Here is a 141,082-nt window from a genome sequence, read left to right on the forward strand (position 1 = left end):
TTTTGGTGACTGGATGAATAGGAAGATGGTAATAAGTAACAACAGTAATAAGAAAGTTACAAAGAGGGAAGAGTTTTGGGGGAAAGATGAATTCAGTTTTGGGCATGTTGAGTTTAAGTTGTCTGCAGGACATCTGGTTCAATATGTCTAAGAGGCGGTTGGATATGAGACTAGAGGCCAGAAGAGAGTTTAGGGCAGGATAAATAAATCTGAGGATCAACATAGAGATGATCATTGAAACTATGGGATTCTGAAGAGATCAACAAATGAGATAGAATAGAGGTAGAAGAGAAGAGGACCCAAAACTGAGTTCTGTGGGCACCCACAGTTATTCAGTTATTTACCTAGATAAAGATCCAACAAAAGAGACTAGGTAGGAGGAGAATTAGAAGAAAGTGAGAGTATCAAAGAGAAGGTGATCAACAAAGCCAAAGGCCACAGAGAGGTCAAGAAGGATGAGGACTGAGAAAAGGCTATTTCAATTAGTGAAAACAATTAGAGAGAATAGTGGTATGTCCCCAGTTGGGAGTGGGGGAATGTTTGTTTTTTGTTTCTTTGTTTTTTGCGGGGCAATGAGGGCTAAGTGACTTGCCCAGGGTCACACAGTTAGTAAGTGTCAAGTGTCTGAGGCTGGATTTGAACTCAGGTACTCCTGAATTCAGGGCCGGTGCTCTATCCACTGTGCCACCTAGCTGCCCCCTGGGGGAATGTTTTAAAACTATATCTGGGGGTAGATAGGTGGTGCAGTGGATAAAGCACCGGCCCTGGATTCAGGAGGGCCTGAGTTCAAATCCGGCCTCAGACACTTGACACTTACTAGCTGTGTGACCCTGGGCAAGTCACTTAACCCCCATTGCCCCGCCAAAACCCCCAAACAACCCCCCCTACTATATCTGCTTATCCTTCCTAAGAGCTAATCAGATTTGGCTGATAATCATTGGGAAATACACTGGTGGGGGCCTGTGAGCAACCATGGTACTAGAAACCTCAACCCCCTCAGAGTTACTCTCAGAACCATGAATATCAGTAGAGGTTGCTGCACTTTGTTTTGGGGCAACTCCACTGGCAGGAAGGCTAGAAGTGGAATGCATATAGAAGGAGGCCATGTTTCGATTAGTGTGAGCAGAATTTCTGTGTCCTATGCAAAAGCAGAGAGAGGGATTCAAAAGCCCTTCCATCAGCAGTCATTCATTAAGATGTGTGGTTAGAGGGGTAGCTAGGTGACTCAGTGGATAGAACACGGGCCCTGGAGTCAGGAGGACCTGAGTTCAAATCCAGCCTCAGACACTTAACACTTACTAGCTGTGTGACCCTGGGCAAGTCACTTAACCCCAATTGCCTCAAAAAATAAAAAAAAAGATGCGTGGTTAGGGAGAAGGGTCAGAAGCAGCAGCTTCTTCTCCTTGCTTCTCTCAGTTCTCAGAGCATCCAGAAGGTGGCACCAAAGGCTGGTTTTTGCCTGGGATAGAATACCAATAGAAACCTGTGTGTGTGTGTGTGTGTGTGTGTGTTTCCATCCCCAATTTCGGGGTTCTAATTTGAGCCCATGAAATTTTGGAAGGGAGGTTTGTCTTGTTCAATCAAGGAAGCGTGTTGCAGTGGAAAGACCAGTGAATTTATACTGGGATCCTTGAATCCTATCTCTATAACTAACAGCTGTTTGACCTTGGGCCAATCACGACCTCATCTGTAAAATAAGAGTATTGGACTAGGTGACCTCTAAGATCCCTTCACTCCCTAAATCTAGGATACTATCGACCCCCTACCCCTTACCCCAAGGTAGAATTACTTGATTTTGAGTCCTAAGAGGTCAGGGATCATATCTTATTTATTGTTGTATCAAGATAATATATTTTTAAAAAACCACTTTACAAATCTTAAAATACTACGTATGTGGAGGCAGCTAGGTGGCGCAGTGGATAGAGCACCGGCCCTGGAGTCAGGAGTACCTGGGTTCAAATCCGGCCTCAGACACTTAACACATACTTACTGACTGTGTGACCCTGGGCAAGTCACTTAACCCCAATTGCCTCACTAAAAAAAAAAAATACTATGTATGTGCTATTATTATTGTTAATATTCATCCCCAGCTCCTAGGAGTTGTATATGGTAAGACAATTAATATGTATTCATTGAAGGTGCAATTGAAGGACTGGGGAGTTGTGGGATGGGATGGGATAGGAATGGATGGAATGGAATGGAATGGAATAGGAAGAGATAAGATGGAATAGGAAGGGATGGGATGGGATGAGATGGGAACCACATCTTCCTTGCCCTGGGGATCACAGCGGAAAAGACACTGGTTCTGGTATCAGGGGACCTATGTTAAAACTCCACTGCTGCTACTTACTGCTTCTATAACCTTGGGCTGATCAGTCATAGAAGTTCTCTGGGCCTGAGTTTCTGCATCTGTAACATGAGGTGAGCTGGGAGTTGGACATGATGACCTCTGAACTCACCTCCAGCTCTTGAGCATCCAAAGCATGATGATTTCCAAGTCAATAGATATTTATCTTTAGCTTTAAACTCCTTGAATGCTTGCTTGGGGGACTTTGTTGTCCACTATGATTTTGACAATAAAAACCACTCTTGGTCAAAGTAAGATTGTATCTACACTTAAACTCTGTGTTCAAGCTGGAGGGAAAAATATTGTTTTGTATTTTAGATGAATTGGAATTCACTCATGATTCAAACAGTGCGGCCTTGTGGAATTAATGTGGATATGTGGATAGGGGGTCCAAGGAGTTGGGTTCAAGTCCCAGCTCAGCTACTGGGTGTGACCTTGGCCAAGTGACTTAACCCCTCTGGGCCTCAGATTCTTCCTCTGTAAAAATGAGGAGATGGGGGGGGGCGGGCGCAGCTAGGTGGCACAGTGGATAGAGCACTGGCCCTGGAGTCAGGAGGACCTGAGTTCAAATCTGTCCTCAGACATTTGACACTTACTAGCTGTGTGACCCTGGGCAAGTCACTTAACCCCAATTGCCTCACCAAAGACAAACAAACAAACAAAAAAATGAGGGGATGAATTGAATGAGCTCTACGATTGGCTCTGTGATAGTAGATTTAGAGTCAGAAGTCATCTACTCCAACTCCCTCATTTTTATAAAGGAAGAAGGTGAAATGGAAAGGGAAAAATACTCACCCAAGGTCACACAGCTAGCTGGCCAGGCTTAGAACTAGGGCTCAAAGTCTGGTCTCTTGACTCCTAGGCTCTTCCCTTCATATCACACTGTGTCCACTCCATGTGAAGGTTTGGGTTCTCTTGGTCTGGTGTCATGGGGCCAATGGTACTTTCCTTGAAGGCAGAGACAAATGTGCCCTCAGTAAAAACCCTCTTGACTGGGAAGAAGTGAGCTGAAGGGATCTGAGCCTCTGGATGCTGCCCCATGGCTTAGCAGTCTATGTAGGGAATTCTGTAATGGAGCAAAATGGGTTCAAATCCTGATTCCGCTAAACATTACAGTCGCTTAACCGCTTTAGGCCTCAGTTTCCTCATTTGTAAAATAAGGGGGTTGGACCTGATGACCTCTGGCTTTCCAGCTCCAGATCTATGATGCATGGCTTGGGTTTGAATCATGATTGTTACTTGTGAGACCTTGGATAAGTCTTTCTTCCCTGTTCTGGGTCTCAGTTTCCACTTCTGTAAAATAAGAGGGTAGATGACCTTGGACAAGTCACTTAACCCTCATTGCCCCGCCAAAACCAAAAAGCTTCATGGAGGCTTTGGACATGGTGCCATGTCATGCTGGGCCACAGTTGAGCGATTTCATGTTGTTCTGTGTTGTGTCAGAAAAAGTATGCTGGACCTGGATTTGAGAGTCCTGGGTTCAAATCCTGACTTTGGTATAAGCTGTGTTTACATGGTGAGACTTAGTTTCCCCTGCTATAAAATCAATTGATCAATCAATAAGCATTTATTAGGTACCTACTATGTGCCAGTCACTGTGCTAAGTGCTAGGAATATAAAAAGAAGCAAAAGATAGTCCCTACCCTCAAGGAGTTTACAATCTACAATGGGGATATTAATGTAAATACCTCATAGGGTGACTCTAAGGAAAAGGATTTCATAAACTTTAAAGCACTAGACAATGATGCTTATTGTTCTTTTGGAGTTCAATGTTCAAATGAAAGGCAGTGCGCTACATCGGACAGAACACTGGCCTTGGAGACAAGAAGACCTGCATTCAAAGGCTTCTAGAGAGGGTGGTCCAAGTGTGTTTGGACATGCCGGCACACTCTGGGGCAAGAATGATCGTTGGCCGGGCCCATGCCAGACCCACACTCTGCAAGCCAATGCCCAGGTTCAAGTGCCCCTTCTGACACCTTACTGGCTGGGTGAACCTGGGGCAAGTCACAACCTCTCAGGGCCCCAGGCAACAATCTGAGACTGTAAGTTGTAGATCTAAATTGCAATGAAATGATAGGAAAACTCCAAAAAAAAGTTAACATGCAGCTGCCTCATTCTGGGTATGTGAGAAGGGCATATACATTCCTTGAGTCTTATCAGTCATTTACACTCTGGTGTGAATGAGTCTAAGAACCTTCCTCCCCCTCCATATGTTTTTATGGAGCATAATATGTGGGGCCTACCAGGGTGTAGTGGGTACTGGGTATTGCCAAGTGGGGGAACGTTGTGAAGGAAAGGGAAGTTGTTCTGAGTAAAACTAGAATTCAGAAGCATTGCCCCTACGTAGCATAGGACCCTATTGTGTTGAGAACAGTCTTCCCCCTCCAACTTGTACAGAGCCAAATCTGCTCCATGACGCTGGGGTCAGTACACTGAGCTTGTTTACTGCTCCGGAGGACCGGGTCCCCCAGCCGCCAAAGCTACCCAGGCTCCGGTCACAGGACTGACAGGAAGGGACAGAACTTCTGGGGTGTTTTCACACAAACAACACCTCGGCTTATCAGGCTGAATGAGGCCTGGCCTGGGGCTGGGGCCAAGGAGTGATGTCAGTGCCCACTTAGGCCTCATGACTCCAGGGAGACCAGCATCTCTTCTCTCCCAACAAAGGGAAACTTTGAATGGCACCAGGACCCTTGTAACTGCTCTCTGTGTAGATCCTGTCATGGGTAGTCACCTATCTTTCCTGGAGACTAGGGACAGAGACCGGAAGGAGCCTCATGGGCTAAGCCCCCAGCTCTGGAGAGAGAGACAGAGAGACAGAGAACAAGAGAGACAGAGAGAACAAGAGAGACAGAGACAGAGACGGAGAGAGACAGAGAGACAGAGACAGAGACAGAGAGAGACAGAGAGACAGAGAGAGACAGACAGAGAGAGAGACAGAGACAGAGAGAGAGACAGAGAGACAGACAGAGACAGAGACAGAGACAGAGACAGAGAGAGAGAGAACAGTACGGAGGTATTCTGAGAGGGAGATCAGGTCACCCACCTCCCCTGAGCAACTGGCACATAGTGGTCGGTCAGTAAACTAGCATTTATTAAGCACCCACTGGGGCCCCGGGCCTGTACTACTTCTTCCCCCTGGTCTAGGACCAACAGGTCAGGGCCCTTTCTCAGAAGGAGTCCAAAGTTGCTAGAGAGACTTTAGAATTCAATGCTCAAGGCTGAGGCAGTTGAGCTTAGAGTATCACCCAGGTGTCCCAAGGGGCTGAGGAAAACATTTCTGGGTGTCAGGCAGCTTTGGAGTTGGCTAGATGTCCTCTAACATTTCTTCCAGTGTTACACCATTCTATGTTCCTACTACCCCAGGTTCAGAGCCCTCTGTGAGTCTAATACTCCCCAAACTACAATAGTTCATGAATTCTCTCCTGGTGTGTTTATTTTATTTTTATTTATTCATCTCTCTCTCTCTCTTCATTCATTGATTCATTTATCCATCCATTTATTTATTCATTTATCTATTTGTTTAGTCATTCATTTATTTTTTATTATGTAAAACATTACCATATTTGTCATTTTGTACAAGAAAACTTGATTAAAAGAAAATAAATGAAAGAAAGTGAAAAATAGCATGCTTCACTATCAATATCAGTTCTTTCTTTGGAGGTGGATAGTATGCTTCATCATTAGTTCTTTGGGATTGTCTTGGATCATTGTATTGTTAAGAAAAGCCAAGTCCTTGATTCTTCTCTGCAACACAATGTTCCAAGATAGTTCCGAAGGACTCATGGTGGAAAATGCTCTCTAAATCCAGGAAAAAAAAAAAAGAACTGTGGAATATGGATATAGATTGAACCATACTAGTTCTTTTGATTTTGGTGTTTTTTTCTTTTTTTTTTAGATTTTTTCCTTTTTGCTCTGATTCTTCTCTTCTTTTTTTTCTTTCTTTTTCTTTTTTTTTTTTTTTGGTGAGGCAATTGGGTGACTTGCCTAGGGTCACACAGCCAGTTAAGTGTTAAGTGTCTGAGGCCAGATTTGAACTCAGGTCCTCCTGACTCCAGGGCCAGTGCTCTATCCACTGTGCCACCTAGCTGCCCCTGATTCTTCTCTTATAACATGACTAATGCAGAAATATGTTTAATGTTATTGTACATATATAACCTATATCAGATTACTTGCTGTCTTGGGGAGGGGGGAGGAAGGGGAGGGAGGGAGAAAAATTTGAAACTAAAAATCTTATAAAAACAAATGTTGAAAACTATCTCTACATGTAACTGGAAAATAATAAAATACTTTTATAATTTAAAAAAAGAAAAGTCAAGTTATTCACAGTTCTTCATCAAACAATATTGCTGTCTCTGTGCACAGCATTCTCCTGGTTCTGCTCACTTCACTATATATCAATTCATACAAGTCTTTCCAGGCCTTTCTGAAATCATCCTGCTTGTCATTTCTTATAGCACAATAATATTCCATCACCATCATATACCACAGCTTGTTTATCCATTTCCCAATTGCTGGACATTCCTTTGATTTCCAGTTCTTAGCCCTAGTGTGTTTATTTTTTAATAGTCGACCAATAGACACAACTGGTTAAAAGCAAACACTTTTATTATGTAAGAAAGAACCATAGCTACAAAAGGTTAATCCCATAAACCTGGGGTACCCTCTCCCATAAATACACACATTATTAGTGGGAAGAATGGGTTCATGCATATAGTATACTGGTATTGAGACACATAGTTGACACACAGCCAAGGCAATACACCCCTATAGAATTGTGGGACTCCAATGTATTTTCTATTCTTGTGGTTACAATATTGCCCTTGGGTACAGCATCTCTCATGGGCAGATAATTCAGGTAGGTCCTCTGAGCCTCCTCTTCTTTGCAGCTCACCTCTCACTGGGCTTATTCTCTCTTGAAACCATAGGTGAATCTTTGTTCTACTGCCAGGGGTCATATTCCTCAGAGCTGTTTCCACTGATTTTCTTTTCTTCCTGCTGATTTCATTGTTTTCTTTTGGGAGAATGGCTCCAATACTAATGTATAATATTATGTAATCATATAATAGCCCCAATGCTATGAAGATATTCCTTCCCCACCCCCACCCCCAGTTCTTCACTATCTAGTTGTTGTTTGAAGAAGACCATGGTATCAGGAGGTGATTTGTCATAACTTGCGGTGAATTGGATTTAAATGAGGGAGGGCTGTGCAAGGTCACCAACCTCACTCCACCAGAGCCATCTTGGACAACTCCAGATGACTGCAGATGGCCCTGTATGTTTGAGAGAATCGGGGTTAAGTGATTTACCCAGTGTCACACGGCTAGTGTGTCTGAGGTGAAATTTGAACTCGGGTCCTCCCAGCTTCAGAGCCACCTAGCTGCTCCAACGATCAGATAAAGGAGAAAGGCAAAGATCAACCTTTTCAAGAGCTGGATTTTCCCTTCATAGCTGGCTCTCCTCTAGGCTGCTAGAGGTAATTTTGAAGCTACTTCCCATCTCAACTGAGTCTAGGCCTGGAAAGCCAGTTTTTTAAAGGGCATCTGTGGTGTGATCTTTGACTAGCTGTGGCAAGCTGCCCTTTGAATTCAACCAGGAAAGAACTTCGCATCTCATAAAGGGGCAAGAGTGTAGACATCTGTTTGTGCTTATTTTAAACACATCAGCATCTTGTGTCTGTTACCTGCCCCTTCTGAGATTTCATCAGCTGCCTGGGGGGGGGTGTGGAATTATTTAATCTGGGGTGTCCTGTCCAATTCTCCCCTCCCCCCATACCCAACATCTTTTCCAAGGTTCCTTCCAGCTCTAACATTCCAATGTTCTAATCTAACCCAATAATTCTGAGCGTCCTCTCTCCCAACCCCCAGGTATAAGCTGCTTTGGAAAACAAAGCAGAAGACTGAGAAGTCGAGCAAATTCAATTTCTTCCCCTCCGTGGATGCCTGATTTCTTCTGGGCCTTAATCCCATAGAGCAGGTCTTTGTTGTGGGCTGGCCTAGAGTCCTCTCCCAGCCCTGTGGAATGTGTGGCTGTTTTAATCTTCTTTTCTGATCCAGTGAGTTGAAAAGAGTTGAGACTTTGCTGACTCTCTCACCCACAGTGGGCCCAGTCCTGTGGAAGTTCAACAGGACGGTGCCTAAAGCCACCCTGGCTGGGCCTCATGACCTTTGGCCCAGGGTGGGAAGGGCTTTTGGCCACAGCTTAACCAGTCTCACTAATGGGTTAGATGGGGCAGGAATAGAGGTAACCTGAGAGGTGGGGTGTTGGCACCACCCCAACAGCAGGATGTTTGTGAATGGCCCTGCCCCTTTGGAAGCCCTGGACACCAGGCCCACCTACAAATCAAGACTGGGATGGGCAGGGGGAGGTCTATTAGCAGGCCAAGGGGGCTGCTTACTGAGCTGCACAGTGGGGCTGGGGGAAGAAGGAGTAAGACCCCATCCCTGGTGGAGGCCCCCAAATGCCAATTCTGCTTGATTAGAGCCAGCACTCACTATTCCCCTTGGCCTGGCCTCTCCCCTCTGACCAGCTGCTGTTAATTAAAGTCTCTCTCTAGCATCCCAGTCTTCTTGGCTTGGGGCCCTGGATGCCAGGTGTTCTCTGGAACGGCTTAGTCTGGAGGGAGCTGAGATGTGTGTCAGGCTTGGATCCCCAACACCAGGAGCTCCCTACTTCCTTCAGCACCCAGACCCTTCCTGCCCCATCTCCTCAACCTCTCTGGAGAGATTTTCCCCTTCCCTCCCCTGCCCTTACCAAGACCACCTGCCATCCAGAGGCACCATGGCACAGAGGCTCTGCCCATGTCTCCTTGGGATTCTGTCTTCTCCCTATCATATCTGTCCATCTATGCCTTCAATATGAAGTACTCCCATATGAGGGGGGTAGGCCAAGTGCCGTACCTATAAAATGAAGGGCTTAGAAAAGATGACCTCTAAGGTCCTTTTCAGTTCTAAATGTATCATCCCGTAACTCCAGAATTCATCTAGTCTTCCCCTTTCATTTTATAGAGGAAGACACTGAGATCTGTAATAGTAGAAAGAACAGTGGCTTTGGAGTCAGAGGAGATCATCTGATCCCAGCCCCTCCACCCCCCATTTTACAGATGAAGAAACTGAGTCCTGGAAAAGGCACTCTCTCTCTCTCTCTTTTTTTTTTTTTGCAGGGCAATGAGGGTTAAGTGACTTGCCCAGGGTCACACAGCTAGTAAGTGTCAAGTGTCTGAGGTTGGATTTGAACTCAGGTCTTCCTGAATCCAAGGCCGGTGCTTTATCCACTGCACCACCTAGCTGCCTGGCACTCTCTTTACTATGCAACCTGACTACATTAAGGAGGACTTCTGGGCTTCCTCCCAAAGCTCCGTAATAGAAATCTGGATGTGCTTTAGTGGGTTAAAATCCTATCCTACCGTAGCCCTTCTCACTCATTTCCTCTGCATGTGTCTGTCTGGATATGATTCTGTCTGATGAGCCATCTTGAGAGGCATAGCTGGTCAGCCCACCTCATCCCCAGTGTGAGAAGGAGAAATCTGAATGCTCTTCAGTCCTGAGGTGGGCAGAACTTGAAATCAGGAGTCCCTTATCCCTGCTGTCACTCTAGAGGCCTATGACCTTGCTTAAAAAAAAAATTTAGTAACTCTATTTCAGTATAATTGATTTTCCTTGTGATCTGACATATTTCATTTTATGCACTGAAAGCATTATTCTGAAAAGACTTCTCTAGCCTGCCAAAGGGGTGCATGACATATAAAAGAGGTTAAGAACCCCTGATCTAGGGAGAGTGCTTTTGGTTTGATTGCCAATCAAGGGTATCGCTGAGCCACTCAGCTCTCTTTCTTGGTCCTTCTTGGTCTCTTTCTCGATAGTCACTTAGATTTTAATGAGTTACCTTCGCCTGGCACCTAGCACTACAAAATGGGTCACTTGTTCCCAATTACTGAGGCCCCTGCCGGCAGGGGTAGCCAATCACTTCAGTCCACTAAGGGTTCAATCAGAGAGGATCCTTGTCCTGCTGAGTAACGATGGCCTTGGGCCCGACAGGGGAAGGTGCTTCTAGTAGCCACACAGAATATATCAAATGTCCACTTCATAGAGGAAAGGGTGAAAGTTACAAAGAAGACCATTAAGACTGGAGGTTAGGAAAACTTCCAGACAATTCAAACTGTCCCAAAGAGGAATGGACTTTCTTGTCCCTCATTCTAGCAAGAGTGTAGATGGCTACTTGTCAGGTAAGTTGAGGAGCTTATATTTCAATGGGGAAAGAAAATGCACACACAAAGAATATGCAAAATATGTAGAAGGGAATTAGGGGAGGGAAGTACTAGGGACTGGGGGTTCAGAAAGAGGCTGAGTTTTCAGAGGGTGAGGAGGGAGTGAATTCTGGGTAGGGCAAGACAGCCAGCACAAAGTCTCTGTGGGAGATGGAACAAGGCCCTGGACAGTCTGGATCACAGGCAGTACAAAAGGGAGTCCTGTCCAACAAGGCTGAAAGATAGATTGGGAGAGGATTATAAAGAGCTTTAAATTGGTGTGGGAAAAAGCCAGATCGGGCACAGGCAGCAAGGCTATGTCTATGCTAACGTGTAATTAATAAGGGCTCCAAGCAGCACCGCTTTGAGCATAGGCTTGTGCCACTTTGTGAGGTAACAACCACTGGACGCTGACACAAAACTCTCTGAGCCTCAGTTTCCTGCTCTGTAAATCGTGGTGTTTGGGTGAGATGGTGTCTGGGGTCTCTAACCTGTCTTAATATTCTCTGAGACAGACTTTAGGCCTGCTCTGTAGCCCCTCTCCTGACCCAAGCATAGGAGGAATGTGGGTGATTGTCCTCCTTCCACAGCCCTGCAAAATCTCACACCTCCCCTCAGCAGCTTTTGAGTTCTGGGATTTACCTTCTGCAGAGGAAGGGACAGTGCCAAGAGGGGAAATAATAGGCTACTTTGGAGGTGTTGATGAGGGTCAGGGCACTAAAATTAGACCCTTCATTCCTAAAAAGAACTGGGAGTCAATCAAGGCATGGGAGAGAGGCTCTTCAGGGAGGAATGTGAGCCCAGGAAGTGCAGGCCTGAGCGATGAGGTCACCTGGGGAGGCAGATGGGATAGCTTGATGTAAGAGGTCATACACCACTTTATTTCCCTGCAAGTCCCCTCTCCAAAAAAAGTCTGGAATTCGTTTAAACTTCCTTGATAGCTGAGCCCAGTCCCAGCGTAAGGAGGTGAAGGGGGAGAGCCCTGTGAGAAAAATGCCCGTCATATGCTTGAGTGATAACTGACCTCTCTGGCCACTTCTTTCCTTTTCAGGACTGGCCTTTCTATTTCCTCTCTTTCTGCCCCCTTCTCACTGGGCTCGGGACTCCTAGCTATTACTGTGTGGGTGGGAAGCAGGAAGAGCTCAGGGAGAGCCAGCTGAGCTCTGGAATTGGAGGATTGGGGTGTTAAAGGATCCCATCCCTGAAACTGTGGAGTCCCCATCAGTGGGAGCCAGAAGGGATTTCAATTCCTTGTTCCTTGGTGGAAAACTCAGAGGTGCCAGATAATAAGGCATCTCTTGCTGGCTCTGAGCTGTTGAAACAGGGTTTCACAGAACAGAGAAATCTTCATGTCAGAGAATGTCAGAACTAAAAGGGGCTTCAGAACACAGGTTGTCAGAGCTGGGAGGGCCCTTAGAACACAGGATGTCAGAGCAGGGAGGGCCCTTAGAACACAGGATGTCAGAGCAGGGAGGGCCCTTAGAACACAGGATGTCAGAGCAGGGAGGGCCCTTAGAACACAGGATGTCAGAGCTGGGAGGGCCCTTAGAACACAGGATGTCAGAGCTGGGAGGGCCCTTAGAACACAGGATGTCAGAGTTGGGAGGGCCCTTAGAACACAGGATGTCAGAGCTGGGAGAGGCCTTAGAACAGAGGATGTCAGAGCTGGGAGGGCCCTTAGAACAGAGGATGTCAGAGCTGGGAGGGCCCTTAGAACACAGGATGTCAGAATTGGGAGGGCCCTTAGAACACAGGATGTCAGAGCTGGGAGGGCCCTTAGAACACAGGATATCAGAGCTGGGAGGGCCCTTTAGAGATCATCTCATCCAATACCCTCACTTAATAGATAGGAAAACAGGTGAGGTGACTTGTCCCAGGTCAGGCAGCCAGAGCCTGGGAATGGATGAGATACCTTGTCTGTGCTGGGTGCTTAGGACACCAAGACAGAAATGAAATAATGCCTAACCTCCGGGCATTTACATTGTTCCAGGAAGGAAGCAATTTATACACAGGAAAGTAACTTCGAGACATACTCAGGGAATACCAAGTCTTTTCAGGAAGGGGGAAGAGCAGTCCAGCTTGATGGGATGTGTGTGTGTCTTTGTGTCAAGCACAAGGACCAAGAACACTAAAAGGTAGTGGGGGGAAGCAGGGAACGAAGGGTTTTAAAAACCAAATAGAGGACTTTATATTTGATCCTGGAGGCCATAGGGAGCCAGTCGATTCAATAGGGTGACAACAAGGTCAAATCTACACTTTAGGAAGATCAATTTGGCAGCTGAGTGGAAGTTGAATGGAGTGGGAAAAGACTTGAGGCAGGAAGAACAATAGTCTAGGCATGAGGTACCATGTACCAGGATGATGGAAATATCAGAGGGGAGAAAGGGGCATTTACTCGAAATAGAAGTAGAAATGACAGGACTTGGCAACTGGGTGGATATGAGGGGGGTGGCAAGAGAGAGGATGAACCTGGAAAAATGGTGGTGCCCTTGACAGGAATAGAGGAGTGTGGAAGGGGGGAGGGTTTGGGAGAAAGAAAATGAATTCATTTTGGACATGTTGAATTTAAGATGTCCAGTTTGAAATTTCTAGCAGGCAATTGGAGGTACAAGACTGAAGATCAGGAAAGAGGTTAAAGCTAGACAAATACATTGGGAATCATCCAATTATCAAAACCACTGGAGGTGATGAGATTCCCCCAGGTGAAATAATATAGAGGGAGAAGAGAAGCACCCAAGACAGAGGCTTTAGGAATGAACAGCCATGGTTAAAAGTGTGACCTACTGGGGCAGCTAGGCGGCACAGTGGATAGAACACCGGCCCTGGAGTCAGGAGGACCTGAGTTCAAATTTGGCCTCAGACACTTGACACTTACTAGCTGTGTGACCCTGGGCAAGTCACTTAACCCCAATTGCCTCACCAAAAAAAAAAATATAATAAAAATAAAAGTGTGGCCTACTGTGAGGATTCACCTGCATGAAGACCTAGCAAGAGACAGAGAAAGGGCAGGCAGATGGGAAGGAGGAGCATCAGGGAGAAGAGTGTCATTGAAAACTCAGGGAGAAGAATCTCAATAAGAGAGTGATCAGTGGTGTCGAGGGCTGCCGAAAGGTCCTCAGAGAGGGTAAAGGCTGAGAAAAGGCCATTAGAGTTGCTGATGAAGAGACCATCAGTAACTTTGGAGAGCCTGGTTTCAGTTGAGTGGTGAGGTGGAAAGCCAGATTGCAGAATTAAGAAGAGAGAGAGAGGAAAGGAAGTGAAGTGGAAACTGCAATCACAGGCAGCCTTCTCTGGGGTTCTAGCCACAGGATTGAGGACAGGTGTGAGATGACAGCCAGTGGGGATGAATTTGGGGGATTGGTTTATACATGGACATGTTTTTTGTTCTTTTACAGTGCAATGGGAGTTAAATGACTTGCCTGGGGTCACACAGCTAGTAAGTGTCAAGTGTCTGAGACTGGATTTGAACTCAGGTCCTCCTGAATTCAGGGCCGAAGCTTTATCCACTGCACCACCTAGCTGCCCCAGTACATGGGCATGTTTGGAAGCATCAGGGAAGCTGCCGGGAGATGTGGAAAGTTTGGAGAAAAATGAGAGAGTGGGGGTGATTACAGGGGCAGTGTGCTGGAGAAGACGAGGCAGGATAGGCCCAGAGGCTTTGAGAGAGTCAGGGATGTACCCGACTCACATAGCTAGCAAGCCTTAGGCACAAGGCCTGACTCCATGCCCAGCATTCCATCTCCTTTGAATGGTGCCCTCCCCTGGACCCCTCTCCCTCAGACACTGTGAGCACCTGGGACACCATGGAGAGAAGTGTTTTGGAAGCACAACATTGGGTAAAGTGAAGGCACTGACAAGTATCCATTATTTCCACCCAGACAGGATGCTCTGTGGGCATCTAAATACTGAGTAACGGAACATCCTTCCTTGCCACTCCGTTGCTCTCTGGTGTTCAAGTGATATCTCCAAGGTCATCCCCCCCCCAAGCTGGTCCTGATCCACAAGGTGAGCCAGGGCTTGGCAGGGGCCAGAGAGCCGGAAACAAAGGGAAAGAATGGGAGCGCCCAGGGGCAGGCCAGCGCCTAATGGAAGGCAGGAGGTGTCTCTGAGGAGCTGACAGCTTGGTTTATTGATCTTATCCAGAACATGAGCACCGGCTCCAGCCTGCAGTCCCAGAGGGGCTTATCAGGCCCTTCAGAGTGCCAGGGTTTGTAACTCTCCTGCCCTGAGCTATCCCTGCTGACAGCTAGGAGCTGTGTGGCGAGTTGGGGGTGGGGAGGAGGGGCAGGCACTTCTTATTGCCCTCGCTGCCTTAGCAAGCTGGGGCCAGCAGACTGACAAGCTGCTCATCACCCTGAGCTGATGTTTTTGGGGAAGTGAGGAAGAAAGAAGATTTTAAGGATCGGAGGGTGGGGCGGAGGAGGGAAGAAGAGAGAGGAAAAAGGAAGATATGTTTGGAGACCTCCCAACTCAAAGGACTTTGAAAATGCAAAGTTCTGTATTTTTGCCAGGAAAACCCCAAATGGGGTTACCAAGAGTCAGATACAACTGAAATGACTGACCACAGCACAATGAAGCAATGCTATCTACCTCTAGAGAGAACTGATGACCTCTAAGTTTGAATTGAAGTATGATTTTCTTATTTCATTTTTCTTGCTTTTTTTTTTTTTACAGTATGGATAATATGGAACTATGTTTTGCATGATTTCACGTGTATAACTGATATATTGTTTGCTTTCACAGTGGGTGGGTGAAGGGTTAGAAGGATGGAAAGAATTTGGAACCCTACATTTTTAAAAAGAATATTAAAACGAGTAAATAATAAAAAAGAAAAGAAAATGCAAAGTCCTTTCTTCCTTGGCTTTCTTCCACTTTGACTCAATTTAAAAAAGCATGAATCACCTATTACGTACCAGGCTCTGTGCTAGGTCCTGAGGACACAGAGACAAAAATGAGGAGGTTTTACCTTAAAGAAATTTACAGTTTATCAGATTTCCAGCAACTTCCCAGTGATCTAGTTTCTCAGGTTGGGTACCTGCCCTACTAGGCAGCTAGGTGGTGTAGTGGATAGAGGACTGGACCTGAAGTTGGAAGGGCCTGAGTTCAAATCTCACCTCAGACACTTACTAGCTGTGTGACCCTGGGCAAGTCACTTCATCCCTGTTTACCTCAGTTTCATCTGTTAAATGAGCTGGAGAAGGAAATGGCAAACCATTCTAGCATCTCCTCCATGAAAACCCCAAATGGGGTGACAAAAACTCAGACAAGACTGAAAACAACCAAAGAACAACTACAAACCAGCCTCTAGGGGGTGTGTCTTTCAAATTCAACTCTATTAGGTGATGGTGGCCAACACAAAAAGATAATGGCAATGGAGATGCCAGCCAATGGAACCTTGATGTGCTGCCAGATGTCTCCTCTTACTGACTAGTCGTGAAAGCATTATTCCTATGTGCCCACCCCCAGCCCTACCCTCCAATCCCTTAGTCCGTCACAATCTCTTCTCTGCATCCTGTCTCCTCTCCTCCAACAGATCTATTAATACTTATCACTGGGACTATTAGTTACTGTCATTCATCTTTTTTTTTTTTTGGTGAGGCAATTGGGGTTAAGTGACTTGCCCAGGGTCACACAGCTAGTAAGTGTTAAGTGTCGGAGGCCGAATTTGAACTCAGGTCCTCCTGACTCCAGGGCCCATGCTCTATCCGCTGCACCACCTAGCTGCCCCATGGTCATTCATCTTTACAAATCTCTCACTCGTGCCGTGCTTTCCAAGTCATTCATTTGTATGAACCTTACAAAGACAGGTTCTCTCTAGGGTTTTTCTCAGTCCCTCTACTTCTTCCTGGCTTGTCTATGTGACCACCTCTCTTATGAGCCTTCTTTCTTCCTTGGCTTCTCCCTCTCCATCTGTCCTCTCTTTGGCCTGATTCCCTCCCTCTCCCAAATCCATTTTAGCAAGTGTTCCTTGTTTTGCAAGCCACTATATTCTCTGCAAATGCTTGTCGATGAATTGTCTGGAGAAAACTTAGACAAAACCAGTTCTTGTCCTTTGGGGAGCTGGTTTTTTATCCTGCTTTAGATCTGGCCCAGTTCTGGGAACAAGGTGTAGAAAACTTGGGTGGCCATCCTTCCTGGTCGATGACTGAGCTCCTCCTCCGTGAGGGGGTGAGCAGTGTTACAGGCAAGAGGGAGATACAGATATGGGACATCCACATGGCCGTGCTATAGAGTTATTTTAAAGTCCTTTTGCTCCCTGATCCCAGTGGCCTGTCATCTGCTCTCAACTGCTATCTTCCCAAAGGTGCCTAGGACATGTTTTCTGAGAGAGTAACTGGTGACTCACACATACCTTTCAGCTGGCCCTTCCTCCCATTGAACTAACTGACTTTCAGAAAAAGGGGCTTCAGGGTAAAAGCCAGTGGGAAATAACACCCAGTTCTGTGAATGAGAGAACAGGTTTTTTTGTTTGTTCGTTTGTTTTTGTGAGGCAATGGGGGTTAAGTGACTTGCTCAGGGTCACACAGCTAGTAAGGGTCAAGTGTCTGAGGCCAGATTTGAACTCGGGTCCTCCTGAATCCAGGGCCGGGGCTCTATCCACTGTGCCACCTAGCTGCCCCAAGAAGAACAGATTTTAAAGCATGGAAGGGACTTTGGTGGCCATTTGGCCAAACCAATGCTTGCAAGGAATCTCCATCATAACATTCAACAAATGGCCACCAGCCTGTGCTTGTGAAGACCCTTAAGGAGGGGGAAATAACAACCTCTTTAGGGAACCCTTTGAAGCTCAGGAAAGCCTCCCCACATCAAGCCCAAATTTGCCTCTTTGCAATATCCACCCATTGCTTTGGGGAAATACAGAATGAGCCTCCCCTCATCCACATGCTAGACCTTGGACACAGTAAGTAGTCAAGTTCCTCACTCCAACCCTCTACCTCCTGAGTCTTCTCCACTCTAAGCATACCCAGTTTTTTCAATCAATCTGCATGGGGCATGGAATCAAGGACCTTCATCAGTGCTTAGCACTTTGCCTGACCCATAATAGACACTTAAAGTTGATCATTCTGGCTGCCCTCCTCATTGTTGACCTGTGGCTCCCAGAACGGAACAGAACACTCTAGATATTATCTGAAGAAGGCAGAGCAGAGAGGGACTGACTGGTCCTTATTCTTGCTATAACTATGCAGGGGAGAGACAGAGAAACAGAGACAGACAGACAGACAAAGAAAAAGAGATGGAGATGGATAGAGAGAGAAAGACAGAGAGAGGAGGGAGAGAGAGCTCCTTATTCCTGCTACCTAGAACTCTATGGAGTTAAAAGTCTGCATTAGACTTTGGGCTGCTCCATCTGTTGAATCCTATGGAATTTAGAGTCCCCTAAAACCTCCAGATCCCTTTTTTTGTTGTTGTTGGTGGTGGTGGGGTTTTTTTGCAGGGCAATGAGGGTTAAGTGACTTGCCCAGGGTCACACAGCTAGTAAGTGTCAAGTGTCTGAGGCCGGATTTGAACTCAGGTCCTCCTGAATCCAGGGCTGGTGCTCTATCCACTGTGCCACCTAGCTGCCCCCAGATCCCTTTTAAACTGCCAGCTAACTCTGCTTTTCCTTCCCTATTCTGTACTTGGAGTTTGCTTTGTTGAACCCACATTTTTTCATCTTGTCAGATGCAGCCTAATATTCCCATAAGTTCTTGGATCCTGCTGCCTCTGTGATTCCGGGTCAGCTTATCCCTCCTAGCTTTGTGTCATTGACAGATTCAGTGAGCTCAATGCCTTCTATCCTTTATCCAAGCCACAGGGGCAGCTAGGTGATACAGTGAATAGAATGTTGGGCCTGGAGTTGGGAGGACCTGAATGCAAATCTGCCCTTAGACACTGCCTAGCTGTGTGACCCTGGGCAAATTACTTCACCCTTTTTGCTTCAGTTCATGGATCGTAATAGCATCTGTCTCCCAGGGTTATTGTGAGGATCAAATGAGATTATATTTTTAAAGTACATAGCAAAATGCCTGGCATAGAGTAAGTGCTTAATAAATGCTTGTTTCCTTCTAAAATCACCAACTGACTTCTCCAGCCCAGGGCCTGGAACATACAGTATTTAATAAATGCTTATTGGAAGAATGAATGAATGAAAGTTCTGTATGAAGGCAATGAGTAAGCAGAGGTTAATAATGGCAATTACAAGCTTAATAAAGGTTTCATGCAAATAATTTCTGTCTTGTTTTTAAAGGTCTCCAGAGAAGTAGATTCCACTGCCTCTCATGCAGTTTCCCCCACCCCCCACCCGTGATGAGAGAGAGAGAGAGAGAGAGAGAGAGAGAGAGCAAGTCCTCCCAAGGCATCATCTCCTCTTTTTAAAGAAAGAGAGACCAGAGGCAGGCTAGGAGGCTGGCTTCCAGCTGAGGTTGAAATGTGAAGGCGGGACGGTGACAGAGATGGGCAGATGGAGACTGCAGCTGGGCAATTAGGAAGGCTGTCATCGATGACGTGGGTGCCCGAACTACGTAGCCTCAACCTGGGAAATGGCATCACTGGATGGGAGGAGGTGACATGGAAGCTGGTGTGGCTTCTAAAGGGCCTGTGGGGTGGCAGGTGAGGAAGCTGGCCATGAATACACATGAAAGGCATCAGGCTAAGGATGGGCAATTAATGAGCTAAGATGTTTCATAAGCTGAATGCACTAAGGAGGGAATGAGCCTTCTGGCCAGGTTGTCCCTTCTGTCCCCTAGCCTGGACCTGTTATAGGAATGAAAACTATATAAGGGAAAACCAGGGAAAACCATGACCTCACCCTTGGAGCCTGCTGATCAGTGTTCCCTGAAGCCCCTAAATGACATAATCACATGACAGAGGCCCTCAGGCATTTGACAAGTGGCAAGGTCAAGATCTCTGCCCCCACCCTCCCCCTCAGCTCCTGTGACTCACAGCTGTTTTCCATTATAGAAGAGATTTAGAACCAAAGCAGTTGGAAGAGATCTAATCCAAAGGGTCTTAACCTGGGGTCCATGGACCCTAAGTGGTCTGCAAACAGATTTGGGGGGCTGTGAATTTGGATGGGAAAATATGTCTTTATTTCAATATAATTGGTTTTCTTTGTAATCCTATGTATTTTATTTGGTATATTTAAATACATTATGATGAGAAGGAACCCATAGGCTTCATTAGACTGCTGAAGGAGTCCATGGCCCAAGAGAGCTTAAGAACCTCTGATCTTGTCCAACCCCCTCATTGGACAGATGAAGAAATCGAGGCCCAGAGAGAGGAGTGACTTGATCAGGGTTCTTGTTGTTGTTGGTCCTTCCTTCTCTAAGAGGACCACAACATTGGAAGGTGATGTCATGACTTGTGGTGAATTGGATTTAAGTGAGGTGGGGCTGTGCAAGGTCACCAACCTCACTCTCTCTGCCGAGGGTTACACAGGAAGTGACTGTAGAACTGGACTTTGAACCCAGGCTCCTCCTTCCAAATCTGGTGTCCTTCTAATAAAGCAGGGTATGGGTGGATATTTGGGAAGAGGTGGAGGAATTAGTTGAAGTTTGTATTTGAAGGAACTATGACCCTCAGAGACTCTTGTAAAAATGGGAGAGACAGTTCTCTTTCTGGGATAGCATGAGCATAGTTTTTGATGGAGGCAGGGGATGGATCTGATGACCTCTTGGAAAGGTCCCTTTATCCCCAGATCCCTATGATTCTGCGATAAATAAAAGAAACACGGGAAAGGAAGTAAAAAGTTTTTTAATAGGTTTTTTTTGAGGCAATTGGGGTTAAGTGACTTGCCCAGGGTCACACAGCTAGTAAGTGTCAAGTGTCTGAGGCCAGATTTGAACTCAGGTCCTCCTGAATCCAGGGCTGGTGCTCTATCCACTGCACCACCTAGCTGCCCCTGAAGTAAAAAGTTGAAATTCAATAAGCATTTATTGAGCATCTACTATGCTTTAGATACCGTGTTGGCTAATGGGACTACAAGGACCAAAACAAAAGCAGTCCCAATTCTCAAGGAGCCTCCATTTGACTGGGAAGGATCAAGGAAGAACCACAAAGGAGAGAGGAAAGATAGAAATACCACTGACTTGGCTTGACAATCTCTTGGAGATGCATGTGATGAAGCCTAAAACCTGAATAATAAATAGTCAACAAACATTTATTAAGCACCTACTGTATACCAGACACTATGGTAAGCACTGGGGATAGAAAGATAAACTGTCCCTGCCCTCAAGGAGCTTATAATCCAATGGGGAGAAAGGCAAAATAGGAAGTTGTTTCAGGAAGCTGAAAAATGAGGGGAGGGAAGAAGAAGGTACCCTATGTAGGGGCATGGTGAAGTCAGAGAAGAGCCAAAGTAGTTCAGCCAGGTGAGAAATGAAGTGTTCTGAGCTGAGCTCTCACCTTAAATGGTGAAATAGACTCTGCTTTAGGTCAGCATAGGAGGAAATGAGATCGAAGGGAAGCTTCAAGTTGGAAGCCAGTTCTCCTTTGTGTGTGGGTAGATCGGCTGTGACTCCCACTGTCCATCAGACTAGAGGGGCATTTCTCCTTCTCCTTACCTGCCATCATTTTTTAGCTTCCTGTTTTGTTTTTTCCCTCTAAGCTCCTTGAGGGCAGGGGCTGTCTTTTTTTTTTTTCATTTCAAAAGTAGAAACTGCTTCTCTTAGTACTTTATGTGGGCTTCTTGCCCAGTGCATTTTTCCCATTCTTGTGGACTACAAGAGGGTTGGGGGGGTGCAGCTAGGTGGTGCAATGGATAGAACACTGGCCCTGAAGTTGGGAGGACCTGGGTTCACATCTCACCTCAGATCCTTACTAGCTGTGTGACCCTGGGCTAATCACTTGACCCTGATTGCCTCAAACATCCAGGGCCATCTCCAGTCATCCTGATATATATCTTGCCACTGGACCCAAATGGCTTTGGAGGAGAGAGTGATGTTGGTGATTTTGCACAGTCCTGCCTCACTTAAATCCAATTCACTGAAAGTTATACCTCCTAACGTCATGGTCCTCTTCAAGAACGAAGGACAAACAACAACCAGAAGGTAGGTGAAGGGATGAGTCTGTGACAATGCATGGTGGAGAGGCACACATTTAATTGGTATATTTTAAAGGAATAGCAAGTTGTGCATAGTAGATTAGCAGTTTCATGTAGAATCACCTATTTTTATTGTACTATATTATGGAAATGTTTGTTTTATTCCATAAATTAAAAATAAAATTTGAAAAAAAGAGTCTGAGGGGAGGTAGTGGTTAAGGTAATATCTGTGTTTGTTGAATGAGTGACTGAATGAGTGAACAAATGAAATTGCTCTTTCTGTCCCTCTAATTAATTTTAGGATGCTTTTGCTGACTGATATAGCAAAGGCTAGCAGGCTTCCTCTCTTCTTATTTTCCTACCTTCCTTCTTCCCATCTATTTTCTTTTCTTCCTTCCCTTCCTCCCTCCCTTCTTTCCTTCTTCCCTCCATCCCTCTCTCCCTTCCTTATTTCCTCCATTTCTCTCTCCCTCTTTTCCTCCATTTCTTTCTTCCTTTCTAATTTCCTTCATCCCTTCTGCTCTTCCTTCCTTCCTTCCTTTCTTCCTTTCTTCCTTCCCTCCCTCCTTCATTCCTCCCTCTCTCCTTTCCCCCCACCTCTCTCTTGTCCAGAACATTAAGTAATAATAAACATGTACATATCCCTTTAGAGTTGGGAAACCACTTTATTTAGTCATCTTATTTGAACCTCAGAGCAACACTGTGATGTAGATATTACTTGTATTATTTTCCCAATTTATAGGTGAGGAAACTGAATCTGAGAGAGGTAAATCTGCTTGCTGGTGGTCACACAGCTTGTAAGTGTTAGAGGCAGGATTCGAAATCAGCCTTAACCCTCATTACCCTGAAAAAAAATTAATCTGGCAACAGAAAAGTCAATAAGTATTTATTAAGCACCTACTATGTGCCAGGGACATTGCTAAACACTGGGATACAGAGAAAGGCAAAAGATAGTCTTTACTCTCAAGGAGTTCACAGTCTAATAGGGAAGACAATATGCAAATCACTATGTACAAACTGGATACATACAGGGCAAACTGCAGAGAAATTCAGAGGGGAGACAGTAAGATTAAGGAGGACTGGGAGAGGGGATTAGCAGAAGGAAAGAATCTACAGTGATTCTAAAGCCAGCCCTCTTTGCACTCCAACATACGGAGAAGGCATGAGTGATTTTATCCCTCATTTTTGCTTTTCAAAATGCCAGAGTTATAAATTCTATCCTTCAAGGGATGGTGCAATAATTCGAAGGTTACCTATAAGAGTGATGTTGTAGGATCAGAGGGCGAATTCTGAAAAACACACATCTGTATCTGTGGAGGGGGGAGGGAGGGCCCTGGAATTTGACCACCTTCCTGTCTTCTGTGGCTGCCCGCTACTTGGATTTGTTTGCTACTTAACTAGATTCTGCAATGTGATTACAACTCAGGAGGATTTATACGGATTGGCGATGAATATATACCGGGATCACTGGGAAATGTACCGCCAGCACCGTGGACAGCAGCAGAAGGTCTAATTCCAGACCACAGTGCTGGAGGCGACAAGAAGATGGCAGGAGGGACCAGAGGATTTTGAGAGAAAAATCAGCATGGGGGGAGGTGTGGGGAGACTGGGCTCCAGACCAGAGTGGCCTCCCTACTCCTTTCCTTGAATCGGGGAGCAGACTCCTTGTGGAAGGGAGTGTTAAGGTGTGCTTGGGGAGAGGAGGTGTCTAGCAGAGCAGATGATATGAAGAATTTGCTCTGCTCTTGGTCGACCTCTCTTTGGACACTTTCTCCTCCCTCCCTGGAGGGTTTCTGCTCCCAGATACCTTCCTTCACCCCATCTCCAGCTAAGTTACTCTCAACTCTTATAGGACCCTTGAAACAGGCAGGGTGGAGTTAGTGGGAGCCTGGGGGTGTGCTGAGCAGAACTGAGAACCCACTTCTAGTTCCATACCTGAATTATCTTCTCTCCCTTCCCCATCCAAGGGAGGAGGTTTCACTGTCGGTTGTGCCTGTGTGTTGGCTTGGGGTGTCCCCAGAGCTTCTTTGCCCTGGGGAAATTTAGGTGGAAGAGGACCGAAAAGGGAATGCTTTTCTCCCCCAAATCTCCAAATCCTGGGAATCTGTCTCTCTCTTCCCCTCCTCTTCCTCGTTCCTATCCACCCCATCTATCCTAGCGCGTTTCTATCCAAGACCTTCCCTTTCTTACAGGTCCCTCACTCCCACCCCCTACATTCAGCTGAGACCCGAGTTAGAAAGAAAAGGCGGGGGTGGAAGGAGGGGTGGGGGTAGTGCAGAGACTGTGAGGCGGCTGGGGCGCATTCTCCGGCCTTGAGCTCAGCGAGGTCGGTCGGAATGTGGCTGATAAGTAAGAGATAACCCTGGGAAGGGCAGGGACAAGGAAAGGCAGGACTCGGCTTCCAGCCACTGGGGATAAATAGCGACTGACCCAGAGAGCAGCCAGAGAGAGAGGAAAGGAGAAGCAGCATCGTCGGCTACAGCAGCAGGAGCAGGAGCAGGAGCATCCCGAGGTCTGTCCTTTGCCCCCCAGCCCATTCCTTCCTGAGCATGGACTCCCAGAAAGCGCTGCCCAGCATCTTCCTGCTTCTCCTTCTTCTGCAGCTCCAGGGAAGCTTCTCCCATCCCCTGGACAGACCTCGCCAAGCCCGGGAGCTGACCGGGGTACAGGTGAGCACAGCAGAGACTCTACGGGCCAGATGGCAAAAGGGAAACCCAAGACTGCCTCCCCTCCCCACCCCCCCACCCCCTCGCTCTGAGGGTTCTCCAGAAACACTAGGATGTGATGAGTGGAAGGCTGGGATTGGGAGCATCGCGGGGAACCTCTCAATGGGTGCGCCAGGGTCCCCACCTCTCGTCTTCTTCCCCTCTTTTTTTTTAAAGATTTTTTTTGGGGGAGCAATGAAGTTTAAGTGACTCGCCCAGGGTAACACAGCTAGTAAGTGTCAAGTGTCTGAGGCCACATTTGAACTCAGGTCTTTCTGAATCCAGGGCCAGTGCTTTATCCACTGCGCCACCTAGCTGCACCCTCCTTCCCTTCTAAGAGATTTCCAAAAGAATCAACAGGGATGGGCAAAGCCCAGAAGCCACCAATAAGGCGGTAGAATTGCTCTTGAGCGGAAGTCCGCATAATCCTAGATTCTTGAGGTCGTATTGGCGGTGCACTGGGCAGCGGCGGGAGCTTGGGGTGGGGGATGGGGGTGGGGGGTGGGGGGACGGGAAGAGTTGATCTGCAAGGGTGTTCACAGTTCTTGCTCACCATTCTTCTTTACTCCCACCATCCTTCCAGGAACTGCTGTACCGACTAAGGGACAAGATCTCAGCTTTGGAGGAATTGGAGTCGGTGGAGCCTGGGCCACGGGAGCGAGAAGAGATCCGGGGGGAAGTCTGGAAGAACAGACAGCCCCAACACCAAGCGGTACCAGAGGGCAGCCGTGGCTATAGGGTTGCTGCCTTCCAGCCCCTGTATGGTCTGCAAAGCCCTAAAGTGATGCGGGAATCAGGCTGCTTTGGCAGGAGGCTGGACAGAATTGGTTCTCTCAGCAGCTTGGGGTGCAATGGTAAACTGATGCCCTTTCCCCTGCCCTGTCTCTCCTTTGGCTTAACCCCGGCTCCCCCCATACAATTATATAAGATAGGCTCCTTAAGTAATCACTGTAACACTTAAACTCCCTCTCACTTCCAGACTTAGTGACCAGGGGACAGAACTGGGGATGGAGAAGTTTTGTAGAGGGACCAAAGTCACAAGAATTCGATTCAGGGGCATTTAACATGTCACACCTCCCCCCTACCCCCACCCCAAACTGGGACAAAAGAGAAACAGAGTGAGCTGGTTGTGGGGGGGGGACTCACAAGACTATGATTCAGGGACACAGCATGTCTCCCTCCCCCTTAAGGCTGGAACAAAAGAGAGACAGTGAACTCAAGGGGACTGCTCTGTTCCCTGGGGAACAGCAGAGGCTGACGGCAAAGATGCCACAGAAGCTTCATGGAGAGGAGAGGAGGAATCCCAGAGATGTATTCCTGTAGTCACTTTCTCATTTGTTTGGCTTTTACTTTTTCCTTCTTTCTTTATGATTAAGTGGTTGGCAAGTGTTCCCCACTGGGAGGGCACAAGAGTAGTAGGAAGACATGCTCTGGAGCTAGAATCCTTTGAAAGAGGACACCTCTGGCCTCAGAGACCCCCCATTCCAGTCCTAGGTCTTTTCTGTCCAAATTTAGAAAGGCTCCCTACATGGAACATGGGAGTTGCTGGTGGTACATCAATACTCGCTTATCACATGGTTGTTTTCTTTTATCCATGCCTTTTTCATGCACCATCAGAAAGATCCCTGGATATGGAGTCTGGGGACTTGAGATAAAATTCCAGCCCCCCTCCCCCCATTTGTGACTTTTTGGGCAAGCCACTTAACTTTTCTGTGCCTTAATTTCTTCATTGAGGGTTAGACTCAGTAGCCTCTGAGGCCTCTTACATCTTTGTATCTATGATTCCACAATCTGGCCAATGAAATATTCTATGACATCCCCCCCATTTATTCTTCTCCTTTGCCTGTAATCTTAGGCCTGTCCCTGCCTTCCTTTGGCAGAAGCATTATTCAGTTCTATTAAGAGCCTTTAGGGTTAAAGAGGCGGCAATAGCCCATTTTCTTGGTGATTCAGCCATCCAACATGTCCCAACTGCTAAATGGGGGAGAAGGGTTCCCTCATCTTCTAGTCATGCCCCCATGCTTCTTACAGCTGCAAAGGCAGAAGATGAAATCATTCACTTGGAGTGTTATTTCCATTTTGCAGGCCCAGGGAAATTAAAGAACTAGAATGAATTTCAGGAGGCAGTGTGCTTTGGAGGCTAGGACAGGAAAAGGAAAAAAAGGAGGGGAAGGAGAGGCAGATTTCACCTTGATGCCAGGAAAAACCTGCTAATTATCAAAGCTGTCCAAAATTGGGCTTCCTTTGGAAAATAGTGAGTTCACCTTCCCTAGAGGTCTTTAAGCAAAGGCTTGATTACCATTTGTGGGGAGAAGGTTCATGATCAGTTTGAGGTCTCTTCCTACTCCAAAAAGCTACGATCCCATGAGATGATAACACAAAACAAAGCCAAACGCAGAGAGAGAGAGAGAGAGAGAGATTAAAATCTAGATTCTACTAGATTCAGCTCTGCGTTTCTCCTGAATAACCTTATTTCTCTCTCTCTCTCTCTTTTTTTTTTTGCCCTCCCAACAGTGTCAAGAAGGAATTAAGAAGTCTCAGCTGCTTACTTCCCAACATCCAGTTCTCCTTGAGGCTTTTCCACCCCCTCAAAGTGAAGCCTATTTATTTATTTATTTTTATTTATTTATTTGGTTGTTTTGTATAAGCTGGTTTCTTACTTTTTGAGCATGGAGAATTCATGATTAAATAAAATCAGACTGATGTCTTTTTATCTCAGAGCATTTAAAAAATCCATCATCTTCCCTCTATATGCCTATATTTTATGAAGTACCTGTCAGATGTTAGGTCCTGGGGTTACAAAGACCAAAGTGAAGGATCCATTCCTTAAAGAGCTCACTTTCCACTGGGGGAAGAGACTTGCATACAGATAAACATGAAGTATCTGAATGACTGTGAGGATGTTACCATTCTAGTGTTGGAAAAATGTGGGGGAGTCCATATCATAGGGGTTTCTAAATGCCCTGGGATCAACAGAAATATAATCAGTTGAAATTTATTGGAAACTGCTTCAGGGAAGGGAGGGTGGGATTGGGGGCAAATGGGCTATGTGGTATGATGTTACATCCCCAAGGGTTCCCTTGCCCCACCAGTCTGCCAGTGTTCCAGTCACTCCATTGGCTCTGATGTATCCAGGGCTTTTGTTCAAATGTCAGAGAATGAGGAGGTGACAAAACAAAACTCATTGTCTCCTCCTCCCCCTCCACCAAAGCCATCTCCTCTTTCTAACTTCCCTATTACTGTGGAGGGGGCCATCGTTCCCTCATTCAGGCTCCAAACTCCTCATTCACCATCCCTTCCCACCATAGGGAAGTCCTGTCAATTTTACCTTCATGGCATTTCTAGGATATATCTCCTTCTCTACTCTGAAACTTGCAACCACCTAGGTGGGTAAAGCACTGGCCGTAAAGTTGTCAGGAACTGAGTTCAAATCTCACCTCAGACACTTAATAGCTGTGTGACCCCGGGCAAGTCACTTAACCCCAATTACCTCAAACATCTGGGGCCATCTCTGGTTGCCCTGATATATGTCTTGCCACTGGACCCACATGGCTCTGAAGGAGAGAGTGAGGTTGGTGACTTTGCATAAGTCACTTAAAATCCAATTCACTGCAAGTTATGACATCACCTCCATGTCATGGTTGACATCACCCCAATGTCATGGTCCTTTTTGAGAATGAAGGACAGGGGCAGCTAAGTGGTGCCGTGGATTAAGCACTGGTCCTGGATTCAGGACGACCTGAGTTCAAATCTGGCCTCAGACACTTGACACTAGCTGTGTGACCCTGGACAAGTCATTTAACCCTCGTTACCCCCACAAAAACAAACAAACAACCCCCCCCAAAATGAATGTTGAAAACTATCTTTACATGTAACTGGAAAAATAAATAAATTAAAAAAATACTATTTAGAGAATGAAGGACAAACAACAACAAGAAGCAGGCCCTCATTACCTGCTCCTGGACTATTGAAATAACTTGCTGGTTAGTTTCTCCACGATCCAGCCCATCCTCCCTTTGTAAAGTGCTTCGCAAACTTCATAGCGCGCGCGCGCGCGCGCACACACACACACACACACACACACACACACACACACACACGGGGGGGGGGGGGGGGGAAGGCCAGCTAGGTGACACAGTGGATAGAGCACCGGCCCTGGATTCAGGAGGACCTAGCTGTGTGACCCTGGGCAACTCACTTAACCCTCATTGCCCCGGGGGAAAAAAAAACCAGAAAACTTCATAGCACTACAGAAATGTTAGCTGCCTTAACTGGGTCCCTCCCTAACCACTCCCTGCCCCCTGGCTCTCAGGTGCCTCTCCCCACTCCTTAGACAGCAGGGAGGCTGGCATTTGTGGAGGCTTTGACTTCCCAGTCCTGAAACTTACCAGATTCAGCATGGGGTGGTGGAGAGAACTCTGGGTTTGAGAGGACAAGGGTTCAAATGCTGTTTCTGTCACCTAATATCTGTGTAATCTTGGTCACTTCACTTTTTGGGGACTCAGTTTCCTCTTCTTTAAATTGAGGGAGGTTGGACTTAGATGATTTCTAAGTCTCTTCCATTTCTATACCTATGATGCGGACACAGTCTGTTTCTTCAATCCACCTGGTAGAAGTGTGAAGCTTAGATATTCAGGCTTTCAGTCTCCATTTAGTGGAACCCACGGTTTGGTTCTTTCCCTTGGAGCAAAGATCAAGGACAGCAGACCTCTGAGACACAGGCTGGGTAGGAGAGAGCCACAATTGCCACCCTCATGGCTTCCCACAGTGGTGGAAGCACACTGTGAAGTGACAAAAAATCGAGCTTCAGTCCAGGTATTTGATAAACATAAATGTTTAATAAGTTAAGTATTTATTGTTTCAGGTACTGAAATAAGCACTGAGGGTACAAAAAAATGACAAAAGATAGTCCCTGCCCTCAAGGAGTTTACAATCTAATGGGGAGAGACAAATTGCAAACAAGTATATACAAAGTGAACTATATACAAGATAAATAGGAAATAATTAAAAGGGAGAAAGCACTCAATGGGTTGGGGGTGGGGAGGTCCTTGGAAAGGTAGATATATTCCACGGGCCTGGTTTTTTTGTTTGTTTTTGTTTTATTGCGGGGCAATGAGGGTCACACAGCTAGTAAGTGTCAAGTGTCTGAGGCCAGATTTGAACTCAGGCCCTCCTGAATCCAGGGCTGGTGCTTTATCCACTGCAACACCTAGCTGACCCCCCCCCCCCCACGGGCCTGGTTTTTAAATAGGTCACTATACAATTACAGCTTGAGTTTTGGCTCCCTTGGCTGCCCTATTACCAGATTTATTCAAAAGAGGAGGTGGTAAATGATCTATCTGGACCCTTTGCAGCTTTAATCTTCCTGGACAGAGGAGCTAGTTAGTGGACCAACAAAAAGACATGTTGTTAGCAACAAGCCCCCAGCAAGAGCTTAGCTTTGGTCTCCAGGGATGAATCCAGCTGGGGATTGTTTTTGCTGAACATTAAGTGGTGTCAGTTTAATAAGTGAAGTGGGTTTGCCTGAGTCCACCCTCCCTTCTAACTGGTGCTCAGACTGGGAATTGTTTAAAGAGATAGTGCCCATAGCCATCTCTCCTGCTCCATCTCTGTTTCTGCTAATTGTGATATGGGAGTCTCTTCTCCTAGAGCAAAATTGCATAATTGATAAAATTCATCTCCCAGGTTCAGTCCTCAGGCCTCTGCTCTTCTCTCTCTGTCTATAAGACCCCCATCCCCACCTTAGAGATATGATTGACTCCCATGATTCCAACTATCACCTTTGTAAGCAAGACCACAGTCTCTATCTCCTCTTCCTCCTTTCCCTCTACTGAGGGAAACTGAGGTCCAATGTTGAAATTACCTACAAGGTAACCATTCCTCTTTTCTCCTCTCCCTCTCTCTCCTCTCCCCTTCTCTCCCTTCCTCTTCTCTATTCTCCTCTCCCTCCTTTTTCATCTTCCCTCCCTTCCTCTCCTCTCTTGTTCTCTCTTCTCCCCTCCTTTCTCTCCTCTTCCTCCCCATCTCTGTGTGTGTGTGTATGTCTCTCTCCTTTTCCCCTTCCCCTTCCTTGACTCTCCTTCTTCCCTCTCTCCCCATCTAGCCCTACGTTTTCAATTGCATCTCAAACTTGAATGTTACCCTGACACCTCAGATGTGCTGGGGCTAAAACCAAACTCCACCTTGCCTCCAAAATCAGACCCTCCCTGCCCCCCACTCCTGTTTATGTTAGGGCATTCTTAACCTTTTTGGTTGTTTGTTTCATGGATTCCTTTGCCAGTATCTGGTGAAGCCTACGAACTCCATCTCAGAATGATGTTTTAAAATGTATCAAATAAAATTCAGAGGATTACAAGGGCTTGTTACATGCAGGGGAACTGTAGCATCCAAATATTAAAGGAAATACACTGATGGAAGGTTAAGAACCTCTGTGTCAAACTTTTGTAAAAAAATAAAAATTAAAAAAAAAAAAGAACCTCTGTGTCAAAGGGACCACCCTTCTTCTGGTCATCCAGGTTTAAAACCACAGAAAGCCTTGACTCTTTCTTCCCTAGACTGGTCCAGTTGCTAAATCTCTCTCTTTTTTTTTTTTAATGTATAAGGTATTTTATTTTTTCCGTTACATGTAAAGATAGTTCTCAACTTTTGTTTATACAAGCTTTACAATTTCAGATTTTTCTCCCTCCCTCCCCTCCCTCCCCCTTCCCCTAGACAGCAGGTAATCTGATATAGGTTATATCTATATATCTCTATACATATAGATATAGATATATACACACACATATATATACACATAATTGCATTAATCCTGTTACAAGAGAAATAATCAGAGCAGTGATGCAAAACCTCAAAATAGAAAAAAAAAACAACAGCACCCAAAACAAAAGAAATAATATGGTTCAATCAGCATCTATACTCCACAGTTCTTTCTTTCTTTTTTTTTCTTGGATTTGGAGATCCTCTTCTATCATGAGTTCCCTGGAACTCTTCTGTACCATTGCATTGGTGAGAAAAATATAGTCCATCACAGTAGGTCAACACTCAATGTTGATGATACTGTGTACAATGTTCTTCTGGTTCTGCTCATCTCACTCATCATCAGCTCACGTAAGACCCTCCAGGTTTCTCTGAACTCTTCCTGCTCATCATTTCTTACAGCACAATGCTAAATCTCTTTCAATCCTTTTCTGTGCTGTCTTAGATGAGCTCTTCCTCTCATCTCCCTAAATTGTTTTTGTTTTTTGGTTTTTTTTGTGTGTGTGAGGCAGTTGGCTTTAAGTGACTTGCCCAGGGTCACATAGCTAGTAAGTGTTAAGTGTCTGAGGCCGGATTTGAACTCAGGTCCTCCTGACTCCAGGACCGGTGCTCTATCCACTGTGCCACCTAGCTGCCCCTCCTAGATTGTTAAAGTGGACATCCCACTTCAAGACCTTCTCCTCTTCAGTTCACTATGTGCCCCATGGCCAGTGTTATCTTCCTAAAATGTAACTTTTATCATTTGGTGGTGCAGTATAGTGGAGAGATCCTGAACCCCTGGGCCTAATCAATCAATCAATCAATCAACATTTATTGGGCTTTCACTATGTGCCAGGCACTGTGCTAAGTGCTTTTCAATCCTTTTTCAGTAATGCCTGAATCTTCATGACACATTTGGGGTTTTCTTGGCAAAGATATTGGAGTGCTTTGCCATTTCCTTCTCCAGCTCATTTTACATTTGAGGAAGCTGAGGCAAACAGGGTGAAGTGACTTGCCCAGGGTCACACAGCTAGTAAGTATCTGAGGCCAGGTTTGAACTCAGGAAGACTCATCTTCCTGATTCCACTCTGTACACTATGGCACCACCTAGCTGCCCTGCTAAGTGCTGGACATACAGAAAGAAGCAAAAGGCAGTACCTGCCTTCAAGGAGCTCACTATCTAATGGCTCAAAGTCAAGTTCTCCTTACCAGGATGGTGACCTTATAGGTAATTTCACCACTGGACCTCAGTTTCCTCATCTGTAAAACAAAGGTGAGGGTAGAGGTGGGGAGGGATAGACATTCCCTAAGATCCCATTCAGGGCCAAATCTTATGCCACTCTCTTGCCCAAGAAGCAATTGTGAGAGTTAACAGGATCAATTCCTAAAAGACTCCTTCATAGCTTTTAGCATTAAAACTGAAAAGGCCCTCAGAGTTCATGAATTCCAGACCCTTAGTTTTGCAGAAAAGGAAACTGAGGCCAGAGAGGTGAAGAGGTTTTTCTAGGGTTATACGGGTAGTGTTCAAGGATCTCTGTCATCTGGCCCCAGCTTACTTATTACCTAGAAGCAACTAGGGGTGAAGTGGTTAAAGACCTGAGTCAAATACAGCCTCAGACACTTACTAGCTATGTGACCTTGAGCAATTCACTTCACCTCTACCTCATTTTTCTTAACTGTAAAATGGAGATAATAATAATACCTTCCTCCTAGGGTTAAGTGCTTCACAGACCTTTAAGCACTATATAAATGGAAGCTAGCTAGCTACTTACATAATTTTATTCAAATTCTTCTTTAGTCAGGCCCTACTGTTTTCCCCCAACACATCAAGCTTGAGGTAGGTTTCACAGGAAGGGGAAGTATACCTTGGATAATTAGGGGTAGAATAAAGGGACCAGGCCAAGTCAAGAAGCCCTTCTTTAATGGGGCATTGGAGAAACCCAGGGCCCACTGTATTAAGTACTTTAAAAATATTATCTCACTTGACTCTCACAATAACCCTTGAAGGTAAATGCTATTATTTATTTATTTGTTTTTTAGTGAGGCAATTGGGGTTAAGTGACTTGCCCAGGGTCACACAGCTAGTAAGTGTTAAGTGTCTGAGGTTGAATTTGAACTCAGGTACTCCTGACTCCAAGGCTGATGCTCTATCCCCTGCGCCACCTAGCTGCCCCTGTAAATGCTATGATTATAATTGAGGGAACTAAGGCAGTCAGATTAAGTGACTTGCCCAAGGTCTCCCAGCATCAACCTCCAATGATTATTGTGAGAATCAAATGAAATAGCATATATATAAAGGACTATATAAACCTTAGGCACTACATAAATGTTAGTTGTTTTTTTCAGGTGGGGGAGACAAGGCAAGTGAACAAATAACTACAATGCACAGGAGAATTTGGTAAACACCTAAGAGAGGTACAAAGTGCTCTGAAAGATCTGAGAATCTTTCTGACCTGAGGTTAAGGAAAGAAGGAAGACTTCAGGGAGGACATGGTATTGGAGGTAGTTCTGGAAGAATGGGCAGGATTTTAATGGGCAGAAATGGGGGTGAAGTAGGTATCTTCCAGACATAGGGAGGAGTGACAGTGACAGCAGGGGTAGAAAAGCACTGGGTGTGTTTGAGACATACTAAGTTCAGTGAGCCCAGTTTGGCTGGGGTGTGGTATGGTGTGAGAAAGAGAATGTATATGGATTTTGATTATTTGTGCTCTATTTGCCCCTCCCCCCTTATTAAGCAATGATCAACAGCTGGGTTGTAAATCAAATGTCCATGGTAACAATGCAGGACAAAACACTTAATCTTTCTGTGTCTCAGTTTCCCCATGTATAAATTTGGGTATTGGATGAAATAACACCTGAGGTCTATTCCAGATCTTAATCCCCAAATCCTATGAAATTCAATGTCTTTCCATATGCAGAGTGGGCCAAAAGTCACAATGTTTAATAACTTTTTTTTTTTTTGGTGAGGCAATTGGGGTTAAGTGACTTGCCCAGGGTCACACAGCTAGCAAGTGTTAAGTGTCTGAGGTCGGATTTGAACTCAGGTACTCCTGAATCCAGGGCCAGTGCTCTATCCACTGTGCCGTCTAGCTGCCCCTTTAATAACTTTTTGAAAATTATTTTTTCTTTATTTTTCACCATTTATGAGATTTGATTTTTCACACATAATGTAAATTCATTTCCTATATATACTGAATATCATGTTATAGTATGGTAAATTAAAAACAAAAAATCAAGGACTTAATAAATATTGAAACCCCCTGTGACTTTTGGCCCACTCTGTACTAACTCTGAGAGAGGAAAGAAGGCTTCAGTAAAAAGAAGTTAGATTCTGAATCTTTTCCTCTGGGACCTTGGACAGTGACTTCTGCTTTTATCCAGGATCGCCTGCAAAAGTGGCATGGGGCTGGGAGGGGATTGGTCAGGGGGAGGAAAGAGAAGACTGTTTTATGAATGCCATTTCTGGTATGCCACTTGCCAAGACACCACCCACATCAGTGGGTTGTCTCAGAAAGGCAAGGACAGGGCAGGGTGACATGCTTAGAAAGAATTACTTCTCGGAAACACAGCTTCTTGTCAAACTAGCCTCACTAAAAATAACCTGACATGCACTTATGACTTGAGTCATGCAGCATCATCAGGAGAATGTTGCCTTTGGCCTACCAAATTCCAACTCAAAATGGCTCAGTATTGTATTCTTTTTTTTTTTTTAGTGAGGCAATTAGGGTTTAGTGACTTGCCCAGGGTCACACAGCTAGTAAGTGTTAAGTGTCTGAGGCCGGATTTGAACCCAGGTACTCTTGACTCTAGGGCTGGTGCTCTATCCACTGCGCCACCTAGCTGCCCCTCAGTATCGTATTCTTTGTCAATGGGGGCCTAGGTGGATTGGGTGTTGGAGTCGGGAAGACCTGGGTTCAAATTCTGCCTTAGGATTTATGAACTGTGGGACACTAGGCAAGTCACTTCCTTCTCTCTGCTTTGGACTCCTCACCTATAAAATGGGAGAAATAATAGTACCTGCTTCTCAGGGTTGTTGTGTGGATCAAATAATATCATAGGCAGAGAACTTTGCAAACCTTAAAGCATCAAATAAATGCTACTCATTATCCTCTTTTTCCTCTTCTTCATCTTCATCTTCCAAAGTCATGAAACCTGCTGATGAAGAGATGTTTCTGATGGTCACAGTAATTAGATTTAATCATTATTAGAAAAACATGAAATTCCATGAAGGAACTAGGGATACGTAGCCTGGTGGAGAGAATAAAGCTCAGGAAGATGTGGTGATTATCTTCTGGCATGCGAAGGATCAGTCTCACAGAACCAGGAGCAATGGCTGAAAGTTGCAGCAAATTTATAAAGGTTTTGATACCAGGAAAAACTTCACAGCTCTTTGGTGAAGAGTGCCGCAGCCGCTTGGAGTCAGCAGTTCCGGCCTCTGACTCTTGACTCACCGACGTTCGCTCTCACAGAGGAATAAGTTGGTCAGGAAGCTGCTCCACTGCCATGGCATTCAAGGACACCGGAAAGACACTTGTGGAGCCCGAAGTGACCATTCACCGGATCTATATCACCCTCACCAGCCGCAATGTGAAGTCCCTCGAGAAGGTGTATGCTGACCTGATTAGAGGAGTCAAAGAAAAGAACTTGAAAGTGAAGAGACCTGTTCGAATGCCTACTAAGACACTTCGAATTACAACTAGAAAAACTCCTTGCGGTGAAGGTTCTAAGACTTGGGATCGATTCCAGATGAGAATTCACAAACATGAGGGCAGCTAGGTGGCTAAGTGGATAAAGCACCAGCCCTGGATTCAGGAGGAGCAGAGTTCAAATCTGGTCTCAGACACTTGATACTTACTAGCTGTGTGACCCTGAGCAAGTCACTTAACCCTCATTGCCCTGCCCCAAAAAACCCAAAACAAACAAAAAACCCAAACAACAAAAAAAGAGAATCCACAAACATCTTATTGATTTGTATAGTCCTTCTGAAATTATGAAGCAGATTACTTCTATCAGCATCGAACCAGGGGTAGAAGTTGAAGTCACCATTGCAGATGCCTAATCAATCATCTCGTTTAATAAATTGATTGCAACTAAAAAAACCCTTCACAACAATTAGAGTTGTCTGAAAATGGAATGGACTGTCTCAGGTCTTTAGCTGGAATCTAGAGGATGACTCTTCAGAGATCCCATAAGAGAAGGCTTCTTTTATCCAGGTATGGTTAGGATTAGCTGGCCCTTCCAAATTTCAGGTTTTGTGACTCTGTGATGCAAACAAGCTTAAGAGTACCTAACCGACCTGGTCACAGTGTTCCCTGAGAAGCAGGGAGGGGCAGGATCAGTTCTTCATTTTGTAAACAAATTGGTACCATGGAGAATTTCTCTAAGGCTACCAAAAGATTAGGAATAAAGGATTAAGAACAGAGTCAAGGGGGCAGCTAGGTTGGTGTAGTGGATAGAGCACCGGCCCTGAATTCAGGAGGACCTGAGTTCAAATCCGGCCTCGGACACTTGACACTTACTAGCTGTGTGACCCTGGGCAAGTCACTTAACCCTCATTGACCATAAAAACAAAACAAAACAAAAGAACAGAGTCAATCAGTTAACAGGTCTTTAGACTATCCATGAAGTATGCAACAATGTACTAGTTTTGTGCACACAGTAACTTCTCTCAGGAGGTTTACAGTTTAATAAGAAAAGGTAGGGGGAGGGGGCAGCTAGGTGCCACAGTGGATAAAGCACTGGCTCTGGATTCAGGAGGACCTGAGTTCAAATCCGGCCTCAGACACTTGACACTTACTAGCTGTGTGACCCTGGGCAAGTCACTTAACCCTCATTGCCCCACAAAAAAAGAAAAGAAAAGGTAGGAAAGCCCACACAAAGGTAGGCAGCCATCACAAGATCAGATTGAGTGACAGAAGGACTGATGATCGTTAATTTTGGAACGTGGCTCAAATTAATCAAGAACTTCCTGAAAGGAGGGCTATTATAGAAGGGAATTCTTATTCAAGTGTGGGTTAGACTAGAGGGTCTATGAGATTCCTCCTACCTCTGAGATTCTGCTATTTGGGCTGTTGCGTAAAAGGCTTGAGCTTCCCAAATCCCAATCAAGTTTCCTAACCATATCTCTTGTAACTGATTGCTCCCGATTCATATTCTACCTTAAATACATAGTGCTTTGCATATAGTAGGTGATTAATAAGTGGCTACTGAATTAAAGAGGCACTGTGGTTTGGTGGATAGGGAAATGGACTTGGAGTCAGGACTTGGGCTCAGGAAGACCTGGGTTCAGATCCCATCTCAGATACTTGCTAGCTGTGTGACCCTGGGCAAGTTACTCCACCTGTTTGCCTTGGTTTCCTGGTCTACAAAATAAGGTTATTGGACTCACTGGCTTCTAATGTTCTTTCAGCTCTAAATCTATAAGCCTAGGTAGTATTAATGTCTGGTACAATGCTCAACAAGTTGTAATCTATTTATACTTATTTGCATGTTTTTATTCTTTGATAGAGAAACTGGGGTCCAAAGTTCTTTCACTTGCCTGTACCAACCGATGTGAGGTAGAGAGACGACTAGGAGACTGCTATGTGCCACAAAGCTCTCTCCACATTAGCCCACCCCACTGACTTTTTTGGGGGGCAAGGCTAGAGTTTAGTACAAGTTTCAGACTTCTGATTTGATAGGTTCTAGCATACCACATAGCAATGGACAGGGCAGATCATGGCAATGGAATGATGATGCTGGCCTTCTCTAGGTTCATAATCATCTCCATCAACACTTTACAAGAGGAAAAAGTGATGGAAGAGTAAGGCTATGTGTTGGGGGTGGTGAGTGGGGGATATCAACTTCAGGAAAATATTCTCTGGTGTTGATATATGGGAGCAGAATTCTTGGGATGTTTCTCCTATGGGGTGTTTCTCACATTCTATCCTTGGTGCTGACTTCACAGTCTTTATGAAAAAAAAAAAAACAACCACCACCAAACATCTCTGCTTTACCCAACTTCTTGGAACTATCACCACAGTTGGGAGCCCACATGCAGGTGGAGGAATCTGAATGGAGTGAGAAAGGGTATAAAATTGCCCCAAGCATCTGGGCTAGTTTGTGTCAGCTTGAACTCTTTCTCTAGGTTGAAGGTTGCCAGCAATTTCCTTCTTTCTTGTCCTTATTTGGACCTCCCTAGTATCTGAGCAACAAGCTTGGGGAGAGATGGGCACTGGCTAGCCATCCTGTTTCCCTAAATTGTTTCCACGGCAAGGAAGGAAAGAATCCTGAGGCATCTTTGTGAGATAATCAAGGATTTTTTTTGGTTTCTCTCACACCTTCAAAGTGTGAAACCTCTTGAGCCAAATCAACAAGAATGTGACTCTAGGGTTCCTGAGGCTGTGACAACCGTTGAAGTGCAGAAGCCACCTCTACAATGAGGTTGTGACAGTCTGCACTGGAGTGATAACTTTAAAAGGACATCTTCTGTTGGCTCCTCGCTCCAGTTCTTTATCACTGCAAGTGACAGAATGGGGAGGGGTACATCCCTGGGGCGGTCTCAGGGTGCTGGAAGGGGATATAAAAAGGCAAAGAGGCAGATTGGGAGGCATAAGAGAACAGGGTCAGGAGACCAAGAGCAGAGAGGAAGGAGAAGAGACAGCAAGCATTTATTTGACTGACTGAGATTGACGACCAATCACAGCATGGGCTCCTTCACTACCATCTCCATCAGCATCCTCCTCCTTCTGACTTTGCAGCTTCAAGGTCGAACCAAAGCCAATCCCGTGTCCAATAATGACCTGGCGGATTTCAAGGTAGGACCTGAGGGAGACTGGTCAGGGATGACAGCCAGTAGGGGAGGTATTTTGGTACGGTGTTCATTTTTGGGTCACTTTTCCCCAATGTAGTGGAACTCATAAACTCCTTTTCTTTCTGTCTCCCTTTTTGTCTTTAGAATTTGTTGGACCGCCTGGAGGACAAGATACCTTTAGAAGATGAGGTCATGCCCTCACAAGGACTTAATGAGCAGAATGATGAGGCTGGGGAAGCACTTAGCCCCCTCTCTTCCTGGAGTGGGGAAGTCAGCCCAGTCCAACGGGAGGGAGCCTTCAACCGGGGCACTTGGGAGCAATCTGAGAGATCTGCCCTCCTGAAGAATAAGCTTCGGGCACTCTTGACTTCCCCTCGAAGTCTGAGAAGGTCCTCCAGCTGCTTTGGGGGCAGACTTGACAGAATAGGAGCCCAAAGTGGACTTGGCTGCAACAGTTTTAGGGTAAGGAGATCTGGGAATGGGAATAGGAATGGGATAGGGAGAAAAGAGACATATATATGGCCTTGCTAAAATTCAAGCAGAGGTTGAGGGGCTCACTATCAAGTGAAATCCTCAACAGATGCATGGACTAGATTCTTGCTCCCTTTGAAATAAATGATTCTCACCTTTGGGATTATCTGTAACTACAGTATATTTAGGAAGCTAGAAAAATCATGCTTGATTCTCCAACGAGGTGAGCATCACTAGATGTACTAGGGAATTAAAACTTTCCCAGGACCAAATTGTTTTATAATGTGAATGACTTCAATTTATTTTCCTCTCCAAAGTTATAAGATTGAAGGATCAAATAGAATGGGTTGTCGTGGTTGTTGTTTGTTCTTGGTCTCTGAAAAGGACCAATGGCGTCATGATGTTGGAATAAAATAGTGGATGATGGGTGACATCTCCACTTTTGAGTGAATTGGGTTTAAGTGAAGCAAAGTTGCACAAAGTCTTCAGCCTTACTCTTTCTTTCAGAGTCATAAAAGTCCACAATAGAATAGACTAGATAAAGATTTCTTTAATCACCCTTTATCGTTTGAACTGTTCTGGAAGTCCAGAGAACCATTTTAATATGCTAGAGGAAAATAGTTTAAGGGATCATGGATAAAGGGTTCTTTGCCCATTTTGGGCATGTCATATATTTCAATCTCATGCTAGTTTCTCTAGGTCATCTAGCTGGGATATTGCTAACCAAACATGTCTATCCTCTCTTTATAGTTCTGAAGATACTGTACGAAGAGGAAAACGTGTGCTGGACCCAGTCAGACCCACATAAGCTTCAAATCCTTTGGGACTTTGGCTTTATTTTGTCCATTTTTTTTGTCAGAAAATTGGGCTTTGAATGTGCTCCTTGTTCAAGCTAAAGCTTTCTTTGTTCATTTCACAAATATAATTTTGAATGTAGACAAAATGCTGTGATGGTGGCTTTTGCACCTTCGTTAAATCTAAATTTAAATCCTAAGCAGTTCAAGGATGAATAAACTTCAGCACCGTGGACAGAAACAATCTCGGGCTGGTGTGATTCTTTGTTTCCTAGGGGGAGGGAGTGGGGGGATTGAGGTCTACTCCAATTACTCTGTCAGGTAGCACAATTTCTTTAAAGAACAAAACAAATCAATCAGCCAAGGAGTCGCATATCTATGGAGGCTAGGAAAAACATAATAGCTATTTGTTTAGACTGATTCGAGCTCACTTTTTCTCCAGTTGCAGCCAATGTATTTCATATTTAACATTGTGTGGTTTTTGCCTTTCCATGCAATTCTTCTCTATCCATTATTTTATTTTATTTTTTACATACGAGGTTTAGAACACACGTTTCAAACGAGGCAATGCTGGGAGCCAAATAAACATCAGGCAGGCTTCATGGAAACTCACTGCTGGGGCTGGTCTGGCTTGACAACTATTTTCAGTTATTGAATAGAACTAGAGTTGAGGGCAGAATAAAAGAATAAAAACGTGTTTCATTTGGGTGTTCTGATCGAGTTGTAAATGAAGCTTTAAAAGGGCTTAATAACCTCTTGGATTTTAACACCTAAACTTTAAAATATAATCAACATTCCCTTAACAAGGGATCTCACATGGCTGAATTAATTATTCCACTCTATGAGTTTGCAGCATACCCTTGAGGAAGGTGCAACTCTATTATGCCTTTATTGCCCCATGCCCATAAATTGCCCATGTCCTTGTAAAATAACTGAATTTCTCTGGCAGCAGACATTGGCTGGAGACATGTATTAGCACCCTTATTTTTAGGGAAGTTCAGAAATTTGGAGGTGAAGGAAATACAGTAGCCATTTGTCTCCTTCAGTGCTAGATGGAAGTGAAAGACAGGACATGGGATAGTGAGTTATCTTATCCATTTCATCTGGGACAGTAGGTAGAAATCATGAGCATTTATCACTAAGAGTTCCCTCAAACTCATTATTGAATAGGGCACTGACTAGGACAGTTGGAGGCTTACCACCTCCCAGGGATGCCAATGCTACCCAGCTAGGAAAAGCACCTTTGCCATAAAGTAGAAAAAGATCCTGTCTGAAAGTAAGGAAGGACTTTTAGGGTAATAAAACCCTTGAACAGCTATGGAGAGGAGGTGGTAGGGTTTCCACCCTCGTCATGGATGACTTAGGCATGCACATACCCAAAGAGTCAGCCAGGTGACCACTTCCTTGGCCTTGGGGAAGTGACAAAGTATTTTCCATGAAATGAGGTGGTTAGTTACACACCATGATCCCTAATGTCCTTTCCAGCTCCCTATTCCTCTATCTCCTGATGTCCTTTGCTGATCTTGTTTTGTCACCTCAGGTTTATAGGCCATGAGTTCTGAAGACCATAACCTCTCTCATAACTCACCTAGTTTTTCAGAGACCAGCAGTGATAGCAAAGCAAATGTATTCATCTTTTTTTTTTTTTTTTTTGCAGGGCAATGAGGGTTAAGTGACTTGCCCAGGGTCACACAGCTAGTAAGTGTTAAGTATCTGAGGCCGGATTTGAACTCAGGTCCTCCTGAATCCAGGGCCGGTGCTTTAACCACTGCACCATCTAGCTGCCCCCAAATGTATTCATCTTAAAATGTCTATGTGTACTTCCATAATTAAGTCTGCCAGAATAAATCCTGGTGTACAATTCTAGGGACTAAATGAAATACACTTACACCCATACTCAGCCTACCTTTCTTAGGCCTTTTGTTTTTGTTTTCATAGGGATACATGGGGGAAATCCTTGAACCTTTTTGGCTACTGAAAGACAGTTGGATTCTTTGAGGCTCCTGACATAGAAAGCCTAACCCAGAGGGGCTGGCCAAGTGGAACACACTTGTGAATACACTATAGAATATTGCAACTGTAGGACAAGTAAAATCAATGTGTTCTTCTGACTTTGGTCACAAGAAACTCAGTCATCACCATGTCCCAGACCTTATGGTCTCAGTCAGTAGGAAGAAGCTGGAAGTAAGTAGCCAAAGGCTACAAAAACTTCAGGAATGAGATGAAACAGCTGGCCTCTTGAAACTGATCCTCGACTCTGAGTAAAACCTGAAGAGAGCTTCTGGGGCCCAGGATACTTCTGGCAGAATTTCAGGTCTACATGATGCCACTTTGATGATTGATTCTTTTGGGAAAGGCAAACAAGGTCATCTTTTGCCTCCATTCTTATCTAGTCTTTAACTGCTCAATGGGTGTTGTCTCAGACAAACTGAGACTTGGGAAAGACCTGACCTTAAAAAGGCCACATCGCCAAAACAACAACAACAGCAAAACAAAGAATAAAAAGGCCATGGTCTCCCCTGGCACCCAGGGCTATCACCAGTCATCCTGGCTTGTGTCTTGGCACTAGAGGAGTGAGGCTGATGCCTTTGCACAGTTCTGCTTCATTTAAATCCAATCCACTTGCAAGTCAAGACACCCTCCTGATGTCATTGGTCCTCTGAGAACGAAGGACAAACAACAACAAAACTAGATGCATAATTTTTATGTATTGACTACAAAGGAAAAAGATAATTAGAAAGCATCACAGAAACTGGAGTGAAGGACAGACAAGGACATTTTATTTTCAGACATGTTATGGTTACAATAAGGACTTCCAAGTGACAAAAGTTCAAATAAAAATATTTTTTGTACAAATTAAAAAAAATACTATATATACACAATGGAATAAGGTTACATTATTTTTATAAACAAACAGTGCAAACAGAAAAAAATGTTACCATTGAAATGACTGTTGCAAGGCAATACTGCACATTAACACTGCACAGGTTCTCAGGAGGGCCCCAGGAGCCCTTTCCCCAAGACCATCCCATCAGTGGGCGCACATCATTGCTTAGATCTGCATCAGAACAGCATCACAGACAGCAATATCCAGAAACACAATCTCATTTCGCTATCACCTCTAAGTCAGAAACTGTTAGTTAAAATAAGCAAGTGATCTAATTAGGTCATCATCGGGGCTTCATTATTTGTCTTCCTCCCACATCCAGTGAGAGAAAACCTTGGAGGTGGGGAATCCTGGAATGTCGGGTTGGGGATAAAAGCCAAAGGAAATCCTCTTACACTGCAGTGCTCATGTTAAGGGACCAGCCCACATAGCCGGTAGTGCCGGAAGGCTGTGCTCAAGGTGTCAAATGCTGGTTTCTTCCACAGAACAGATGCCTGGTGGTGACTTGCAGCAGTGAAATCCACATTCCCTCTTTTGTAGGTGGAGAAGCTGTCGCCTGCAGGCCTTCAAAAAGGGGCTTATCCAAAGACACAAAGTCAGGAATCGGAATGTGGGGCCCGAGAGCTCTGGGCCACTCATTGTCTGGTGTCCTCCATTAAGGATGACCTGGGCTGCTCTGGTCTTGGCTGGTTCAGATGGCCCTGGTCCCATCATTTGCTTCTAGGCCATGTGATTGCACATTCCTGGTGATGTGTGATCCCGTGATCTGACAGTCTGTGCAATGGGATGGAAAGTGCCAGTATGGTTGCATTGGAGTAGCCTCAAAGCAAAGCCCTATGGATTTGCCGTCCAGATGAGAAGACAGACTTAAAGGAGAACCTGCCACTTTAGTTGTGAGAGGGAGATGGGAGGAAAAACGTGAGGGTACCAACTCCTGTCCAAGAGAGTGCTCCTCTCCTGGGCTGTGCAGTCCTTCTAGTGCAATAGGTTTCCAAAGCTCTTGGTAAATCTTAATGAGGTTTTTTTTAATAAAGAAAAAAATGAAAAAAGAAAATGAAAAATCATTATGCTACTGCGGCATTTGGACTCTTTCACAGGTTAAAACGGTGCTGGCCACAGCAGTCATCTGAATTCACAATCAGACAGAGATACCCAATTTAAAGGGATCTGGTGTTTTGGTCCTAGACATTTCCTGGAAGATGGAGAATTTCTTCTCCACCATGTCCAGAAAAACTGAGCAATTTAGAAACAAGCTACAGTAATTTTGGTCAAAGTGATAAAGAACCTTGGGTAGCGTGAATCTAAGGCAGATGCACAAGATTCACAAGAGCACCTTGCTCTTTAGGGAAATTCACTTTCAAATGTGTTGATTATAAGAAATGAGCTACAAGCCAGGACTGACCCCACTTCACAAACTGGAGCGTCAGACCTTTGGGACATCAGCCCAAGCCTCCACAGGAGTGATGGAGGAAGATGGGAGCTGAAGCAAGCCCTCAGCTTACTTTCAAGGAAGGAGGAAAGAACTAAAATACCGGAGCATGCCGGTCATACCTTGGGTCAAAGGGAACATAAGCATCGGGTGGGCCGATGGATCTGGAAGAGAAGGCTGGCAAGGCAGCAGCAGAGGGAAATGAGAAGTCCTGGTCACCAATGCCTGATTTCACTCAGACAGGGAGCTACTCCAATGGAACTGGAAGAAGTGTGTAACAGCCACCAGAGGAGATGAGGTTGCAAAGCCTCTACAGAGGAGAAGCTAAAGTCTATGCACTATCAAGAAGGGAGAGAAGTCTGGGTGACTTTTACCTGCGCAGCCAGCAGAACTCGGGGGCAAAGTGAGGACCACGGAGCCTGTGTGAGCGTGGCTCAGGAGGATGCAGCTGGGGCACACCCGATGCAGAGGCCCTCAGCCCTCAGTGGGAGGGGGACAGCCCCATGGTGGAAGAGGAGGATGGGGAGGGTCTGTCTCACCTTTCATTTCTCTCACTCAAGACACTCAAGACTCAGTCAGGAGATTAAGCTCTAGCCCGGGTAAGTAGTTTCTGCCCTCGTGAAAAACCCTACCTAATTTCTGACTGAAGTGAGACAATCTAACCCAAGGGTGCCCTGATCTTAGGTAACTTTGGGTGATGCTAAATTCCTTTGGGCTGCTTCACCAAGAAATCTGATGGAGCTAAAGATGCTTTTGCTTAGTTATCTTTGGAGAGGAAACAGGGTCTGAGAGAATCCCATCTACTAGCTTCACATAGTCAAGACAAGACTAAATCGAAGGAGGACCAAAGGCAACTGGCAAGGTGGGGGGTGACGGGGTACTGTAAGGTGGGTGGCAGGAAGCAGCTCTGTCCCTGACTGCCTCCCTGCTGAAGGTGTGCACACACTGACATCCTCACTGTGAGACTAAACCCTTTCTAACACCAGGACGAAGATTCTAACCACTGAGCTTCTGGAGAGTGCCAGCAACAAACGCAAGCCCAGGGGCCACCATTGGAATGTCAGCTGGCCCCAAGAAAGCATGAACGTGGTCTTTAAAAATGAAAGAGAAGACGGCCAGGTGAAGAATCACATACTGAGAAGGAGTTTCTGTAAGGTTCTCACTTCCTCAAATGAGTAATTCATTTGATTTTCTAGCTGGCAGTAGGACAGTGCCTGCCAAAGCCGAGATCCCCTGGCCTCGACTAAGGCATCGGCTGCAGAAGGGAAGCAGCAATGAGGAGTGCACAGGATGAAATGCTCCGAGCATCCCCCTGCAGAGGGTAGGACGTGGCTCGGCAGGGATCGGTCTGAACCTCCGGTGCCCAGGCAGAGCTGAAGGAAGAGCTGGGGGCTGTGCAAATATCTGATGGCAAGGAGGAAAGCAAGAGAGGCAGGAGAAGATACCAGCCAGGGGAAGTCTCTCTGCTATGCAGCACCTCTGCTGTTTTCTACAGCCCCTCACATCTCTGACCAACAAAACGTTAGACGATTCCGGCGTGCACGTGAGTGAAACCACCTGGTGCATCCTCTGCGCCCTGGGAGAGCAGAGGTCCAGGGCAGAATGTCGATGAGTCACCCCATGGCTCTCTCCAGGAGAGGAGGGGCTGCTTTGTGGTTGGGGGGTGAGTTGCTGGGGGTCAGATGGTCTGATAGTGCTGTCTTAGTCTTCCTTGGAGAAATTCATAGGTCAGGTTGTGCCTGGTAATGATCCCAACAATCTGGAAAGGAGGCAAAAAAGACCAAAAGTCATGGTGAGGAACTCACAGGTAAGATGTGCAAACATGGCACCGGATCGCCCCTCCAGAATAATTTGGGGAAGATAAAGCTGCTGCCACTGTTAACCCTAATGCTGATTACAGCAGCACACACTCACTTTGCATTTTACAATTTCCAATGTCATGCATCCTCTCATGTGATCCCTAACCCGGAGACAATGAAATGCTTTTTTATATAATAACAATAACATCAGGCTAATGCACGTGCATAACCTACATCTCATTGCTTATTGTCTCCAGGAAGGGAAGGAGGGAGGGATAGAATCTGGAACTCAAAACTTAAAAAAAAAAACCAGCAAATGTTTAAAAATGGTTTTAAACATGTAATTGGGGGGGAAAGAAAAAATATTTAAAAAAAAGAAATACTCATTCCAGGAAAGGTCCAGTTTCTAGATAGAGAGATCAGAGAAAAACCTATACATCTTTTGGTCCCCCTAGTAGATGTTTAATAAATGTTTATTGACTGAGTAGATTTCCAATAGCTCAACTGGTAGCCAGGAGTGATGAACATCCCCTGCCCTACATCGACCCAATTCTAGCTGGTTTTTACTACCTGCAGTTATATTCTGGACAGCTCCATTTCCCACCTTCTATCACCGAACCCATGTGAGCAGAGCTGCCAACCAACAGAATGCCTTGATATTAAGAGATCATGCCCAATGGCCGGCCAGCAACAAGGACAGTTGGGTGCACCTCTGAGAAGTGCCAGAGCATCAGAGAGGGGATTCTCCCATTCAAATGGATGTGCAGGCTAGGAGACAGTTGTGGGGCAAGGATTATAATCGAGAAGCAGTGTGGGCCAACAAAGAGTAAGTGACAAGCGAGCCTGAAAGAAGACAAGATAAAAGGCCCAAAGTGTCCCTAGTCAATGGGGAACAAGATTTTCACTCGGGAAATGGCTCTTGTGGCCCCGACCTGGCTGCCGCTTGTGTGAAGCTGGGGACGCCTGCTGGCCACATGTGGTAAGGTTGGTCGATGCAGGCTGCCCTAGGTGTTTCCGCTGGCTGTCCAGCAGAGAGCCCTTCCTGTCTCTTGCCCCTTTCCCTTCAATGCATCCTTCATACCTCAGTCTGACTGAGCTTCCATACAGAGAGGTCTGCTTAGGTCACTGATCTGATCACGAATCTCTAGTGGCTGCAGCTCGTGTCTGCAGCCTCATATCCCAGTGTCCCTGCACCCTCCTGCCCAACCATACCGTCCTCCTAGGCCCAGTGCCCTCCTACTGCTCCAGGGGTAAAACACAGGGGTCTGGGGCCATCCACAGCTCTGTATGCCCTGGCCCCTGGCCACCATCTCCCTCTCTGCCACCCTGTGCAGTCCAGCCTTTCCTCACACGTCCCAACTCCAGGCCTCCCCTGTTTGCCCCCACGCCTTCCTCCTCCTCACTGCTGCCTCTCAGAACCCCTGGTTGGAGCACCCCCTCCAAATCAGGCCTTTCCTGACCTGTCTCACTTCTCTTTCAACACAATTATCTTGTATCGATCTCGTATGGACTTATTTACGTACATGGTATTTCATTCTGTCTTTATGCTGTGTCTAGCAAAATGCCCAGGCTGCAGTAGAAGCTTAAACACTTGCTGACTTATGGGCCTCTCAATGCGCCTTCTAGTTTCCCACCTCCATGCTCATGCCCCTGCCTCTGCCTCCTTGGCCTTGTGAGTTCTGACCCCAAGGCCATACCCTGCAAGAAAGTCAGGAGTGACTGTTCAGCAAGTGAATGCCACGGACCATTGGTGGTGTCGCTGCTGTTACCCCAGGGAGGGTGCAGAGCACAGAACAGTCACAGGTCACAGGAATCAGTCCCATCTGTCCCCTGACCACAGGTATTCATTCCGTCCTATCAAAAACTCGAGGCTCAGGTGGCATGTCACATCGTGGAGAAAACTGCCAGAGCCCATGACTCGCCCATCAGTGCCATGAGGTCCTGTTTGTAACACAAGTTAATCTGAGTGCCTGTGTGCGTCCCGAGTGCCCAGACCTCAGGGTCTGCCCTCTCAGCCTAATTTCTGCACAGGGAACAGTGGCCTCAGTGGCAGAGCCCAAGTTATGGACAGGCAGCTTTGAGCTGCTCTGATATTCTCTCGGCAATGGCCATGCCCTCACCCAGCGCTCCTGAACTCACATCCTGCTTTGTTATACACCCTCTAATGCACTTATCATGGATGACCATCGTAGATTACATTATCCTCCCCCCACAAAGACAGGGCCCACAACCATTCTGTATGTATCTTGTACGAAGGAAAGCTTCAATCCACGAGCTCCCTCTCCCTGGCTCAGAACACAGGAGTCATGAGGACTCACCTCTCCCACCGCGTTCACCACTGGCAAGTGTCTGAGGCCCATTGTTCTAAATAGATTGAAGACTTGTGAGACGTGCGTATTGGGTGAGACTGTAAATGGTGATGGATTCATGTATGGGGTAACATCCTGAGGAACAAAAGTGTACACAGATTACCACAGGTACGTTCTGCTACTGGCCCCAAACGGAAAAAAGGCCCTAAAGTGTAGAGGAGACAAAGGGGGCTAGTCCTAGAATCCCAAAGCCCTGGGCTAGGGCCCAACCTTTAGCACATGTGAGTCCTGTGACCACCGATAAGTCACTTCACTTCTTAGCCTGCTAAGGACCTCTAAGGTGAAGCTGATGTGTTTCAAGGCAGGGATGAAATCCCATATCTGGACCCCTCCCTCCAAACCAGGCACCAACACACCTAAGAGACCCCCCATCAAGAAGCAGTGCCCGAGACCGACTCATTCTAGTTGAGTCCTCCCTCTGATGCCAATCTCGTCTCTCCTCCAAATCCCCCTCCTTGGGGGAGTCCTGAAGAGATGCCCTTTCTTACCACAATCATCCTGGGGTTCAGCAGGGTCAAATCCAGGTCGTGGATGTCCGGATAGCGGGGATAATCCTCGGCCATCTCAGCATAAGAGAGCCGAGGCTGGCTGGCACTCTGCAGTTCAAAGCAGGACAGTGCTACATCAAACAACTCCCTCTAAAGAGGCTCACCCCACTGATGATGCCATATCTCACATTACTATGCCACAACTCCATCCCACTAACTTGAGACATTGAAAAAAAGTCTTCCTCAGCACATCACTGTCAACTTCCAACATGGCTTCCATCCCATGACTCCCCGGCCAGAGAACCTGGATGACTTGCAGTGCACGTCCATCTTGCTATGAAAGGTCCCGTGTTCCAATAAGGAGCATCTTACTCACCCAACCTATCTCTTACTACACTAGGTGGCAAGAGTACCTTGGGAAGGAGGCTGGCTTTGGAGGATGGCACTTGGGCTCGGGTCCTGGCTCTGTCATTTCCTAACCCTCTGATCTTACCACCCCCCCTTTCCTTGATGGGCCTTAGTTTCCTCATCTACAAAGTGGCATCGGGGGCGTGGGGGGGGGAGGGGAGACAAGCTGGGGCCGGGGGTCTCTAAGGCCCCACCCAGCTCCAAATCGATGCTCCTTCTCCTCCACACATACACGTGATGAAGTTCTAAACTAACAGTTACTCTGCATTGTGAGAGACATAAAAGCTAGGAATCTGGCCTGATATCATTAATGTGTGTCTCCCCACACCGACTCTGAAGCTCTGTGAGCTGAAGAGAAAAATCCTGGTGTGGACCTAGAGCCAGACCCCAGAAGCAAGAGATTGCGGAGCTGAGTCTGCAGGAGGAACCCTCGGGCCCTGCCTTCATACAATGCATACCAAGGGTTTCTGGAAGTGCTTACAGCAGGGCAATGTGCAGGAGGCCTTGGGGGAGCGGGGGAGGGAGTTACACTGACCAGCTCTCCATGCCCACTGGAGAAAAGCTCCCTACCAGAACACTGGGGCTTCTTTTGAAAAAGCTAATGTAAGGGAATCCCTTCATACTAGAAATCCAAGGGCAGACATTGTCATTAAAAAAGAAAAATCCCAACAGCACAAGCCCAGAGACCTCCAAGAAGACCCAAAGAGCACACCGGGAGGAAGTGTGGGCCTCAAAGCCCACACATCAAGGAAGGAACGTGATAAAACCCCAGTCACTGATGATCCACCTCTTCCCTCCTGGGGAGCGCACTCACATCCCCTCTCACCCCTATTTAACCATCAGAATGCCAGAATCCATTATGACTCACCGACTGACTTTCAGAATAACAAACCCCTCGGACCAGCAAAGTGACGAGTTGTGATCGAAGTATCAGGCCATGAAAGGTCAAAGGGCGGAAGCGTTCTTCCATGGTCCAGTCTTCACTGGGAGATTGGTCAGGGTAGAGGTTGGGGTAGGGCGTGTATCTGTTATACAAAAATCAAACAGTAAACACTTCGGGTTTACCCTAACCTCCAGAGAACCCAGCAGTCATTTCATAGCATCAGCAAAAAGGGAGCTTTCTATGTCCCTGAAGACAACTCGTCGCTTCATTTGCGAGAATAGGGATGAAGCCACCTGCAGAAAGAACAGCCGAGCAGCTGCCAGCAGATGGGGAAGACGGTCTGGCTCGTCGTCCCCCAGAGCCTGCTGGGAATCTCACCTCCTCTCCAGCATCTGCTGCAGGAGGTCCTCCTTCTCTGCTGGCTCCTCTGTGGCTATGTGCTCGTCGCACATGTTACGAAGCTCACTCGATGGGTAGGATTTCATGGACTGGCTCCTCTTGCGCTGCTCACCAGCCCTTGTGAGAATGCTGGATTTCTGGGAAGGGAAGGATTACACCCTGTCTCTCTTGGCCAAACCTCCACAGCACTCAGCTTTGGATGGGAACTCGGGTAGAAAGAGGCAGTCCTTTGGCATCACCAGAGAAGAAAGGGGGACCCTCCTGGTGGTGTCCTGGTGTGTGATTAAGGCTTAGAAAATCACCCCTGCAGACGTAGAGAGTGCTCACGGTAGTGAACAGATTACGAGTCATAAAGGTTGGCTTCGTTTATTTTCCTATGTGTAGACTTTCTGGGGGTAAAAGTTTTCAGATCCAATTTTGGGGGTGAAATAGTCATGATTTTATACTTCTTCTCCCATTGCTATAACAAAGTTTTCTTCTCTTCAGTGGGAGAGAGATTTCATGCCAATGAAATCACAGATTGCTGAAGTACACAGACATATACAGCATACAACTTCCAAAAGCAGTTTGAGGGACAAGTGGCCCAATTTTTCTCTTCCCTTTTCCTAACACAAACCTGTTCTTCTTACCTTGAATTTTATGTTGTTACTGATCAGCTGGTTTCCTTTCATGAACTCCTTCTCATTGCCCCGATTCTCCGTCACCACAGGGAATGCGTGGTGGACTGTGGTTCGAAGGATGCTGACCAAAGACTGGATGCGAGTATGTGGGTACACGTACGTCAGGTTAGGCTCCATGATGTCGCTAGCTCTCAGCCTGGGAAGGTATAGACATGCAACCTCATTAGAGAGGCTGCATTTCTAAAAGGAGACTGAGCCTTACAGGGCACTAAACAACTTCCCACCAGGGTTAATTTCAACATTCATTAGGGTCATCTTGTAGATGACCCTGAGCCTCGATTCTTCTTTTGTTAAAAATCTCACTGATACATCATCTCTCCCAGCTCCATGTATGGCTATCTGCCGGAGCTGTCCTAAACATAAGTTTATGGGCTGGATTACCAGTCTGCTACACAGTCTTCTTGCTAGCAATGCAGCATTTTAATATGCATATGTGCAAATTCTGTAAAATGGACTGGTTTTATCTGCATGCACATCATGTAATCAAAGTTAAAAACTAGTTGTTCCCCTAGACAGAAAGCCCCCAAATGCTGTTTCATAAACGGTTTTCTGAACTTTGTACAATACTTTGATAGACTTTTGATGACTGAAAACAAATTCCTAAACTCTGACAAGCTGGCCACTAATTTCTGTAGTTGAAATGTTTTTTTGTGTGTGTTTATAAACTAAGTTAGACTTCCTCCTGTCAATAACCCCTCCAGGCCATGGTCCTAGGAATAGGGTCTCTCAATCACAGAAGATGAAGTTTTATAACTTTTGTTTCTTACCACTTTCCTTCCTCTAAAGAACAGAACAATTCACAGTTCCATCAGCTAACAGTATATTTTGTTTCTCCATAGGCCCAGCAAAATGGAATTTTACCATTTTTAGTTCTTTGCCAACTTAAGGGGAAAAAGATGGTCATTCAAAATTGTCTTAATTTTAATTTCTCTGATTATAAGCAAAGTTTGAACAATTTTTTAGCTTGCTGAATTTCCTTTTTTAAGAGCTGCCTATCATATTATTTGTCCACTTATCTATTGGCAAGGGATGTTATTCTTATAAATTTCTGTCAATTCCTCCTTGGTTCTAAATGTCAGATTTTCATCAGACATATTTAAGGAAAACATTTTCCCAATCTTTTTCTTTCCCTTTTATTCTGGAAGCATTGTTTTTTGTTGGGCATAGATTTCATTACTTTGTTTCCTGTAACTTCTCCTATTTATTCAATATTCTCTTCTCCACAACTAGTACAGATAAAATCATTTCACCTTATAATTTATTTACTTTTTTGATGTGTCTAAAAGAGTCACCATTTTAAACTAAGGATACATCAAGTCTGAACAATCACGGCTGGGAAATTTTTGGTGTTGCTACACAAACCTAAGAATACACTGGGCTATCAAAGTTTCTGTGCTGTCTTTGTAATTATGCTTTCTTTCTTTCTTTCTTTCTTTTTTTTGCAGGGCAATGAGGGTTAAGTGACTTGCCCAGGGTCACACAGCTAGTAAATGTCAAGTGTCTAAGGTCAGATTTGAACTCAGGTCCTTCTGACTCCAGGGCTAGTGCTTTATCCACTGAGTCACCTAGCTATCCCCTAATTAAGCTTTTTTTTTTTAAACAACTTATTTTCCTATTCCATTTTCAGGATGTTCTAAACCCACAAGTCTTTCCCATATGCCCAGATGTTACTCCATCCTCAACCCTTTGATCTGAGGAATTTTCTACTCAAAAACTTTGGGATAAGATAGAAACATCAGCTCACTTATCCATTTCCACTTCTGTCTCCCACTCAAGAAGCGGCACCCCTCGCAGTCCTATATGTATGTCGTAAATGCCTTTGTTGAAGAAGTCCCCAGTCCACTTGGCCACCTGCAACACAAAACAAGGACTAGAGAGAATCCAGGCAGAAAGTAAACTAACCCCTTAACTAGGAAGAGGAGAGGAGGTATTTACCATCAAGGTGATCATAATGGGAAGCCCGTAAGTGATCTCATTGGTGGACTCTATCAGGATGACTGTAAGGCTGATGGTCATTCGGACTACACCACCCAAGAAAGCTGCAGCACCAATCAAGGCAAAGGTCCCTGAATAGATGTGGCCCAGTCCAATGTAGCTGGTTAGGAATGAGGTCAGACACATGAATTAGGACTGTGTGGTTGCTGGGGCAGGGAGCAGGGGAAGATATACATTCTATTCTCTAACACATCCATGCACATGCACGTGCATGCACGTGCACACAGAGCACCTTTTCAGAACGTTGGCCACTAAGCGTCCAAAAGCAGCTCCACAGAGCAGGGAGGGCACGAAGAGGCCACTTGGAACCGACATGCCATAGGTCCAACAGGAGAGTGAGAAGTAGAGAATAAAGAACAAGGCCAGCGTGATGGGGCTGAAAGTGCCTGTAAGACAAAAGAGCAAGCGCTGCCTCCTCTCGGTATCTCAAGGACCTTATTCTGGGCAGTTCACAAGTCGTGCCTCTCCCATGGAGCAGCCCAGCTTGGTACAGGCTCTTCAGCCTGGGGTGGGGGTGAATGATGGGCTGGCCCTGGACACTCACCATCCTGGTGAAAGAGCTGCAGGATGGCAGATTCTTGGGGATTGAAGAATAGTGTCGCCATATCATTGTAGGTCTCATTGGGGCAAAAGAAAGTTTTGATGCTCGAGTTCACGTCTTCTGAAGTAACCTGATGTGGTAAAAACCGGAAGTTTTAGCTGGATCATGTGAGAGTTGAGCGCATGCTACTGAAGCGGCTTTTGAAGGACCTCCCTTTTGGGGAGGAGTCTGCAACGAACTTCCAGCAGCCAGCTTAAAACTGAGGGAGGAACGGAAGTTCTCTCTCTCTCTCTCTCTCTCTCTCTCTCTCTCTCTCTGGCTTTTCAGCTTAGCCATGGCGGTGCACACGTTTGGTGTTCGGCTCTGGTTCTCCGCCTGGCGGGCAGTTTGGGATTTGGTGAGTTTTATAAAGGAATATAGACTAAGCTTAGATCTAACTAAGATTATTCATTTATATTTCTACTTTCCTATTTCCCTAACTGGTATCACCTTTTGTGATTTAATTAATTCCCAAGCAATAAAAACTAATCCCCCAGGGGCAGCTAGATGGCGCAGTGGTTAAAGCACTGGCCCTGGATTCAGGAGGACCTGAGTTCAAATCCGGCCTCAGACACTTGATACTTACTAGCTGTGTGACCCTGGGCAAGTCACTTAACCCCCATTGCCTGCAAAAAAACAAACAAAAACTAATCCCTCACTGATTAAAGCTCAGAGGCTTTTTTTTCTTAGTGGTCTGGGAGATATATAAGGGAAAAGTTAAAAGAGGGAGTTTAATGCTCATATATCCAATTTTAAATCTCACACTGATGATGGGGAACCAAAAAGATGTTGGATGGCCAAGTGGCAGAGGCACACCCTGGGAGCTCTCACTACATAAGAGGTGGGCTGCAAAACGTAGAGCCAGGTGCTCAAAAGCAAGCAATCCCAACACTGAAGTCAAAGCTGTCTTCCTTATGGAGCTGGGAAAGATGAGCAATAAAAAGAACCCAGGCTCTCTGTACCCATATGCTCCCAGGGCGTGCACTGGCTCAAACATCCCGTTGTTTTGGTGGGTTCATCTTTCGGTGGCCCACAACCAACCCTATGTATTAAGGTATTAAGGAGTGACAGAAGGCTGTATGGGAAAGAGGAGGGGGCTCAGATCTGTAGGGGAAGGGGCTGGGGCACATTTTGACCCAAAGGAGCTACTTTAGGTCCAGGGAAGAAGCTTCTGCCCCACTGCTACTAAGAAATACCAGGGGGGCAGCTAGATGGCGCAGTGGTTAAAGCGCTGGCCCTGGATTCAGAAGGACCTGAGTTCAAATCCGGCCTCAGACACTTGACACTTACTAGCTGTGTGACCCTAGGCAAGTCACTTAACCCCCATTGCCCCGCGCAAAAAAAAAAAAGAAATACCAGGGGTCCAAACTGTCCTGCCCATGCTCCCATCTTCTACTTACAGCTTTTGAAAATCCAACTTGGTGGTTCCTGGTGCCTTCACGTTGCTCTTTTTAATCAGCACCCTAGCACCCTTTCTCTCCTCACTGGGATTCGTTCTCTGCCTTCAAGCTCCCTTTCTCTCTCCCTCCTTTCCTCTCTCTTGACTTTCCTGAGTTGACTTCCTCCCTACAGAACTTTAACCAATGGGAACTTACCTGTCGTTCCCTGGGACAGGGGAAAAAGTCTGAAATCTGCTCTCTCTCCAGCGTATGTTCCCTTTCCCTTCACTATCACAAGCTCTCACCTACCCCTAGAGTTCCCATTATTTCCACCCCAACAATCAGTTCCTCCCTGAATAGTGTTCTGATGCATTCCAGCTGCTTACTGGGGGGGAATCACAGAGCTACACTGAAGAGACTGACAGAAAAAGGGTCCTGGAGGTCTTATGTGACCTTCCAGTCACTTCCAAGGGCTAGCAGGGTAGAGAGGGAGGGAGTAGGAAGCAGATTCATGAAGGTGGGGCTAGGACTCCACCATTTTCCATAAAGAGTGGCATCACCATATACCTACTGGCCAAAGACTTGATTGTTAAACCAGGCTGACAGAGGATTAAGAACAAAACGTGAGGGAATCTACCTCCTCAGGGATGAGTCCTAGACATCATGGGGCATATCAAGGACACCACGGAGATGCGATTAGGCTGAACCACGATGAGAGAGATAAACCCATTACATGCAGAATTGGGCATTCGTCTTTCAGAGTGGGAGGGAGAACACCTCTGAGATACAAACATCAAAAGCTCTGGGGCCCTTGACTGGAAAGCTCAATAGGCTAAGCTGGGCCTCAAGGGAGAAGCAGAAGAAAGCCCCTCACCTGGGTGGGTGCTGCTGTAGGCTTGTCTGGGATACAAAGGGGCCTGCACCATTTAGTTCTCTTCCATCTCGGGTATCCAACCCAATTCACAAGGAAAAAAAAAGCAGATGAGGATTCTGGGCATGCACTCTCTAATAAGGGTTACAACTGGCTGAGGCTTCCTGCAAGGCTCTCTACCTAAGCCTGAGAGCTCGTCTTAGTTCTAGGCAAAGGCATGGGAGACACTTGCGAATTCTGCCCCTAAGGACATATGGGGAGCTTGTGGCGAGGGACAGCATGTACCTGTGGCTGGAACGAGTCATTCCCACTCTGACTAGCAGAGGAGATCTGCCGGCACTCTCCCAAAATCATGGAAGCAACAAATACCACCACCGTGGTCATCAGGGACACCAACAGGCTTTCCAAGACTCTGTGACAAAACACAAATCAGATCCTGGTTTAAAACAGACCTCTTAAAAAAGTCCTGTCTCAGAAAATCCTTCTCTAGTAAAACTCCCCCACCCCCTCCCCTCCATTTCCAACAGCCCCAGTTCTGGCACCTGCTTCCTGTGCTCAGACCGTGGGGAAGGGCAGTGGGCAGCAGTTCATCAGCCACACACACTAACGGAGACTGATGCCCAGATCTTAGGAATGCAGGGCTAGGCCTTTACACCCCAAGGTGGGAGAGCCCTGCAGAACCCAAATGACATGCTGACCTCTCCTAAGCTCCCATGTCACGAGTCCAGAGATATAGTTACTGAAAGATCAGATCCTCTGATGTAAGTCAAGCTGCCAACTTGGGCTTTGTTCTGTTGTCTGACACCCCAGGATGGCTGGTCCTGTGGCTGAGGCTGTTCAGACTGGACTTTACATCTGGGGCATGCAGCCCCCAACTGGGGGCACCAAGGACACGTTCCCAGGAGCCCCCATCCCTCTCCACGTTTGGCTCCACTCTCTCCTATGAAGTTAAACGAGCTGCACCAGTCAGGGAGGAGAAGGCAGCAGCACAGATACCTGACAAGCTTAGGTTTCGGGTGCACGTTTCGCATACGGTACTTTGCAAGCCTCTTGTTCAGACAGTTGAATGTGGCTCCAAGGAGGCCCCCAATGACCCCCATCACGATGAAGAAACCCAAATCCACAGCTGTCCAGAGGTGACATTTTTTATCAGAGTCAGAGCACTGAGAGAAGAAGGGAGAGAGAGGGAGGGAGAGAAAACCAGCGTGCAGTGAGCACAAAGGAGAACAGAACAGAGGAAGACAGCCAAGAGCAGAGGCAAGCACACACCCTTCTAAGAGAGCCAACAAGCTGTGAGGAAGCTATGGCCCACACCAGACAGACACCCACCACCCCAGGAGCTTCTGGCAGCCCCCCCAGAGGGGCCCGCCTTCGGCTCACCTTGCTTCCCCTCCCCGAGTGAGAGGGACACAGCCACCACCAGCCTGGGCCCCCACCCCCACCCCGGGACCTTCTGCTGAGCCAGTGTATGCTGCCATCTGACAGTACCACACCACCACCACACCACCACTGCCTCCTCTTGCCTGTGGAGGGCCTCTCTCTCCTGGACCACTCCTCATGCCCAATAATCACAGGTGCCCCTCAGGGCACCACCTGGGCCATCTTCTCTTCTCTCTCTAGCCTACTTCACCTGCCCCTCTCATGAGCTCCCATCGCGATGCTGATGATTCTCAGCTCTCTGCTGACCTCCAGCCTCGGATCTCCCATCTCCACCTTCCTACTGGACACATCTAGAAGTCGAGGTCCCCCACATCTTCCCAAACCTCCCCTCTCCTCATTTACTTGTGACTGTGGAGGGCACCGCCATTGGGCTCCTAGCCTGGGGTCATCCTTGATTCCTCCCTCCCTCTCACTCCCCATATCCACTTTCTTGTCCAGGACTGTCAATTCCACCTTTGTAACATCTTTCCCATAGGCCCCGTCTCTTTGGATGTTGCCACTATTCTGGTAAAATCTTCATCTGCTCACAGGGGGCCTATGAACAGTTGTTCTGTCCTCCTCTGGGCTTCCCTGCCTTCCTTCCCCTTCCCCCTTCCCCAAGAAGCCTTTTCTCACCCGCCTTCATTCTAGTGTCTCCTCCCTATTGATCATTTACAATTTTTCTTGTATGCAGTTTGTTGCACACAGTTGTTTGCAGGGGTCTCCCCCACTGGGCTAGGAGCTGCTTGAGGGCAGGGCCTGGCTGCCCCCTTTCTTTGTATTTCTAGCACTTAGTACAGTGCCGGGCATACAGCCCTGGCCTGCCTGGGGGAGGGGGACCACTTCTTGCTCCCCAAGGCTGCATCCAGACTCCCCACCTCTACCACAATCGCTGAGTAACGTCTCCTCCGAAATTCCTTCAATCAAAAACCATCACCCAATGTAGATGCTGGCAATCATCCCCTACCGACCCTCAGGGCAGCCTTCTCCTCCTCCCTAAATGACTCTAGTGCCTAACTTGGACCACCCACCAGCTCCCCACTTCCCCTTTCTCTTATTTCATCCCGGTCTCTGAGGACTCTACCCTTCCTACTCCCTTACACCTCCTGACTTGGTTCTTCCTTTTTAGCTGTGACCATGAATCCTTCCGTGCTTCCCTTCTTCCCAGGCCACACACTCTTCCTTCTCGATTTCAATCCACTGACGAAACAGTGAAAACTCTACGCTACTGCCTGTCTGAACCTCTTACTGCTTTGTCTTATTGCTGATTGAGCCTTGCCAACCCCCAGCCCCAGACTCCTCCAACTGTCAGCATCTTTTGTTCCTATTCAAAGGTGCTGCTGAACAGAGCCTGGGACATCATGAAAACTAAGCTGATTAGGTCCACTAGGAATTTCCATTCAGCTCAAATTGGCCCTCCCTGTGGCAAGGCTATCCGTCTACTTCTCGCTAAGATCTCTATCCCACTCTCTCCTCTTCCACACTCCGGTGCCTCCCCCCCCCTAAGCTAAGGACTCGCCAAAGAACCGGGCCATTGGCCAAGGGCTCTTTCCTTCCATCTTCCCTGGTGAAGAGGTGGGACTTTATGTGCCATGGCCAAGCCTTCTATGCACACCCTCGGTCTTCCTCCTCCCATCTACACTAGGTGCCTTCACGAGCTTCTAAACCTCTGCAAGAGGGCATCTGATCTCATCCTTCCATCGAACCTGCCCTCTCCTGAGTTACCAATGACCTCCTGACTGCCTTTTCCCAGCCTTCATGGCCTGGAATCTCTGCACGGCTTGCCTCTGTTCACGGCCGTTTCCACTTAGAGGCCCCTTTCCTCTCTCTGCTTTCATCACCCCACTCTCCCGGCTCTCCTCCTCCCTGTCTGACCCCTCCTTTTCAGTTTCCTTTGCTGAGTCCTCATCAACGCCACTCCCACTACCTGCGCGTGCTCCCCAAGGCTCTGTGCTGGACTCTCTTCTCTCCGCCATCTCACTCCGTGATCTCATCATCTCCCAAGGGGTCAATTACAATCTCTAGGTGGATGACTTCTAGGGTACCACATCTGGCCCAAGTCTCTCCCCTCAGTGCCAGTCCCACGTGACCAGGCGCCAAGGGGACATCATGGAGGTGTCTCAAACTCAACATGTCCAAAACAGAACTCGTTACTTTCCCCCTAAACTCTCTGCTCCTCTGGATTCCCCTAGTGAGTCCCAGTCACCCAGGCCGACAATCCCAATGTCATTTGGGATTCCATGGTCTCACTCCCCCGCACACTCATTCAGTCACCAAGTCTTGTCTTTTTTGCCCTCAGAGTCTCTGGTGTACGGCCCTCATCACCTCTCACCTGAACTACTGACAAGTCTTCTACTTCATTTCCTTGCCTCCAGTCTGTCTTCCCTCCAATCCAGCTGACAAAGCATAGGTCTGACCACGTTACCCCCCTCCTCAATCAACTCCTGTGGCTGCCGATGACCTGCGGTACCAACTACAAAGTCCTTTGTTTAGCATATAAAGCTCTTTGCCGCTGGCTCCTTCCTACTGTCCAGTCTTCTGACATTCACTCCCTTCCAGACTCTACAATCGTATCCTAAAGACCTACTTGTTGCTCCTCATGAACAACAGCCAGCCTGCTCTCCTTTCTGTGCCCTTGTACCTGCTGTCCTACAAGCCTGGACTGCTCACTTTCCTCACCTCCACCTCCCAGAATCCCTGGCTGTGGGCAGCTGGTGGCGCAGTGGACAGAGCACCGGCCCTGGATTCAGGAAGACCTGAGTTCAAATCCAGCCTCAGACACTTGACACTTACTAGCCGTATGACCCTGGGCAAGTCACTTGACCTCATTGCCCCACCAAAAAAAAATCTTGCATTGTGAGGCAACTGGGGTTATTCAGGTCTTCCTGAATCCAGGGCCGGTGCTTTATCCACTGTACCACCTAGCTGCCCCAACCCCCAGTTGCCTCACAAAAAAAAAGAAAGAAGGAAACAGGATCCCTGGCTGCCTTCAGACTCTGCTCAAATCCCACCTTCTGTAGGCCTCTCCTGGTTCCCCCGGTGATAAAGCCTTCTCCTGTAAGACTGCTTTCCATTTAACCTGTATGAATCTTGTACTTAACTATTTCTTTACAAGTTGTCACCCCCATTGGAATAGAAACTCCCTTAAGGCAGGGCCCCCTTTTGTCCATCTTTGTACCCCCTGTGTTTAGCACATAGTAAGTAATAAATGATGCTGACTGGCCAGGAAGAAATAAGACTTGGCTCCTCTGGTCCAAAGGGCAGAGTCTGAGCTCTCTGATCGTCTTTCTGACTGTTGCTCTTTGGCACATTCATTAAGACTGATTTTCGGGGAAAAGTACAAAACATCAGGGATTGGTTTGACACTAACCTTAAACTCCCCAAAATTCAGCAACCCAGGGAGCTGGAAGGAACCCCAACTTCCAAACTGTATTCCAGAACGAAAGAAGTTCAGGGTGAACGTGGCAGACATGGAACAAAAGAGCTAAAGAAGAGGAAGAGAAGAAAAGAGAATTCAGAAGTGACAAGCTTGCCTTTCTGAGCAACATTTCCTCCCAGAAGTCAGGTGAGGAAAGAGAAGTAGGATGTGTGGTTCATACTACATTCAGCAAAGCTGAGTCACCTAGGAGAACCCCAAAGTTGGGGGCTAGGAATAGGAAGGTACTAATGGAAAGAGCCCTTGGTTCTAGCTGTGCACAGATGACTCCTTGCTGGGTACCCAGCCGAGGGGATTCTTTCTCAGACCCAGGGGGCACTTGAAGTCCCTTCCAGGCCTGGGAGTCTGTGTTCCTGGTCAGGAGACAGACCTGACAGTGATGCAGTAGCTGCACCTACGAGGCTCAAGTCCCTATCTAAGTCATGGGGTTGCTGAGAGGACAAAATGAGAGGAGGGATTTTTGTAAAGTGCTCCGAAATGACATTTTCCAAGCAGCATTTGTTCTTCCCAGGCCAATGCCTGAGGCTGTGAGTACCTATGCCAAAGCCAGAGGCTGATTCCCTCTTATTCATCTCCTCTGGTCTCCCCAGAGCTCCACAGTGGCCAAGTACAGAACAAAGAGCAGTGAATTCAATGCTCTGTAATAACCATATTGCTGGGGGGGGGGGGGGGACTTCTGTTTTAGTCAAACCCAGGAGATGAAGTAAGTGCTATCTTGGCTGCTAAGGCCTCAGGTGTCCAGCCTCACAGTCAGTTCACAGAGTAGCCCACATTTCAAAGCCACTTTTTACCACTTTCCAAGTGAGTCCCTGGTTCCAGAAGGACGAGCCCTCTTCCAGGCTGAAGAGGGTGCCCCCAATGGGCGCCCCGAAAGCCGCGGCAACTCCTGCAGCTGCACCTGCTGACACAAAGTCTCGCTTGTCTCTAAGTGGGAAAGGAAAGGAAGAAATGTGACACCTGGAGATGGTTCAGGACATGGAAGCCAACGATACAACACATTCCCTTATGCTAATTAACGTGGGGGTGATTTGATCTCACATTTGAGTAGGCAGTAGGGGATTGTGAGGTGGGGATTCCTATGCATGTACCACCTGAGGGGAAGAGTTCCCAGCACCCATCTGGAGGCTCCCTTCTTACAGAAGAGCTCTCTGGCAAAGCAAAATCATCCTCCCAACCTAAATGTTCCAATCATTTCTCATCAACTGACACCTCAAGAGATAGACGAAAGATGTTCTGGAATCAAAAACCCAACATCTTTCTCACCACATCTGCCTTTCCCAAAACCTCTGCATCAATCTTCACTAATGCAGATGTCAAAGCCCTATTTCCAGAGAAAGAGCTGAATGAACGCTAAGGATGGAGAAGACAGAGAACACATCTCTGGACCATCATAAAGACTCTGTGTGCGAAAGTGAGAATTATCTCTACAGCAGAGGTGTCAAACACGGTGAGGCCCACAATAGAAGCACAATTCAGATATAAGTTGGAAATATTTAACAAAATATAAAGCATATACAAAAAAATACAATAATAAATAAAATACAAAATAAATATACAATAAATAAAATAATATTACATTTTAAAACAAAGTCAATAGGTGGTCCACAGGGATCCTACTACAATTTTGTGGCCACCATTTCTGTTTGAGTTTGACTCCACTCATCTATAGCATATTTTAAATTTTGGATCATTTCCCCCTCTACTGCCCTCCATGCTTTTTGGCCTGGGGTCCCGTCATTAACTTAAGCACTTTGTTTGCTATTTCTAGAAGAGCAATTTCCCATTCCCTTCATACCTGTCACTTCGAAAATAGGGGAAGTTAAACTGGATTTTCCGCAAAGAGATGCTCTGGAACTGAAAACAGGAGAAAAATTCAGACTAGGGAATTCAGGGGGCCTGAAACTACATGTCACAGTCAAATGCCATAGGAATCACCTTCAAACTCATTCTTTTATCCTATGTACAACTACACAGGATATAGTAAGAATAAACAGTAAGTAACCTGGTGAAAACATTTGCTTTAGGAGGGACTAAAGGCAGCGCCTTAACTTCTAGGGCCATCTGTCCTGGGTGGCCCTAGAAGGAGAAGAATTCAAAATGGCTGCCCCAGCACAGAAGTAGCTCCTCTTAGGGGACTTTGCTGCCAGGAGGCCTCATTTGTCACTCTGTGAATCAGTGTTCATCCAGGTGTCCTGCTGTCCTCCCATCCCAGAACTAAGGCCTCTTGTTCCCTTTTAGCTCATTGATGAGCTGCATCTGACTAGTGGTGGCTCTTTCCTGAGCAGCTGAGATGGTGCTTTATTAAAGAATGAACTCCAAGAGAAGGCAGTCCTTCACTCCCCTCCATCACTGGGGAGTCAGAGAGCCATCTCTCATCAGTACCTGAATTAGTCTAGAAATCACGGCTTACAAGAATTGGAGGTTTCTCAAACTGGGCTAATCCCAAGATAACCCTCCCCCTGAAAACCCCCTAAAGCAATCATTCCCCTCCGCTGTGCAGTCTTAGCACTGAGCTTGGCATCATAAGGTTCCATGTATTCACGAGGCGCCCAGCCCCGGCTTGAGGGAATGCTGTTTGCTCTCACATAGAGAGACTCTAAGTGACTCATTCTGAGAGAGAGTAAAGCTTGTGATTCCGGTGTCTTTCAATCTCACTTAATGACCTAGAACAAGAAACTCATCTTACTCAACCCAAGCTGATACCAGGAAGTTCAAATCCAGTGGGAGAGTCTCCACAGAATATTCCCAGCCAATCAGGGCTGATGATTTCTCTCCCTCTTCCTCGATGTACAACATGAATGTATTCATCTGGAGTCCCCCCTTCTTCTCTTCTGTTCTGTCTCTGACTATGGGGCAGTCCTCCTGATTGAGGACGACCCCTCTACTTGTGTCCTTTTTTCATACCCCCTTCTACTGTCTCTGCTCCTTTGCTCATCTCCAATCTCTGGCCACCTTGCACAACACCTACAAACATGCCCGAGTTTCCCCATTGTCTTCATCTCCTCCTCTGGCCTGCCTTTCTACCTCAGCACACAACTGGTGCTGATCTCCCCAACATTACCGAGGATCTTTCTTTCTCATTCCTCTCTCTGAGGCTCTTTTCTCAGTCCTCACTCTTGCTGGCTTCTCAGAAGCACTTGGCACTACTGACTACTCCCCACCTCCCACATACTTTTTCTTCCATGAGTTTTTGAGATGCTGCTTTCTCCTGAGTCTCCTCCCACCCATCTGGCTGCTCTTCAGTCTCATCACCCACGTCATGCCTGCTAACCATGGCGGTCCACCAAGGATGCCTGTTCATCTTCTCTTCTCTCTCTACAACCTCTGTTTCAATAAGTTCATCAGTTTCATCTGCTAAATTATCCCTGTGGAAATGGCTCCCAGATCTACTGCTCAAGATCTCACCCCTGCCTAACCCAATGGCCTGCTGGGCAGCTCCAGATGGCGATCCCCCAAGGAGTCAAACTTGCCTTCTAAGCCACTCCTCCTTCACCCAGGGACGAAGCCCATGAATCATCCCTGATGCTGCTTCACTGTCCCTCACCACCCCAGCCCGGGTGATCTGCACCCACAACATCCGGCTCCTCTGACTCCTGTGTCCACTCCCGTCCAATCACTCAGTTAACTGAAGTGGCTTCCTAAGTGGATCTAATTGGACCTAAGTGGCAGGAGCCAGTCTCTGCCCGCTCTAATCTGTTCTCCAAATGGCTACCAAAGCAAGCTTCCTAAAGAGCAACACTGGCCATGTCGCTTGCCTTTTCAGAGACTTCAGGGGGGTCCCTTGTCTCTAGAATAAAGTACAGACTCCACCAATCACATTTAACACCTTTCATAAGCTGGCTCCCGCCTTCTTTTCCAGGCTTATTTCAAGTTATTCCCCATCGCACCAAAGGGGCACCTCCAAACTCAGCATTTCATTTCCTAACTCCACATGCTTGCAGAGGTGTGCTCCCCACGCCCTCTCAGGCCTAGAAGCTCCCAGAATTCCTAGCCTCCTTCCCAGCTTAGCTCAGATGCCATCTTCCTTTCCTAATCCCTTGGTCTTTAGTTCTCTCTCTCTTTCTCCTTTTCTCCTTCCTCCCCATTCCTTTCTCTCCTCTCTCCTCCTCCCTCCTCTATCCCCTCCAATTGTCTCTAGATACTTTTCTCTTTACAAGCGGTATCTCCCTAGTAGAATGGAAGCTCCTTCCCAAGGCTAGAAATGGATTCTAGTTTTGTGCCTACTCTTGCTAAGCCCTTAATAAATGATTGTTTGGCTGGATTAAGCCTGGGTCCCACCTGTCTTTCCAGCTTGATTTCACAAGACTCCCTCACAAATTAGGACAAAAGGCTCTTGGGAGAATCATTGCTTACCTGAGGGAGTCCAGCACCCACAACTGCACCGCTGTGAATCATGGGACCCTCCTTCCCTACAAAGAGCCCTAAGAATAAGTTTTAAAAAATGGGGAAATCATTACGAGACTGAAGAAAGTGGTGCCATAAGAAACAGTTAACAGTGACATTCCAAGGCTTTACAAAAGGAACTGTGGGATGATTCACCAAAAGTACCACGTAAAGCCATGTTGTAGGGTTTAGAGGAAATTTCCATCATGCCACAAATGCCTAAAAATGAACTCCATCAAACAGGAGGACAGTCGGCTAATTTAAAATAGTGGCGGGGGGGCAGCTAGATGGCGAAGTGGTTAAAGCACCCGCCCTGGATTCAGGAGTACCTGAATTCAAATCCGGCCTCAGACACTTGACACTTGCTAGCTGTGTGACTATGGACAAGTCACTTAACCCCCATTGCCTAAAAAATAAAATAAAAAAATAAAATAAAATAGTGGCGGGAAATGACTTGTGGTGGAAAAGGCTCTGCACATTCAGAAAAAGAACCATGGAGTCTGAATGCAGACTGAAGCAGACTATTTTCGCTTTTGTTGTTGCTTTTTTGTTATTGTTCTTGTTTGTTCTTTCTTGCATTTTTTTCCCCTTCTGTTCTGATTCTCTTCTTACAACATGACTAGTGTAGAAATATGTTAAACATAATAGTAATGTATAAACTATGTCAAATTGTTTGCTGTCCGGGGGAGGGGGGGGAATTTGGAATTCAAAAAAATATCTTTACATGTAATTGGAAAAAAAAAATTGAAAAAATAAAATAAAATAAGTGGCGGGACACTCGAGAATTCCGTGTGGTTTATCTGCAATAACATTACTGAAATTCATGGGTTTACATCAGTGAACCTCTCGATGATCACTGTCTTACTCTTCTCTCTGACACCTCCCGAGGACAAAACAAAAGCAAACACAAGAACCCTCCTCACCTCCAGCCACGCTGAAGAGCACGCCCAAGGCCTTGCATGCCAGGGTTCGAAGACGGACAATGCCAGGCACCTTCACGCCATTCAGGTAACATTTGATCTCTGGAATCCCAGAACCAGCTGCCACTGGCTGCCAAGACAAGGTGAGTGCACACCATACACTTAAATCCCATCCTATCAGCCATCAGGCTATGGTGCAGCATGATGACAGAGGAAAGGAACAATCACAGCAGACCACTTCTGCGTGGAGGTTTCAAGTTAGCAAAGTGCTAGGACCTCACCAGAGCTATGGGATCTGGGAAGCTTACAAGGGAGAAATGCTTTACAGGTCATTAGCCCAGGCTCTCCTTTTCTCCCAGGTCACAGAGGCTCACTCCTCAGCCTGGAAGTCCGTGCCATCCCTGGTTTTCTCACCCTGCAAATACCCCCGTCCCTGCAGTCCTTTCCTCTGAATGGCTGGTTCCTCTCAGAATCTCCATTTTAAGGGAAAAAAAAACACCCAATCCCACCCAGGCCACCCACGTCTTCATTTCTCCCCAGAATTCAATCTTGACCCTCTAGACTTTCTCGACTGCTCTTCTGTCCACTCCCGATTTGTCAGCTTCCTTACATGTGTTGTCTTCCCCCATTAAAAGCTAAGCTCAAGGGCAGGGACTTTCTTTCGACTTGTCTTCACTTAGCCAAGTACCCAGAACACAGTAAGTGCTTAATAAATGCTTTGTTGATCCTCAGCAACCAAATGCCATCGGTCTTTTAAGCAAAGGCTCATTCACTTCTAAATCAGTTCATCAAGGTGCTGGGGAAATTCCCTCCACTTCCCTTCTATAGCTCTGCTAGGTTCCACGCTCCTGATGCCCCTGGTGTCCTTCCCCCAGCACCCTTTCTGTCTTTTCCCATTAGACTGTAAGCTCCCTAAGGGCAGGGACTGTCTTTCCTTTTCTTATTTGTAACCAGAGTGCTTAGCACATGCCTGGCACACAGTAGGCACTTTTAAATGTTTAAAGAACTGAGCTGAAAAACTGCCCTGATGAAAGCTCTCACAAGCCACAAGTCTTCTTACCTCAATCAGGACAAGCAGACTGGCTAAGAAGACAAAGGTCAGGTTAAAGCCGAGAAGCTCAAGGAGAGAGAGAGCGAGGCATCCTTTCTCACTGCACTCCTCGACCGCTGCAGTCTGGGTCAAGGAAGATGTGACTGCCCCCCTGGTGGCACAGCCATGGGGCTGTCAGCTCCCCAGTGGCGTGTCTGCTGTACTCCGGCTGGAGATGGCTTCTGATCCTCACCTCCAGGTGGCTCTCTGACCCTGGCAGGGCTGTGACTATGTATTTCAGGGGCAGAGAAGAACACTAAGACTGAGCAAACGCCTTTCAACCCCTTCCTCTTCACCATGATGATAGGAGCCAGAACTCACACCAGATGTGGCCGGTGCTCATTTACAAAGGGGAGACTGCAATCCAATTACTCAATGGAACAACTGAAGAGGTTATATTTTTAGAAAGGGAGTAGGGAAAGCCCTCAGGGGAGGAGGCCACAGTCCAAAGCAGCAGACAAAGGAGCATAAAGGTCATACAGCCACAGGACTGAGTGAAGATTGGGGAAAAGCTATCTGTCCTTTGCACCAGGACCCAACGCATTTGGGATCATCCATCACCACAAGGGGGGTGGGGGAGGCGGGGGGCTACCAACTATTCTCTGGTGGATCTGTTACGGGACAGCTCAGTCATTCTTTTTTTCTTTTTTAAAATAAAAGTATTTATTTTAAAGATTCAACTGACTTTTTTTTTTAGGGCAATGAGGGTTAATTGACTTGCCCAGGGTCACACAGCTAGTAAGTATCAAGTGTCTGAGGCCAGATTTGAATTCAGGTCCTCCTGAATCCAGGGTCAGCACTTTATCCACTGCACCACCTAGCTGCCCCTATTTTAAAGATTTAAAAATTTTTGAGTTCCAAATTTCTCCTTCTTACCCACCCCTCTTCTACCCCACTGAGAAAGCAAGCAAAATTATTTCAATTATACATATGAAATAATTCAAACCACATTTAGATATTATCCATCTTACAAAAAAAAGCAACAACAAAAAATAAAGCGAGAAGTTATACTAGAATTTGCACTCGGAGTTCAGCAATTCTCTCTCCAGTCGTCATTCTTTTTTTTTTTTTTAATTTCAGGGCACTGAGGGTTAAGTGACTTGCCCAGGGTCACACAGCTAGTAAATGTCAAGTACCAGTCATTCTTTAAGAAACTTGTTCTTGTAATTCCAAGGCCCTGGGATGAAAAATGCTCTCCCCCTCCAGAGAGAGAACTGATCACCTCTAAGTGCAGATGGAAGCAGACTTTTTTCACTTCTTTTATTCTTCTTGTCTGGTTTGTATGTGTTTTCTTTTGCAACCTGGCTAATATGGAAATGTCTCATACGACTTCATATGTGTCACTGATACCATATTGCTTGCCTTCTCAATGGGAGGGAAAGGAGAAAAGGAGAGAATCTGGGACTCAACATTTAAAAAAATAAATGTTAAAAATCATTGAGAATGTAATTGGAAAGTATTTAGCAAAATAAACATATTTAAAAAAAAAAAAGAAACTGGGGGCAGCTAGGTGGCACAGTGGATAAAGCACCAGCCCTGGATTCAGGAGTACCTGAGTTCAAATCCAGCCTCAGACACTTGACACTTACTAGCTGTGTGACCCTGGGAAAGTCACTTAACCCCCATTGCCCCGCAAAAAAAAAAAAAAAAAAAAAAAAACAATTTATTTTTCCTTTCAAAGCTTTAAATCCCCCAATAACCTCCAAGCATCACTTTGCTGTTACAGATCTTCCTGTCATTGTGGGAAGCCTGCTGAGACACTGACTGGGGGCACACATCTAAAAGACAAATGCTAATAAACAGTACCATGAAAGAAACTCCAGTAACATCAGAAATCATGAAAAGGATACAAGCTTGTACAACTCGGAACTTGAGCTGGGTGAAGAGTCGTACAAAGAAGTCCACAAAGAGGCCCACCTGTCAATAACAAGGGAAGCATTCAATCATCTTCCTTTCTTCAGTCCTCAACTTGGAGGGAAAGGATCTAAATTCAAATCCTGCACATGTGATCTTGGGTGAGTCACTTGGTGTCTCTGGGCCTAGTTACTGTGTGTGTGTGTGTGTGTGTGTGTGTGTGTGTGTGTGTGTGTGTGTGTGTGTGTATGAGAGAGAGAGAGAGAGAGAGGGAGGGAACAAACCCTCTTCAGGTTTAATGACAAGAAACCACCAGTTACAATTCCTACTAGGAATAACATAGGCTCTAGTTTCACCATTTGCTTTTTAGCATGCGATATCCCTGGGGGCTCCCTGAGGATAGCTAGGAAGCACTGCCTGTCCAACCCCTACCCACAATCCTCTGCCACCTGGGCAGTAAACAGACAGTGTGTGAGGTGGGGCATAGACTGTCAGGTTTCCTCTCTGCTCCCTGTTCCTCCACCACAATAGCTTTTGTCTGTGCCTCTCCTTCCAGCACCATAGCTGCCCTCTTCTCCTTCCATAAATATGTATCTGACCTTCCTTCCCGGACCATAAGCTCTTTGAAGGTAAGAACCAGGTCTTGGTTATTTTTGTGTCGTCAACAGCACCAGGAAGCTGCTGCATGTAGTCAGCACTCAAATATCTGGTGAATGATTATTTTTGCCAATCGTCCTCTAAATTAAAGGAAGGACTTCATTCATCTAATCGTCTTGGCCAAAGTGAACAAACAGTAACAACCAAATGGCTGTGAGAAAATAATGGGATTTGGCAGATACTCAAAGGCTTACCTGGAGATTAATCTAAACTGACTGAATTGAGTGAGAGTGATTGACTTTGCTGATTAGCCTATTTCAAGTTAATTAGGCTGTAACCACACCAGCTGGCCTTTAAGAAGGTATTGTTCCCAGAAGCTAAGGACTTTGAACTCAACTGGAGACCACCTTCAAGTCCAGTGAAGCAATGGATTTGGAGGATGCCAACCAATCAGCTTGAAGCAGTGTGTAAGGCCCGCCTCTGCTCCTGACCTATCAAGAGCTTCCACACTCAGTTTGAGAGGAGTTGGCGGTTGAAGCAGGCTCGTGGTGGAGGAGCTGAGGAAGAACCAGACCGGGCTGGAACTCTAGGCTAAATAGGCCTTTTCTTAACTTTCTGAACTCCACGTGTTCTTTTTCACTAATACCTATGCTTTAATAAATGCTTAATGCTCAAAGACTGGTGCTAAAGCTTCTCATTTAAGGCGACCACACATTAGATTTTTTTAGACAACACATTTAGATTTTAAACATCACATGGCCATGGTTGTGCTGTAAGAGAAGGACATGCTCTTTCCTCACAAGAACACCTCAGCAACTATGAGACCCTGGCCAACAATCAAGCATTTAGGAAATGCTACATGTTTAAGGTACACTGAGAGCAGGGCCGGTCTCCAAGTTATACAACACTTTGTGTATAGAAGTCTATCTAGTTCAAAAAGCCAGAGGACTATAAAAACCCCATTGTGGGGCACAGGCTATCCTCCTCCCACAACAAGCCTCCTCTTTAGATCACTGGTTTGAGGCTAACTCCCTGCTTAATCTCACTCCCAAGCCTGAAGTTCTTACCAGGCCAGTGGAGACTCCAATAGCAAACACCATTATCCATTTCACCACCTCATACCTTCGACCTTTCTGTGTAGAGAAAAACAGCAGCTCATTAAACAGACACACACACACACACACACACACAAGTGCCCCCAAGAAAGTATGCCTGCCACCCCAGGGAATCTCACGCTACCTTATCATCCATGCTTTCCAGCACTTCCAGGTAGGGGTCATTGATACAACGGTCATAGTCCAAACTCTGAAAGAACGACACACGAAGAGAATAGCAAAGTCAGGCCTAAACATGGCAGGAAGAAGAACAAGGCCTAGAAAGGGCCTCCTAGAGACTCCTGGGCTAGCACTGCACAAGTCAGAAGATGTTAAATTGGCCTTCTAGTATTTTTGCAAGATCTTCTAACTTTACTCTCTTCTTTGTGGGGATGAGGGCCTAGAGGGCTTTGAACACTGTAGATACTGCCATATTCTGTTCATGTACTGGTGAGTTTTGCTGAATTCTTTTTCATTTCTTTTTAAGCTTTTATTACTAAAGATTACTCAGATAGGAGGGAGATTTACTTGATTTGTTTGTTTGTTTGTTTTTTTGGGGTGAGGCAACTGGGGTTAAGTGACTTGCCCAGGGTCACACAGCTAGTAAGTGTTAAGTGTCTGAGGTCGGATTTGAACTCAGGTATTCCTGAATCCAGGGCTGGTGCTCTATCCACTGTGCCACCTAGCTGCCCTGGGAGATTTACTTGTAAATGAAAATGACAAAATCAAAAGACATCAATAGGGGCAACTAGATGGTGCAGTGGATAGAGCACAGGCCCTGGAGTCAGGAGTACCTGAGTTCAAATGGAGCCTCGGACACTTAACACTTACTAGCTATGTGACCCTGGGCAAGTCACTTAACCCCAATTGCCTCACTAAAACAAAACAAAACAAAGAAAGACATCAATAACAGATTTTTTTTTTTAGGAAATCAATTTGTCCTTTCATTTAACCAGAGTTTTCTTCTGCATTCAGGTTTTAGGGGGGAATATAAATAGGGAAATGAGAAGCCAGCCAGTCAACTGGCATTTATTAAGTGATTACTGTGTGTGTATAGTGGCAGTTAGGTGGCCGGATTCCAACCTGGCCTCAGACTCTTACTAGTTGGGTGATCCTGGGCAAATTGCTGAACCTCTGTTTGTCTTAAACCACTGGAGAAGGAAATGGCAAACCACTCCAGCATCTTTGCCAAGAAAACTCCATGGCCAGCCCTGGATCACCATGGCCTATGGGGTCAGGATGAGTCCACATGACTAAACAACCCAGCAACAAGCACAGAGTGTCCGGCGCTGTGTTGGGAGGAAAGGAAAATGAGATCGTGCCCTGGGGGAGCGCAGAGTCTAATGGGGGAGATAATGTGCCAGTGACTACCTGCTACCAGGCATATGCCTTGTAAACAGAGCATACCTGCTATGAGAAGGCACAGTGGGGGCTTGGGGAAGGAGGAGATGGAAAGGCCTACTGGAGAAGGCAGAAAATTTGGAGAAAGTATTTCTTTTTTTAAATAAACAAAAAGAAAACTTGGAGAGCATTTCCTGGGAGGACGTCTGGTTCAGTCCAATCTCCAATACCCTCTAAAATACTATGGGATGAGAAGCAATGTTGAGAATAATAGCTCTGAGGCCCTGTGAGATCTTCGAAGAAAGACACAGTAATAGTCAGCAGACTCGACTTCCTAAGCTGGAAAAATGGACTATGCATTTTTTAAAAAGATTTACTTTATTTTTAATTTTTCTCGATTACACCTAAAGATATTTTTGAGTTCCAAATTTTTCTCCCACCTTCCCTTCCCTCCCATCTCCGGAGGCCAGCAAGCAATTTGATAGAGGTTATACATTACAATGATGCTAAACATATTTCCACATTAATCAGAAAAAAGAAGGGGGGGGGAGCAAGAAAGAATAAACAAGAACAATAACAAAAAAGCAACAACAAAAGTGAAAATAGTCTGCTTCATGGATTATGCAATTTAGAAATGTTTTCAACAAAAGCCAAATAAAAAATTCTGTTTGATTCTTAATGGGAAAATACAGAAAAACAAAACAAAACCTAAAACCCAGTACTCTCAGGTAACTGAATTAACTGGGTTTAACAGAAAGCTAGATACTTGAGAGCTAAGACAGGAAACAATGAGAGATACTAAAAATACACAAATGGATACATAAATGGACACACAGCCCACATAAAGAACTTGATAGTTATGTGCAAATATCCGTGCTGTGACTGGGACAAGTCATGCTCAGACACTCTGGGAAGAGGGAGGCCCAGGTAAACCTGCCTCTCCTGAGTTGCCAGTGAGGGGATGAGATGCAGGGGAGGAGAGGCAGGGCTAAGCAAAGCTGCATCAGAGAACAGCAAGAGCCAGAAGGAAAGGTGTGGTCCATTCCTGGGTCCCACTCAAGCTTTCCAGCTCAGAAAGCAAGCTGTACAGATGGTGTCTTTGAAAAGGAACCACTGGCACAGAGGGCAAGGTCCTAACAAACCAGGAGATGGGCAAATGGGCCAAAGTGAAAGGTGACCCACTGTGGTGTGTCCAGACCCTATGAGACAGGGTGAAATTCCCAAGAGAAGCCAGAGACAAAGATCAGTACAAAAGACCCAAAGCAAAAGGTGTTGGACTTTATTACTGCCTAAGTCAACACAGATTCTTTTTATTTGCTCTTCACTTTTAATTGGAGGATACAACTTTAAAAATCTTATGATTTAATGGGTGTTTCTATAATGATGTTTCATCTCAGGGGAAGTTCCCACAGAGAAACAGATTTGTGAGAAACCAGGAAATGATTAGATTTTTCTAGGGCTGCAAAGTTCTCTGGGGTTCCCCTTTTCTTCTTCCTCAGTCAATGAAATTTCCTGTCTGTTATATGGGATACAATGAATAGATGCCCAACAATTTGGGGGCAAGTGTAACTGACTGTGAGAGATGACCCTCAGTGACATGGGAGGAGCAGGGAGTCTTGCCACAATCAGGCTAAGACTCCAGTAATGGGGACGACTCAACTTGCTCCTCTATCTGTGGTGATTTGGAGTGGTGAGAGAAGAGGTAAGGTCAGTGTTGACAGAGGTGACCCAGACCAGGAACAGAAGTGGGGACTGCTTCAAGGTCCCTAGTCCTTGGAGCTGGTGAGCTGGGGTTGGGGAGAGAGAACTCCCTCCATACTTGCCCTGCCTATCCTTGTGCATATCCCATGGTACAGAGGTCTGTCTGAGTGCTATCCAATAGGATCACCTAGTTAAAATCAACTTGTGACCCCTAGAGATTGTTTATGCTGTACAGAAACCACCATAAATGTGGGCTAGTGAATCTCAAGTGTGCCCTTCCTCTAGCAAGGGACCTCCTCCTGCTCCTCCCTGACTCCCCATTATACTCACCACAGCCACTGCCCCAATCCTGGGCCCCCTTTTCTTTGCTCTCTATAGCAAGGGTGTCATGGTCTCTTTTTGTGCAGCCCAGAGGCAGCTGCAGAAAGGCTGTGACATTTTCAAGCACAATAAAAGCAGGTAGTGGGTCAGGCTATTATTTGCTGACCCCTGCATGTTCTCTCACTTGGTCATCTCGAGAATTCCTATGGATTGAACTATCATCTCTAGGCAGATATATGGATTCGCCTCAGTCTCCGCCTCTGTCCTTCAGTCCTACGTCACCAATTACCTTGGTGTCGCTAGATATCTCAAACTGGATGCCTGGGGGTGGTGGCTTAGTTGCTTTTCAGTCATGGCCAACCTTTCATTACCACATTTGGGGTCTTCTTGGCAAAGATCCTGGAGGGGTTCGCCATTTCCTTCTCCAGCTCATTTGATAGATGAGGAAACTGAGGCAAAGAGGGCAGAAGTGACTTGCCCAGGGTCACACAGCTAGTAACTGTCTGAGGCCAGGTTTGAACTGAAGCCTGACTTGAGGCCTGGCACTCTATTCGCTGGGCTACCCCCGGATGTCTGGGGAGGATGGCAGAATCATTGTGTCCAAAACACTTCCTCCACCCCCACCCCCCCAATCTCCCTTCTTGCTAGTGAAGGCACCACCATCCTCTCAGCCAAAACTTCCTTGTGACTCCACACTCTGAACCAGCTGCCAAGCCTTGTTTTTCTTTCTCAGATCTCTTCTCTTACACGCCCCTTCATTCCACTGGAACAGCTACTCTCCTGCTTCAGGGCCTCATCAGCTTTAAGCAAAGACAATTACAACAGCTTCCTCACTGGTCTCCCAGCTTGTCACTGCCCACTCCTATCTGGCTCCCACTCTGCTGCCAAAGCACAACCAAGGCACTTGTGTCAAGCCCAGTGATACAAAATGAGGCCAAGGGCAGTCCCTGCCCCCAAGGAGCTTACAGCCTAATGGGGAAGATGACACGCAAATATACACAAAGCAAGCTGTATAGAGAATGCATGGGAAGTAATGAGCAGGGGCAGGCACTAGAATTAAGGGGGCTTGGGGAAGGCCTCTTGGAGAAGCTAGGACTTCAAGGAAGCACAAGTTTGCCAAGTCACCATTCCCACAATTCTCCCCACCTCCTCTGCTCAATAAATCCCAGAGGCTCTCCCTCGGACCTGCAGGATCAAGTAGAATCCTCTGTTTGGCTTCTTCACAACCCGGCCCCTTCCTATCTTTCCATTTTACTCCCCTCAATACTCTCCACTCCAGTCATACAGGCCTGTGCACAACACACAACTATCTTTCTCCCATCTCTCTGCCTCTGCCCCTGGTCTCCATGCCCAGAATGGCCTTCCAGCCAACCTCTGACTCTTTAGAATCCCCAGCTTCCTTTAAGATTCAACTCAGAGGGGCAGCTAGGTGGCACAGTAGATTGAGCACCGGCCCTGGAGTCAGGAGTACCTGAGTTCAAATCCAGCCTCAGACACTTAACACTTACTAGCTGTGTGATCCTGGCAAGTCACTTAACCCCAATTGCCTCACTAAAAAAAAAAAAAAAGATTCAACTCAGGTACTGCCTCCTCCAGGGGGTGGTTTCTAGGTTGGCATCACCTTCAAGGGGAATTCCTATCTCCTTGGTATTTATCCTGCGTGTTCTGATTGATATATGCTCTCTCTTCCCTTAGAATGCAAGCTCTTGGAGGGCAGACCCTTAGGGCAGTGCCTGGCACATGGTAAATGTTTAATAAATGACTGATCGTCGAATGACTTTTATATATCAATATTTCGAGGCTGCTGTATATGTGGTTAGTACCATTACTTCCTCTACCAAAGCCAATGAGAACCCTTCTACAGTGTAGGAGATTTCAGAGTTGCCATGGCCAAAACATAATCATCTTGCAGCTTCCCCGGTGTGGAAACCACTCCACATTTAGCTAGACCAATCCATGGATAACAGAAATATTCCTGGCCCTGCCTAAGGCTGTTCTGGCTTGATGGGACTTGCAAGAGTCTCTGCCCCACTGGCACAGCCTGCAAGAACCACAGAGTCACCTCCATGCTACCCAGAGGCTCCTCTTCACCCTGAGCCAATAACAATATCCGGCACAACTCACATTTATAAAGCACCTCAACAGGTGCTAACTGCTTCCCTCCCAACAACCCTGCAAGATGGGTCCTGCGAGAACATATTTCTCAATCACACAACTTAAGAAATTACAAGAGAAGTAATTTACTCTAGGTCCTCTAACTTGCAACAAGTGCCAGGATCTGAACCCAGCCCTCACTGACTCTAAAGTATTTCTAGCACAACTTACTTTGTGTCAATCATAACCGAGGAGACCAACAATGCTTTACTTACCAACAATCACTTTAGAACCTCACCTCATAGTCTTTTCGGGGAAGGATCTCGTCATCTTCCTCCTGTGTTTCTCCAAGGATAGTCTATAAAAAACATCCCCAGGAGAGAAAGAAAATTTTAAGCAGAATGAAGGTGGAAATAGACATGAGTTCTTTGGAGATCTGTGCTCTTTAAGGTGTCTGGGCCATCACCAGGTAGGAATATCCCTGTTCAAAGAGGAAAACTGACAGATGCCACTCAGAAAGATGAAAAAACAAAGGAGCCGAGCTGATTACTACTTACCTGTGTGCAGGCTCTCTTCCCCCATCTCCCCAGAATATAAATTCCTCAAGGGCAGAGGCCATTTCATTTTTTTTTCTCTTTATGTCAATTAAACCCAATTGGAATGCAGGGATCCAGAATTCTGAGAAAGTCATGTTATGCATAGAAAACCCAAGTCATCCTATCCTGGGCAACAGATAAAAAAGACACTGCCAGGGGCAGCTAGGTGGCACAGTGTATAAAGCACCAGCCCTGGATTCAGGAAGACCTGAGTTCAAATCCAGCCTCGGACACTTGACACTTACTAGCTGTGTGACCCTGGGCAAGTCCCTTAACCCTCATTGCCCTGAAAAAAAAAAAAAGACAATGCCAGATTCCAAGTTGGCAATGAGATTTAAACTGACTCAACCTGAGATAAGAAGGAACTCACACTCCCTGAAAGGGGGGGTAACTTTAACCTCCATTCCCTTGTATTCCAACATAAATGCAATATTATAAACCACATACTTATTAAGAGCAGAACACTGGGTTTAGACTTGAAAGAGAAACAAAGTTCTGATAAAACTGCCCACAAGGAATTTACAGTTTAATGGCAACTATGTGATACAATATAGCATGCTAGATACAATGGATTGCTATAAAATGTAGTGCTCTGCAGAGTGTGGAGGAAGCTTAATTTAGAGACAGAGATACTGGGCTTTCTGGGTACCATGACTCTGGTCAAGACACCTGAGTCCCGGGTTCTTTAGGAGCCCTGAGGTTCCTTCCAGTACTAAATTCTAGAAGTACAAGGGGAAGAGTCATCATAGATGGAAGAGGAGGTATTTGAGCTGGATTTTAAAGGCAGGCAAGAATTCAACAAATAAAAAGAAAAAAAAAAGGATCCCAGAACACTGAGCAAATACAAGAGGTTAGTATACAGCATATAATTGGCGGGGGTGGGGTGGGGGGTGGGGGGGGACGGACTTCACCCTTGGTGTTGGGGATGAGATCAATGAGGCATAATGCCTCATTGGCTAGTCCCACCCCCTGGTTCTACAGATGGAGAAACTGAGGCACAGAAAGGGGAAGGGACTTCCCTCTAAGGAGCCGAGGGGCTCTCCAAGAGGCAGAGAAAAGGGGCTCACGAGTCTCTAGACAGGCATGAGGGGACCACCAGGCAGAGCAATGACATGACTGGACCCATGCATGCCTGGGCAGCTGGATCATCAGCGGCCAGAAAGTGCTCCGGACCGAGGCTTCAGAGAGGCCAAAAGCAGTGAATTTAGAGCCAAAGAATGTAAGCTCCCTGAGGGCGGGGGCCGTGCCATTCTCTCCTCGTATTGTCCACGCGGGACAGGGGCAAACACAGAACTGGGGGAGTCCCCGGGGATGGAGAAACTGAGGCCCGGAGGGGGGACATGACTAGGCCAAGGTCACCCGGGGAGGCCCCTCACAACTGCTTCAGAGGGAGGGGAGGTGGGAGGTGTAGGGATAGGGGTGCAGGCCTCGGGGGAGAGGGGAGGGGATGGGAAGGGGCTGCCCGGTCCTTGGCTACGCCCCCTCCCGCCGCCGCTCCTTACTCCTTAGCAACCGCCGGGCCCTTAGTAACGCCCCAGGCCCGGCCCCATCCCCTCCCCTCCTGGGCCCAGGCCGGCCCAGCCCGGCCCGGCTTTGCCACCCGGCCCCGTACCAGCTCCTCCGGGGTGCGGCTCTCGCGCTCTCCGCAGCAGCAGCACCAGCGGCAGCAGCAGCACAGGACGCCCCTGCACCCCGCCATCTTCGGCCGCCACTGCCTCGGCTTCTGCCCCCTCGGGACACCCGGCGCCCCCTCCCCCCCAGTCCCGCCCGAGGCGCGCGCGAGCGAGCGCCTCACGTGACTGGACCGGCCTGCGTCACGTGGGCACGGCCCGGGCCCGGGAGGGGCCGCCGACCTCCGATCTGCCTCACGTGACTGAGGGCTCCCCGCCCTTATGGGCGCCGCCATATTAGCTACGGAGGGGAGGGACTGGGGCTGAGGAGGAGGGGGAAGGCAGAGGGCGGGGCTGCCGGGGCGAGGAGGCGGCGCGTGGGGCCTCCGGGCCCGGCCCCTTCTACTCCCAGCCCCCAGCCCCGGGAGAGCTCCCCCGCCTCCGGCACACTTTCCCATGGTAATGGCTGCAACTGCAGAGCGGGACTGGAGGCCGCCGGAGAGGTGAGCCTTCCCCCATCCCCCGGGAGGGAAGAGAAATGACGGAACGCTTGACCCCCTCTCCTGCCCGATCCTTCCCCTCTCCCCCTCTCCTATCCCCCCAGCCCCTACTCGGTGTCTGTCTCCCCACGATCTCCCAGCCTATCGTCCGTGCTTGTCTCCCCACGATCCCCCAGCCTATCGTCCGTGCTTGTCTCCCCACGATCCCCCAGCCTATAGCCCGTACTCGGCTCCCCACGATCTCCCAGCCTATCCCCCGTGCTTGTCTCCCCACGATCCCCCAGCTTATTATCTCGTGCTTGCCCCCCCCACCTGATGCTCGACTCTCCCACTCCTGTGCCTGTCCTCTCATGCCTATCCCCCCCCCCCGATTCTTTCTGCCTATCCTCCCTTTTGTTCCCCCTACCATCCTCCCACACCTGTTGTTCTCCTTTCAACCCCTCACCCCCCCCCCCCCCATCCTTCCATGGCTCTGTCTCTCCTCCCCATCAGCTCCCTCCACATTGGACCCTCTCCTCATACCTAGACCCTTCACCTAGACCTGGGAGGTAGATTCCGGCTGGGCCACCTTGACCTCTTGGTCCCATACTCTGCTTTTGGCTTCTCGGGTTCACCCATCATATGCCCTGCACTTGATCCTGGGGAGGGCTGTCACCCTTTTCTGGTTACTTCCCTCCGAAATTACCATCTGTCTGCTCCATATATAACTTGTATGTTGTCTCCCCTTTACACTGAGCTCTCCTAGAGAAGGGATTGTTTTTATCTTTTTTTTTTTTTAAATCCTAGCATTGGGGCAGCTAGGTGGCGCAGTGGAGAGAGCACTGGCCCTGGAGTCGAGTACCTGAGTTCAAATTCGACCTCAGACACTTAACACTTACTAGCTGTGTGACCCTGGGCAAGTCACTTAACCCCAATTGCCTCACTTAAAAAAAAAATCTAGCACTTAGCCCTGTGCTTAGCACTTAATAGGTATTTAATAAATATTTGATTGGGACAAGAATAAGCATTTATATAGCACCAACTATGGTCAGGCTCAAATATCTGATTCGTTCTTCACAATAACCATGTGAGATAGGTGGTGCTGTTATCCCTGTCTGACAGTTGAGGAAACTGAGGCAAACAGGTTAAGTGACTTGACCAGGGTCACACAAGCTAATAAATGTCTGAGGTCGTATTTGAACTCAAGTTTTAGGGCCTTCTTGTTCAGTTGTTTGAGCCCTGTCCAATCTGTTACCACATTTTGGAATTTTCTTGTTAAAGATACTGGAATGGTAATTTTACAGATAAGGAAAGTGTTTGAGGCTAGATTTGAACTCAGCTTTTCATGACTCCAGGCCCAGCATTCTATCTACTCTCTCTGAGTCACCTGGTTGTCTTAAAATGTAATATACATGTTAGCTATTATCACTATTATTAGCAGATGTGATGAAGAGACTGGAACATGGCCCACTCTGCCCTGGTCTGGGTTTGTGAGAGTCTCAGTTTGCCTTGTCCTGAATTGTCCCCTTGTCCCTCTTCTCATTCATAAGAAAGGCAACTAACTGACATTGGCTTCTGGTCTTTTTGAGAGCCACTGAGCATGGGGATGTGTATATTTGTGAGCATGTGGCGTGCTTTAACTCTTATCTTCTGATTGCTCTTGGCACCCAGGAGTTATTAAAACCTGATAGGTTTACAGTCTCATAAACCAGCTTCCTCACCTGGAACCTTTGAAAAAGTGAGGTAGGCAGCTGGAAATGGGTTTTAGCACCCTGCTGTTCTATCATTCTGTAGTTCCCAGCAACCTGACTTGACCCAAATACCTTCTGGAAAGCCAGTTTCATAGGCCTCCTATGAGGAAAGGTGTCCATGGAAACCCAGATCACACACACACACACCAGTGGTGCACACTAGAGCCTGCTAATACCAGCTCAGAGCCAATTGTTAAGGGGAAATTATGCAAATCAGGGCTTGAGTTACTGCTTTGTTGATTTCGAGACTCAAGAAAGTGATGGAGAAAATGTTCTTGATGAAACTTAAAAGTATGTTGCGGATGCATTTTTTAAAAAGAGCTGGTTGTTAAACATTTACCAGCACACCCATGCATATTAGCCCTACATGGCCTTATTTTAAATAGACTTGCAATTAAGGGAGTGGGTATCACTCATAATGCAATTTCACGTTTCCCAAGCGAGTAATTACGCATAAGACTTTGTGCAAAGATGTGTGAGCCTTGGTACCTACCTTTAAGGGATGTGTCATTGGGAAGGAGGGGAGCTGACTCCACAAATCATTTTTTTTTTTTTACTTTGTATCATGGTTTATTAAGATGTACCAAATACTATGGGAGTCACCAACAAGAATTTATTAAGTGCCTGCTATGTTCCGGGTGCTGGACTTTACAAGGAGAGGCAGAAGATCCTTCCTATTTGGATCGTGTGTCTGTGGGGAGAATGATTGGAAGGGTCCAGCCAGTGTCAGATGAAAGCTGACTCCTGGAGAGCCTGGATTGCAGTAGCTCCTACTTGTAGAAGGCTTTAAGGGTAAAGTGCTCTTCCTCAGGACAGTCTTTTGAGGTTGGACTGAAGGGTGGGAGCTGAGGCAGGTGCTGAATTCAGCACTCCCTGGAGCACTCACTCATTCCCCTTCTTCACCACTGGGCAGACAGGATACTAGGTGGATGAGCCCCTCCCAGGGTCAGCAAGACCTCCTTTTTCAGTGCTGATCTCCCTCCTCTGCCCTGCACTTTTCCCTCAGCACTCCCAAGCAGCTTTCCCCAGAGAATATTTACTCTGACTTACCTTTCCACACCCATCTGCAGCTATTGGGAGCCCTGTCTGTATTGACTTTGTCAGATAACGCCTGTCTAGCCTCCCCGACTAACAGGAGCACGGAGGATCTTGTTTGTGGCTGCTGTGATTCTTAGAGGAGGCTTTGTACACAGTTGCTATTCAGGTATTGGATCCAAATCACAGACTCCCAAGAGTCCGGAAGGTTTTCAGAAGTCCCCCTCTTGCGTCCGTCCCCTACCTGAGCAGAACTGTCCTCTGCCATTTTCCTAACAAGTCTTCTCCTGAGAAACTCCCTCCCTCCCTCTCCTCTCTCTGGGGCTGCTCTAATTAGGCAGTGTTTTCCTTCTGGTAGGCTGAGATCTGTCTGGGGTCACATACTTGGGCAAAAATCCTGGCTCTGAGGCACAGGGTGCCAACATTTACCATGGCTTGGTGAAGTCAACAAATCAGCGAGCGATATTAAGCAGTGGCTTTGGGCCAGGCACTGTGCCGATGGCTCTGGATACACAGACCCAAAGTCCCTTCAACGGAAGGACCTTAGCAGCAGAAGGAGAAAGTCTCCCTGTGGCTGGGCGGGTGACCCCAGACACCATCATTCCGAGAAACAGCAGCTGTTTCTTGGAAACCAGAAGCGCCAGCTGCTTCCTTCTCAACAGATGGAACGAGTGGCCCCGAACTTCAGCGTGCCCCCTCCCTTCTTCCTCCCCCCCCCCCCACCTCCCAGCCTCCATCCCCAACCTCTAGCCCCCCCTTTCCCCAGGAGCTTTCTGCGCTTCCCCATCCCTCCCCCTTCTCTCCTGGCCTCAGCCCCGCCCCTCCTCCTCCTGCCCCCTCCCCCTCAGGCCTGGCTTTGGCCTGGAGCTCCTCTTTTGTCACTGCTCCGCCCAGGCCAGCCCAGCCCAGCTCAGCTGGAAAGACCCAGGGCTGACTTCCCTGCTCCCTGTCCATGGCTTTCATGGCTGAGCTGCCATACATGTCACATCACAGAGGCAGGCTCCCCTCTCACGGGCGCTGCCATTGGTCCCTGGGAAGGGGGTCCCAGGAGACTGGCAGCTTGCGGTTCTCCGTTCCACCTTCTATCAGGTAGCTAGACTGTGCAGCTTGACACTTAGCCCTCTGGGCTGTCATGCACTGTGCCTGCTTTGGGGGGAGGCTGAGGGGAGGAAAGGAAGGGCCTGTGGGTGATGGAGCCGAACTGTGAGTGAAGTTGGCCCAGAAGGCAGCTCTAGCTTCGGAGGACAGACCTGCCCACAGGGCAGGAGCAGTGGCAGCTTCCCCCTCAAATACCCTTCCTCCCAAGGGGAAGAGTCAGTTTTCCACTCTGGTGCCAGGGACTGGGTTTATCTAAGACTCGGCTGCCTGGCCATAGGTGACCTCCCCCCCACCTCCAGCTGCAGGAATCCAGCCTTGGTGATGGAGGTCCGAGGGAGTGGCTCTTCGGAGGGCAGCAGTAGTGGCAGCGAAGGCTCCAAAGACAGTTCCCGATGTCCCACGCCAGTGCTGGACTCGGAGCGGCACGAACGGCTTCGGGAGAAGATGAGGCGCAGGATGGAATCTGGAGACAAGTGGTTCTCTTTGGAGTTTTTCCCTCCTCGCACTGCTCAGGGAGCAGTCAATCTCATCTCGAGGTGAGCTGGAGGCGAGGGGCTGGGCTGGTCCCAAGGAGTCCAGGCTGGTCATGTTTGCCCAGCAGGCATTGGGGAGGCTGCTTACTGTCAGCAAGCAAAGGCTTCCTCAGTGTGGCATGACCACTTTATTTGACTTGCTCCAGCCACATTCTTTGGAGGAACTTGGGGTCTGCTCATGAGGACAGCTAAGGAAGTTGCAGATTAGTGACTTGGAAACTGTTTTCAGTGAGCTAGGAATCAGGTTGACCATTGTGGTACAATAGAGGTCTGTCTGTCAAAGGCTTGACATTTGCACCCTCTTTTTAAAAAGCCACCTTATCCATTGTGACTTTCTTGTGCCATAAGCATTGTGCTTTTCTGATGGATAGCACCCTAAGTGGCTAAACCTTAAAGGCACCAAGAATTCCTAAAAGCTTTTCCTTGTTATTCAGTTACAAGCTCAGGAGCCTTTGGCTGTCAGCTTGCTGGTGCTTTTCCATCCAGGCAGTGGGGCTTGGGAGAGGCAATGGATTGGATGAGAGGCACCATATCCTGTGGCTGCAGCAGTGCTTTTGTGTACAAGGTGGCCATGTAACTCATGCTGGCTGAGCTGGAATTCTCTTTCTTCCTCCCTGGGAGGGCCCGGGGATCTCCTTCCTGCTCTGTATGTATCACCATGGCTGTGCAAGTGAAAGGGGGCAGTGGCACCATCATCATCTTCTTAATCATCATCATCCCTGCCCCTAGGTCTGTGTAGGCAGGGCCTGTGGGAAAATGGAGGGTCAGTGCACGAAGGATTACTTGCAGGGACCCTCTCCCCCAAAAAATACCCCCACAGGTTTGACCGCATGGGGGCTGGTGGCCCCCTCTTTGTGGACGTAACCTGGCACCCGGCAGGGGATCCTGGCTCAGACAAGGAGACCTCATCCATGATTATCGCCAACACAGCTGTAGACTACTGTGGCCTGGAGACGGTTCTGCACATGACCTGCTGTCACCAGACCCGGGATGAGATCACGGGCCACCTGCACAAGGCCAAGAGGCTGGGCCTAAAGAATATCTTGGCGTTGCGAGGAGGTGGGAAGCCAGCTCTGCCCTCCCCAGTTCTCTGGACTGTGAGGGGATCTAGAGTTGGGTTATTTATCACTCCCCGAATGTCCGTAGCATTCTGAGTCCTGCACAGGGCATGCTTGGGGTGCTCTCCCTGCTAGAGGCAGTGCCAGGGCAGTGCTGAGGGTGAGAACAAGTGTGAGAAGCTGTGGCTTGGGTTCTAAATCAGGCAAACTATTTATTTTTGAAAGACAACTTTTAGTTGAAAAAGAAACAAACCAAAAAGGCCTGGATTTGGGGCAGGCTCAAGCCTTTTCTGTCCTCCCACTGCCTGGATGACTGTGCCCAAGTCCCTTGTGGATTTCCTTATCTATAAACAGGGGAGTTGGACTCTTAAACCTATGATCTTTGGTATGTGCTAAGAGGGTGGAAGGTCAGGCCAGGGCCAGTTAAGGAGAAAAAGCCCAGGCACAGGTCTGTTTAGAAACTAGGTTAGTACTGGGAGCAAGGGATCCTGATCACCCGGGTGGGCAGAGGGAAGGAAGCAAGGGCCTGCCTAGAATGGAGCACGTTTAGGGGAGGCTCCGTGGTAATAGCCTCTCTCCCAACCTTGCAGACCCCATGGGGGACAAGTGGGAGGAAGAAGAAGATGGCTTCAGCCATGCCGTGGACCTGGTGAAACACATCCGCAGTGAGTTTGGTGACTACTTTGACATCGGTGTGGCAGGTGAGTCTGGGCCTATGGGCAGAAGTGGGTGGGCTCAGTGAGCGTGCCCCTGACTGGCACTGACCAAGAGGATCTAGGGCCTAGCATGGCGGACAAGGCCTGGTGCTATGAGCATAACCACTGCTCCCTCCCTGGGGATGTTTTTTCTTCCTTCTTAGTCCCACTTATTTCCCACTCACTGTCCCTAGAATTTCCTTGTCCATCCTCGGGGGCCGTGAGCTCCTGGAAGTTCTTGGCTTGTAGTCAGGCCTTGTTCTCCTTCAAGGCCTTTCCACTTGAACCACAGGCAGTCTCAGGTACACACCTCAGCATCTCAGCCATTTCCCCATCCTTGTCACCCTGCCTCAGCAGCACCGAGCCTTACCCAGGTGACCAGAACATGGTGCACGTAAGGGCAGAGACATGTCTCCATATGGGCTAGGCCACATAGCACCTTAGATTGGGGAAGGACCTCAGGGGTCATTTATTCCAGCCCCTCCAATTACTGATCACCCAGCCTCTGCTGGAACATTCCCCAACTTTGGGGACAGCCTGGCCCTTTTTGGACAGCTCCCATTATGCTGACCTTAAACAGAAAGAAAGGGATGGATAGGAGAAGGGCCTGGGAAGTAGAAATGATAGGTCTTGGCAGTTGGTTGGTTGGGTGAATTCTTAGGATTCTCAATCTAGAGATGGAAAGAGCCCCAAAGGCACCGTCTAGTCCCCCTCATTTATAGTTGAGGAAACTGAAGGTTGGGGGGCTAAGTGGTCTCCCCAGGGTCACAAACTCATTTAGTATTTTCCAGGGTGTTCATCCAACTACAAGTCCAGCTCTCTCCCACATGGCCTGTCCTAAGTTAGAAGGGGAATGTCAGGGATGGTGAACCTCGGGGACCAAGAAGTGGAGTGGGCCTTTGCAGAGATAGTGGAGTTTGAAGAAAAAGTAGTTTTAGGGGGGAAATGAATTCAGGTTAGATTTGAGATGTTTTGGTTCCCCCTCAATAGAGGTCTTCAGATGAAGGCTAGGATGTCATAGGTGAGTTTGCTGCCCAGGAATGGTGAGACTGGATGGCATCTGAGGCCCCTCCAACACTGAGATTCTAGGTGCAGGGTTCTAAAATCTGCCTCTTGGAACAACAGAGAATAAATCCCAGCATCTAGCATTATGCCTGCTACATAGAACATGTTCAGTAAGGGAGTATTGCCATGGACCCCAGCAAGGCATTAGGAAGACAGGTCGGCCAAATGACAAACCTTGAAAATGTTTCTTCTAAATAGTTTTTTTCTCCAGATTAAACTGTTCCTTATCTGACATAATTTTTTGATTCCCTCATCCTGGTGGTCTCGATGACCCCTTGTTTGGGAAACTATAGACTGGTTGGACTGAGGCCTGAGGTTAGAATATGATGGAGCACCTCATTATCTTCTCCATTGGTAGGTTACCCCACGGGTCACCCAGAGGCGGCAAACTTTGAAGAGGACCTTCAGTACCTAAAGGAGAAGGTGTCTGCGGGGGCTGACTTCATCATCACGCAGCTTTTCTTCCGGGTGGACACCTTTTTAAATTTTGTCAAAGCCTGTGCAGCAATAGGCATCACGTGCCCCATCCTTCCAGGAATCTTCCCCATCCAGGTGAGTGGCCCACAGCGGCCTGTAGTGCCAGCCAAGCACACAGGAATAGCAGAGCTTCCTGATCTCTTTGGGGGAGGGAGAGTGGCTAAAATTGGCCCTGTGCCTTGCCTAGGCTTACGATGGTTGACTTTTCTGGAGTGTGTTCCAAGGTCTCAAGAACAGTGGGACCTAGCGGAAGCTGGACATGGAGCCCAATACAACATGCATTTGTTAAGGGCCTCCTGGGACTCTGGTTCTTGGGCCAGGTGATGGGGCGGCCTGCCTCGGCATTGACTGGGCCTCAGGCAGGCCCTGGTACGAGCCTCCCAGAGCTTCAACTCCCTAAGCTACAGATGGTGGGTGGTAACCCTTCAACTATCCATATATGTGAAGAAAGAGGTGGGCCAGACCCAAAGCGCCGTACATGCACAATTTCACTGGGGCCTCACCGCCACCCACGGAGGCAGCTGCTGCCAGGAGAGCCTCATTTTATTGCATGCTCCAGGCCACAGATTGGCCAGGATGCATGTGTTTCAACCACAGTGTTCTAATTCCTTGGCTTCTCCATCTAGTGGGTGGCTCAGTGGATAGAGTGCTGGACCTGGCGACTAGAAGACCTGAGTTCAAATCCATCCTCTGACACTTACTAGCTGTGGGACCCTGAGCAAGTCACTTCATCTCTATCTGCCTCAGCTTTCTCATTTGTAAATAGAACCTAGCTACAGGGTGGTTGTTGTGAGGATCAAATGAATTGTATTTATGGAAAAACAACAATAACAACAAGCAAGCACCTAGCCATCCCAATGCCTGGCACATAGTAGGTGCTTACTGAAGTCCTTCCTTTCTTTCTTCTCTCACATGGGACAAAATGAGCCAGCCTATTTAGGAGGAGAGAAAGGGCCACCAAATTTCTGAACTTGCCCGTGTGACTTGTTTGCCACAAAAGGATTATTGCATCTATTTCCTAAAACAGCAGCTGAGTGGGGGCTTGGTACTTGCCTGCCTTTTTTTTTAAAAATAAAAGTATTTTGGGGGCAGATAGGTGGCACAGGAGATAAAGCACTGGCCCTGGATTCAGGAGGACTTGAGTTCAAATCCGGCCTCAGACACTTACACTTACTAGCTATGTGACCCTGGGCAAGTCACTTAACCCTCATTGCCCCACAACAACAACAACAAAAATTAAAATTAAATTAAAAAAAATAAAAGTATTTTATTATTTTCCAGTTACATTTAAAGATAGTTTTCAACATTTGTTTTCATAGGAATTTTAGTTCCAAATTTTTCTCCCACCCTCCCTTCCCTCCCTTCTTCCCAAGACGGAAAGCAATCTGATATAGGTTATATATGTACAATCGCATTAAACATATTTCTGTGTTAGTCATGTTGTGAAAGAAGAATCAGAACAAAAGGGGAAATCATCAAAAAAGAAGGGGAAAAAAACAGCCCTAGAGTAGTAACAGTATGGTTCAATCTGTATTCAGCATTTGTGGCTTGCCTTCCATGAGTCACGTAGGGCAATAGACAGGCCTCAGAGGGATCGATTGGGAAGTGTGGCTGGATTGTTATCAGTTATGCTGTGATAACTCTGTCTGTGGTAAATGAGCTGAGTAATTGCAGCTCTATCTTGTGACCATTGTAAAAATGCCGTATTGCAGGTGGCTAACTGGCCCAGCCAACAATAAAGGAAATATGACAGGCAGACACCAACACCTGCATTGTAGCTGCCTTCACTGGCTTGCTTTCTCTTGGTTATACACTGAGCAGGCTAAGGTGTCAGGACAGAGGAGTAAATCCTTGAGGCTGTGGGGTGAGAAGTGAGTGGACACTGGGGTTCACGTCCCTCTCCTCATGTCCTGGGCAGGGCTACCATTCCCTGCGGCAGCTGGTGAAGCTCTCCAAGCTAGAGGTGCCACAGGAAATCAAAGATGTGATTGAGCCAATCAAGGACAACGATGCTGCCATCCGCAACTATGGAATTGAGCTGGCTGTGGCCATGTGCCAGGAGCTGCTGGCCATCGGCTCTGTGCCTGGCCTCCATTTCTATACCCTCAACCGGGAGGTGGCCACTGTGGAGGTGCTGAAGAGGCTGGGCATGTGGAATGAAGATCCCAGGTAAGGAGGGGGCCCCGTGGTCAGACCTAGCTCTAGTGGGCTAGAGAGGGAAGTCAGAGGCCTCTTGTGGGCAATCAGGCTACTGCCTGTGGTCTAGTGGGAAGGGATGGGCCACCACACAGCCCTGTGGGTGGGCTTGGAAGGCCACTACTGGGAAGAACCCTAAATGCTGCTACTGGAGCAACTTGAGCCAAATCTTGCTGCCTCTGATAAGACTCTCCCCACTTCTTGCTATGAAGCAGGCAAAGGAGGAGGTTCCACTAAACCAGACCCCTCAGATCTGTTTCCTTATTACTCCAGGCGTCCTCTGCCATGGGCTGTCAGTGCCCATCCCAAACGCCGAGTAGAGGATGTCCGACCAATCTTCTGGGCCTCCAGACCAAAGAGTTACATCTACCGAACACAGGCGTGGGATGAATTTCCCAATGGTCGTTGGTGAGAGCTTTGAGGGAATCAGAGGAAGATGTAGGGGGGAAAGGACGCCCTTTGAATACATTTGCAGTTGAGTCCTGGAAAAAAGTTGCTTGGGTGTTTATCACCAAGTTCTGGGGAAGCAGAGATGGGGTTTGGGGAGGCAGCCTCCTGGGTGGGTGAATGTTCTCCCCTCACCCCACTCCCTGGACTTGGTGCCTCTTGCTTCTGGGTTGGACCACGATTCTGTTGCTCCATCCTCCAGGGGGAACTCCTCGTCTCCGGCCTTTGGTGAACTGAAGGACTACTACCTCTTCTGCCTGAAGAGCAAGTCCCCGAGGGAAGAGCTGCTCAAGATGTGGGGGGAGGAGCTCACCAGCGAAGAGAGTGTCTTTGAAGTGTTCACCTACTATCTCTCTGGAGAAGCCAATAGGAGTGGTTACAGAGTGAGTCTAAGGGAGATCGGGAGCCTGTGCCTGGGACCCTGCCTGGGCTGTCACCCAGGCCTGGGGCACATGGCTTCACAGCTTGTGTCCCTGCCCTTTCTCTGCCTGCCCCCCTCCCCCATCAGAGAGGGGAAGTTCTTCACTCTGCATCAAGGTCAAAGGGAAATGGGTCAGCTCCGTGGAGCACCTACTGAAGTGGGCTCTGGACAAACAGGCTGTCCTCGGTCTGTCACTAAGCATTTATTAAGTCCTCGTGTGTGCCAGGCACCCTGCTAAGTACTAGGGCTGCAAAGAGAGGCAGAAGATGGGCCCTGCCCTGGAAGAGCTCTCACCCTAATGGGGGGGAGACGACATGCAAATTCTGCGCGCACACACACACACACACACACACACACACACCAGTCCTTAGAGACAGGATAAACAGGAAATACTTGGCAGAGGGAAGGCCCTGGAATGAAGAGGGGCAGGGGCAGGCCTCCTGGAGACAGTGGGATTTAGCTGGTACCTGAAGGAAGCCAGGAGGTGGAAATGAGTCCAGGAACAAGTCTAGGGCTAGGGAGAGGAGACAGCCAGGGAAAATGCCTGAAGTCAAGAGATGCTTTGTCTTGCCTGAGGAACAATCAGGAGGCTCGGGTCACCAGGTGGCAGAGTGTGGGGGTCATAAGGTGCAAAGAGACTGGGAAGGTCTTTGAATACCAAAGGGAAGATTTTAGGTGTGATTATGGAGGAGACAGGGAGCCCCTGGAGGTTATTAAATAGGAGGGTGACCCGTCTGATCTGCATTTTAGGAACATCACTTTGGCAGTTAATTGGAGAGAGGACCAGCCTGGGGAGAGAGTTGAGGCAGGCAGACCCACTAGTAGCTATTACAGTAATCCAGGGATGAGGTAATGAGGACCTGTGGCAGGGTGGGGAGAGAGGAGGGATGGTGCAAAGGTGAAATCGACAGGCCTTGGCAATAGACCGATATGGGAGGTTAGGGGCTGAAGTTGACCCCTTGGTCGTGAGCCTAAATGAGTGGGAGCGTGGAGGTGCCCGTGACAGGAATAAGGAAGTTAGGAGCCGCCGGGAGCGGAGGGCGGGGGCAGTATTTTATGGGGAAAGGATGATGAGTCCAGTTTGGACATGTTGAGTTTCAGATGTTTTGGGACATCTAGTTTTCGACATCCCATAGGCACTTGGGACTGCCAGACTGGAGTCGGGAGAGAGGTTATGTTAAGGGGATCTCAGAATCATCAGCAGAGATGAGAATGGAATCCATGGGAGCCGCTGGCCTCACCAAGTGAGACAGTATAGAGGGAGAAGGGGGCCCAGGAGAGGATGGCTGTGACCTGAGATGCTCAGACAGGTAGGAAGAGAACAGGAGAGGGGGCAGACCTAAAGAAAACACTCTCAACACTGACAGTGTCAGAGGCTTCAGACAGGACCAGAGCCTTGAGAAAAGGCCATTAGAGGTGGCAATGAAGAGATTGTCGGTCACTTTGGAGAGAAGATTGAGGCCAGAAAGCAGCCTGCTGAGGATTGGGAAGTGGAGGCCTTGGTTGTAGACTGCCTTCTCTAGGAGTTTAGTCAGAAAAGGGAGAAGAGATCCAGGAAGATAGTTAGCAGGGATGGAGGAAGGAAGTGAGGCCATGTTGGGGGCAGTAGGGAAGGAGCCAGGGAGACAGTGAAGTGAGGGAGGGGGGTGATGGGACAGTCTTCTGGAGAAGCTGGGATGACCTGGATGCCTGGGGCAGGTTGAGTCTGGGGAAGGAGGGTTGGGGATTGCCTGGTAGATCAGGAGCTCACCTTTGGTGCCATGCCTCTTCATGCCCTTGGCTCTCCCCACCTTACTGCCCGACTGTCCAGGTGACCTGTTTACCTTGGAACGATGAGCCTCTGGCAGCCGAGACCAGTCTGATGAAAGAGGAGCTGCAGAAGGTGAATCGGCGTGGCATCCTCACCATCAATTCCCAGCCCAACATCAATGGGAAGCCATCTACTGATCCCATTGTGGGCTGGGGCCCCAGTGGTGGCTATGTCTTCCAGAAGGTAGGGCCTTCCCCCTCCCACTGTGACTCAAGGTCTGAGTACTGAATACTCAGAAGGAGGGAGCAGCCTTTTCTCCTGGGCTCTGTCTTCCCTGAGGTGAATCCTTTTGTCAGGAGTAAGCACTGATGTAGTTTGGGGAAGAAGCACCCAATCTAGAGCCAGGATATGAACCAGGTTCCTTGACTTTAGTATTTGCTCATATTGAATCTCATTTTCCTCAGTTTCCTCATTTTTTAAATGGGGACAATATTTATCCTACCTAGCTCACAGGGTTATTGTGAGGAAGTGGTTAACCTGTAAACCTTATGGTGCTTTAGAAATGAGAGGTGGTGGGGAGGATTGCAATTGGAAAAATCTGCTTCTACCTCCCAGGGATGATGGGGATAAAAACAAACAGACTTGAAGGTAAATAATAGAAATTCAAGGTATTACTGCATATCTTCAGGAGATATTCTACCATGCCCACCCCAGCGTGTCAGACTTTCATACTTCCTTTACTCAGTTGATTCCTCAAATCCCACTTCTTTCATAAAATCGCCCCCAGTTGGGGAAGAAGTAGCAGGTCCCGAACCCTCTGCCCTGTGTGCACATACACCTCCCTATCACCCTCCTTCAGCACCCTTCCTCCCCCCACATGTCCCCCCACCCTTGCTTGTACAGCATGACGATATCATAGGCATTGCTGTGATTCGTGCCTGTAGGACCTGGTCTGGGGGCACCAGCATTCCTGTGGTGTTTGGGGACCTCTGGCTCATTGCTTGTGGGTTGCCCTCAGTCCCTGAAGGGGGGTATTTTGGTGACCTGTGTGTGATACCCGCCTTTCTCCTGCAGGCCTATCTGGAGTTCTTCACCTCCAGTGAAACAGTGGAGGCTCTTCTCCAGGTGCTGAAGAAGTATGAGCTCCGTGTCAATTACCACATTGTCAATGTCAAGGTAGGGGAGGGAAGTGGTGATTTCAGAATGTAGCTCAGGTGTGGCCCAGTACCCCATTGGCTTCACCAGTTAGTGGTACCAATGCCCTCTGGGGGTCCCTCCTCCTGAAGAAAGGGTCTGACTTTCTTGTATTCTCCCCCAACTTCTGCCATTTCCTCTTCTTCCTCTACAGGGTGAAAATGTCACCAATGCCCCTGACCTCCAGCCCAATGCCGTGACATGGGGCATCTTCCCTGGGCGAGAGATTATCCAGCCCACAGTGGTGGATCCTGTCAGTTTCATGTTTTGGAAGGTAAAGAGAATGATGGTGGCTTCCCCACCCCTCAGATCTATGGGTAGATCTCTTTTGCTGGGTCCATATCATTGACAGTCACTCACATGGGACTAATGGAGGCTGAGCAGACATTCCAAGGTGAGCAGCACTGACTCCCAGTGTTTTCTCTGGCTCCCCTTGGGGAGAAGGTGAACCAACATGCAACCTGTGTCTAGTTGGCTGCTAAGCTGGGAAAACTTGTTTGCAGAGCTGCTTTAAACTGACCTATCATGTGAGGCTTCCTAGCCAAGCCAGCCCCATCCCTTGTCCAGGCCTTCTCCCTTTCCTGTTCAAGGGACATTTTGAGAAAACACCCCTTTCTACCAGAAGCAGAGTTTTATCATTTACGTGAAGCTCTCTAGCCTCTTTTCTATCTGGCTTTGGGCTTAGAAATCCTGTAAAAGATGTGTGTGTGTGTGTTGGGGGTAGGGGGGGATTGGGGGGGTGGAGTAATGAGTTGGGCTCTGAGCCCTGCCTCTTGTCTGACCCCAGAGCAGCCAACCTTTCCTCTGTGTGTCTAGGATGAGGCCTTTGCCCTGTGGATTGAGCAATGGGGGAAGCTGTATGAAGAGGAATCCCCATCACGGATGATCATCCAGTATATCCATGACAATTATCACTTGGTCAACCTAGTAGACAATGAGTTCCCCTTGGACAACTGTTTGTGGCAGGTCCTCGAAGACACTTTTGAGCTCCTCAGCAGGCCAGCCCAGCAGTGAGGCATGGGAAAGCTCAGGGGCCCCAGAGCCGTCCTCATTTCCCCTCTCAGCCTGGCTCCTGAGCTCCCCAGGCATCCTGGCCTCTCTCCTCTCTTCCCCTGTGTTCAAGGATTCTCCAAGTGTTTTCTTCTCCATCCCATCCCATTCCCATCACCACCTCCCACCCCCACCGCACCCCCAGTGACGGCAGCTAGACTGGTTTCTGACCTCTGTGCTTGGATTCTGCCAGAGTCCGTGCTGCACTTGAGGCTTGTGGGATTTCCCCCACACTACAATTACGCTATTTCCCCCCTTTATTGGGGAGTAATTCCATCCTGCAACACTGTAATGGCCCTAGGCCATGCAGAACGACTGGCCATCCAGTGCTACCTTTCACTTCTCCTGGTGAGGGAGGGGACCTGAGACTGTGAACACTGGACCAGAGCACCTGCTTAGCCAGCTGGACCTTCCAAAGAAACTGTCCGCCTGTTCTCTTTCCTGGGCCGCATGCTGATGTTCAGGCCCCAAACATAACCGTGAATGCCGTGCTGTGTGTGGAGAGATGGGACTATTTGGCTAGACTCAAGGATGCTGCACTTCCAGGGTCCTTTTCCCTCAGACCTAGTTCCTGACTCAGTTTCCCCATCTGTGAAAGGAGGGGTGAGCGTGAACTCTTTTGCCTCCCTAAGCAGGAGGTAGGCAGGCAGGCAGAGCTGGGCCATCAGTGACCATGGAGGCAATTCTTGCCCTCTTCCACTGGGCCTTGCTCGAAGCCATGGCTCCATATTTACTGCCATTTTTCTTTTCTGGACTGGCCTGTGTTTAATCTGTCTAGAAAACTCCCAGTGTGGAGTCTCCCTCTTGTCTTCCTGATTCCTAGACTGGTCCTCTATCCAGTAGGTGAGCCCACCTTTCTTCCTACCGTAAGCTGCTTTGTTTCCACAGATTCCTGGTTGAAAAGAAAGCTCCTTATAGGATTTTGAGCTACTTCAGAAGTGTCCTCCATGGGGCCCCTGCCCTCCTCATCCTCTAAAGGTCATAGAGGTAGAGGGGGCAACAGGAGCCTTGAAGGCGAAGGGGTCAATGCTAGACCAAAAGGGGTCAGTCACATGGTTGCGACAGCCTTGGGCCCCTTCACTTCCTCTCTTGGTGTGAGGCCTGTCTGCCCCTATTCTTATAGGGAGCCCTTTGGCCGGCACTGGCTCACATTTGCTGCTTTTTTAAATGATGTCCTCTTCTTCCTCTACCAAGCTCAGGTTTGGCCCACTCAGTCTTTTTCCTTCCTCTCCTAAACTCTTTGTCTTGTGTGAATGAATGTCTGTACTGAGCACGTTTCCACAGTTGGTCCATCCTGCTGTCTGGCAGGTACAGGGTTAAGGGAAAGGCCTCCCTCCCTCCCTCCCTCCCTCCTCCCCACCCCCAGGCTCCCCTTCTAGAGCTGAGATCAGCTATCTTAGAGCCAGTGCTGGGTCAGCAGAAAGAAAACCTTTCGAAGGAGGGAAGGGGCATGGATGGAAGAAAACAGAAGCAGCAAAGCAGAAACAGGGGAGCCACTTTGGGCCAGGCCCCAGTTCTGCCTGTTTCCTGAAGGAGGGGGCTCCCCAAATCAGCATTGGGGGGCTTTGGTGGTCAGTTTAGACCACCAGTCTGAACAGAATCCTCCTTAAAGCATCCCCAGCCTCTGCCTAAAGACCCAGACCACAGAGGGGTCACTGCCTCTGGGCTGCTCAGTCGGTCACTTTGGGCAGTTCCTAGTTCTGCCCTCCAAGGCTCATTCCTTTTCTACATAAAAGCATTAGAAGGTAGCACTTATGTTCCCAATCCCTAAGTTTTCAGGATTTTTTACTGTAGATCATAACTTGACAAGTTTCTGGTACCCCCACCATCCTGGTCACCCTCTGGTTAAATGTCGGTCCTAAAATATGGACCTCGGAACTGAAAGACAATGCTCCAGATCCGGCCTGGAAGAGGCTGGGCTCTCCCCTCTGGCATGGACAAAACCCAGAAGAATCCTGGGAAAGGAATACTATTTTATTGTCTGTTAAGGTCAGGGTCTCTGCCCTGTGAGCTGTTTTTCATTAAAGCATTACCATGTTTGCTGGCTTTTCTCTGCCTGGTCCTGTTGGGAGGAATGGGACCAGATCGGGCAGAGCTGGACTCCTTCCAGGCGAGGGGAAGAGGCAACAAAAACTGGGCAGGGCCTGCCATCCACTCCTGTGGGCTGTGACCCCTGATCACTGGCTGGCACTTCCTCTCCTGGGCACTCGGGCTCCCCAGCGCTGGTACCATCTTCCAAAGGCCTGAAACCAAGGGAGGGAGGGCAATAGGGAATGAAACCCTATCTTTAGTTACTCCTGTTCCCAGCTTCCTGCCCAGCCTCAGGGTCAGCCTGTCCATGCTGGGAGGAGGCAAGCTGTCCTTGACTTCTAGCCCCTCCCATTTAGGAAAGCTAAATAAAAAGCCCTTCCACCCCAGAGGGCAGCCAGCCAACCCAGGGCAGAAGGCATTAGCCCAGAATATCTGGAGAAAAACTGCTTAGAATGGAGCAGGCCCAGGAAGGTGTGCACGCCCTTTCTCTAGCCAGGCATCTGTTTCTTGCCTTGAATAGGACTCGTAAGGGGGGCGGGGAGGATTGTGGTCGTTGGCAGCTGTTTCTGGGACCAGCACAGTCTTGGGTGGCGTCCAAGGAGTGCTTGAAACACAAAAGCTGCTTCTGAGCTCCCTTAACAACCTAAACAGAAGCTAATGCCCCTCTTTGGTATGTGTAGGGGTGGGGCAGCAGGCAGCATGTCTGGAGGGGCATAGTCCTGGAGAAAATGAAGCTGGGGGCTCAGGAATGTTGTCCTACCTAGAAGCACCTACACACTGACACTGCTCTTAGGGCTGGCACCTGGTGGTCATGGGTACCTACCTGAACAAGAACACGGTCTTCTTGCAAACGCAGGGCCACCTGAAGCTGCAGCCACCGCCTCCGCCATGTCCCCCAGCCCCATTCCAGCCACCGATGCCTGACCTGTACAGGGGCAGCATGAGGTCAGGAGTGGGGGTCCACCTGGGGGCATCACCTGGTGATGGCTGCCTTCCCCAATCCAACAGTTCTAAGGATCACAAATTGGAAAGGTCTGTGCTGGGTGAGGGGCTTCTCAGCAAGTGTAAAAGGCCCTTGGCATCCTAACAATCTAACTAATATCTTTAAAGACTGGAACTAGGTCTGGAAATAGGTTTTGCATGATCGCACATGTATGACACATCAAATTGTTTACCGCCTCAGTGAGGAGAGAGGGAAAGAAGGAAGGGAAAGAATTTAGAACTCAAAATTTTAAAAAATGAATGTTAAAAATTGTTCTTACATGCAATTGGGAAAAAATAAAATATTTTAAATAACTTGCCCACGGTCACATAGCTATTAAGTAACAAAGTAGGGATCTGAATTCAGGACTTTATTTTTTTTTTGCAGGGCAATGGGGGTTAAGTGACTTGCCCAGGGTCACACAGCTAGTAAGTGTCAAGTGTCTGAGGCCGGATTTGAACTCAGGTACTTCTGAATCCAGGGCCGGTGCTTTATCCACTGCACCACCTAGCTGCCCCCAAATAAAATATTTTAAAAGACTGGAATTAGGGCTGGCCAGCCTAAAATAGCTGACCTCTGGGCCCTTCTAACCCATGAGACTATAACTCAATGATCCCCTCCAAACAAGGCTCACCAATATCCGTGCCAGCTGCTCTGCTCCGAGGGCATCTATCCAGCACTGCCAGACTTCTGCTAGTCTCCTTATCCTTTGCTGGTTGTGGAATCTTCGAAGCAATACCTTGTGTCTCCACCTCTGTAGGTACTTCCTCCTGTAGAGAGAGCCTTGTGTCAAGGCCCCAGGCCTATGTCAAAGTGTTGGCTTTGTTTAGTTATCTTTTGTTTTAAAGGAAGGCTCACTGGCAATGAAGTCTCTCCAGTAGGGAGAGTTGGGGGGAAAAAAAACCCAAAAGGAATCGATAAATCTTAAACAAACAAGCAAACAAACTAAAACAAGTAGTCGAACTAGGTGAGTTTTAAACGGGTAAACTTATAAACAAGGGGCCCATCCTGGTCCTGCCACTACCTCCTGCCACTTCAATAGACAAGTTGCCTTCTCCAAGTCTATAATGATCTTTCCCAGGATAGCAAAGTTTGTGCCACTTGAAGATGGGTTGAAAGATCTGGGAATATTTAAGCCTTGAGAAGACTTAGGGGAAGGGAGAGCCATTTCCCAGCTGCTCCAGGGAGCAGAGAGCAGCAGACTTGCCCTGCCTTCTCCAGTAAGCAATGGGCAGAAGTTGCAAAGAGGTAAAAGTAGGCTGGTTGGAAGGGACATTTTCCTGACAATGAAAGCTATCCAAAAAGGGAATGAGCTATGGCTGTAAAGGTGGAAGGGACAATGGAGGCCATCAATTCTAGCCTTCTCATGATACGGGTGAAAAAAAATTGAGATTCAGGGAAGCTAAGACCTGATCTGAGGTCTCATGGGTAGCAGCAAAGGCAGAATTTGAACCAGAACCAGTCCTCTTTCCACTGCAGCACAGGGATAGGGCTCCCCTTCACTCTTTGGCCTTTAATTAAAGGCTAGGGGACCACTTTATTGTAAACAGGATCCTTAGGTACATGTTGGACTAGATGACTTCTCAAGACCCTTCCAAGAGTAAAATTCTGAGGTTCTAGGTGACAGGCTGTTCTTACTCCAACCCTGCTCCATCCAACATCGCTGCCCTCCAGTGGTCTCTGCTCTTGGGGATCTGGATTGTCCTGGAATCGCCTTCTTCTTGTCCTCTAGTAGCCTTCCCAGGCCCCTCCTGGCTGGTCAGTTCCTTGGTTCTGCTTTGTCTTTGGGACAATTGCAGCCAAAGCTGGAAGGAACTACAGTGGAGAGGCAAGCAGGGGGAAGAAGGTAGCAGGAAGCTCTGCTTTGGGACACCTGGGAAGAGAAGGTAAGCACAGGACAGCAATCAAGGACAAAGCACCTAGTAATCAATTCTTGCTTTGGCTCAAACTATAGAAAGTGCAGTGGGAAGGTCTAAAAAACAATTCATGGGGGCAGCTAGGTGGCGCAGTGGGTAAAGCACCAGCCCTGGATTCAGGAGGACCTGAGTTCAAATCCAGACTCAGACACTTGACACTTACTAGCTGTGTGACCCTGGGCAAGTCATTTAACCCTCATTGTCCCACAAAAAACCAAAAACCAAACCAAAACAAAAATTCATGCCTCCACCGACTTTCAGCAATTCACCTCCTAACCTGCTCTTCTCCCTTAACTCAACAACTCCTCCAAAACCTCCACAGAGGTGTAGGCTGGCTACAGTTAACAATAACAGCTAGTATCTTTACAAATATCTCACTGGATCCTCACAACAACCCCGAGTGGGGAGCAGAAATGGAGAGTATGATTATTATTCCCATTTTACAGTTGAGGAAACTGAGGCAAACAGGTTGAGTGACTTGCCTAAGGTCACACTGCTAGGCAGTGTCTGAGGCTGGATTTGAACTCGGGTCTTCCTGACTCCAGGTCCAGCATTTTGTGCACTGAGGCATCATCTAGCTGCTTATCACCACTGTTGATATCGTGTATGCAGCTAAGGGGAAGAGATGGAAGGATAATCAGAAACCAAGGCATAAGACTAGTTGAAGAAACTGGGAGATGTTTTGCCCAGTGAGGAGCAGACTTAAGGGTACCAGGGCCATTTCCTTGATTATTTTAATTTCTCCTCCTTATGTCCTGCTAGTTCCCAGAAGGTGGGACTAAGAACAATGGTGGAAGTTGCAGAGAAACAACCAAAGTAAACCAAACCTGAAATGTGCTGGGATACAGCCAAGACCTTTGGATTTGGAATGAGAGGATGTGGGTTTGAATCCTAGCCCTTCCATTTACTACCTGCTTAACTTTGAGCAAGCCACTTCACTGCCCTGGGCCTCAGTTACCTCGTCTGCAATATGAGGGGCCTGGCCCAGACGACCTCCAAGGCCCCTTTCAGCTCTAAGTCAATGAAGCTGGGGAGGCAGCTTAGCTAGTTCTTCATCATTGGAGGTGACTGAGCAGGGATGCCATAGAGAAGCCCTCTGAAGTCCTACCCACCTCTGAGGTGCTACATAAACCTCTCTGGATAATTAGTAAAGTGGGGAAGCTCTTCCTGGCTGCTTAGAGGGAGCTGGTGGCTTAGTAGATAGAACCCTGGCTCTGGAATCAGGAAGACCTGAGTTCAGATTCTGCTTGACCCTAGGAAAGTCATTTAAACCTCAGTTTGCCTCAGTTTTCTCGCCTGCAAAATGGGGATAATAATAGCCCCTCCCCTCCCACCTTGTCGTGAGGATCAATTGAGATAATAATTGTAAAATGCTCAGCACAGTATTTAGGTATTATATAAATATTAGCTAGCAGCTATTATAATTGGCTGGGTGACCCTGCGAAAGTCACTTCTGATCTGTCTGTCTCAGTTTCCTTAACAGTAAAAACAGCACCTACCTTCCAAAGTTGTCCTGAGGATCAAAACAAGGTGCTTAGCACAGTGCCTGGCATATAACAGGCACTTAATAAATGTTTGCTCCCTTCCTTCCTCTCCCAGGGACAACCAAAAGCTGACCTGTCAGCCAGAGCAGACCTCCTTACCCAGAGACAGTGACATCTTCCTCAGCTTCCTCTGTCCAGCGTGACTGTGGGGCGTCCTCTTGGCCTGGGCCGGCACTGAGGCCCTTGTCCAGTTGTCATTCTGAGAGGAAGAAGGGAGGGAAGGGAAACCCTTAACTGAGAGGGGACCTTTGGGAGTAGGCCAGGGGGCAGCATCAAGCAGGCTTACACAAACCTGGCTGGGCTGAGCTCACCACAGACTGTACACTATTCACTGGATGTGTTTCTGAGTAGGGGAGTGACAACCTCTGATATTTATTGAACTTCTTCACTGGGTCTCGGTTTCCTTACCTGTAAAATGAGGGAGTGCCTAATCTTCCAGCTCCATCAGATCAAACCATTCCTAGTGCCTCCTCCCGCCCCCATCAGCAGGGCCCCAAAGTTTACACGGTGGGGATGGTTTAAATTTTATCATCTACACCTCCACTCTGGGCCTCTCTGGAGCACTAAGGGAAGCCGGGCAAGGAGCCAGGGGGATGGGGGAAGGTAATCTTCCTTCCCCTCTCCTCCAACTCTACAGAGAGAGGCTCCCATGCTCTGTACCTGGGGGGTATGGCATGGTATCATCAAGGTGGAAAGTGGAAGTGATCCTGAGCTATGAATGAAAAACCCTGGGTTCTAGGCCTGAGATAATATTTAAATATTTTATAGTAAATTTTAATATTGAAAACTGAGAAAGTATTTAAAAATATTTATTGATTTAATATTAATAGATAAAAAGCGCTTAGCATAGGATCTGGCACATAGTAGGTGTTGTTGCTTGTCCTTCATTTTCTTTTTTTTTTTCAACAAACATTTATTTTATTTTCCATTTACATGTAAGGGTAGTTTTCAACATTCATTTTCATAAGATTTAGAGTTCCAAATTTTTCTCCCTCCCTCCCTCCCTCCCTTTCCTCCCCCCTCCACAAGATCACAATCAGGTTATATATGTACAAACCACAAGTGTTCTTTTTATCAGTTCTTTCTATAGGGGTGCATAGTAAGCTTCATCATTAGTCCTTTGGGATTGTCTTGGATCATTGCACTGCTGAGAGTAGTTAAGTCATTCACAATTGCTCATTGAACAATACTACTGTCACTATGCACACTGTCCTTCCAGCTCTGCTCACTTCACTATACATCGATGTTCATGAGTCTTTCAAGGTTTTTCGGGGATCATCCTGTTTGTCATTTCCTGTAGCACAAGTCCATTCCACTACAATCATATAACACAGCTTTTTCCATCATTCCTCAATTGATGGACATTCCCTTGATTCTCAATTCTTAGCCTCCACCAAGAGTTGTTATAAATATTTTTTGTACAATTTTCCCCCTTTTCTCTTTTTCATGATTATTATTTTTAACTGTTTCCCTTCCATCCTATTCCCTTCCCCATGATATTTATTCTATTATCCATCTTCTTTCATCCTATCACTCTTCAAAAGAGATTTGCTTCTGTCTGTCCCCTCCCAGACTCTGCCCTTCCTTCTTTTGCCCCTCTCTCTTTATCCCCTTCCCCTCCTATCTTCCTGCAGGGTTAGAGAGATTACTCCACCCAATTGAGTGTGTACATTATTCCCTCCTTGAGCCAATTCTAATGAGATTGAGGTCTTTGAGCCAATTTTGATGAGTGTTAGGCTCATTTACTGCCCAGACTAAATAGATTACTCCACCCAGTTGGGTGTGTCTGTTAGTCCCTCCTTGAGGCAGCTCTGATGAGCTTAAGATCTTTGAGCCTTTTCTGATGAGTGTAAAATTCATTTACTGCCCTGCTCCTCTCCCATCTCTTCCCCCACTCCATAAGCCTTTTTCTGTTACTTTCATGTAGGATTTCACTTCTGCCCTTCCCCCTCCCCCAGTGAATTCCCTTCACCCCTCAATTTAACCCTAAAGATGTTATCATCTAGCTAAGTGACTCAGTGGACAAAGCATCACCCCTGGACCCAGGGGGATCCCAGCCAAAACCCGGCCTCAGATACAAGACCCCAGGTATGTCCCCCCAGCTCCAATTTTTTATGGTTCTCTAGGGTCTTGTATTTGAGAGTCAAATTTGCCATTCAGTTCAGGTCTTTTCATCACAAATATCTGAAAGTCTTCTTTTTCATTAAAGTCCCCTTTTTTGCACTGAAAGATAATGATGAGTTTTGCTGGGTAGGTGATTCTTGGTTGTAATCCCATTTCCTTTGCCCTTTGGAATATCATATTCCATGACCTCCAGTCCTTTAATGTAGAAGCTGCTAGATCTTGTGCTATCCTGACTGGGGCTCCACAGTACTTGAATTCTTTTTGGCTGCTTGCAATATTTTCTCCTTGATCTTAGAGCTCTGGAATTTGGCTATAATATTCCTAGGAGTTTTCTTTTTGGGATCTCTTTCTGGAGGTGATCTGTGGATTCTTTCCATTTCTATTTTAGCTTCTTCTTCTAGAATTTCAGGGCAATTTTCCCTGAGAATATCTTGGAAGATGGTGTCTAAGCTCTTTCCTTGATCATGGCTTTCAGGTAGACCAATAATTTTCAAATTCTCTCTCCTGGACCTATTTTCCAGGTCAGCAGTTTTTCCCAGAAGATATTTCACATTGCCCTCTATTTTTTTATTCATTTGGATTTGCTTTATTGTATCTTGGTTTCTCATAAAGTCACTGGCTTCCATGTGTTCAATCCTCATTCTTAGGGAATTATTTTCATCAGAGAGCTTTTGTACCTCCTTTTCCATTTGACTTTTCAAACTGTTGACTTTTTTCTCATGTCTTTCCTGCATCACCCTCATTTCTCTTTCCATTTTTTCCTCTACCTCTCTAACTTTATCTTCAAAGTCCTTTTTGAGCACCTCTATGGCCTGAGACCAATTCATATTTTTCTTGGAAGCTTTAGATATAGGGGCCCTGATGTTGACATCTTCCTCTGAGGGTGCCCCTTGGTCTTCCTTGTTACTGAAGAAACTTTCTATGGTCCTCACCTTTCTCTGTCTGCTCATCTTGCCTTTCTTTTACTAGACTTTTAGCTCCTTAAAGTGGGGCACTGTTTCCAGGCTGCAGTATCCCAAGCTTAAGAAGTCCCAGGTGATATGATTTAAGGAGAATCAGGTTCTTCCCTTGCCTGGCCTGTTCCCTGGTCCTAGATGACCCCAGACCAACTTGCTAATCAACCAGCTTTGTGTGTTGTGGTTGTTAGCTCTGATGAGCCTGTGCCCCTCCCCAACTTGGGCCACTGCTGCTCAAGCCTACCTCTTGGTTCTCAGTAGGGGTGTAAAATCCAAGTTCTGCCTTAGCACCAGCATAGACCCCTGCAGTCTCTTCCCTGCCCAGGGCTCAGCCCACTCACCAGACTGTGAGCTTAGTTCCAGACGACACTAGTGCTTCAGCTGATTCAGAGGCTCTGGGGGTCTCCTTCTCTAGTGAGGCCTTCCTGAGACTGGATCTGTGTCAGGGTGACTGTGGGGTTGGGCCTGACTCCTGTATCAGCACAGCAGCTCCCTCCTTCTGACCTTCCAAGCCATTCTTGGTTAGAAGATGATTTCAGCACATTCTTCTGTGAGTTTTGCTGCTCTAGGCATTTTCCTATGACCTTATTTGGATGTTTTTTGGAGCTATCATGTCATGAGTTCGGGAGCTCACTGCCTTTCCTCCGCCATCTGCTTGTCCTTCATTTTCAAAGAGGACCATGACATCAGGGTGATGCCATGACTTGCAATGAATTGGATTTAAGTGAGGAAGAGCTGTGCAAAGTCACCAACATCACTCTCTCCTCTAGAGCCATCTGGGTCCAGTGGCAAGATATACATCAGGATGGATGAAGAAGGCCCTGGATATCTGAGGCAATAAGGATTAAGTGACTTGCCTAGGGTCACACACTAAGTGTCTGAGGTAAAATTTGAACTCAGGGGGGCAGCTAGATAAAGCACCAGCTCTGGATTCAGTAGGACCTGAATTCAAATCCGGCCTCAGACATGTGACACTTACTAGCTGTGTGACCCTGGGCAAGTCACTTAACCCTCATTACCCCCCCCCCAAAAAAATTTGAACTCAGGTCTTCCCAACTTCTAGGCCAGTGCTCTATCCACTGTGCCACCTAGCTGCCCATAGCTGGTGCTATGTAAATGTTAACTATGTTAACTAGTTAATTGTGTGACTTCGAGTCACTTCATAGGATACAATATATGGTACAGTAGAAAGAGTGCTAGATTTGGGGTCAAGAAGACCTGGGTTCAAGGGGGCAGCTAGGTGGCGCAGTGGATAAAGCACCGGCCCTGGATTCAGGAGTACCTGAGTTCAAATCCGAACTCAGACACTTGACAGTTACTAGCTGTGTGACCCTGGGCAAGTCACTTAACCCCCATTGCCCCGCAAAAAAAAAAAAAGAAGACCTGGGTTCGAATCCCTAGCTCTGCCATTTTACTACCCATGTGACCTTAGGTAATTCTCAATTCTCTAGGTCTCATTCACCTCAGATATAAATTGAGAGGGTTGGATGAGCTAAGCTTAGGGATACCTTCCATCTCAAAATCCAGAATCCTATGATCCCTTTGAGCCCCAATTTTCCCACCAGTAAAATGAACAGAGAGCAAAACCCAAAGTGCTCCTTTCCTTGTTTGTAGAGAGGGGAAACTCTGGGTATGGAACACTGAATATATTGTGAGGCTCAGTGAAGGTGTTGGCTAATTTGGCAGAATTGCTTTTTCTCCCTTTTCTTTTTCAGTCTTATTTAAAAGGGATAGTTCTTTGGTTCAGAGGGAGGAATAGATTCAGAAATTAAAGTGATATAAAGACAAGATATTTCTTTCTTTTTTTTTTTCTCCCAGGTCAATGAGGGTTAAGTGACTTGCCCAGGGTCACACAGCTAGTAAGTGTCAAGTGTCTGAGGCCGGATTTGAACTCAGGTCTACTGAATCCAGGGTCGGTGCTTTATCCACTGCACCACCTAGCTGCCCACAAGATATTTCAATAAAAACTCAAATTGTAAAAAAAAAAAAAATGCTGCACTGTAAACAACATAAATACAGTTAAAATAGAGCAAAACGCACTGGTGGTATCCAGTTTTGCCAGCTGCTCACATGTGAATTTTCCAGATAAGTGAACTTACTTTTTAAAATATCCAAACTTTCTTTTAGCTATTTTGAATGGAAACTTTTCTAAATACATTTCATGTTACTAAACCTTTCACACATTTAAGAGTTGATGGGGCAGCTAGGTGGCGCAGTGGATAGAGCACCGGCCCTGGAGTCAGGAGTACCTGTGTTCAAATCCGGCCTCAGACACTTGACACTTACTAGCTGTGTGACCCTGGGCAAGTCACTTAACCCCAATTACCTCACTAAAAAAAAAAAGAAAGAAAGAAAGAAAAAAAAAGAGTTGATGGGGAACATAGATATGATCTAGTCTAGCCCTTTCATTTGACAGATGAGGAAACTGAGGTCCAAAGAGGGTGAAATAACTTGTCTAAGATTGTGTTAAGTGGGAGTTAAGTGGCCAAGGTGGGATTAGAACTCACATCTTTAACTTTCAAATCTAGTGCCTTTCCCACTTCACTACAGTCTCCTGCAACATCAAAGGCTAAGGAATACAGGCCAATGGCACTTCAATTCACCTAGGCCAACCCCCTAATCCTGGATGCTGAAGGCCCTGCCCCAGCCCCTCCACCCTAGCCTCACCTGCTTCCCAAGAGCATTGGGATCTACATGCAGGATGCGGTGCCCTCTCATGGCCAGTCGCCAAGGATGCATGACATTGGTCCTGGGTCTGGGGCCAACAGTGATGCCCTTCTTCTCTTCAGTCAGTGGAGGCCTCGTCATCTTCCTGGGTAGTACTGCACTCCAATGGCCCTGGGGAGACCTCAGGAGACAGTGCTGCCTGGCATGGTAGATCTGACTCCCAGCTGTCCTCCAGTCCTGGTCCCGGGGATCAGTCCCCTCAGCCAGGTCAACGAGGGTCCTGGGAAATAAGGGTAGCCTTGGGAAGGCATAATTTTCCTTTCTGCCAGCCCCCTAACCTGATCTTGGGAGTGATACTCTGGGCAGAGCTATTCCAAAAGAGGGTAGAGTTAAGGTGTGTGCCCAACTCCCACACTATACTCCCCCACTCCCCAGCCCCACCAGAAAATTTGGGGAAAGGGCCAAAAGCACTGATGGGAGAGCACCCTGAGGCCTAAAGGGGGTTATGAAATAGGGAAAGGGCCAGCTTGGGCTTTACCTTGGGAATCATGGGTGACATAGATGGGCTGATGACATGGGCTAGTGTCATGGATTCAAATATCAAGGGCATTGTGGGGCTTGAATACTTTCTTCTCCTATCCCTGCTGCCCATCTGCTTGGATGGCCCAATCACAAGCAGAGGATGGTAGCTCTTCACCACAGGGCACTAAGACGAGGGATCCTAGTTGGAGCCATAGCCAGGCCTCCTGGGGGCTACCTCCAGGTATCAAGGTGCTCACCTCCTACCCACCCTAGGCTGAATTTGGGGTTGAAGGCTTGCACTTGGGAGGCAGCTGTGGTCTAATAGCCACAGGACTATATATACGTGGTCTAATAGCCATAGGACTTGAAACCTTTTTCCCTGCCTCCAAAGCAGAACCTGAGATGATGATGAAAGGCTGTCTACCAGGCTTTGAGGGTCTGCTGGGCCTGGATTCACACCAGATGCCTATTAGCCCTGCTCTGCCCTGCCCCTGGGTGGCAATGAGGTAGAGTCTCTGCCAAGCCACAAAGGCTGCCCCCAGCTCCTACCTCCTCTGGATGACTTGAAGTGTCTGTAACCTGACCCAGAAGTTCAGGGTGGTCAACACCATGTGATGCCAGGCTTGGGAATGGCTGGAAAACAAGGACAACAGTTTGTCTGAAAAAGATCTGTGGGTTTCAGTGGACTGCAAGCTTAGAACAACTCAACAATATGACGTGACTGCCTACTTCCTCCCTGAACCCTCGCCGAAACCTCCAAACACTAAAGTGACCTCACAGCTACCTTCATAGCCTTATAATAGGCACTGATGGCCTGGGAGGGGTTTAAAGGGAGTGTATCAGTGGGTATGAGGTCACGGCAGAGCATCAGAGATCCTGAAGGTCCAGAGAAAGGCCTTGTTGGCACCAGGCCACAGGAGATCCCTCTGCCGCCAGGGCAGCCTGATGATCACAAACCCATTGTCCTCAGGGGAAGGGGAAACTGGGGTGGCTTGATCCCATCCAGTCCTGCTCTTTTACCTTCACAACTCCCCGTGGGGTTGCTCCGGCCCTATGCTTTTTGTTGGGGTGGGGCAATGAGGGTTAAGTGACTTGCCCAGGGTCACACAGCTAGTAAGTGTCAAGTATCTGAGGCTGAATTTGAACTCAGGTTTTCTTGAATCCAGGGCTTTATCCACTGCACCACCTAGTTGCCCCGACCTCAGGGAAGCATGTGCTTCCAGGCCAGGCCTAGTGTTCAATACAAGGAAGGGAGGTGATGGTCCCAATGTACTCTACCCTGGTGAGACCACATATAGAGCACTTCAGTTACACAGCTGCAGAATGTCAGAGTTGGAAGGAGCCTAGGCACCCACCCAGGCCAGCCCAGATCTGGACAGCAGGCCCAATGAGCAATCATCTAAACACATAGCTTGATGACCCTCTAGAGAAGAGGAACTCACCACCTTCCCAGGGAGTCCTTTCATTTCACATTGGGACAACTTTGATTATTAGGATGTTTCTTTTTATGCTGAGCTAAAATCTTAGCAACTTCCACCAGAGGAAAGCTAATACTTCTTCCAGCTCTTCCAATGCTTGTGACAGTTGAAATGCCCCTCCTCCCCAAGCCTTCTCACTAAACATCTCTCTTTCATTAAACTCATCCCTATATGGCATGATATGATGCCCTTAACTGCTGTGGTCACCTTCCTCTGGACACTCTCCAGCTTATCAATGGCCTTCCTTTTAAATTGGTCAGTCTAGAAGTGGTTTCAGAAAAATCTGGGAGGGCTTATATGAACTGATACAAAGTAAAGTGAGCAGAACCAGGAGAACATTGTATATAGTAACAGCAATATTGTAACAGTGATCAACGGTGAAAGACTTTGCTACTCTGAACAATACAACGATACAAGACAATTCCAAAAGTACTCATGATAAAAAAATGCTGTCCATCTCCAGAGAGATAACCAATAAACTGAATGCAGATGCATCATTTCTTTTTTTCTTTCTTTTTTTCCTTTCTTCCTTTTCTCTCTCTCTCTCTCTCTCTGTCTCTCCCCCAACATGGCTAATATGGAAATGTTTTGCATGACTTCATATGTATAAATGCTATTATTTGCTTTCTCAATGGGTGGGGGAAGGGCTGGAGACAGAGAATTTGGAACTCAGATTTTTAAAAAATTAATGTTAAAATAAATAAAGTATGGGGCAACTAGGTGGAACAATGGATAGAGCACAGGTCCTGGAGTCAGGAGGACCTGAGTTCAAATCCAGCCTCAGACACTTGACACTTACTAGCTGTGCAACCCTGGGCAAGTCACAACTCCAACTGCCTCACCAAAAATAAATGAATGAATGAAAGAAGTATGATTATTTTTTAAAAATACAAATATTTAAAAATAAAATATTCACTCTAGAACTGACCCCAGTTCTGCAGATATGAGCTGAGCCCCATTCTTTCCCTGAGCTCCAGTTCTATATCACTAACTATGGGACCTATGGGACATTTCTATCCAGGTTTCTCATTGGCAGCTTAAACTCAACAAGTACAAAACAGAACTCATTATCTTTCCCTCAAAGTGAACAAATATTTACTAAGCACCTCCCTATTGTGTGTCTTTGCCTAATATTCCTACTTGTTCTGTCCAGGGTCCCACCATCCTTGTAGTGACTCAGGGTGTCAACTGAGGAACAACTTCCCCCTGCTTCACCACCAAGAGGTGCATAATCAATCAGTTGCCAAGTCAAATCAGTTTCACCTTCTCAGCATCTCTCATATCTTCCATCCCTCTCTTTCTAATCATGCACACTATGACCACCAGGGAGCTCCAGGGGCTGGTGGCTTCATGAGTCTCTAGGATTAAACACAAACTCTTCTGTCTGCCACTTAAAGCCCTTTCAGATCTGGCTCCAGCCTGTCTTTTCTGCTTTATCCAAACCGTTTCAGCTTCAGGGTAGTGAGGTGGTGCAGTGGTTAGAGCACCTGGCCTGGAGTCAGGAAGACTGGAGTTTAAATCCTGCCTTGGATTTAAACTCTAGCTGTGTGTGGCCCTGGGCAAGTCACTTCACCTCTTGTTCTACCTCAGTTTCCTCAACTGTAAAAAGAATAATAATAGCACCTACCTCACAGGGATCAAATGAGATATTTGCAAAGCATTTAGCACAGTGCCTGGCACATGGTAGGCCAAGTATTTTTGTTGTTTTTAATCTTTCTATCCCCAGTGCTTAGCACAATTTAAAAAAAAAACAACAACTGTGATCTTTGACTCCATGACACTGGGCTCCTGGCTGTTCCTCACACAAGACTCTCCATCTCCAGACTCCATGCATTTTCCTCTCACTGTCCCCCATGCCTGGGATGCCCTCTCCTGCTCTCCCTTCCTGGCTTCCTTCAAGTCCCAGCTGAAATCCCACCTTCTACAAGAAGCCTTCCCTGACCCCTTTAATTCTAGTACCTTCCCTCTGATTTATTCCTATTTTATCCCGTCTATAGCTTGTCTGGACATGGCTGTTTGTAAGGCGTCTCCCCCATTAGACTGTGATCTCTTAGAGAGCAACAACTATCATTGGTCCTCCTCTGCATTCCCACCATTTAGCACAGTATCTGGAAAACAGTAGGTGCTTAATAAATGTTTATCGACTGATCAATTAGAGGGAGCTCTCAGTCAGGAACTTCCTCCAGCAAGGCAGATGCCACCTGCTCTGCAGTCTTTTAGACCGTTGGGTGTATCACTGAGGAAGAGAAAGGACTTACCCAGGGTCACTCGGCCAGGATGTGTCAGAGGAGGGATTCAGAACCCAGTTCTTTTCCACATTGAGGTCAGCTCTCTCTCCACTTTGCCATGCTGGCACACAACAGGTGTTTAATAAGTGCACGTTGATGGACTGACCAGAGCAGAGTCCCAGACATTTCGCTAATCTCACTGTGGCCTGAGATCCCATTGGCTTTTGGGGGTGGTGGTGGGGGGGAGAGGATTGCTACAGAACATAATAGCTAACATTTCCATCACTCGTTAAGCTTTGCAAAGGGCTTTACATATATTAACTCATTTGATCCTCACAACAACCCTATGAGATAGGTAATATTATTATATCCATTTTATAGGTGTGTGTGTGGGAGACTTGAGTCTGAAATTCAGTGACTTGTCCAGGATCACACTAAGCTAGTAAGTATGTGAGGCAGGATTGGAAGCTAGGCCTTCAGGACTCCAAGTCCAATGCTCTGCTCATTGGGTCTCAATTCATACTCATTAAGCTTGAAGTCCACTAAGAACTCCCCAGATCTTTTTTGTAAAAAACCCAATCTCAACTCGTGAAGTTGATTTCTTTTAACCCAAGGATATCCCCACCCAGGGTACCCACATCTGCAGGATGAGTGGCTCCTGGAAGGAGGTGGCATTTCTCTGCATGGATGCCTTCTGCGGGCCTCCCCCCAACTCTATTGTCTCCAGGATGTAGGCCCTCCATTGAGTCCACTGGTGACACAGTTCCTGCAGGGCCTTTTGTGCTAAAGGAGAGAATCCTAGATTTAGGGGTGCAGGAATCCAGCCCAGGGCTCCCTCCTGGGATAAGCCCAGAACTGGATTTCCTGGCATGGGAGACACCCCCCACCTAATGTCTGGCCACAGGAAGCTAGTGACCTTTACTTGGAGGCAGGAGTGAGAGCAGGTCTGGGATGGTGCCTGACTTCCAAGATCATTTTAGGGTTGAAGCAGTCTTTTTCTCTTTGTCTGAGTATCCCCCAAATCTCATCCCACTCCCTACTCTTCACCCACATTTCTTTAGGATCCCCAGCTAACTCAAGTAGCCATCCTCTTCAAAGGGTCAAAGGATTCGGAGCTACTGCCAGTCTACCTCCCTCATTTTTTAATTAATTAATTAATTAATTAAATTTTTGGGTGGGGCAATTGGGGTCAAGTGACTTGCCCAGGGTCACACAGCTAGTAAGTGTCTGAGGCCGGATTTGAACTCAGATACTCCTGAATCCAGGGCTGGTGCTTATCCACTGAACCATCTACATCTAGCTGCCCCACCTCCCTCATTTTTTAAAAAAGAAGACATAGCTAAGGCCTAGAGACTTGCCCCAGATCACATAGGAAAGAAGTAGCAGTTGGGATTTGAACCCAGGTCTTTTGACACCAATTCCATTATCCTTTCTGTCATGTCTTGAAGCTTCCCATTCCCACCTATCACCTGTCACTGCACACTCTTCACTTTTTTCCACTACTCTTTATCATCCCCTTCTCCTAATGTGTGCCCCAAACCCTCCTTCTCCATCCAGTCTTCTCCATCTGACCCTACTGGGCTCTTGTGACTATTATTCTCCTCCTCCAAACCCTTCAAGGAAGCTTCTACTTCCTAATCTTCATTATTATTTGACTATATTAGCTTGTGCTCTCAAGTGTGTGACGTATGGGTGGGTATATGCCTGTCTCATCTTTCATTCAGAGTTTCTCAGGACAGGGATTCTGTGTCCCACCTCACACTTGCAGGTCCTTAAAGAGAAGGATTGAATTTTCCCCCTTGGATTGGGAGCTCCCTAGGGACTAGAGAGAGCTCTCACACTTGGGGCTCCCCAAGGGCAGGATGTTTGTTTCCCCACCCTTTTTCTCCCCTCATCAGACTGGGAAACATCTTGAGGCCAGGGATTGTACCTCCTCCCTAAGAGGGGGGTCCTTGAGGAGAGACTCAGACTGAAGGTTCTCTGATCTTACAAACTATGTCCCCACAGCCTCCTAGAAACTAGAGAGTCCATCAGGGTGGGGCCATGCCAGTTTTCCCTCTCATCTGAAAACCTACTTTTTTATGGATCTCCTTACCATACTAAGTCCTGGGCTCTACAGACTGCGGGAGGGGGGAGGGGGGAGGGGGCGTTGGAAGAGGGCAAGGAGTTAAAGCTCTGGATTGACAGCTGCTTTTACCTCGCCAGGGTACCCGAGCCCAGACTCACTCTGCCAGGAGGTATACCACTGCTGCGGGACTTTGTGAGCCAGTCCCCAGACTTGCTGTTGGAAGGCTAGCTCCCACCAGATCCTGTGGGCTGATGCTGCCCCTAGGTTCCAGCTGCAGATCACACTGGGAGGGAGAGGAGAGAGGCAGTGTCTATTCTGAAGACTCGCCACTGCTCTTACTTGAGAGCAGTTTTCAAGGTGAAAAAGAAGGGACTTCATGGTGACCAAGTCACAGGAAGCTTCCCCAGAGAAGTGGAACAATAGGACTGTCGGATGGAGAAGACCTCAGAAGCTATTTAGTCTAATATCCTCATTATACACATAAGGAAATCGAGGCACAAGGAAATAAAGTGACTTGCCCAAGATCACAGTAAATAGCAGAAATGAGATTTGAGCCCAAGTCCCTTGCCAATGAATCTGATGTTCTTTCCACAATACCACAGAGAACCAGAGAGGTCTCTTGTTCGGGATAGGATAGTGGGAGTAAAATTCGGGTCTCCAGACCCTAGTCTTGGGTTCCACTATTTCCTCATCTATAAAATATTTAACAAAAAAAATCCATCCCATAGTCTGCCTTCCTCTACTCACCTGTACAGTATAGTGGGGAGGAATTTGTGTGAGCTCTCCCAAACCCCCATCCAAACAACTTTAAATAAAACCTCCAAATGAATTCTGGAGCTGCAGCACCCACAACACGTTGGAGGTGAAACCATTTTCCAGCCTAAAACAACTTAGAAAGTTGATAAGAAAAGTCTGTCTCACTGAGGTGAGAATGGAGGGCAGTCCAGGACAGGCAGCCTAGGCAAGCCAGCAGTAGGCTGTACCCCAGCAAGGCAGCAGCAAGGTCCCATACCCCTACTCAAGGAGCCAGCAATGAGGACCCAGGTTCTGTTCCTGAATGAGGAGGAGTGTTAGCACACTAGAGCATGTAGCCACAGGAGAGAGGGTATGCTGGTCACAGCTCCAGAGCAGAAAAGAATGCTTGTGGTTGCCCACAGACCAGAGCACCAGCCAGGAGAGGAATGACCACACATCTCCTTATATTATACCAACTTGGAAGAACTAAAAACTTACAGGTCTCCAGAATTAGCCCTGAAAACTGTAGCATGAAAAACCTGAAGCTTGGGACAGTACTCCATCCACTCCAGGAGCAGAACCCAACTTTACCATAAAGTTAAAAGTCAAGAAATAGACTGGAAAATAAGCAACAACAACAATAACAACGATGAAAGAACCTGCCCGGCCTTATTAATAAAATTACTAAATTACCCCAAAACCATATCTTTCAAACCTTTTTAAATGTCACAAAACAGAAAGAGACAATTCAAATATCACAAAGCTACAGTCAGGATTACACAGGATTTAGCGGCTTCTACATTAAAGGATCAGAGTGTTTGGAATATTATATCCTAGAAGGCAAAGGAGCTAGGATTACAACCAAGAATCAACTACCCAGCAAAATTTAGTATAATCCTTCAGGGGGGAAAAGGATATTCAATTAAATAGAGGACTTTTAAGCATTTCTGATGAAAATATCAGAGCTGAACAGAAAATCTGATCAAATACAAGACTCAAGAGAAGCATAAAAAGGTAAACAGGAAAGAGAAAACATAAGAGATTCAATAAATTTAAACTGTTTTCATTCCCACAGAGGAAGATGATTTTTTTTTAGAATTTTATCATTATTAGGGCAGTTAGAAGAAGTATAAAGACAGAGGTCATGGATATGAATTCAGTATGATCAGATAATTTAAAAAAACAAAATTAAGGGGTGAGAAAGAGGGATGTATTCAGAGAATGGGGAAGGGAGAGGTAGAATGGAGCAAATTATATCACACATAAGAGGTATAAAAGAGCTGGAAGGGAGATAGCGGCTCAGAGAGGCAGCAGACAGGGGCTGGGGTGGGTGGCTTGAGGAGCTGGGGGTCCCATCTTTGTCACATAGATCCTCTCCAAAGTGGCTGTTGAAGCTGAAGGTTCAGGTATGGGGAAGGGGCACAGTTCAGGAGCTGGTGTCCTATAGTGGGGCATGCATATATGAAGGGGTCAGAATCCCCCCCTACCCTGTCTGGAGGGTGATCTTGCAATGCTGCTTGGCTTCTAGGGCCCGTTGGGATCCCTGCTGCCACCCTTGCTCTTGCCAGAGGGTATCCAAGTGGCCGAGGTCTCTGGGAACCTGAGAGACAGGAACACAGTGGGGTTCCTAATTCCCTGGGATCTCCCCTGGGGCCCTCTCCTCAGTCCCCCATGCCTTCACCTCTCTCTCCCATATAAAAAACTCTGAACTGAGGGAGAGGTGCTGAGAGCTCATGACCAAGAGTATAGAGGAAGAGAGCCCAGCTGTCTGTTCCCCATCCTCCCACAGCAGCCAGGAGCCTTCTCACCCTTTTCCCTCACTCCTCTGATAGCTTTAGGGCAGGAAAGATACCCCCCACCCCCACCTGCTCCTGAGACTCTGTGACCTCCCTACCTGAATAGCTTTTCTCGGGGGACCAGTTTCTTCACCCTGAGGTGGACAAGCCAACAACGGTCTCCCGGGTCCAGGATGCTGCTGTTCCCAGAGCCAGGGCCACTTTTGCCTAGGAGAGAACAAGGCCCCACAGGCTGCCTGGCCCATTTACCCCCCCCCCCCCAGTCAAGGATGGGGCAAGAAGCTCCAAGTAAAGTGACTCGCCTAGGGTCACATGGACAGCAAGTAGCAGAGCCAGGATCCCAACTCCTTGAGGGCAGGGCATGTTTCACTCTTGGTGGGTGCCTGGTACACAGTAGACACTTAATAAAGGCATGCTGAGAGTCTGCTTGAATAAGGATCCACACCTTCCCCAGAGTCAAATAGAGGTGAGTCTCCCCTGATATCCCCTCTCTCTGGGGATGGAAACCCCTTCATTTGCCCCTCACAACAGCCCTGGGTGTAGGCGGGGTGGTTGTTTTTTATAAAATAAATTATGGCCGCCACTTTTCAGATGAGTGCTCAGAGTGCCTTGCCCATCCATAGTAACCCAAGCTGAGCTCCAGGGGCAGGGGCCCCTCCATGCACCCCATCTCCTCTGCCCCCTGGGCTGCCTCTGAATGGGTCAGGCAGAGAGGCACAGGAGGGGCTCAAGGGAGCTTGGCATGGAGTAGGAGGAATGTGGAGGGACCCTCCCACCTCCAAACTGAGAGGGACACGCAACTTGAGGTCAGAGTCATTCAATGAATCAAGCATTTATTAAGTGCCTGCTGTGTACAGAGCACTGTATTAAGACCAAAATCAGTTGGGATATTTGTCTCGGCACTCACCCAAGGGGGAAGGATATCCTCCAGGCCTCAGGGGCCTCCAAAGGAAGTGGCCTCAAGCCTGGGTGAGACATCCAAGCTGAGTCACCCCCTGCCAGGCTCAGGAAGGAGCTGCTGCTATCAGTTGGGCTATGGGCCTGAGGACAGAGGCTGGGGGTCAGAGAACCTTGGATGTAGACAGGTAGCAAGTGGTAGAATCAGGATTTGAACCCAGGTCACCCTCCAGGTCACTAGCCTTGGCTAAGGGGTTGGAGGACCCATCCCAGAGGCTAACTGGCCCAAACCTCACCTGATGCAGAAATTAATCCCCTCTACATTACGCCCAACAACTATTCATGCAGAGTCCACTCAAAGAACTTCAGAAACAGGGAGCTCACTATGCCCTGGTTACAATAATAATGTACGTGTCCACAGCTTGACATGCATCCTCCCATTCAATCTGAACAAAAGCTCCATGACACAACGGGGTTGCCTTTCAGATGGGCAATGGTTAAAGGTCTTACCCAGGGTCACTGAGCTAGTGAGTATCCAACATAGGATTTGAACTCAGCTTTTCCTGACTATCAGGGAGCTATGACACTGATGCATCCCCTTCTCCTCTGAGATTCTGGGGGTGCTGGTCCCCCCCACATCATACTCTTTACCCAGCAGCTCAGCTCTATTTGAATAACCTTTATCCAGGTTATTTTCCCAGACCAGAAGGCCTGCCCACTACTGCTCTGCTCAGGGCCCACTCCCCCCATGAACAGGCCTAGATCCCAGCACACACTCCATCCCCCATGTCTTCACCCCTCCTGATGAGATTCCGGGGGTGCTGGAATCAGGTGGAGCCAAAACACTGCTGAGAAACCCTGAGGCAGTGGACAACTCTTCTGAATCCCAGCAGCCAACAAAGGGCTCTGGGTGGAAGTTGGTGGAGCTAGCAGGGGGTGACTCTGCTGCCTGGGCCTTCTGCCGCCACCGTTGTAGGGTGCTCCAAAGAAGCCGCAGCTTCCTGCCTTGGGAGAAAGAGCTGAAGAGACAAGACTTCTATTGGGAGACCAACAAACCCCTCACCCATCCCATACACCCCCAGAATCTATCCTGTGGTTGAAGGAAGGAAATAAGCATTTATTAAGAACCTACTATACGACAGGCATTGTGCTAAGTGCCTTACAAGTACAATATAATCCGATCCTCCCAACAACCCTGGAAGGAAGATTATATTATGAGGCCCATTTTCAGTGAAACAGAAAGAGGTTAAATGACTTGCCCATGGTCACACAGCTATAAGTGTGTGAGGCCAAATTTGAACTCAGGTCTTCCTGACCACAGGTCTGGCACCCTATCCACTTGCCCAGGATTACATGGCAACTAAGTGTGTGAGGCTAGATTTGAACTCAGGTCATCCAGCTTCAAAATCAATGCTTTTTCCCCATTTCTACTCGAGGTGATGCGATAGTGCACAAAGTGCTGGACCTAGAATTGAGAAGACCTGAGTACAAATCCTGCCCACTTCCTTGGGCAAGTTACTTCACCCCTGTCTGCCTCAGTTTCCTCGTCTGTAAAATAGGGTTAATAATAGCACCTTCCTCCAGGGTCGTGAGGATCAAATGAGATCGTATTTGTAAAGTGTTTAGTACAGTGTCTGGCACATAGTAGGTGGTTCATGTGTACTGCCCTTTCCTTCCCAGGTGAAGTGAGGCACAGTTGGATTAAGTGGCCCACTTCCCATTGGGGGAGGCCTACCTCCTCCTACGAGGATCAAATGAGATGATATTTGTAAAGTGTTTAGCACAATCTTGCCTAGCACATAGTAGGTGCTATACAAATGTTAGCTGATATGATCTTCCCTAGTAGAATGTGAGCTCCTTGAGGGCAGGGTCTGGTCTTTTCCCTTCCTTTGTCTCCCCAGTGTTTAGCAGAATGCCTGACACATAGTAGGTGCTTAATGTTTTTTGGCTGACTGACCATCCTGGCTTCCAGCCCAGGATCCTATAGGATCCCATTCTGGAATTGACCACATGGTGAGGTCAGGGGGCTGGGCAGTGCTGCCTCCTCTGATACGTACTCTGCCCGCTGGTGCTGGGCCAGCCTTCGGCCCCATATCAGGACCACCCGGTGTAGCTTCAGTTTCCGGCAGGCCTCTTCCAGAGAGTCCTTTGCCCTGACCCCTGGATGATGGCAGAGTTGGTCTTGTTCCCCGGGGCCCCGGCTGGCTGATCCTCTTATGGACCCCTCTTGGGCCACAGCCACTGCGGACAAACTCAGGTTAAGATGGGGAAGACAGGCAGAGGCCAGGGCTGATGAGAAATGGGTCTGAACACCTTTGCCCATCCCTTTTGATTCCAGAAAAGGTTTATGGACCCGTGACAATGAGGATGAAAGCTTTGAAGAGACAGGGGAGGGTGTGTGTGTGTGTGGGGGGGGTGTAGGTGTGTATATGTGTGTATGGTATGTAGTATGTGTGTATGTGTGTGTGGCATGTAGTGTGTATGTGTATTGTGTGGTATGTAGTGTGTGTATATGTGTGTGTGTCTGTGTGTGGTGTGTAGTGTGTCTGTATGTGTGGTGTGTAGTGCGTGTATGTATGTGTCTCTGTGTGTATGTATATGTGTGTGTCTGTGTGGTGTGTGTGTCTGTGTGGGGGGGTTGTGTATATGTGTGTGGTGTGTAGTGTGTATGTATGTATGTATGTGTGTCTTGTGTGGTGTGTGTGTCTGTGTGGGGGTATGTGTATGTGTGTGTGGTATATAGTGTGTGTGTATATATGTGTGGTGTATGTATATATGTATGTCTGGACTATGTGTATATGTTTGTGGTATGTGTGTGTATGTGTGTGTCTATGTGTGTGTGGTGTGTGTGTGTGTCTGTGTGTGGTGTGTGTATGCCCAGCACAAGTGGGTGCTTAATGAATGCAGTTGGCTCCGTATGGGGGAGTGAACCAGCAGTGGGAGAGGCTCTAAGGGGGAGAGGCTGGCAGAGACAGTGGAGGCCTGCCCCCGTGCCTCCTTGCACTCCAGGTGCCTACCCCCTCACCCTGCAGGTGCCAGCTCCTCTGGTGATGCAGGTAGAGCAGTGCCGCTGTCCTCGAGTGTGCAGCTCGGAGCCTCGCCATGTTCACCCACCGCTGGAGGCTGTGCCTCAAGGTCTCTGCCTGCCTGTGCACCAGCCTGCCCCGGCACCAGCTCTTTCTCTGTGTGTGGCGTCTCCATGCCCCAAAGCACCTGAGTGGGACAAAGGAAGGGGCATCTGTCCCTCTCCCTGATGGAGCTGCAAAGCTCGGCCCCAGAGGGGGAAAACAGAGGGGTGGGGGCTCCTTGGAGGAAGTGCTGAGAGACAATGGAGGGTGGCGGGGAGCCCACCAGGCCTGGGCTCTGGGCCATGGGGAAGAGGGGCCAGCCTGTGGACCAAGTCTGGGCCCCAGACCCAGCAGGGGAGGCCCAGCAAGAGGCCAGGAGGCCTCAGAATACAAAGACCTAAGATTTGGGGGACACAGTTTGAGTCTGGATAAAGTGGAATCGTCTTGGCTGAAGCATTCAGTTCTGGGCCAGTGCTCTTCCCTCTTGGTGCTTAGACATTGGCAGCCTCCGCTCAGTCTAGTAAGGGCAGGGCATGGCCTGGCCAGTTTCTGTTGGCTCTGATTCTCCTCCCACAGTGTGGGGAGCTCACCTCCCCCTGCCCATTTAGAGATGACCTTCCCTCCCCACAATGGAGGGCTTTACCCCAAGACCCTATCAGCTAAACCCAACAGTCCCAAACCTCCTGGGTCAGGTGTGGCCCGAGATCTCTAAGGCCATCTATTTCACACCTACTCATTTTACAGTTGAGGAGACTGAGGTCCAGAGAGTTGCCCAAGGCCACACAGGCTGGGACTGACCCAGGTCCTTTGATTCCACCTCTCTCCCTAGACTTCCTGTGGATCCCCACAGGATCCTCAGCCTGGTATTCAAGGCCCTCCATGACTCGAGCGTGGTTTCCCGCACTCCCCAACAACCGCAACCCTACCGGCCAAGCTGGGCTCTCTGGTGCCTCATCACCAGGGGACCAATCCGGGCTGTGTTCACGGTCCTCTCCCGCCAGGCCTGGAAAACCCTTCGAAGCTTCTTCTTCCCTAGCTCGGCCTGGATCCAGTACCACAGATGCAAGGCTGCTGGCCCACAGCGGGGTTGGGGAAAGGAAGGAGAAAGAGAGGGGCCTGAGAGGGATGGCTGGGGGCAGCTGGGAGGGAAAGGATTAACCATTGGTGGGCTGTAGCCCCCCACCACTCTGGAGGCGAGGTCAGTACAAGTATGTTGGAGGGTAGGGGGCGGCAGGACTCAGGAGGGTCCACAGGAGTCAGAGCCGATGGGTGCTCCTTTTAAAGAGACTTTCCAATCCCATGATCTCCCACTATGCCGTGGGGAGTAGGGCTGGGGCTGACACAAAGACCCTAAGTGGTGTGGGGAAAAGGTAGCCCTCGGACCAGGGGAGATCAAGTCAACCAGGCTTGGGGGTGGTGAGAAAAAGGAAGACAAGACAGTGACAACAAGGTTGACCCGGCACTGATAGATCCCAGTTGCTGCCTGGAAACCTCTGCCCTTAGTGGAATCATCACCAGATGTGGGCCAGTGTTCCCAACAGGGGGAAAAGCTTACCTAACCAACCAGCCAACTAATCAACCCATTAATTATGCCTTCCACTTAGCACTTTGTGCGGTTTTTAAAAAACATTTTTGTCACAATGCTTCTACAAATATCATCCAATGGGAAATTCCTAACAACTGCTGTGAGGTATATAGTGAAGAGATTGTTATCTGGGCTTCCAGTCGGGAGCCTACATTTGAATCCTGGCCCTGCTGCTACCTATTGCCTACCTGTGGGCACTGGGCAATCATGGAACATCCCTGTGCCTCAGTTTCCTGTTTTGGGAAATGATGGGGTTGGATTGATCTTTGAAGGTTCTCCTCATGCTATGAATCTTGGGGTTCATTTAGAAGGATGACAGAATCATGGGAATTTAGATAGTGACCTCTCACTGGGCATATCTGATGGCCTGCTCTCGGTCCTCACCCTTCTGGACCTCTCTGTGTTTTCATGATGCCTCCTTGGACACTCCTCTCTGAGTTTTCATGACGTCTCCCTCTCCTGGCTCCCTCCTCCCAGTCTGCTCTTTCTCAATCTCCTTTGCTCAATCTTCATTTGAGACCTACTCACTAACTGTGGGTGCCCCTCAAGGCTCTGCCCTGAGCCATATTCTTTTCCCTTTCTATGTCCCCTCTCTCAGTAATCTCATAAACAACAATGAGTTTCGGTGATCATCGCTACACAGATGATTTCCATATCCAACCATCCATCCATCCATCCATCCATCTACCTCCAGTCCTAGTCTCTCCTCATTTCTAGTCTCTTATCACCAATTGCCTACTGGACATTTCCAACTGGATTTCTCATAGTAATCTAAAAACTCATTATGTCCAAAATGTTATTCATCTTTTCCCCAAAACCCACTCCTTTTCCTAACTTCCCTATTTCTGTCTAGAGCCCCACCATCCTTCCAATCAACTAGGCTCACAACCTCTAACGTGACACTTCACTATCACCTTCCATCATACTGAGTTGCCAAATCTTGTCAATTCAACCTCCACCAGTAGCTATCTCTCTTTTCCTTCTCTTCTCTCACTCCATTTCTCTCTCTCACTTTTTCTCACTCTATCTCTTCATTCTCTTCCCTCTCTTTCCTGCCATCTCTCTATTCCTGTCTCCTCCTCCTTCTTTTTCTATCTTTCCTCCTCCTTCTCCTCCTCCTCTCTCTGTCTCTCTGTTTCTCTCTGTCTCTGTCTCCTCTTTTTTTCTTCTGAACAAGACAAAAGAAAACTGTTATTATAATCTAATCTTTATTGTCTCCAGATGCCTAATCAAACCCACTCCAACTCATATCCCCAACAGAACAAATTCTCTTTCTTCCTACCCCAAACCCATCCCTTTTCTGAACTTCTCTACTTCTGTCAAAGGGACATCCATCTTTTCACACTCCCTTATCCCTTTTCCCAAATGAATGAGTCACCAAGTCTTGTCACTACTCATGTCTGACCACATCCCTCCCTCTTAGACCCTCATCACCTCCTAAGTGGCCTCCCTGCCTCGAGTCTCTCCCCACTCCAATCCATCCTCCATACAGCCGCCAAAATGATACTCCCAAGGACAGATCTGACAGTGTTGGGGACCCTGGTCCATAAGCCCCCTCTTCTCTCTTGGGCAAAATACAAACCCATCTGCTTGGCATTTTGAGCCCAGTTTTTCAGGTTCATTGCCCAGTTCTCCCCTTCACATACTCTATAGCTCAGCCTGTTTTTTGTTCTCCATCTACAACATTCAATCACCCATCTCTATAGGGTGCCCCCTTGTCTACCTCTGCCGCTTAGAATCTCTGATTTCTTTCCAAAATCAGCTCAAATCTTATCTCCTACATGAGGCCTTTCCTGATTCCCCTCTGGAGGCAGCTAGGTGGCTCAGTGGATAGAGCACCAGCCCTGGATTCAGGAGGACCTGAGTTCAAATCCGGCCTCAGACACTTATCACTTACTAGCTGTGTGACCGACCCTAGGCAAGTCACTTAACCCCAATTGCTTCACCAAAAAAAACAAACAAAAAAACCTGATTCCCCTCTCCCCAGTGACCCACCCCTCTGAAATGCCCTTGTATTTACTTTGCATGTATTTTATATTTACTTATACAAATACATATCATCTCCTTTTTTAGACTGTAAGCTCCTTGAGGGTAGGTGCAATTTCACTTTTATCTTTGTATTCCTGGTGTCTGACACACAGGAAGCACTTCATAAATGTTTATTTGTTTGTTTGCTGAATGAATGAATGAAGGAATGGAAGACTAGTGATCATGTAGTCCAACCTACTCCTTTTATTGATAATAATAATAATAATTCACATTAATGTAGCCCTTTGAGGTTTGCTAGGCAATTTCCTCCTCCAAACCCTTGAAAGATAAACAGTCACCGAGCCATAGACTCAGAGAATCTGAGATGAATGGAAGGGGACTGACCCATATCTGAACAACATCCCAAGAAACACCCCCCCCCCCCCGGCCTCTGCTTGATGCCCTGCAGGGAGGCTGTGGGAGCAGATCCTTCCACTGGTAGGAAGCCTTTAACTGACAGGAAGTTTTTCCTGACTTTAGGCCTATGGTTGACAAAATCTGCATTTCTCACCCACTACCCAGTGGGACCAGGCAGAAAAGGTCCAATCCTTCTTCCAATGGACAGCTTTACAAGCCTGAAGAAAACTATCCTTTCTCCCCCAAGGCTCAACACCCCCAGGGCCTTTCCCCAATCTTCCTAACAGTCTGACCTCAGGGCTCTTCAACTGGTCACTCTCCGGCACATCAATGCCCTTCCTAAAATGAGGTGCCTGGAACTTAATCAGAGGACTCCAGGTCTTAGAGTGTGGTAGAGTGGACAGGGCACTGCACTTAGAGTAAAAAGACCCAGGTTCAAATCCCTCCTTTGATGCTTACTAGCTGGGAGACCCTAGGCAATTCAGGGAACCTCTCTGTGCCTTGGTTTCCTCATCTGTAAAATGAGGGGGTTGGTCCCTTCCAGTGCTCTCTCTATAATCCTATGATCAGGCCTGACTGGGGTATATTTAAAACCTGAAGCAGCCTGTTCACTTACTAGAACTATCTTATCAGTGAATGTCTGTGAAGACAAGAATATTTTAAGTGATCAAAGAACACCCTGAAATGTTTTGAGAAAGATCTAGCTCTGGGAAAGACCATTCTAAGTGTCAAGTGTCTGAGGTGAGATTTGAACTCAGGTCTTCCTGAATCCAGGGCCGGTGCTTTATCCACTGCACCACCTGGCTGCCCCATTCTAAGAAATTAATACTATTCTTAACCTTGAGACATAGCCTGGCACAGCGGATAGAAGGCCAGTCCTGGAGTAAGGGAGAACTATATTGAAGACCTGCCTTCTGATGCATACTTGGCTGTGTGATCCTGAGCAAACCACTTACTTATTCAATCTCTCTGAGCCTCAGGCTCATCTTTAAGACTGTAAGTAACTTATAAGTTGCTGAGCTGCAGGGGTGGAAAGAGAGTTTTCCAACCAGGGAGTTCCCTAAACTTGATGAAATCTCAAATCTGGAAAGGCAACAAAAAAACCCAATCTCTTCATCTCACACGCCTACACACCCAGGCACACATACAAGCACATGCATTGTATCCGCTAAAGTCTTGTGGAGGCTATTAAAAAGCAGAAACAGGAAGTGAATTGCATAATTGCTGTTATTGTGAAGCATCATTCTTCTTGTCAGCCAAAAGGGTCAGAGAGAATTCTCACCTGCTGTGTCAACTTCCCTGTTTTGAGAAAGATCGAAAACACAGAAACTTAGTGATGGAATAAATGCATCCCGTCTCTGCCTCTCTCTGTGTCCCTAGGATCCCTTTTCCAACTTCCCAGGTTTCTGTAACTCCCATTAGAGCCTCAAATAAGGTTTATGCTGCCCTATGCCATCCATCAGTGGCAGGATTCCTCCAAAAGAGGATTCAGGCACTGAATCACACCATTCATTCATTCATTCATTCATTCATTCATTCATTATTTTAAAAGAACCCATTTTTGTTGTTGGGGATAGACCAAAAAAACCCTCCAAACAAACCAGTGCTCACCCTCACGGAGCTTACATTCCATTGGAGAAATTCAACATGTACACTGTTGTACATAAATGAATACAAAGATAAGTAAAATACAAAGTAATAGGAAGTAAATTCAAAATAATTTCAGTAGTTGGGGCAGAGAGCACCAAACATCTGGGGGAACAAAGAAAGGCCTCTTATAGCAGGTAGTACCAGAGCTGAACTCTTTAAGGGAACCAGGGATTCTAAGGAGTAGAGGGGGAGAGGGAATGTATGCTAGCTCTGGGGGGGCACTGCTGGTGCAAAGACACTGAGGTGGGAGATAAGATGTTGTATACAGAAAATGACAAATGGGCAGAGATGGACTATTTTAACTGCTCATGCAAACAGCAGCAGCGGTAAATACTTGCTGCCTCAACTGAAGAGTAATTCAGCCCAATAAAATTCAAAAATTTGGCTATTCCATCTCCACAATCTGCCTTTCTCCCCTCAATGATGGAGGCCAGTGAGCTTCCTCTGCCGGAGGTCAACCAAAAAGCCATCCCTCCACACCAGTTAAAGGGGGGTTAGTTAGCTTATTGGCCTATGACATTTTCACAGAGACGGCAACTTTTCAAATTAAGAACAGATACAGTACCTGTCCCAGCAGAGAGAAAGAAAACTAATCGACCGCCTAGAACAGCACTGTTCTCTCTTCCAGGTCTTAAACTTGTTCCTAAGATCACAAACTGCCTAAGTCAAGTCACATTGGGCAACAGAAAATCTTATAGCTTCCCCCTATACCATTGCCATTCCAAAGTGGTCTTTGCTAGCCTAATGTATTTAATCTAATCTATTACATGCATCATTTAAAAAAAATATTTTAGTCCAGATGTGTGACTTCATCCATTTGGGGAACTCCTGGTATGAAAACTCCCTCTGCCAAAGCAACACATCTGGAATTTTTCCCTTACAGAACAGAGCTTAGGTCCATGAACTAGGATGGGAAAGAATTACATCTTTGTTTTTCCTCACCTATAACTACAATTTATTGATGAATTTCATGAATGTTTATGAAATTTAATTATGATTTTAGGCAACAAAACATTATTCTGAGGAGTCTTTGGCTTTCCCCAGATTGCCTTTGGCAGGGCACATGACCCTCAAAATGTTAAGAACCCCTGGTTGGGAGAGTTCCCCAGGGCACTGGCAGGGGTGTTGAATGACTTGCCCAGGATCCCACAGTTAGTTAGTGTCACAAGGAAAACTTGAGGGGCAACTAGGTGCCACCGGCCCCGGATTCAGGAGGACCTGAGTTCAAATCTGGCCTCAGACACTTGATACTTACTTAGCTATGTGACCCTAGGCAAGTCACTTAACCCTCATTGCCCCGCAAATAAAACAAAAAAACAAAAACAAGGAAAACTTGAACTGAGGTCTTTCTGACTCCAGGGTCAACCCCCTATTCTCTATGTCATTCTGTTTCTCAAATTCAATTATTTTGTTCACCTGGTGGCTGCCGGAGAATTTGGGATGAGAAATATACTACAGTCATCACAGAGCTCCAACTTGGAAGGACAAACAAGGAATCCCAGTGCGTAAGTGTCATTAACCTCGTCCTACAGACGTGGAGATTGAGGCTCCCTGCAGGTGAGTGATTTGCCTACTTTCCCTCGGCTAGTACATGTCTGAGGCAAGGTTTGAACCCAGATCTCCTGACTCCCAGCCCAGGGCTCCATCTACCACACCATGGAAGAAATTGAGGTGAACTGTATTGGCCAAGGTTTGGGTGAAATTGGGGCTAGAATTCTGTTCTTCTGTCAAATTCTCTTTCCAAGAAATGGCATGGTTTCTCACTGGGACCTGTGTTGGAGTCCTATCATGCAGGACAGTTATTTCTGTTAGCTGGAGTAAGCTCCTGTGCTTTATAGGTGGTAGCATGTGAAAACATCATCCTAGACTGGAGCCTTGTTAGGAAACAGGCCTAATTTCAGTAAAACTGTAGCCCAAGCTCCAAGGGCGCACTCCCTTCCACCAGAGGCTCTGGGCTCACCTGGACCATGGTCCACCCTGAGGGCCTGACTTCCCAAAGCAGTATCTACAGGGGATTCAAGTTCATTGTAATTTATGGCCACTACTGTTTGCTCAAAGCAGAATAATTTAGAACCAACAAAATGCTTGACATTGCTACTCAAGGGGGCAATGGTGCCCTAGTTGATGGAGGTGTCTAACCCTTCCTTCCTAATGCCCTGTTTGGTTTCAGGCTGTAGAAAGCAGCCTTATGGACACTTTGGCACCCTCCCTTAAAGATGCCCACAGCAATGTCATGGTGGGTCTCAGGAATTGCCAGGCTAAAGCAAAGATTTTCAAATATTTGGTTTCCAGATCTCTTTACACTCTTTAAAATTATTATTTTTTAGTGAGGCAGTTAGGGTTAAGTGACTTGCCCAGGGTCACACAGGTAGTAAGTGTTAAGCGTCTGAGGCCGGATTTGAACTCAGGTACTCCTGACTCTAGGGCCGGTGCTCTATCCACTGTGCCACCTAGCTGCCCCACTCTTGAAAATTATTGAGGATTCTCCAATGAGCTTTGGTTTATATGGGTTATATTTATCCATATTTATGGTATTGAAAGTTAAAATATCTTAGTGTTATGGAAATGGTTTTTGTGGACCCTGTGAAAGGGTTTTGGGACCCTTAGGGGGATCTGGGCCGTGATTTGAGGGCCAAAGGGTTTTGTCATAAAGGCTAAAGAGTTAGCTTCCCATGGGCAGGGCCAGATCTGCTCTTTGAGCCTCCAACTCCATCACTGACACTGGCTTCTGGGCCTATTCCATCCCCTCCACATGCTCCTTTCCCCAGTGCCCACTTACCAGCCAGTCGCTGCAGGTCTTCAGTGTCTGGGGCCCTGTGGTCCTGGCTGCCTGACTTCCACTGGGGGTGGAGCTGAATCTTGGGTGCACCCTCCACTCCACAAACCACCCCTAGAGTCATAAAGGATCTGTCCGAAGAGAAGCATGGCATCTGTTGCTCGGGTGTGGGCATGGCCCTGCCCCACAACCCTCCCAAGCTCCCATTCCTAAGCACTTTAAAGGCTGCCCACAAAATTTCCAAAGCAACTCTCTCAGGCCAACTTCCTAACAGTCCCATGAAGTAGAATCGCAGGAACTAGAGCTGACAGGCACCTCAGGGGCTATTCAGTCTAACTCTCTCACTTTACAGATAAGGAAACTGAGGCCCAGAGAGGGGAAGGGACTTGCCCAAACGCTCCAACTCCAAATCCAGAATTCCTTCCATGGTAGGAAGCTTGCTCGCCCTACCCCTGGACTTCTCACGCTGGAATGGAAGTACCCTCCATCCTGAGACCTCTTCCTCTGATTGGCCGGATCCTTCCATTTAAGGGGGCCAGCCATGTCTTCTTTCTTCTCCAGGCTGCACTTCTGACTTTCTCTACCAGATCTCTCAGCTGGGTACACCCCCCCTCCTCCTTTCCTGCTCTTTTTCTTGTCTTGTCTCTCCCCATTAGAAGGTAAGCTCCTTGAGGACAGGGACTTTCTTTCCTTCTGCTTGTATTTCTATCCCCAACGCAGTGCTTGGAACTTATAAATGCTTGCTGGCTTGAATTGCTGCTGCCTCTCAGGTAGTACAGATGTTATCATTTCCATTTTGCAGATGAGGAAACTGATTCTGAGAAAGCTAATGTGAAGGCACAAAGCTGGAGGGACGGTCAACAGATACACTGAATATTAGGTTCCAGAACATCCCAACAGACGAGGACCCTGGAGCAAATCTACTAAGATGAAATTGGGATGACTGTTGTCCTGCACTCCTGTTCAATCTATTGTGGTTGGACAGTTGATTGTCCACAAAGGCTCTCAGGGCTTAGTGGCCCGCAAACTTAATAAGGGTCAGTCGTGCGATGCGTCAGATAAAAAAGTCAGCGAGTTCCAGGACTGCATGACAAGAAGCACGGCATCCAGGAATAAGGAGGTGATGGTCCTCCTGTATTCTGCCCTGGTCTGATCACATCTGAAGTACTGGGTTTAGTTCTGTTTGGGAATGACAACGACTAGCCAGAGAATTCCAGAGAAGAGTAACCAGCATGGTAATAGACCTTGAAGCTATTCCATATCAATCAAGCAACACGCATTTATTAAGCACTTGCTGTGTACCAGCCTTGGTGGCACAACAAACATTTATTAAATACCTATTGTGTACCAGCCCTGGAGATACAAAGAACTGAAATGGTCTCTGTCCTCGGCCTTATGAGCTTATGCATTCTATTGGGGGAGAGGAGGCAATACCAGCCTGGAAACTCAGGAAAGGCTTCAGGTAGGAAATGGCCCCAGAGCTGAGCTTTGAAGCCACTTCCTGTAGGAATTCTCTGAGGTGGACTGAAAGAAGGAGTGCACTCCAGGCATGGGGAACAGCCTTTACAAAGGCATGGAGATGGGAGATGGAGAGTCACATCCAAGGAACAGTAAGGAAGGACAGGTCGATCGAAATGTAGAGTACATGAAGGAGAATCACATATAATAAGGGTTCAAAAGTGGCCAGGTTAGGGGCAGCTAGGTGGTGCAGTGGATAAAGCACCAGCCTTGGATTCAGGAATACCTGGGTTCAAATCTGGCCTCAGACACTTGACACTTACTAGCTGTGTGACCCTGGGCAAGTCACTTAACCCCCATTGCCCCACCCAAAAAAAAAAAAAAAGTGGCCAGGTTGTGAAGAGTTTTAAAAGCTAAACCAGAGGAGTTTGCCTTTGATCCTAGAGGCACAGGGTAAAGGAATGACACAGCCAGAGACTTTAGGAAAGTCAAATATTTGATGTGGGCAGCCATGTGAAGGATAGATCAGAGGCAGGGAGGCCAGCTAGGAGGCTATGGCAATGGGAGATGGAGGCCTGAGCCAGGATGGAGGCTGTATAAGTGGAGAGAAGGCGACAGATGGGAAAAACAGTTCCTGCTCTCAAAGAGCTCACATCCTAACTGGTGCAGATGCAAGGGCCTGAACATCGAAAGGGAGAAGTGCTGGGGCACATGGCAAGGCCCCAAGATCCTTAGGTTACATGTGCAGGCCAGAAGAAAGTGCTGATACGTTATTATAGAGAAAACTCTTTTTCAGGCATGAGTTAGACTTGGTAGATGGAGTAAGTTCCTTCCAAGTCAAAAATTCTGCAGTCCTGTGGTTTGCTCACAGTTGCCCAGCAGGCTCTTGGAGGAGCCTGGGATGGGCACCAAGCCAGGTCTTACATCCCTATCCATTTTGCCAAGAACAGTATAATGGTTGGGTTTGCCCTGAGCCACCACATTCCTCTGTGGAGGCACTGGAGGCAGGAGGGTTGGTCACATTTGTCTTCCTCACTGTAGGGCCAGCCGGGGCCAGGATGGAACAAACTGTGCCGTCAGAACATCCCATTTGTCTTCCTAAGAAGCCCCAGGAGCGTAAGAAGTCACATTTTCCTTACCTTTCCTGTTGGTTTTCCTGGGAGGGGAGGAGGTCTTTCTCAGGAGTCTCTGTCCTGGACTGAGTCAGCAGCTTCCTTTCTCTCCTATTCAAATAGAGGCCTTTCCACTGGATTAGAAAGATAGCAAGAGGGACACTTGGCTGCAGCCTGAGTCCCTGCCCAGACAAAGATGGAGTCACAGGACTCAGGATTAGGAAAAGGAGTGACCAGGTCTGGAGGGGTCGAGGCAGGCATATAGAGAGGAGAATGGGTGCAAGGATTAAGATGCCCCAAGGATAGAGTTTTGGATTCATAGGATCACAACATTTTAATTTGAGAGGCAATTTAGAAATTGTCTAGTCTGACACCCCAACTCCCCACCTGTTTTACAAGGGGGGAAACTGAAGAGTGGAGAGGTGATGTGACCTATCCAAGGGTAGTAAGCACGGGCAGTAAACAGTAGCCTGATTCAAATCCAGGTCCTGGGACTCTAAATACTTGTGAGAAAATAATTATTAATGACCAATGTCATGGAGAACTTCAGATTCCCCCTTTGTGTTAAATGCTGTCAATCAGATTTCCTGTGCCCCTCCTCAAAACCACACTCAATGGAAGCAAATATGCTGGGGTCTGAATTCTTTGGCTTGATTACTATAGAGAGAGATATTATCCTGAAAGAAAAATATGCTCAGTCCTTCTGATCTGATGTGATTAATCCACCTTTAATTACATGAACCATTAGATTTTTTTTGTTTTGTTTTGTTTTGTTTTGGTGGGGCAGTGAGGGTTAAGTGACTTCCCCAGGGTCATACATGTAGTAAGTGTCAAGCGTCTGAGGCCGCATTTGAACACAGGTCCTCCTGAATCCAGGGCTGGTGCTTTATCTACTACGCCACCAAGCTGCCCCAGAACTATTAGATTTGATTGATGTATAAATGATCTACCTCCTATCAAAAGGGATTAAAAACCTGAAAAAGTAGCTGCGCTCTCTTTGGACCATGAGAAACTAGGGAGCCACTTTGTCAATCCCTTACCAGTAGAGCTTGATAAAGTGATAATAAGCTTGCCCCAAACTTGTGTCTTTCACAATTATTTTAACCACCACTTACTCCATGTTAGTTTTCTTCTTTCATGTTAGTTTTCTGCCATCAAAAGATCTTAACTATCCTACTCCAACTAATTTCCATGTTCCTTTATATACATTGTATAACAATCTGTATTCTTTTTAGATCTATAGTATTTTTTTTTTAGCAAGGCAATTGGGGTTAAGTGACTTGCCCAGGGTCACACAGCTAGTAAGTGTTAAGTGTCTGAGGCCAGATTTGAACTCAAGTACTCCTGACTCCAGGGCTGGTGCTCTATCCACTGTACCACCTAGCTGCCCTGATCTATAGTATTTTTTTATATATTTTTATTTTGTTAAATATTTCCCCATTATATATACATTTTTTAAACCTCCTCTCCCCCACCCTTTGACAAGGCAAGCAAGATGATATTAGACCCATATTCTTAAAATTAATGTACTCAGTGAGGATAGCTCTTCTCCAGACTTAAGCATTTCCTGTATGTATTTCCTAAGTATTTCCTTAATCAACTAACAGGTACTTATTAAGTTCCAGGAACTGTGATGTTCCAAAAATATAAAGACAAAAAATGAGCACTTCTGTATTTGTTCTTGGAGGTAATAGGGAGCCAATGAGGTTTATTGAGCATGGGAGTGATAGCCAGATGAAGCTGATCACTTTGGCAGCTGTGTGGAGGATGGATCAGCACACGGGGTCCTTGGCCATACATAGGACCTTTGTTCTCTGCTATGAAAGGGGCCCATCGGGGCAGGTTCCTCTCCCGCCGGGGGAACAATGTCCTGTACCCCTTCTGGGGGTTCCAGGCCCCTGCCACCTCCTCCCTCCCTGCAGGTCTCCTACCTTTTGGAAGCTCCTGGCCAGCACCGTCCGACCCTGCTTCCTCTTCACAAACTCCATCTGGGCTTCCCGAAGCCACAGGGACCAGCGCATGGCCCGGATGCCCTTCCGCAGGAGATGTCTCCGCCTCAGCGCCCTGGCCACAGCCCGCTGTCTTAACAGGTGGTATCGCCAGGCTCTGAAGCAGCGGCCGAGGAGGGCCCTGTAAGGGCAGATCGGCTTGAAACTCAGAGGGCCAGCACGGTCGCTGTCCAGCCTCTGCCCTCCGGCCCCCCCCCCCAAGATCCTCCAAGGTCTCTACGTCATCAGCCTCAAGGAGGGAGCCCCCAACTTCCCGCCGTAGCAGAGCAGGGGGGCGGTGGGACACTGATGGACTATCCCAGGAACAGCATGCAGGGATGGACAGTTACTGCACCGGGTGGGGGGCGGGGTGGTGCGGGGTGTTAGCGTGGACCTAAAGATGCCTACCCCGGCTGCCTTCACTCCCTTGCCTCTCACTCACCCAGGAGATGCCTCTGCCCTGAGGTCCTCCTTTCTCCTGACTGGTGAGAGCCTAGCCCGCATCTGTGCTCTCCCCGTCTGTCCTCTAACACCCTCCTACCCTCCCTTATTCTAACACCCTCCTACCCTCCCTTATTCCAACTCCCTCCTGTGTGCACTTCCCCTATTAGAAGGTAAACCCCGTGAAGGGAGGGACCATCTTCCTTGCTTGTAATGTATTCCCAGAGTTTAGCCTGGGCCTGACACAAAGTTAAGTCCTTACATAAACAATGCTCTCCATGGATAACCTATATCAAATCGCTTGTCTTCTCAATGGGGGAGGGGGCAGATGGGGAGATGAGGGGCAGCAGGGAGGAAGAGAGGGGAGGGAAGAAGGGAGAGAATTGGGAGTTCAAAATTCAAAAAGAAGAATGTTAAAGTTGTTTTTACATGTAATTGGGGGAAAATAAAATATTAAATTAAAAAAAAATAATGCTCTCTCTTTTTAGCAGTGCAATGATCCAAGACAGTTCCAAAGAACTCATGATAGAAAATGTTCTCCACATCCAGAAAAAAAGAACTGTGGGGGCAGCTAGGTGGCACAGTGGATAGAGCACCGGCCCTGGAGTCAGGAGTACCTGAGTTCAAATCCGGCCTCAGACACTTGACACTTACTAGCTGTGTGACCCTGGGCAAGTCACTTAACCCCAATTGCCTCACTAAAAAAAAAAAAAAAAAAAAAAAAAAAAAAAAAAAAAAAGAACTGTGGATTCTGAATGCAGATTGAACCATACTGTTTCTACTTTGGGGCTGTTTTTTTTTTCTTTCTTTTTTGAGGTTTTTCCCTTGTGTTCTGATTCTTCTTTCATAACATGACTGATGCAGAAATATGCTTAATGTGATTATATATATATAACCTGTATCAGATTGTTTTCTGTCTTGGGGAGGTAAGGGGGAGAGGGAGAAAAATTTGGAAATAAAAATCCTATGAAAACAAATGTTAGGGGGCAGCTAGGTGGCGCAGTGGATAGAGCACCGGCCCTGGATTCAGGAGGACCTGAGTTCAAATCTGGTGTCAGACACTTGACACTTACTAGCTGTGTGACCCTGGGCAAGTCACTTAACCCCCATTGCCTCACAAAACAAAACAAAACAAAAAATGTTGAATTCTATCTTTACATGTAACTGGAAAATAATAAAATACTTTTATGATAAAAAATAATGCTCTCAACCTTTTGCAATCTGGCTTCTGACCCCATTATTCAACTGCAAGCGCCCCCTCCAAAGTCAGTGGTGATCTCTTCAATGTCACATCCAAAGCCTTTTCTCAGGCCTCCTCTTTCTCAGCCTTGCTGGGCAAATTCTCCAGGACATTCTTTCCTCTCTGGGTTTTCATGATGTTGCTCTCTCCCCTTCTCCTCCCACCTGTCTGACCGCTCCACTTCTGTCTCTTTTGCTAGATCATCATCCTTATCACACCCACTCACTGTGGATGGTCCCAGTGTTGTGCCCTGGGCCATTTCTCTCTATATACTCAGTAAACTCATTGGCTTCCAGGGGTTAAACTATCATCCCTGTACACATATATAATCAAGATGTTTCCAGAATTTCCAGTTTGAGAATCAGGAGCACCAGGCTTCCCCTAGGCATCAGTCTCCCCCATCACTAATTCCCTACTGGACATTTCAAACTCAGAATATCCCAAACTGAGCTCATCTTTCCCCTAAAACTGTTCTAACTTCCCATCTCCAGGCTTTTGCCCCCAGCTGGTCCTCATGCCTGTGATGCCTGCCTTCTTACCTCTGCCTCACAGAGTCCCTGTCTTCCTGAGTGACCCAGCTCAAGCACCATCTTTTGAACAAGGTCTTTCCTGATCTGTGTAGCTGCTACTGTCCTCCCTCCCAAACTACTGCCTGTCATATTTGATAGGCACGCATCTCCCCCCATTAGAATGTAAACTCTTTGTGAGTGGGGAGGGTCCCCAAGAGCCTCACCTTGATTCTCTGGCCTCTGGGGTTAGAGGCTCGCTGGGTGACTTCTAGAAAAGAGGAAGGGACATGGTAACTGTTTTGTAAAGAGGGGTTGGGTGTATTTAAGGGAGGGGGAAATGGGCAGAAGCTGCAGATTCAGGCTGGGTGGGATGAACAACCTCCTAACAACCAGAGCTATCGACGCAGGAAGGAGTAAGCTGCCCATCACGGGAAGTCTCCAAGCACAGCCTGGATGCCCTTTGGTTAAGGAGGTTGCAGGGGGAATAATAAGAGCTCCCATCTCTATGGTGCTTTCAAGTTGATGTGGTACTTTCCTCACAACCACCCTCTGGGGTAGGCAGGCTCCTACCCCCATTGTAAAGATGAGAAAACTGAGGTCTAGAGATGGTCTTTTTTTTCCCCAAAAGTGTAAAAGGTAGGAGTCAAACCTGGTGCTGGATGATTCTGAGTATTTCCAATTCACCACACTGCTCGTCGCATCTGGACCTGGTTTGGACTTAAGGGACCCTTCCTAGCTCCAAGATTCCATGAGCCTCAGAAGAATGCTACCCCCAGGGGAATGACATATATCATGTGGAGGGTGCGGTCCCGGGGCAGCCAGTCATGGATGCCCCGCTCACATGCTTCCTTCTGTCCTCTCCTTCCTGCCCTAATCAACTTGTTCCCTTCCTCCTATAGCCAATAACTGTCTTCTTCCCACCCTGAAATGCCATGGAGCACTGAGGACTTATTGTCAGAAAGATCTGGGTTCAAGTCCCTCCTCAGACACTTACTGTGTGCCATTGGTCAAGTTACTCATCCACCATAGGCCTCAGTTTCCTCATGTGGGAGGGCTGTACTCCCTAGAACACTAAGGTCCCTTCCTGCTCTGAATCTGTGATCTAATGATAATGAGACAGTCAAGCTGGGGGGCAGCTAGGTGGTGCAGTGGATAAAGCACCAGCCCTGAATTCAGGAGGACCTGAGTTCAAATCTGGCCTCAGACACTTGACACTTACTAGCTGTGTGACCGTGGGCAAGTCACTTAACCCTCACTGCCTTGCAGAGAGAGACAGAGAGACAGAGACAGAGACAGAAACAGACAGAGAGAGTAAGTCAAGCTTATCCCTGACCTTTCTCTCAAACTGAGCCACATCCTACATTCCTGAAAGGCCTTTCCACCAGCCCACCTGTGGAAAAATGGGATGTCTTTACTCTTGGGGGGTGATGGGAAATCATTATCCCCTCCAACAGAGGAGGCAGAGCAATGGAATGGAAGGTATGCAAACCTTGAAGCTGCAGGACCTGGGTTCAAATCCCGGTGTTGCCATTTACTACTTGTGATCTTGAGAAAGCTGCCTAACAGAACTCTCAGGGCCTGTTTTCCCATCTCTAAAATGGGCACAATAATTATCCTGCTTACCTCTTTGGGTTGCTTTGAAAGTCTCACCAGTAGCTTAATGCCTGAGGCTTGATTTAAACTCAGATCTTTCCAATTCCATGCCTAGTGCACCACCCAGCTGCCTCTGAGAAAATTAGGTCTTCCTGCCTCAAGTCTAAGATTAAATATAAATTCATCTGCCTGGCACTTCACACTTTTTCACTACCCAGCTCCTCTCTCTGGCTGTTTTTATGCATCACTTTCCTTTCCGTATTCTATGGTCTAGCCATCCTGGCTTACTAGCCCATTTCTTACACATGATGATTTCTCACCTCCCTACCTTTGCACTGGTGGTCCCTCACTCCTAGCATGCCATCCCTGCTCACCATCACTTCTTGACATCCCTGCTTTTTCTTCAAAACTCCAATGAAGCAACACCCCATGCAGGAAGCCTTTCCTGACCCCCCAGCTCCTAGTGCTGCCCCTTCCCCAAGCTATAAGTACATGTCAACTCTCATTAGAAGGTAAGCCCTTTGAGAGCAAAAAAAACGATTGTTTTTGTCCTAGCCTCAGGGCTTAGGTCAGTATCTCCCACATAGGGCACTTGATAAGTGATTATTGATTCATGGTCTAGACTGTTGAATAATAACTAGCATTTATAGAGTTATAAGGTTTACAAAGTGATTTACATGTTTTCTCATTTGATCCTCGCAATAATCCTGGGAGGTAGGTGCTTTATTATTATCCCTATTTAACAGATGGGGAAACTGAGGCATGGGTTAAGTGACTTGACCAGAGTCACACAGCTAGTGTCAGAGGCCAAATTTGAACTCAGGTCTTCCTGTCTCTAGACCTATTACTCTATCTACTGGGTCACACAGATGCCTCTGATATAATTTAAGTTGTAATATAATATATACCATTATATAAAAATATAATTTAAATTAAATATTATATAATAATATAATTTTCCCCCATTTGAGTAATTAAGTCTTCTTAAAATGAAGACAGCCTGGGGGTGCTAATAGGGAGGAAAGCCAGTCAAAAAAGCAACTAGACTGTGACAGGGGCAATTTGGATGGGCAGGTGATGTTGTACTGTGAAAAGAATGCTAGGGGCAGCTAGGTGGTTCAGTGGATAAAGCACCAGCCCTGGAGTCAGGAGGACCTGAGTTCAAATCCAGCCTCAGACACTTGACACTTACTAGCTGTGTGACCCTGGGCAAGTCACTTAACCCCCATTGCCCTGCAAAAAGAGAGAGAGAGAGAGAGAGAGAGAAAGAGAGAGAAAGAGAGAGAGAGAGAGAGACAGAAAAGAAAAGAAAAGAATGCTAAACTTGGACCTGGGTTCGAATCCCAGCACTGATACTTCCTAGCTGTGTGACCTTGGGCAAGTCACTTCCTCTATGGGCCTCAGTTTCTACACTAGTAGAATGATGGGTTTGGACTCTGGTCTCTGAGGTCCCTTCTATCTCTAAACCAGAGGGAAGGGCTGGGGGGCAGAAGTTGGATTACATCACCACCCCCTTCTGTTCTCCAGCACTTGGGATGACTTCAGCTTGACGGTGTCCTAAGAAGGCTGTGAGTCCTTGGCCCATCCTTCACAGTAACTCTTTCTTGCCATTTGAGCAGCTGTCTGAAACCTGTGCTCTCTCCAGGGGGGGCAATCCTTCCCCCTCCCTATGCCCACCGCTACACCCCCAAGGGGAAAGGCCACGCAGTAAACATGGTGCCCCAGGGGCGGCGTCCCCCATATCCCCTCTGACCTCTCCTAGCTCCGGCTGTGAGGCCCTGACTGCCAGGCGCAGCTCACTCTCGTTCCGGCTTCTTGCCCCCAGGTTCCCGGCGATGCCCCGCTCCATCCAGGGGCCCTCCTGTTCACTGGACCCAAGAGCCATGTCAGACCGCTGCTGGGGCGGGAGATGCACCCCAGGAGAAGAGGGGGCTGGGAAACAGCTGCTTGAGCCTCGTCTGCCCTCCTGCCCTGGGAGGTGGGGCTCAGGGCCAGCGCTCTTCAGGAGGGTCTGCCTGGAGCCTCCCTCCCACCCTGATGAGCTCCCTTCTTCTGGGCTTCGTGAGTGGGTAGCTGCAGTACCTCCCTTAGGGCCTGGGAGAGGGCTATTTATGCCCTGGGGAAGCAGGGACACGAGGATGGCCCAGATTTGCCGCAGATGCCCCTCCAGTTGGGTCTCCATCGATCCCTGTTCCCCGTCCCCTTGAGAGCCTGGCACACGAGCCGGCATCCCTGACACGGGCAGGGAGGACCTCTCGGGGGAAGCCAGCACTGCCTGGTGGGGGTCCCTCCCGGAAGGCGGGGATCGCTTATCACAGAAGACTCGGGGAGGTGACAAGGGGACTGCTGCTGCAGAATAGGGGGCTGCATTGGGCTGAGCGAAGGAGGCTGGGCTGGCAGCCCTGAAGATACTGATCCCACTGGTCCCAGGGCAGCAGCTAGGAGCACTCCCTCCTTGCCCATCCCCAGAAGAGGGGAGGCCGAAATCATCCAGCTCCCTGGCGGCAGGGTCCTGGCCCCAGCCCTGGGTCTTGGAAATGCCAAAGGCCATGGTGAATGGCTGCACACCCCGAGGGCACCCCAGGGCCTGGATGGGAAAGCCTTCTGGACTCACATACCTGCGGGAAAGGGCAAGGGGGCCCAGATAGTCCGGCGGCAAGCCGGCCGAGGCCCCTGGAATTTCAGTGTCGCTGGAGCAAGGATGGCAACTAGAGGACCCTGGGGTTAGTTTGGGGGAGGCCTCTGGACTTGTGGCCTTGCCAGAAAGAGCAAGGGGGCTGGAGTACCCCAGTGGCAGATTTGGGGGGGTTTCTAGAGCTAGGCCACTATGGGGGAGAGTCTGGAAGCTGGAGGAGAGCTCTGGGGTCGGAGGACCATGGGAGAGGCTGGAGTTCGGGTTCCCAGAAAGAGTAAGCGGGTTGGGGTGTCCTAGTGTTAGGCTGGGAATCCCAAGTTTGCGGGGGGGACCAGAGAGGTTGTGGTACCCTGGTGTCTGGCTGGGGGATGCCTCTGGAGTCACAGGTCCATGGGGAAAAGGAGGAGGGCTCGGATACCTTGGTGTCAGATTTGGGAGGGCCTCTGGGCTCACGGTGCTATGGGAGCCAGGGAGGGGGCTGGGGTGCCCTGGTGTCAGATCTGGGGAAACCAGTGGGCTCACAGTGCTGTGGGAGACAGTGAAGGGGCTGGGGTAACCTGGGGTCAGATCTGGGGAAACCAGTGGGCTCACAGTGCTGTGGGAGACAGTGAGGGGGCTGGGATGCCCTGGGGTCAGGTTGGGGGAAATCACAGGACTCATGGTGCTATGGGAGATGGTGAGGGGACTGGGGTACCCTGGTGTCAGATCTGGGGAAACCACTGGGCTCATGGTGCTGTGGGAGACAGTGACCAGGCTGGAGAGCTCTGGTGTCAGGTTGGGGGAAATCACAGGACTCACGGTGCTGTGGGAGACAGTGACGGGGCTGGGGTACCCTGGGGTCAGATCTGGGGAAACCACTGGGCTCACAGTGCTGTGGGATCCAGGGAGGAGGCTGGGGTGCCCTGGGGTCAGGTTGGGGGAGGCCTCTGGACTCCCGGCTCTGTTAGAGCATAGATGAGGGCTAGGTATCAGATTTGGGGGGGCCTTTGGACTCCCAGCCCTGATGCAGCTTGTAAGGGAGCTGAGGTACCCTGGTGTCAAGTTTGGGGGACCCTCTTGACTCTCAGCCCTCCTGGAGCATAGATGAGGGTCAGGATACTCTGGTGTCAGGTCTGGGGGGTCCTCCAGAATCCCAGCCCTGCTGGAGCATGGATGGGGACTAGTATATCCCAGGGTGAGGTGTGAATGGGCCTCTGTGCTCATAGACCTACAGAATAAGGTAAGAGTCTTGGGGTACCTTGGTGAAAGGTTTGGGGAGGCCTCTGAACTCACAGCTCTGTGGGAAAGAGTGAGGGGACTGTTATACCTAGACATCACAGTGTTGCCAGAGACAGTGAGAGGCCTGGGGTGCCCTGGGGTCAGGCTAAGGGAGGCCTCCAGAGGCACAGCCCTGCAGGGGAGGGTAAGGGGGCTGGGGGGCCCTGCAGTCAGGCTAGGGGAGGCCTCAGGAAAAGCAGGCCCACTAAAGCCACCCCAGGGTCTGGGGTGCTCCCAGGAAGCTCTGAGGGGGAGGAACTCTTTTGGATGCTGGAGGTGCCCCATGGACAAGAGCAGCTGGGCTGACTCTGGGGAAAGGTCAGCTCTGGGCCCCAAGACCAGGGGGTGAGCTGATGGCTGGCACAGGCCTGAAAGGGCCAGGTCCTCCAAGTCCAGGGGCTGTCCCGTGAGGTCTGGGGCTTGGCAGCCCGAGGTACCCTGTACTCTTGGACTGGAATGGACAGGCCAGTCCAGATGCCCAGACGGAGGGGGAGGGTTCAGCTCGGAGCCCCAAGCTTCTGTGGTATTTGGTGTGTCCTTCACAGTGCTCCCCAGGCTGGGGACCGAAGATGACGGTCGCTCCCTCAGCCATGGGTGCCCACAGGCCAGACTGTTTGGCCCGGAGGGCCAGGGAGCACTTCCAGAACGTGGGGCCCACAAGAGATGCTGGGAGCGACGCCCCAGGCTCCAGTCTGGCTCCTCTGGGGGCTGCCTGGGTCCCTCTCTCCTCTCTGGGTCTGCTCCGCTCAGGTTCGTGTTGCTTTGCTGGAAGGAAAGCCCTCTCCACTTCCTGGCCACCCTTGGTCTCCAGGTGCGGGGCTGCAGGTTGCTCTGCTGCAAGTTACTCACCAGGCTTGTGGCATCTTGCAGGGGCTGGACAGCAGGAGCCAGGTTGGTCTGCACCAAGGGGGACATCTGCTGGCTTCTGTAGCGGTTGACCCCGGGCCTCCTCAGCTTCCCCAGGCCACCTGGCCCCAGGACCGGGAGAGGGGCAGTCGTGGTCCCTTTGCTCTTGGCCCTGTGAGATGTCATCATGGCATCTCGCCAGATGCCCACCGAGAGGCCCGCGCTCATGTTCTTCTGCACCTGCCGCTGTCCTGTAGGAAAAGCCATGAGTACCAGGAAATTAGGCTCAACCCATCAATAACCATTTATTAAGCACCCATGATGTGTCAGGCACTGCGCTAAGTGCTGGGGGAACAAAGAAAGGTACAAGGTAGTCCCTGCCCTCTGGGTGCTTACGTTCTATTAAGAAGGATAAAACAGGGGCTGCTAGGTGGTGCAGTGGATAAAGCACCGGCCCTAGATTCAGGAGGACCTGAGTTAAAATCTGGCCTCAGATTTACTAGCTGTGTGACCCTGGGCAAGTCACTTAACCCCAATTGCTTTACCAAAAAAAGAAGAAGGATAAAACAAGTAAGCATGGTGTAGTGGCTAGTGGGCCAGACTTGGAGTCAGGA

The 141,082-nt window shown here is 47.7% G+C and overlaps 5 protein-coding genes across 8 annotated transcripts; 4 read left to right on the top strand and 1 right to left on the bottom strand.

Annotated features, from left to right (window-relative positions):
- Positions 1–23,891: 23,891 nt before the first annotated feature.
- Positions 23,892–27,109, top strand: NPPB (natriuretic peptide B). Its single transcript, XM_043998495.1, has 3 exons — positions 23,892–24,281; positions 24,901–25,171; positions 26,832–27,109. Exons 1-3 carry the CDS (start codon positions 24,162–24,164, stop codon positions 26,846–26,848), a joined length of 408 nt encoding a protein of 135 aa, XP_043854430.1. The 5' UTR covers positions 23,892–24,161; the 3' UTR covers positions 26,849–27,109.
- An 8,446-nt stretch (positions 27,110–35,555) lies between these two features.
- Positions 35,556–36,111, top strand: LOC122751903 (40S ribosomal protein S20-like). The gene is made up of 2 exons (XM_043999139.1): positions 35,556–35,814; positions 36,011–36,111. The coding sequence occupies exons 1-2, from the start codon at positions 35,556–35,558 to the stop codon at positions 36,109–36,111; spliced, it is 360 nt and encodes a 119-aa protein (XP_043855074.1).
- Positions 36,112–38,729: 2,618 nt separating this feature from the next.
- On the top strand, positions 38,730–39,375 carry NPPA (natriuretic peptide A). The gene is made up of 2 exons (XM_043993851.1): positions 38,730–38,848; positions 38,989–39,375. Exons 1-2 carry the CDS (start codon positions 38,738–38,740, stop codon positions 39,373–39,375), a joined length of 498 nt encoding a protein of 165 aa, XP_043849786.1. The 5' UTR covers positions 38,730–38,737.
- A 3,492-nt stretch (positions 39,376–42,867) lies between these two features.
- On the bottom strand, positions 42,868–78,867 carry CLCN6 (chloride voltage-gated channel 6). The gene is made up of 23 exons (XM_043994846.1): positions 78,735–78,867; positions 76,825–76,884; positions 71,215–71,280; positions 71,043–71,108; positions 69,375–69,441; positions 67,495–67,601; positions 66,438–66,564; positions 65,485–65,552; positions 62,927–62,985; positions 61,923–62,055; positions 61,066–61,179; positions 57,273–57,439; positions 56,562–56,688; positions 53,991–54,117; positions 53,679–53,832; positions 53,387–53,546; positions 53,196–53,302; positions 51,401–51,587; positions 50,751–50,908; positions 50,358–50,514; positions 49,082–49,189; positions 48,543–48,668; positions 42,868–46,184 (listed from the first exon to the last, which is right to left on the bottom strand). The coding sequence occupies exons 1-23, from the start codon at positions 78,819–78,821 to the stop codon at positions 46,104–46,106; spliced, it is 2,613 nt and encodes an 870-aa protein (XP_043850781.1). The 5' UTR covers positions 78,822–78,867; the 3' UTR covers positions 42,868–46,103.
- A 228-nt stretch (positions 78,868–79,095) lies between these two features.
- MTHFR (methylenetetrahydrofolate reductase) lies at positions 79,096–96,180 on the top strand. Of its 4 annotated transcripts, none has more exons than XM_043998227.1 (12): positions 79,096–79,235; positions 83,395–83,631; positions 84,449–84,687; positions 85,277–85,387; positions 86,805–86,998; positions 88,842–89,092; positions 89,393–89,527; positions 89,769–89,949; positions 91,798–91,980; positions 92,812–92,913; positions 93,086–93,205; positions 93,748–96,179. In XM_043998227.1, the coding sequence occupies exons 1-12, from the start codon at positions 79,189–79,191 to the stop codon at positions 93,943–93,945; spliced, it is 1,998 nt and encodes a 665-aa protein (XP_043854162.1). In that variant the 5' UTR covers positions 79,096–79,188; the 3' UTR covers positions 93,946–96,179. The 4 variants fall into 4 exon arrangements, with proteins under 4 accessions (XP_043854162.1, XP_043854163.1, XP_043854161.1 ...); XM_043998228.1 differs by lacking the exon at positions 79,096–79,235 and adding an exon at positions 82,033–82,166; XM_043998226.1 differs by lacking the exon at positions 79,096–79,235 and adding an exon at positions 82,959–83,086 and having other exon boundaries at positions 93,748–96,180.
- The last annotated feature ends 44,902 nt before the right edge of the window (positions 96,181–141,082 follow it).

The sequence above is a fragment of the Dromiciops gliroides genome, chromosome 3 (assembly GCF_019393635.1).
Source record: "Dromiciops gliroides isolate mDroGli1 chromosome 3, mDroGli1.pri, whole genome shotgun sequence".
Classification (NCBI taxonomy): domain Eukaryota; kingdom Metazoa; phylum Chordata; class Mammalia; order Microbiotheria; family Microbiotheriidae; genus Dromiciops; species Dromiciops gliroides.

What these genes read in the sequence shown, in the direction of transcription:
- CLCN6 (XM_043994846.1), bottom strand. Translation starts at nt 78,821, where the DNA reads ATGGCGGGGTGCAGGGGCGTCCTGTGCTGCTGCTGCCGCTGGTGCTGC. An exon ending in TGGGTGCTGGACTCCCTCAG is followed by an intron (nt 62,986 to 65,484) that starts GTAAGCAATGAT and finishes TCCTGTTTTCAG; the next exon opens with TTCCAGAGCATCTCTTTGCG. An exon ending in CCATTATGATCACCTTGATG is followed by an intron (nt 53,303 to 53,386) that starts GTAAATACCTCC and finishes TTTGTGTTGCAG; the next exon opens with GTGGCCAAGTGGACTGGGGA.
- MTHFR (XM_043998226.1), top strand. Translation starts at nt 82,959, where the DNA reads ATGGCTGAGCTGCCATACATGTCACATCACAGAGGCAGGCTCCCCTCT. An exon ending in TATCTTGGCGTTGCGAGGAG is followed by an intron (nt 84,688 to 85,276) that starts GTGGGAAGCCAG and finishes CCAACCTTGCAG; the next exon opens with ACCCCATGGGGGACAAGTGG. An exon ending in ACCACATTGTCAATGTCAAG is followed by an intron (nt 92,914 to 93,085) that starts GTAGGGGAGGGA and finishes CTTCCTCTACAG; the next exon opens with GGTGAAAATGTCACCAATGC.
- NPPA (XM_043993851.1), top strand. Translation starts at nt 38,738, where the DNA reads ATGGGCTCCTTCACTACCATCTCCATCAGCATCCTCCTCCTTCTGACT. An exon ending in ATGACCTGGCGGATTTCAAG is followed by an intron (nt 38,849 to 38,988) that starts GTAGGACCTGAG and finishes TTTTGTCTTTAG; the next exon opens with AATTTGTTGGACCGCCTGGA.
- LOC122751903 (XM_043999139.1), top strand. Translation starts at nt 35,556, where the DNA reads ATGGCATTCAAGGACACCGGAAAGACACTTGTGGAGCCCGAAGTGACC. An exon ending in CCAGATGAGAATTCACAAAC is followed by an intron (nt 35,815 to 36,010) that starts ATGAGGGCAGCT and finishes GAATCCACAAAC; the next exon opens with ATCTTATTGATTTGTATAGT.
- NPPB (XM_043998495.1), top strand. Translation starts at nt 24,162, where the DNA reads ATGGACTCCCAGAAAGCGCTGCCCAGCATCTTCCTGCTTCTCCTTCTT. An exon ending in GGGAGCTGACCGGGGTACAG is followed by an intron (nt 24,282 to 24,900) that starts GTGAGCACAGCA and finishes CCATCCTTCCAG; the next exon opens with GAACTGCTGTACCGACTAAG.